Below are 144,179 nucleotides of genomic sequence, written 5' to 3'. Positions count from 1 at the left end.
GTGACCAGAAGTCTAAGCTGCTCGTGCTGAGGGGACGGACGAGAGGGCGTCTTCCACCGGAGACAGCAGATCCCAAATTAACGCTGAACTGCACGAGAATCCGCCAGGTGGACGCACTCCAAGCACTGGGGCTCACTCTGCAAAAGGACGGACACAATGACGTAACTCAAGATTATCGCAAAGGTCATCCAATTGCTACAGTGGGTTGAGAACCACCGACATGGTCTCCAGGGGCAAGACAGGCTCAGCATAGCGGAGGCCCTGATTCCCAGTAGAGTAATGATTGGCATCCTTTTGCTTGTGCTCAATAATGACAAGGGAGACAAGTGGTCACCCTTATTCCAGACGATCTCCCAGAGTGGGTCTGCGGAAAATCGATTGAGCCTGAGTATCCACAACACATGGCAAGAGCTAACAAAAGCTCACATTGCGAGCTCACTTAAGAGACTCGAGCTGACAAAACTACTAAGAAAAACCTTGAGGAGGCTGGGACCCCAAGAAGAACACCAAAAAACGCACAAAATAGAATACCGCTGGAGATATGACACAAAATGAGAGCACTGGCGCGCATGAATCCCGAGTAACACAAGGGAAGAAAATTGGCGGAAGCTAAGACGCTCAGAAGGGTGTATGAATATGACGACGACATCCACTATGTGGACACTGCAAAAATATACATAGATGGAGGAATGTGTAGCAGGCGTGACCAGTGGTCGAGAACAAGAAATCGCGACTGCGCCGGTGGCCACCCGGGAGAGGGACTCGATGAAAAAGACGGCAATCCCCCTTCTTGATGGCCACCACGAGGAGAACGGAACTAGTAATGGGGGTTACGGACCCTCAAGTTGCGTGTAGGAGCTACTAAGTGATCCAGCATTACACTTGCTCGAAAGAAGTAAGTTTTTTCTTAACATACACACAGTCTAGACTCGGGGGCACACGTCCCTGGCGGGAGGCGCACGGGCACGCGCCATAGCTTAAATACACACTCTCCGAGCTAACACGCCGGAGGTCCGCGCCGTCGGTAATATGTGTGTTTGCATACCTAGACGACAGATGAAATGCATAGTGCATTAGAAGTTTGGTAGAAAAATCTTTCCTTCACCACAACCCAAATGCGCGACAAAGGGCTTCGTGGCATGAATAAGGCTACGGAAAACATTTTTCCAAACTAGGAATGTTCCGCACGATGTATCTGATATGTACTGACTACACCTGTCAGAAATGCTCAACGCCGTGCGCTTTCTACCCTGTTGTATGTGCGTGCGCGCATCCCATAACGCTGTCAATTTATACTCGCCCACAACCGCCTACCACGGAGCAATGAGTGGACCTGCTAATCATCTCATGCCCTGAGGGCCTGCTTCTACTGCTGCACAGGACGTGACGGTTGGCAAATGTCCTCGTTGTCCTAGACTAATGACACCACCCACCTGAGGACGATCGTCTTAGTCCACACCATAATGTTCATTCTTCCTTCATTTAAACATTTATCGCTAAATTCATACGAAAATGATCCACTGAAGTTTTGTAAGTATGTATTGACGAAAGAGAACAGACATGTAAGGGAAGTATGTGACAGCTGCATGATCATTTTTCATACAGCAGCTAATTATCTGCATTTGAGCGAGCCATCTCTATTTAGTAGAAAGGCTCCTACACACCGATACAACGTAAGTTCCCGAAGTTTCCAACAGCAGTGAAGAAAGCGGTGCTCATTTATAAAGCAAATGGTCATCATGTCTTGTCCAATTCCCTAACACTGTTTCACCGCTATGGTGGAAACTTGGAGAAGTTTACTGTTATTATTTTCCAATAATATTTCTTGCAGGCTACACTACCACATTACCTGAAGCTTGCTAGTGTAGTGCAGATCTTCAAAGGAGGCACCCGATTATGTCGCGAAATTCCGATCCAATTTCATTGGAGTTGTCGTGCTGCAAACTTATTGAGCATGCTGAAGGAAATTCCAATTAAAATTTTACATACCACCTTGAATTGTGTACCATTATTCAGGCTTTATTTCGAAAATGTACTCACACATGATACCGGTGGTAACTGCAGTTATTATATTCACGAACTGTCTATATAACAGTGCTTAAAATGGCTTCATATTCATGACTTTATTTGAGAAACTTTTGACAAGGTAATATGAGGAAAATAAAAGGAAAGCTTCAGGTTTGTGGTATTCCTAACCATTATGATGCTTCTTTTATTTTTATTTTCGCCTCGCTTCAGAAGTGGTGAGCAAATAGCCCCGGTCGGTATATATTCATATAGTCATGCAGATGAAGATGCACGCCAGGAGACAAGCCAGTGTATAGCTGTTATTGCCGATGCATGAGGCTGGAGCTCGAGGCGATGCTTTCAAATTTTCTTCTGATCAACTCTCCCCAGTTGCACGCTTGAAATAAAAACTCTATAACTATTCACAGTGGTAGGGGCATAATTTACGGCTGTCGTTCTGGAGCTATAATGACCTATATTGCTTCCCTATTTCGAAATCGCTAATTAGCGATGCTCTGAAGATGCATCGAGTCCAAGAACTCAAAGAAAACAAACACACAAGCACACGCACACATTGTACATATAACCACCTTGACACGCTTCAAAGGAGACACTTTGTTTCGTGGAAAAAAAAGCATTAATAACACGCCTCTACGCTTTTTGCGTGCTCACACCCTGTAACAAGCAATAGGTCATGGGAAATTGACAGCGGATGACAGCCATAGTTGTACTAGAATTGGCTGGAACTGCTTATTCTAAACCATAGAGTAGCATCAGTCCTGGGCGAAACGAGATCATTCACGTCTTTCAGTCACATTGTGCGTTGCTCCTTCTATGATTCTTGATCTCGCTAAAGAAAGACTTCATAGGCGTTTGTGAATAAAGTACAAGAATTTTCTTACAGCCAGCCATCCAGGCAGCCAGCAAGTCTAACGCTTCGCGCCACGTGCGCTGTAGTCAAGTTGTCATTACGCCATAATAAACGTGACAACAGTGACCGATAGTGCGAAGTGAACAATGTGAAGCGTGCACATCGCTTTGCGTGGTAACTAAGACGCGTCGTATCAGCAACATAAGCATTTGCGTCAGCCGAATTTTGCTGCCCTTTGTGCCCTGCTAGCGGCGCACGGTTCGGTCACTTAATTAGGAACATTTGCACGAAGCCATGATATTTGTTATTAATTAGTGGTGTAAGTGCATATCGTATGAATTGTCTGACGGACTCAACGAGCCACATATCAAGGCCGTGAAGCTTGCAGCATATGACTGGCAACTCAAAAATTGTTTAAATTATGTGCAACTGCCATAGATAGTAAGACACAGTGAACGCAGCCGAAACTTCTGACATTGGCTTCGGCTCTGCCTTAGTGATAGTTCCGGTTTCACATATTTTATATATGCGCTAGAAAATTGGTCAAAGTTCTCATCAAAAAGGGAGTCAGGCAAGGAAACTCAATCTCTACAATGATATTGACTGCATGATTAGAATTTTTGTAGCTGTTAGAATGCGAAAAATTCATAGTGACGATCAAAGGCGAATATTACAATAACTTTCAGCTTGCCGACGACATTGCGCCTTTCCGCAACGCTGGGCGTACATTGAAGCAATTGACTGAGGACCTTCACCCAGAACGTGTAGGAGTAGGTTGAAGGATAATATGCGTAAAAGAAAAGTAATGTTGAGTAGTTTGTCAAGGAAACAGGAATTTATGAACGGCAGTGGGCAGTCAGCGAGACACAGGTCACAGCTCACCCGGGAAATTGTGGAAGCTGATTTCATCAGAAAACTTGGTATTATCTGCGTTAGTGCCCCCTCTATCACGCTAATCCCTAGCGAAGTCACGTATCTAGACAGATAGAAACCGTAATGTTCGTTGTTTTTTTCAAGTGACCATGCTCTTAGTACAGTGACTTGCTGTTAGAACAGCCATTGTGCTGCCTTTCATTTACTGCGCACGCCCCACATTGTATATATAGAGACGATGTGGCAACGCAATAAAATATTGTTAGCAGCGCTGTGTATGTTGTGTCGCGCTGTTCTTGTCTTTCACGCTGTACGTTATTTTTGATATTGAATTACCAACTAGCCCAACCCACCACCCTAGGGCATCTCGAATCTGCGCATGAGTACCAGTAAACTCTTATCATGAGAAGGAAAATTCTTGAAGATCGAAAGTAAATCAAAGCACATATGGGGGGCATTACGAAATCCTCACCAGGAGCTCACCGCTGTCACTGAAAAGAAACGGGCACAGTCATTGCACTCCACCAGTACTACTATATGGCGCAGCAACTTAGAGCTAACACTTAAGCTTCCAAACAGAAGAAAGACCATGCGAAGAGCGATGAAACGAAAAATGTTAAGCGTGATGTTAAGTGAAAGGAAAATAGCTATGCGGATTATATAGCAAACGGGGCTGCGGTAGTTGAAATTAAACGGAAGAAATGTAGCTGGGTAGGCCACGTAATTAGCGGGGGATATAATCAGTGCTCCATTAGAATTATACAGAGAGGGTGATAGGCAAAAGGAGTCAATGTCCAAGACGGCGAAATTATGTCGGGTGAGGAAATTAGCAAATTTGCGGTCTCAATGTGGAAACAGCTGGCGCACGCCATCCGTAATTAAATATCGCTGGGAGAGGCTTTCGTCCTCCATTGGGCATAAAGGTACCGCGATGACGTTTCACATCATGAAAAATTATTCCGCAGTTTCATGGTTCTGTTACTCTTGAGCCAAAGTTCGCTTCGTAGTGCGAGGCCACATTCAAATGTATACAGATCAGAGTCGGTCACCTCTTTATGTGCAATGACAGGTACGAAGAAACTCCGCCAGTGTAATCATCTTGGGCAGAGTGAAATGTAGTGCAACAAAGGCACAAGGACACGAGAAGATGCATGGACACGAACAAAGCCCTATGCAGGTGTTTCATGTGTTTCCGGACGTCCTTGTGCCTTTATTGTGCTACGATTTGCTCTTACCAGTAGGTGAGGATTGGATGTTGCTTGTCATTGTCACCTGGTATTTGACCTGTGTTTTTAACTACCAAGTCTAATTCTGCAACTTCACTAACTCCCGGCTTTCCATTCTGCTCTCAGTGCCATTTCTGCGTGTAAGCGTTCTATAAACGAACTAATAGCTGAAAAATTACCCTTCTTGTGTGCCTATTATCTCTGTAATTACCAAATGCATGACCACGCAAAACGACCTTCATGATACGGTTTTTTCCTGGGTATCTGCAAGTTCTTGGTCGTCACCCGTCCTTTACCTCGCACGCAGTAAGATCAGCCACAAGGACATATATCCGATGCCGCGTATCAAAGGCGCACCTGATTCTTTGCAAGGGACGCAATTCTTCTCCAGCCGACCTATGTGTTCGCGCTATTGGCAGATCTTTGTGCATTAAGCCGACAAAGAAAAGACAACCTAGTCTACTCCTGATGGTTTTACGAGTTCAGCGTAAGGTGGTTTGTCTTATCCAACGCTCCCGTCATGTTGAAAAGAAATATTTACACTGTTGTTCATGGCCTGAGGTGGAAAACATGCGTATGTTATCTCGACAACGTTGGTTTTTTGTCAACTTTCTCTGAGCATAACACACTGTGGTTGCTTAATGGCTTTGGTGTTGCGCTGCTGAGCACGAGGTCACGGAAACAAATCCTGTCCATGGCGGCCGTATTTCCACGGGGGTAAAATGCATAAACATCGGTGTAGCTAGATCTACACACACGTTGAAGAAGACCAGGTAGTTGAAACTAATCTGCAGCCCGTACTACCGCCCGCCTCTTAATCAGATCATGGTTTTGACACGTAAAACCTCATGCTTTAACTTTATTTCCCCTGGGCCTTTGCAGCGTCTCGACGATGATGACAAATCATCATTTATTGGGCTTGAAATAAATCGGTGGTGCACGCAAGCACTAGACGGGGTGGTTCCCTAGATACGTGACCCATATGTTCTCAGCAGCTCCTGGCTCCTGTCCGTCAGTGCGAGCTGAATCCGTAGGGTGGAGCTGAATAACAATGTCTCCCATCGCTCAAGGGGTGGAGATTGGGAATGTTTGTGGGAAGGGGAGGAGGGGGGGTCTTGCGTTCTGTGCATTCTGCCAAGACATGCGTCAGGGTGCCATTTTCTCTTTTGCAAAAGGGACAGAACCTATGGCGTTCCGCAGGGTACATGTGGTTGATCAGTACAGCATGCGCAAGCTATCCTGCCTGTGCTCAACGCAGAATTATCTGTTGCCTGCTGAGCTTTGGGTACGGTTCTGGCAGAGAACGACAGAAAGCTGAGCTAGTTCGCAAGGATTCATTATGCAAAAAAGAAGTGAGGCGTGCAGACAGGACACAAGAGTATAGAAGTGGACAACACGAACGCCGACTATCAACTGAAGGCAGCACTGAGGCGCAAAAAGAAAGACACAAAACTCATCTGCGCATGCTCAGGAATGGTAACACCACGTGTCAGTCGGGTACACGTGCCAGCCTACGTAAGAGATAACTGTTAAGGCACTTAATCAAGTTTCAAGTTTCAAGTTTCAAGTTTTATTGCTTCATTCATAGGTGGTACATATATGCAGTAGAAGTTATACAGAAAGAGGTCCCACAGTTATAAACTGCAGCGGGACCTCTTGTTCTTAGTTACATAATAATACATAAATAAAAAGGCGTCAGTTGCGGTTACAAACAAAGAATGAATTACACAATTTCTACAGCGTTAAAGTAATATAACCTATGGCAACACATCACAACAAAAAATAAATTACATCAATAAGCAACATAAACATGCTTCAAAGAAATAGATACAGTTTACAGGGTATTAATATAAGCTCTCAGTGAACGTTGGTATGATGATAATGTAGGTGAGGATTTCACGTGAGTAGGTAAATTATTCCACATTTTCACACTAGCAAAACCAACAGTTAGTTTGCCATAGTTGCTGCGCGATTTTGGAAGTAAAAGGTTATTTTGTAAAGAGAACCTGGTAGTGTTAGGATTAGCAAGACTATTCCTGCCTATGACATAATGTAATTGTGGGTTATGAAGAAGGCGGTAAATAACGATGCTGTGATTGTACCAGATAATTTTATTTATTGTCAGGATACGTAACTCAGTGAAGATGGGGGTAACATGAGCGTTATAAGGAGCTGAAGCGATGATACGGACAGCGTTATTTTGGATGTGCTGCAAGGGAGCTATATGACAGCGATATGTAAGACCCCAAGAACTGATGCAGTAATTTAAGTGGCTATAAATGAAGGCATAATACAGTGTCAGGAGAGTGTGCTTTTGAAAGTACTGTCTGGCCTTTAAAAGCACTCTGATTCCATAGGCAGCTTTCTTTTTTATGAAGTTGACATGCAAATTAAATTTTAGAAAGGAGTCTAATTGAACACCTAAAAATGAGCACTCATTAGATGGAAATATTGGGTGAGAAGCTATGTACAGTGGTAGAAGGTTATGTCGAGGTTTACTGTGTGAACTAAAAACCACAAACTTTGTTTTCTGAGAGTTAATTAGCAATTTATTTTTTTTACACCAACTACTGACATTATTTAGTTCATCATTTAAAAGCTCAGTTAGCGTAAAGATGTTATGTGAGGCGTAAATAGTGGTGTCGTCCGCGTACAAAAGACATTCTGTACAAAAGACATCTCTTCCTTATGTAAAGTAATCGAAAGCTGACTCACGCACGCACTTCCACCATTATAGATATGCCATGCTTCTGCCATAAGCCGTGTATTTTCATTGTTATGCCTGTAGAATATCGCGCATTCATCTAACTCTGGCATGCAGTTACAATCTCGGCAATGTAGCGAAAGATTAGAAGGCAATCCACCGGTTAACGACCTTTTATGTTCCATTAGCCTCTGATTGATACACCGTGCCGTTTGCCCTACGTAGAACTGGCCACAGCTAAGGGGAATTTTATAAATCGCACCCATACGACATTCAGTAAAACTGTTGTTCTTATTGTGCTTCACTGGACAAATATCTGTTCGTTTTTTGCCTTTGAACCACTCCTTTTAATTCTGTACGGCAGCGCATATCTCACCTAGCTTATTAGGAGCAGTGAAAGCAACATTACCATCATATATACTTGCAACTTTTTTAAGCCTGTGCGACACTGAATAAAAATACGGAATAGCCACTGCTCTTTTTTTGCTATTACTACCTTCTGTAATCACGTCCGTTCCTCTTGAGACCGACTTCTTTAGGCGCTCAGCCACAGTGGCCACTGCTACACTAGGATAACCTTCTTCTAATAGGCGCCGGACCTGCGCATTAAAACTGGCGCTCATCCGGGCAATCTTGGCGAATTCTACAGCATTATTGAGAGGGTAGCTGTAGTCGTTATCAAACTTCATAAGAGGCATAGAATAAATGTAGTGCAAGCCTACGCTACAGCATCGAGTCACAATGAAGAGGAAGTGGATCAGTATTATGGAGAAGTTGAATTAGCGATGAGAAAAGTGCAAACTCAGTATACTGTTGTAATGGGCGACTTGAATGCAAAAGTGGGGAAAAAGCAGGCTGGTGAACAAGCAATTGGCAACTACGGCGTCGATTCTAGAAACACTAGAGGAATGATGCTGGTAGATTTCGCAGAAAGGAATAAGCTTCGAATGACGAACACCTTTTTCAGGAAGCGTAGCAACAAAAAGTGGACCTGGAAAAGCACGATTGGTGACAAAAGAACTGAAATTGACTTCATACTATCTGCTGATCCCAGCATAGTGAAGGCTGTAGAATTAATAGGTCGGGTAAAGTGGAGTGATCATAGGTGATTGAGGGCAAGGGTTCACCTCAATTTGAATAGAGAAAGGGCAAAATTGGTCAAGAAGAAAGAGGTCCACCTAGAGGCAGTGAGGGTAAAAGCAGACTATTCAGGCTGATATTCGTAAATAGATATGCAGCCTTAGAAGAGAAACATGATGGTGACACCGAGCTAATGAATGAAACCGTAGTTAGGTTGGCTTCAGAGGCAGCAGTTGAAGTGGGAGGCAAGGCACCAAAGCTTAAGTAGGCAAGCTCTCCTAAGTCAAAAAGGACCTTTTAAAGAAACGACTAAAAATGAAAGTGTCCACCTCAAAAGGTCAGACCGAATTCGCGGAACTGTCAAAACTGATCAACGAGGCGAAAATGAGCTATAATCGAAAAATCGAAACTATAACGTGTGAAAGACTGAATAAGCCATAAAAAATGGACGCAGCATGAAATAAGTGAGTAAGAAACTTGACATAGGACTACCCAAGACGTATGCACTGAAAGATAAGCAGGGCTATATCACCAGTAACCGCAACGATATAGTAAAAGCAGCGGAAGAATTCTATACTAACCTATACAAGAGGAGTCATAGTACCTCAATTAGAAGCGGCAATGAACCAGATACCGGAAATCCTCCTATAACTAGCGATAAGGTCAGTAGGGCCTTGCAAGTCATGGAAGAGCGGCAGGATGAGACAGAATAACAGTCGATAATGCTTGGAAAACAGGCGGTTCTTTTTGTGTCTATCGACGGCAAAAAATTAAATTATTGGGTTTACGTGCCGAAACCACTTTCCACTAATGAGGCACGGAGTAGTGGAGGATTCCGGAAATTTGGAACGTGCACTGCAATCTAAGTACACTGGTGTTTTCGCATTTCGCCCCCATCGAAATGCGACTGCCATGGCCGGGATTCGATCCCGCGACCTCGTGCTCAGCAACACAACACCATAGTCACTGAGCAACCATGGCGGATATCGACTACAACGGTCCCAGAAACTGGAAAAACGCAAATATTACCCTAATGCACAAAAAAGGAGACGTTAAAGAATTGAAAAATTATGAGGCCATAAGCTTACTCCCAGTCTTATACAAAATGTTTCCCAAACTAATCTCCATTAGAATAAGGCCAACACCTGACTTTAGTCAACCAACGGAACAGGCGGGCTTCAGGAAGGGATACTCTACAATGCATCACATCCATCACATTAATCAGATTATCGAGAAATCCCCAGAAAATAAGAAGCCTCTAGATATGGCTTTGATAGATTACGAAAAGAAATTTGGTTCACTAGATATAGCAACAGTCATAGCGGCATTACCTAATTAAAGAGTACCGAGCGCTTTACCCAAATACCTTGGAAAATGTCTACAGAGGTTCTGCAGATAACCTAATTCTGCACAAGAAAAGCAGGAAGATATCTATAAAAAAAGGGTAAGACAGGGCGACACAATCCCTCCGTTGCTATTCACTGCGTGCTTAGAAGTATTCAAGCTATTAAACTGGTATGGCTTCGGAGTAAAGATCGACGGCGGATGTCTCAGCAACCTTCGGTTTGCCGATGACATTGTTGTATTCAGCAACAATGCAGTCGAGTCACAACAAATATTTGAGGACCTTAACAGAGAGCACAAGGCTGAAGATTATTATGCAGAAGAGGAAGAGAAGGAATCAACTTTTATTGTACAACGAGTACTTTATGATGGCTGGGCCTAAGCCTCCCATGAAGGGACATCGAGGGCTTGCCTAGCCACCGCCGCCGCGCCACGTCGAGGGCGGAGCTCCGCAGAGCCTCATGCAACCTTGACGACAGAATCGTGGTTGCATGAGTCGTTAGTCTGTGTGTACTGTGTTGGGCGCTCCCACAGCATATGGGGAAGTGTAGCGGGGTGAATGCCACAGCACCGGAAGTCGGGGGTAGTGCAAACGTCTGGAAATATAAGGTGGAGGTGGGCGCGTGAAGTGAACGTGTTTTTTTTTTGTAGCAGACGCAGGGTGGTAGCCTGCGCCCGGATGAACTTGGGGTGAGGCTGGGGGAAGGTTCGGTGACTTAGGTAAACGGCCTTAACGAGATTGTTATAAGTTGTCAGATTGTCCCTGGTGTACAACTCATCTCCAGCGACTCCGGCGTGGTTGTCTAGGCCTCGCGCGATGGAATGGTTGACCTCGTTGAGATTGGGGAGGTGTGGGTGGACAGGGGTCGCATAGGCCGTGCTAACAATAATCTCCCTAACATGATCCATGTTAGGGAGATTATGCTGTCTTTAGAGTGTGGCGCCTGGCAGAGGATGCGAAGAGCTTGGGGAGAAATATGGCATTTGCTGAAGTTAGTGAAGGCTGAGGTAGAATTACACATGATGGTGTGACTGGTTGCATCTAGAGTGGCCAGGGAGATGGCCACCTCTTCAGCCTCTCGGCAGTGGGGGTATTGACGCTGGAGGCGTGGTGTAGGACTCCATCGCGTGTGGCGACGGCCACAAAACGTGTGCCATGGGAATATTGGGCTGCATTAAGAAATGTGACGCAAGGTACGTGAGCAAGGCCTTTTATGATAGCTCCGACCCAAGCTTGGCACCGGGCCCTGTTATAATCAGAGTGCATGTGTATAGGGATAGGCTCTATGTAGATCCAGATACGGATGTCGGTCGGGATCGGTTGTTTGGGGGCCGGTTGCTGATGGTAGGTGAAGCCAAGCGTGGATAGAATAAAGCGTCCCGCTTCAGTAAGGGTGAGCCGTTCAAGCTGAGAGCGTTGTTGGGCTTCAATGAGTTCGAAAAGGTTGTGAACTCCCAGTTGGTTGAAGAGTTCAGTGCTGGTGCAGTGCGGGAGGCAAAGTGCTTGCTTGTAGACCCCTCGTATGAGGGTGCCGAGCTTGTTTTGCTCAGCCCGGTACCAGTTGACGCACGCAGCAACGTAGGTAATGTGACGTATGACGAAGGCTTGGATGAGGCGGAGAAGGCTTTCTTCGTTGAGCCTCCCTGGTCAGTTAGAGATACGTTTAAGAAGTCGTAGGGAGTTTTGAGAATGGGCGCATATCTTGTTGAGAGCCAAGGCGTTGGAGCCGTTCGTAGTGTTGGTGAGACCGAGGACCCGGATACTAGGGACGTGCGGGATAGGACTGCCATCTTGAAGGCGTAGGGTGATGGCGTCGCAGGGTTGGTGATCAAATTGGTGCTTGGGAGGGCGACCCCGCTGAACAGGCTTGTAGTGCAGAAGCTCCGATTTAGCCAGTGAACAGCACAGACCGGTCCCTTGGAGATAGGCTTCAACCAAGTCAATCGCCGTTTGAATGGCTGACTCCACTTGACCATCACTGCCTCGGTACGACCAGATGGTGATGTCGTCGGCGTAGATGGTAGGGTTAATATTGCTACGGAATAGTATTACCGATGACGAAGAGGCGAGCAGTAAGAAGACGACGACAACGATTGGAGGCTAGCGCGGGCTGTTGCCTCTTGGCCAAGTGCGGCGTATTACGTTGTAAATATACTTGTATATAGCTTTTCATTTGCGTCTTCTTACGTAACGTATCTGGTGGAGGTGGACGTTCCCTGTACCTCGTCACGGAGCTTCGCAGTGGACGGTACGTCGAGCCTAGCTTCATGGCTCCCGGCGATGACAATTCGACTCAGCCGCCTCCGACCCCTCCTGCCACTTCGACGACCTACATCACTCTCCCTGCTCCTCGGGATCCTGGCGTATTCTCGAGCACAGATGGGGACGACGTCGACGACTGGATCAGCCTGTACAACATGTCAGCCGCAATAACCGGTGGGACCCTACTATCATGCTCGCCAACGTAGTCTTTTACCTCGGTGGCACACCTCGAGTTTGGTTTCGGACGCACGAAGAGGAGCTCACCAGTTGGGATTCGTTCAAGCAAAAGCTCCGAGACTTGTTCGGCAACCCCTACGGTCACAAACTTGCCGCGCAGAAGGCGCTTTCCGGCCCTGTGCAGACGTCAACAGAGCCCTATGTCACGTACATTCAGGACGTCCTGGCTCTTTGCCGCAAAGTTGATGCACACATGCCTGAGTCAGACAAGGTATCCCACATCCTCAAAGGCATTGCCGATGACGCCTTCAACTTGCTCGTATTCAACAACGTCGCGACGGTGGATGCTGTTATCAAAGAGTGCCGCCGCCTGGAACTCGCTAAAAGCAGACGTATCGATCAGCAGTTTGCCCGTTTGCCCAACACCCCAGCGACTTCTTCCTGTGCCAACGCTCCTCGTCCCAACAACACCGGCGATATTACCAAGATCGTTCGGCGTGAGATTGAGGCCGCCTATCCGGCTGCTTCGACCCAGCCCCACCAACGCACCGGCAGTCACGGTTTCCATGATCCAGGCAGTTGTCCGCCAGGAGTTCGAAAACATGGGCCTTCACACCATCTGCTCGGCCCATCACCCTGATACCCATCCGGCTTCTTCGATTCCGCCCCGTCCCGCATCGTCTTACCCACCACGTTTCCTCAACCCAGCTGAATGGCGCACTGCTGACGACAAGCCCATTTGTTTTCACTGCCGTCGCATCGGGCACATTTCTCGGCACTGTCGAAGTCGCTGGACTTCCCCGACCCGGTCTGCTTATACTGCCTATTCTCGCCCCTCGGGTGGCCCTTCTCGTCCTTATGCCGCACGCTCCGATAATGCCGCCACTGACTCTCCTGCGCCGAACCGCCCCTATTCTCGTTCACCTTCGACCCAAGGACGACAATCTCGCTCTCCCCAGCCCCGTCGCTCCTTTTCGCCGACTCCCTTCGGACGCCGCTCCCAGCCTGAAAACTGAATGATGCAGCGCCTCGAGGTGACGCTGCATTGCTCCCTACGCCGCCAAATCCTCCACTGACGTTGCCCACTCATCTGAACCTTCTTGACGTGCAAGTCGACGGTGTTCCTGTATCTGCTCTTATAGACACTGGGGCGCATTTGTCGGTAATGAGCGCGGACTTTCGTACCCGCCTGAAAAAAATAATCACGCCCGCCTCGACGCTTGTTGTCCGTGTCGCCGATGGCGGAACAGCCCCCGTAATTGGTATGTGTGCCGCCCGCGTCTCCTTCGCCGATCACTCAACAGTCGTGCTCTTCACAGTCATCGCCCACTGTCCCCACGACATCATCCTCGGCTTAGACTTCCTCTCCGCACATTCTGCTCTCATTGATTGTTCCGCCAGTACTCTCCGCCTTGACCTGCCTGTTCTGGATCCCGCTGAACCACACCCCAGTCGCCTCAGTTCCGTCGACTTTGTTCGCTTGCCACCTACGGCACTGACTTACGTTGACCTAGTGTCATTCCCACCAGTGCCCGACGGTCACTATATCGCGGCTCCTATACAAGACGTCCTCCTTACACACGGGATCACGGTACCTCATACCGTTTTATCTATTACGGCTAATTGCGTCTGCCTGCCAGTGGTCAATTTTGGCTTGACGACACAAGTGCTGCCACGCGGGATGTCTCTGGCCCAGCTTTGCTCATTCGAAGATCACTCAATAGCATCTATTGAGGTAGACAGCAATTCAGCCGATCCTCCTCTACCATCTCAGTCGACAACTTGCACCATCGCCGACTTACAGAAAATGATTGCGCCCGACATGCCGTCCGAGCACGCTCGTGAGCTCTACCGCGTTCTGTTTTCCTACAACGATATTTTTGGCTTTAACGATCGTCCTTTGGCCCAAACTACAACTGTTAAACATCGCATTAATACCGGCGATGCCCCTCGTATTCATCGCCGCCCGTATCGAGTGTCACCGGTTGAGCGTCAAGTTATTCACGCTGAAGTTCGCAAAATGCTTGCCAATAACATCATAGAACCGCCATGTAGTCCATGGGCGTCACCGGTTGTACTGGTAAAAAAGAAGGATGGCTTATGGCGCTTTTGAGTGGATTATCGGCACCTTAACAGGGTTACCAAAAAGGACGTGTATCCCCTACCTCGGATCGATGACGCCCTTGACTGCCTCCATGGTGCTCGCTACTTCTCTTCTATTGACCTCCGCTCCGGCTACTGGCAGATTGCTGTGGACGATCTCGACCGCGAGAAGACTGCTTTTGTGACTCCGGACGGTCTTTATCAATTCAAAGTGATGCCGTTTTGTCTATGTAACGCTCCTGCCACTTTTGAACGCATGATGGACTCCCTTCTTCACGGTTTCAAATGGTCCACATGCCTGTGCTACTTGGACGACGTCATAGTATTCTCCCCAACGTTCGCTACGCACCTCGAGCCCCTCTCGGCAGTCCTGGACGTTTTTCGTCGCGCCGGTCTGCAACTGAACGCATCGAAGTGCCAATTCGGCCGTCGCCAGATTACCGTCCTTGGGCATCTCGTTGACGCGAATGGAGTGCAACCGGACCCAGGCAAGATCCATGCTGTTACGAACTTCCCTGTTCCGAAGTGTGTCATGGATGTGCGCAGCTTCATCGGCCTTTGTTCCTACTTCCGCCGTTTCGTGAAAAATTTCGCGGCCATAGCACGACCACTAACCGAGCTTTTGAAAAAAGACGCCTTTTTCCAGTGGGGCGATAACGAGGCCTCTGAATTCTCGCATCTAATCGACGTTCTCACAACGCCTCCCGTTCTGCCCATTTCGATCCTTCTGCGCCTACCGAAGTTCGTACTGATGCCAGCGGTCACGGAATTGGCGCAGTACTGGCACAACGCCAGCGCGGCAACGACCGTGTTATCGCTTACGCCAGCAGGCTCCTCTCACCCGCGGAGCGCAACTATTCCATCACTGAGCGTGAGTGTCTGGCCCTAGTATGGGCGGTTGCGAAGTTCCGCCCATACTTATATGGCCGACCCTTTTCCGTTATCACAGACCATCACGCGCTTTGTTGGTTATGCTCATTGAAAGACCCTTCAGGAAGACTTGGTCGCTGGGCCTTACGCCTCCAAGAATATTCGTTCTCTGTCACCTACAAATCTGGCCGACTACACAAGGACGCTGACTGCCTGTATCGCTACCCGGTAGACGAGCCTGACGACGCCGACAGTAGTACCGCCGACGGCATTTTCTCTGTGTCTGCCTTCGCCAACATCGCCGATGAGCAGTGCCGAGACCTATCGCTGCGAGTACTAATCGAGCGTCTGCGCTCTACACCTACCGACGCATCCGTTCGCCGATATGTCCTCCAGGGCGGCATTCTGTACCGAAGGAACTTCCTCCCTGACGGATCTGATCTTCTTCTTGTCGTGCCAAAACATCTACGGCAGACTGTGCTCTTTGAGATGCATGACGCACCTACTGCAGGACATCTTGGCGTAACCCGCACGTACGACCGCGTCCGCCGCCGCTTCTATTGGCCTGGTCTCGCTCGCTCCGTCCGACACTATGTTGCTGCCTGTGATACCTGCCAGCGTCGGAAAACACCTCAGGTGCTACCTGCCGGTCATCTCCAGCCGATCACTGTCCCTGTGGAACCGTTCTTTCGTGTTGGATTAGACCTCCTCGGTCCCTTTTCCACGTCATCCTCTGGGAACAAATGGGTAGCCGTCGCAACTGATTACGCCACCCGATACGATATCACGCGGGCTCTCCCTACCAGTTGCGCCACTGACGTCGCGGACTTTCTCTTGCGTGACATTATCTTACTTCATGGCGCCCCGCGACAGCTGCTCACTGACCGTGGTCGTAACTTCCTCTCGAAAGTTATCGCCGACATTGTACGTTCCTGCTCCACTCAACACAAGCTGACTACCTCATACCATCCTCAAACCAATGGCCTGACAGAGCGGTTAAACCGTACTCTTACCGATATGCTGTCAAAGTACGTTTCCAAGGAGCACCGCGACTGGGACATCGCCCTTCCTTACGTCACATTCGCTTATAATTCTTCCCGGCACGACACCGCCGGATTTTCTCCCTTTTATCTGCTCTACGGTCGCGAACCGACCTTGCCCCTTGACACGGCACTTCCTCCTGCTTCGATCTCAACAAGCGAGTATGTGCGCGACGCCATCGCTCTCGCCGACCATGCACGCCAGCTTGCCCGTGCTCGACTGACGGACTCGCAAACCACTCAGCAGCGTCAGTACAACGCCCGCCACCGTGACGTACAGTTTTCGCCTGGTGCACTCGTGCTCTTGTGGTCGCCCTCTCGTCATGTCGGACTTTCACAAAAGCTCCTTTCGCGATACACAGGGCCCTACCGCGTGCTGCGCCAGGTGGCGCCTGTGACGTACGAAATTGCCCCTGTGAGCTCAACCTCGTCATCTACTGTGGCACCTAGTGATGTCGTGCACGTCAGTAGGCTCAAGGCCTACTACACTGTTTCCAAGTCCGGCCTTTAGTCGCTCCGGGACGGCGCTTTTGCCGCCGGGGGTAGTGCTACGGAATAGTATTACCGATGACGAAGAGGCGAGCAGTAAGAAGACGACGACAACGATTGGAGGCTAGCGCGGGCTGTTGCCTCTTGGCGCCAAGTGCGGCGTATTACGTTGTAAATATGCTTGTATATAGCTTTTCATTTGCGTCTTCTTACGTAACAATATTGTCGACTTGTTGCTCGGCAAGGCCAATCATGACTAAGTTACAGAGCATGGGAGAGATAACTCATCCTTGCGGGGGGCCTTTGCTGCCAAGGGAAAGCTGGTATGATCGTAAATCTCCTGCCCAGGGGGTGGCCGTGCGATTGGAGAGAACGTCACGAATGTAATTGTAGGCTCGCTCTCCCACGTGGAGGTGCGAGACCTGATCAAGGATAGCTGCATGCGAAATGTTATCAAAGGCTTGACTGAGGTCGAGTTCGAGGATGGCTTTCATGTTACGGGAACGATCGTTTAGCACTTGATGTTTGAGCTGCAACATAGCGTCTTGAGTAGAAAGGTGAGGGTGAAATCCAATGATGGTGCGGGGATCGAGAGAGTTGTCTTCGTGGTGACTGTTGATGCGTGCTAAGAAAGCGTGTTCCATCACCTTGCCTCGAATGAAGTGAGGGAAATGGGCCTTAGATTACTGAGGGTAGATGGTTTTCCAGGGTTTGGGATTAAGATAACGTTGGCAGTCTTCCAGGCAGCTCGGAGGGCGCCACTGCGCCAGCAATCATTTATGTAGTCAGCCAGATGGGACACGAACTCGTCATCGAGATTGCGAAGGGTTTTGTTAGTGACGTCATCTGGTTATGGAGCAGAACGGCCATTAAGCTTGCGAAGAGCAGCATGTATTTCAGATACGCTGAAATCGGCGCCTAGTGTAGGGTTGAGATTACCGATGTAATTGCTGTGTGGACTGACATGTCCCCTGCAGATATATCTGTTGCAGAGGTAGTCAGCCACCTGTTGTGGACCTTGCTTAAGGGTCTCCGTATAAAGGAGCTTCTACAGCCGATCCTGTTTGGTGGTGCTTGTGGTGGTATTATCAAGCAGATGTTTGAGGAGTTTTCAGGAGTAGGGGCGATGAAGTTGTCCATCTACCGTGTAACACAGCTCAGTCCATTGTTGCCGGCTGAGGGTTTGACAATGCTCCTCGATGGCTGTGTTGAGTTTGGAGATCTTACTTCTGAGGCGACGGTTTAGGCACTGCCCCTTTCATCGAGTTAGGATGGAGGCCTTAGCCTCCAGAAGATGGGCGAGGTGGCTATCCATGCGTTAAACTGAGGCATCTGTAGTTACCACCCGAGTGGCCGTTTGAACATGAGTGCATTGCGCTTGTATCCAGGTGTTAATGTCGGCAATGCCTTCTTCTGAGGTAGAAGCTATGCGTATTTACGAAAAACATCCCAGTCGGTAATGGCGAATTCTTTAGTGGGAGCAGGGGCGGCAGCGAGTTATAATGAGCAAGGATATAATGGTCGCTGCCCAGGTCTTGCTGGGTATTGGTCCAGTGTGCATTGTTTATATGTTTGATGAAGGTGAGATCAGGGGTAGAGTTCCGGGTAGTAGAGGTACCGATACGTGTGGGAAAGGAGGGATCCGAGATGAGCGTAAGGCGTAAGTCGTGGTAATCTTGCCAGACGTTGCGAGCTGCAGCTTCCGTGTGAACGTGGACCCAGCCTGAATGGGTGAGGTTGAATTCGCCGCCGATGAGTAGGGGGTGCGTACCAGCTACGAGAAGAGCCTTCTTAAAGAGGGTGAGGAAGCGACACCTTTCTTTGTCCTTTGGGCTATTGTAAATGTTAAGAAGGAAGATGCATCCTTCCCATTTACGATTGGGAAATAATTGGAGGAATGGATGTTCGATTTGACTACTATAGAGATCATGTTCAATAACAGGGATACAACGCCGTACTAGGGTTGAGACACAGCAAAGAGGGTGGGTGGTATGGATGGTTTGATAACCGGGGAGCGTGGTGGGGGTGTAATTGGTTTCTTGAAGTAGGATAGCATCCTGGTGGCGGGTATGTTAGCGTAGGTATTGTTGAGTGCCGGTTGTTTCTGGTGAAAGCCTCGGCAGTTCCACTGCCAAATCAGGGCGTCTTGAGTAGTGTGAGCCATGATGGGAGATGGTGGATGTCGCCATCAGCGTCCCGGAAGGGTCGCGGACGGCGCATGGCTAGGAGGCGTGAGAACATGAGTTTCCAGGTTGGTCACTCTTTGGACAATACCAAAGAAGGCTTGCTGGATGGAGTCCAGTGCTTGTTGGAAAGTGCTAATAGTTGTTTGAAGGGAGATGAGCATGTTTAATTTCAGAAATGACGTGGTCCGTGGCTCCATCTTGCAGGGCTCTCCTCTTGGGGGCCGGAGTCGAGGGGGCCTCCTGACTAGGGGCAGGAACGTCCTGTGCGATAGGTGTAGGGGCTGGTGTTTGCGATTGTTTGAGGTCTCTAACCCCCTGCGTTAGTTTAGTTAGGAGGTCGCGTAGGATGGCGTTCTCGCGCTTGAGCGGAGCTATTTCTGAGTTATCTGCTGAAAGAGGAGGGGAGGTGACTTGTATGTTGGCGATCTTACGACCCTCTCGCGAGGTGCCCCTGAGAGCCTCTGCGAAGCTCACCTTGTTGTTGGTAGATGTGATGCGTGAAGCCGATGCAGACCGGAATCTTGAGCGTTGTTGCCTGGATCGAGATGGAGTTCTGGAGTGGGAACCACTCCCCCTTGACGGTGTGCGGGAGCATGGCCTGGTTCTGGTGTTGAGGGTGGAGGGGCCGGCTTGTTTATAGGTGTCTTGGCTGGTTGTTCGTCGTTCTTCAATACGCTTGTGGATGACGTACGGGGTTTTATAACGCACGGCACAACTTTTGTCCGCGGTGCAATGGGGACCACTACAGAGCGCGCACTTAGGGTTACAGTTATGGTCGGCGGGGGGGTTGCGGACACCGCTGCTCCGGCATATCTGGTTATTTGCGTAGAGACAAACAAACGTCCATACGGGGTCCTTGAAGTAGCCATACTGGTAACAAATGTCAATTTGCTTCCAATATAGCGAACATAGGAGTAACGTGCAGACGTAGCGGACCTGATAAAGCACATCCAGTCCGTCAAAAGCGATGATCACTGTTGTAGTCGAAGCGATGCGCTTGGCTGCCAAGGCTGTCGGGTTTCGGGCAGTGACAATTTTGTGCATCTGCTGGGGGTCTCCGCGAGTGGGAACCCACGGATGACCCCCTTCGTCGTGTGCTCAGCTGTGGTTTCGTAGGCATTCACCTCGTGGTTAACGCCGTTCCCTTGGATAGAGCGGATGCGAGCGTACCCGCCTGCATGGTCCGGGTCAGGTGTGCTGACGACAACGATGTTTTGTTGCGTATTCGGGCAGACATTGTCTTCTGAGCTTTCTTCGTCCGTGAGGTTGGCTGCTTGGAGAATGGTGGCGGTTACCACGGGACTGGCCATCGTGGCTATGAGAAGGGCGCCCTTGGGACGGATGACAGTCTTAATATCCTCCGTCGGAGGCAGCGGTATGCGGCCCGACTTCAAAACTTGAGCTTTAACGGGCTGCCTCACCTGAGAGCGGGGCCCGCTACATGGGGCTTGAGATGATTCATCGGTCGGGGTCACGTTGTCCGTGCCGCGTTCTGAGCGGCGCGATCGTGCAGTGAGCCAGCCAGACTGGGCGGTCACTTCTTCCGACAAAATATCCCGGCCGGTGACCGTTTGGCAGGCATTCTCAGATCATGAACAGCAGGTTGCCATTATCCCTTAAGAGAAAAGTGTATAATAGCTGTGTCTTACCAGTACTCACCTACGGGGCAGAAACCTGGAGGCTTACGAAAAGGGTTTCAACTCAAATTGAGGACGACACAACGAGCTATGGAATGAACAATGATAGGTGTAACGTTAAGGGATAAGAAAAGGGCAGATTGGGTGAGGGAACAAACGCGAGTTAATGACATCTTAGTTGAAATCAAGAAAAAGAAATGGGCATGGGCAGGACATCTAATGAGGAGGGAGGATAACCGATGGTCATTAAGGGTTACGGACTGGATCCCAAGGGAAGGGAAGCGTAGCAGGGGGCGGCAGAAAGTTAGGTGGGCGGATGAGATTAAGAAGTTTGCAGGGACGGCATGGCCACAATTAGTACATGACCGAGGTTGTTGGAGAAGAATGGGAGAGGCCTTTGCCCTGCAGTGGGCGTAACCAGGCTGATGATGATGATGATGATGATGATGATGATCTGGATCTCCATGGAAAGAGGTTCGGGATCACTCTGGTGGGAGATGTGAACGCCGCGCGGCGAAGCGCGACACGCCGCCGAGACGCAGCCGGTGCCGCCGGAGCCTTAACGACCGGCGAGCTAGGCTTAGCACGGCGGCGACGTGGCGGGTGGACTAAAGGTGTGGTGCACAGGAAAATGGAAAGTCCAACCTGAAAGCAAGGTGCCCACAGAGTCCGGAGAACTTCAAGAATCGTTTGGCGAACAGTTTAGGTCGCTAATCACAGAAAAAGCTGCGAAAACATTTGAGAAAGCTGGAGCTGACATGAAAACATCCACACTCCTCGGTTTCGCTTTAGTGTTCCGTTAACGGCTGCTTCACCTCCGCCGCGGATCGGGCTGGAATTGCACGATATTGAGGATCAGCCCACGTATGGGGAGTGCTTAACGCCTGGTTCAACTCCGAGGCGAGTGGATCCGGCATGGCACAATTTTCAGGATCGACCCCAGTATAGAGGAGTTCTTAACGCCTGCGTCCCCTCCGCCGCAGGTCAGCCCGGCTTCGCACAATCTGCGGAATCGGCCCACGTATGGGAAGTGCTTAATGCCTGCCTTGCCTCCGCGGTGGGGCGACCCGGTATTACATTATCTCCGAGATCGGCCGAGGTATGAGGAGTGTCTTGCTTACCGGAACGACACGAAAATTTCCTTGGCGGGCAGAAGTATACGCCTTCACTGCAAACTTATCTGTTTAACGAAAATTAGGATAATCTTGCGCTGCGCTTACAATACGGAAATATCGTATCGAATTGGCTTTCCTTTATATATCTTTTCTTCGTATAGCCCGCTCGACTAAGCGCTATCTACGCAGTGTGCCAGCATGTGTCCTTGTTCCGTCTGTACCTGTCAGTACTTTCGGCTGGAAAACTTTCGTACTCTGCGCAGTATAGCACCTATTAGGTACAGTCTTCGTGTTCGTTTCGCACGTACTTCATCGTGTCAAAATTATCGTTTCATATTCGAAAGAAACAATCGTTCTGTAACAATTCTGATAATGAAACAGTATATCTATATTTCGTTTGTGGTAAATGTTGTTAGCAGTTCTGATTCTGTATTAGAAATAATTTGTTTTCCAACCCAAGATAGTTGTCATAAAAGTACACATTGCACTGATGCAGAGAAAGTGTGATTCATTGCGAAAAAATAAACAAGTGACATTTTGTGATATAATCTTCAAAGAAAACTTGAAATATATTACCGTCGCTGTCAATACACGACATGGAATTATTGTTCCCGAATGTCCCATGTTGACATGGCTGAAGTGCAGTCTCCCTGCAAAGTAAAATAAAAATTCTACAGTGATTACGAAGCTCCTGAATTCAAAATTTGAGAGCAGCTCTTCAGGTGTATTGCATAGAACTGCTTGTGTCGCTCATTCTTCAGAAAGAAAAAGCGCGTCCACAGCACCCGCACATAGACGGGGGCGAAATGCGAAAGCACCCATCTATAGTCGGATACAACTTTAGAAAAAAGGGGGCGTTTACTCCTCCGAGGCGGGTGCACCAATGGGCGCGCATTCTGGACCGACGTCATGCGCCGGACGGCCAGTGACTTCGCCGCTTCGGTCATCTGGGCGGGGCCTCCCCTTTTTTCTAAAGTTGTATCCGACTATACTTATATTTAAGTGAAAGTTAAAGAACTCCAGGTGGTCCAAATTCCAGCAGTTCCCCGCTTCAACGTGCCTATAATCAGATCATGGTATGCGCATGTAAAACGGAAAAATACATTTTAAACAAAGCGCGAAACGGCAACACGTGTCTCGCGAGGAATGAATTCTCATGCGCATTCCCTGGCGGCTGCGGCGCAGGCGAAGTAGCGCATGTGCAATGGCTCTGAAAAGCCGCCGCCTGTCGGTTTCCATATATGGTATCGGTGGACCCACTCGTCCGGTGCTCACCGCAGGGCATGACTTTATCGGTGATACCAATGACGTTATCGGTGCACTACGGCTCACGCTACTACGGCGCTCTCTCATAGCCTTGTGGGGGACTCAGCTTTCCTCACCACCCTTTCGCCATAATCTCCTCCTTGTTTTCCGTGCTCGCGCCCTCTTCGCCATTGCCGCTTATGATCGCCTTCTCCAGTGCGCGTTCGCTATTCTTCGTTATGCTCGTTCGCACTGTTATTCCGATGGACACAGAGGCAGGCAATTGCTCAACGCAAGACACCCCCTCATGAAAAATACCAGTAAGTTATGTTCTATTTAAGGAAGGAGAAATCTGCATTCTTACTGTCTCTTCGAATTTCCAATGTATATCCAAGTTGTGAGGTTGACATTGGTGTCATTAATGTCTCCACGGATGTACCACTCGCATTTGTTGAACACCCCAGATGTGGTGTGGTATACCAGGGTAGCATTGTTTTTGCTCCAGAACTGCAAAATTGGTAATAGAAATCGAAATTAGCATTGTGCTTCAGCCCCTTGAAAATTGATTTCTAGTTTGATGTTGACCCCTGAGTGTTTTGCTTTGATCAGACGAGCAATATTGAAGGTTTAGCGTCAAATCTACCGGGTACTTGAGGAAGTTGACCTGGTGTTCAAAATAATAAAAGTAAAAATGTAGTATTATTTATTTGATTGCGTGCGATAGCTGAAAATAATCAGTAAGTTTGCCGTGTAATAAATTGTATTGAACGCTTTTATATTCGGAACCATTTCTGGCCTTATTTCCGGAAAGCGCGAAAGAGTAGTTCTTATTGTTTCTGAAAAATACGGACGTCTTAATTTTAATATATAAAAAAACAACCACTCCTAGAACACAATGACATTTACCATGAATACCGTAAAAATATTCATACCCCACATGGCAACCACCGAATAAAAGACTCCAAAATGTTGCCCTTGAGATTTACACTACAAAACGTAGCAATGGTGGGCAAATGTGTCACGTATAGTAAAGCAACGTAGATGAAATAGTTGTCTGATTGTACCACTCCTTAGTTATGGTACCTGTGTTTATAATTGCAGCGCATCAAATTTTCTTTGAAATTAGGAAAGCTCGTACAGCCAGTGTACGAACGGTGAAGTTTTAGCAGAAATATTCAACTGTGGTGGGGTGCGTTCCGAATAATATTGCTAGCTGGTGGTAAACTATCTGAAAAAAGCAAATTGTCAATGTATGAACAGCAGAACTCATTGCTTTAGGTGTACCAAGACTGCGAGTGACAATGGAATAATTTTAGAGCATGTATAGAAGCAACGCAAGAGCAACATTGAGCGAGATTGTGCATCGTATACTTAAGATAGGTGATAGTCATAGATCAATAATGTTTAAATCGAAACATTCTTTTCCAATCCTCTCGGGTTTGGCGTTGCTGCTGTCAGCTGGCGTATATTCCTGGGTCGTTCCGCATCTGGCGGCAGATATTGTGTGTCGAAAGCTTTTTGTGCTGTGAATTAGCCATTAGCAAGCAAGTTTATATAAAGATGTAGTGTCCGTGAGGCCCACTTTGTTTATGTCAGAATGATTCTTTCATAAAGTCTACATTGACATATAGGCTCAGAGGTGTGAATAGAACACACAAAATTTACAAGGAACACCTTAAGATGCAATTGGTGCTGATAACGTGTCAGTGAAAGCTACGTCCACGATGATCGAACTACTGCGCATGCGTCCCTCATCCGTGGCAGACGTCGTAGATATATAAAGCCGCCTCAACGGAAGAAAGCAGGCATTTTCTGAGCAGTCCAGGCAGTCTCTGGGTCATCCAGCAACTGATCGTCTCTTCCGTACCTGTAGGTGGGTACCAGCTACCCTTCCTCACGTTTAGAACATAAGCGTTAGCGCTACCTGGACTGCTACACAAGTGCCATTTGTTGTTGTATCTTGCCAGAAACATGCATGGCTAGCCTCCGAAAACAACAACGGAACTTAGCGTAGAAATAGCTCTCTTGAGGACTGGTATAGACGTTAAAAATGACGAACTGGGGAACCGTTTAGAGCAATAATGGAAGCAGAGATACAGTCGATAATTCGGTTGGTTGGGCGTTAGCATGACATGCTGAAAAAAATACTTGCCTAAGGTAATGAAAAAAATAGCGAAAGCAAATGAAATATTATGCAATTCATTACCACGTCGTTCGAGTAATTTAAATTAGGAATGAGTTGCACGACAAATGAGATTGCAATCTGCACAATTGAGTACAGGCTTATCAAGAAAGATATCAGTGCGCTCATGACTGAGCATATAGAAAGAAGAAAAGAACAGCGCTACAACAGTACTGCTGCCGTTAGAACTAGGAAATAAGCGTGTATCTGTACAACATAGATCGAACCTTGTGGCAGGGATCAAGACCACTTAAGCTCACCTGCAGGCTGATGTTAATGAATCTGCTCTAGGAATAGTACAGTGATTTCCAACCAGGAATAAGACACAATCAAACATCACCCTTAAGAAAAGTTCAGATGACTTTCACATGAAAGTCTCATGAGTTTTGATATTACAGCCATGTGACCTTCTCATGTGTTTCTTTGGAATTTTCTGGTGTATGCCTAATGTCATTCTAAAACATATTGGCCATCGTCGTTGTGTTTTATTCTTGATGAGTGTTTTTCTTGTGAGCATAAAACATCAAACAACGCGCGCTCAACAAATGTGCGCTCCTAATGTGCGCTCCAGAGCCGTTTTCTTGTGAATGCCGCATGTCTTGCTAATGAAAGTATAACTTTATGTTTACCAACGTGAGAGTGTTTTTTTTTTTTTGACCAGAATATTGAAGCTTTAGTTTCAAATCTAGCCGGGACCACGAAGACGTTCACTTACGCAGTCATGATTTCTTCAGTTGACCCGGTGTTCAGTAATATGACGGTAAAAATGTAATTTTATATAATTCCGTGCGTTTGATTGCAGAAAACATTGACTTGGTGCCGTGTGCTTCAAGACTTTTTGAATGCTAGCATTAGATTGCTAGCTTTCATAGCATTCCTGTACTGAAGCAAGCCACAACGTGTGTTAACGTTTTCTAGGTATGTCCCTTTGGCAGTCCGGGCTTATTTAAATATCTTACCTGTGCCTGACCGTCTTTGAGCGCCTTTGACGTCTCTTTTCATGGACAACCTCGACCTTTTGGCCTGAACAGCAACTACTTGTGGACAAGTTTGTAGCGCATAGCAGATCACGATCAAGCGCGCACAAACAAGGACAGTGACGTTTTGTACTGGTCACCCGCTTGCGATGCCGCCTTTAGGATTCTGCGTGGTCTTCTAACCTCACCATCGATCCTCCGACATTTCGACCTAAGCGCACAAATACAAATTCACACGGATGCCTGTGGCCTTGTGATAGGAATTGTTTCTTGCGCAACGAAAGACTGGCTTCGATGAATACGTCGTTGCCTTCGCTAGCCGCGCACTTATGGCAGCGGAAGAAAAACAATGCTTGTCTATAATTTTGACGTAACTAAATTCCGTCCTTATTCCTACATCCACCCGTTCGACGCCTTAACTGACCACCATGCACTCTGCAGGCGGTCGTAATTGAAAGATCCTTCTAATCACCTGCCTTTATGGGCGCTCCACTTCAAAGAGTACGATATTCGAATGCTGTACTGCTCTGGCTGTTAACATTCGGACACATTCTCCTTTATCGCTCCTGTGTGTCAGCCCAGTCCAATTATAGGAAACTAATAATTTGCGAGTCCTCCCTTACGGCTACGGAGATGCTTTGGGCGCTGCAGAAAGACCAATGGATTGTTTCTATGCTGGCTTTTCTGCCCCAACCATCAGCGTCTTCTCCTGGCTATGCATTGCGTTCTGAAGCACACCACTTTGCTGCCTGTGATAGACTCCTAAACTCCTGTAATGACAGGCACGTTCACATTGGTGAATCTGGCGTCTACAGCAAATAGAATTTTCCTGCCGCCCAAATTCGCACCGTGTGCACTGCCTGCCCACCGTGCCACCGCATCAGGATACAGACGCATCTGCCACGTAAAATGCTCACCTCCAAGCAAGCGCTGGATACACTAGATATTCCCGCGACGGGAAACTAGAAAATATCATAATGAAGGAGTGGGTCTAGCGAACGCCTTGGAAAGCACCGGGGGTGAAGCAAAAAGCGCTGGATTGGCGGCGGAGCCGCCGTCTTCTTATCCTGAAGCTCCGACTGCTTCGGATGTACAATGTTTCCGTCGCTTTCACTCCACATAACTCACTGCATGTCGGCGGGGAATAAAACCACGGTTTCCACCACCGAGTACCAAAACTAGCATCACCATACTCCCATGTACGGCGTCTGAAACTAGGAAATATCATCTGTGTAGTCACGCAAGTACCTTGGCCTTATGCTTTAAACTAAGCTTGCCTGGTCTTCTCATATAACAAACAGCACTAACAAAGCCATTCGTACACTTAGTTACTTCTGCCCGCAACTTGCGCTTCACACCCCCATCCTTAAAGAAACTAACTTACCTAACTTTTGTCACACCTAAACTAGAATACGCGTGTTCTGTTTGGGACCCACGCCAAACAACCCTGTCTAACAATCTAGAAGCAGTTCAAAATCGTTCAGCTCGTTTTGTTTATTCTGAATATTCATACCACACTAGCGTCCACACAAAAAGACGGCATTCGACGTTTTATGCTCGACCTAGACGTACGTAGCTACCCTGTCGGTGAGGGTCTTGTTCAGGCGTTGCAGTAAGCCAGTCATTTGCGAGCGGGATGTAGTGGCCTTCCGGTGACTTGTCTGGCGATTCTGAAGGATGGCTTAAGTAAGCTCAGCTGTAAGAGCCACTTTTCTATGAGTATTAAATGCTTCTGGCACACCATGTCGCATAACGATGTTCTCGAGGAAAAATGTGACTGCTTCAGCTGCGTTACCTTTCTGTAGGGCTTTCGTTTCAGCGTAGAGGGTAAGGTAGTCGGAGGCCGCACCATCCACATGTTTCCAGACGCCCACGTCGGGAAGCGTCACAACAGATCCATCCCGATATCCTCAGACGGCAGGCAAGGAGCCTCCTTTCGGATGTAGCAAACCCGCTAGTCTTGTCGTTGCGTTGCTCGCAGTAAGGACATGCCTTGACGTAGCGGGCGACATCGACAGTAAGGCGCACCCAACATTACTTCTCTTGTATTCTTGCGAGAGTATGGGAAAACTCGGGTTACCCGGCTGTCTACTCATCGTGCAAGGCCTTTAATGTTTTTGGCCGGTGTGCAGCTGGCACGACAAGAAGGTAGCTTGCTGGACTAGGTAGTTCTTTGCGAGGACGTAGTTGCGCAACCAAACTGAAGACAGTCCGCGCAGAATTACCCTAGGGACAACGTCGGTTTTGCCTTCCAAGTAGTTCATTAGGCTTCATGGCACTGCGTCTTCTCGTTGCTGTTCGGCGAAGTCGTCTGCAGTTATTGTTGCTAGAAAGGCCTCTTCCTCCAGTTCGCCCTGCGGTGGCGGGTAAATAGGGGTGCGCGATGGGCAGTCGGCGTCGGAATTTTCCTCCGGGATTTATACACAATCATGAGGTGGAATTCCTGGAGTCTCACGCTCCGTCGGGCTAGTGGCCCGAAGGATCCTATTTGTTTGCCACCTAACACAAGGCGTGGTCGTCGCTCACCACTTTGAAGTCCCAGCCGTGCATGTAACGCTGATAATTCTCCATAGCTCAAATAATCGCAAGGGTCTCTTTCCCCGCCGTGGAATTATTCGCTTCCGTCTTTGACAGCGAACACCAAGCGGGAGCTGTTACTCTTTCAACTCCGTCCTTCCTTTTAACTATCGTAGCACTATGGCCCTCATACGCTACTTGCATCAGTGTCAATTTCTGCCTCAGGTTTTTCGTTGAAATGTAAAAGCAGCGGCGGTGACTGCTGCCCTCAGTTCAGCTCCTCAAATGCATTATCTTGCCGTATTTCCCATTTATTTTTGCCGTCCACACTCGTAAGATGAGTTAATGGTTCCGCAATGCTTAAGAAGCCTTCTACAAATCGCCTCTGATAGGCACACAGCCCAAGGAACCTCCACACTGCCTTTTTGTTGATCGGCCGCGGCAACTTTGCGATTGTGGCTGTTTTCTGCGGCTCGAGACGGACACCATAGTTGCCAGTGACGTAGTCTAGGAACGGAAGTTCTTCATAAGCGAAATGGCACTTTCCTCGCTTCCGGGTGAGATCAGCTGATCGGCTCTGGTATTGTCTGAAGCCCCCTCAGCTGATCTGCGAAATTCGTGACAAGGACTACAACGTCATTAAAGTAGAGAAATCTGCCACTTCAGTCCTGCTAAGACAGTCTTCATCACGCGCTGGAACGTTGCAGGTGCAGAAAAAAATCCGAATTGCATCACTTTGAACTTAAATAGGCCGTCAGACATGACAAAAATGGTCTATTCTCGAGCCCTTTCGTCGACTTCAGTTTTACAATAATTAGTCTTGAGATCCATAGAGGAAAGGTACTTAGCATTGCAAATTATGTCTAATGCATTGTCTATACATGGGGGGCAGCACACGTCCGTGGTTAGTTTGTTCAAGCCGTAATAATCGAAGCAGAAGCGCAGAGTTCCATCCGTCTTCTTTACTAAGGCCACGGCAGACGCTTAAAGACTTTTCGACCACTGGATGATGTCTTCGCGGGGAATTCGTCTACTTGTTGCCTTATAGGTTTTCGTTCTCGCATCGACACTTGGTAATGACTTTGGCGGAGCAGTCGAGCGGATTGTTTGGTTATTATGCTATGTTTCGCAACTGGTGTTCGCCGAATCCACAATGACGTCATACAGAATTCTTTGTATAGTCGGAGAGAACTTTCGAGCTGTTGCTTGCATTTATGTCGAAGACTGGTTAGGTAACTGTGGTCGTCGAGGTAGGTCTCCCCTCCTGAAGGGAGCCCGTAACGAGTACCCACATTCTTCGTCTTTTTTATACGAAAACATCAAATTACATTCAGCGAAAAATGATAGAGCACCCAAATTACCATTCGCTGCGACGCCACGCCAACAATGCAGAGCAGAGCAGGCGAATTGAAATGCCTCCTCTTGCGAAGCGCGGCAGGTGTTGCCTGAGGGGGCGTCACCAAAACACTGCGTCACAAGGGCTCCTCGATGGCACAAACACGGTGACGCGTGCCTGCTGCAGCCATCGTCTAGATCTTAGAAGCCGCTGCGCAGTCCCTAATTACCGCTCCCTCACCCACATTGAGATTAGTTGCAGCCCATACCTGCTGGTCTTGCTGGCAGCTGCTGCTTCCTCTGTCTTCGCGTCACGCAGGACGTTGGCGGCGTGTGGCGTCTTTAATTTCTCAGCAATATATTGTAAATGATTCTGGTCTATAGCCAACATGCTAACGTAGAAACTCTACTGAGAATAACGCATGCTAATTATTTCGCAAACTCGAGAGAACACCCTGCAGCACACTGGAAAAGAATTACTCGCAGCTGTTAATGGAAGGACCACTAAGTGGCGTTAAGTGGATATTAATGCTTTCGCATTGCAACTCGTAAGAAGTGCTTATGTGTGCTTCGATTTTTTATATAACCCCTAATATCAGTTTGCGTCGACCGCTTTCATTTTCTGGGCGTCTTGCGCTCTTTTCTTTTTATTTCTTGACGTAGCCTACACCACACCACGCTGCAGCGGATTTTCCTCCTCCAGCCTTACGATAGTGTGAAGGAGCGAGCTATGTGTACGTAAAAGCACTACGAAAGCACGCAGTTGCTCTCTTCACAAATTCAAGTGTCCTTGTAAAAGCGTTCACCCAATGCAGAGGGCTTGTTTTGCAACCAAGAGAGGCGTTGAAAAGCGGCTCAAGGCAACAAATACATTCATGAACAAAAGATGACAGTTAAACCTACGTTAACCGTACAAGAATCGGCCTTGGAAACGCCGATATCAACGAAAACATAGCGCCAAGGGCCCTAAAGTTTCGAGCAAAGTGTTGTTAAGACAAATGGAAAAGCGAAATGGCAAGGCTTAGCGCTGATGAGTTATGTACTAGAAGGAAATTTACGGGAAATGGAGATGTCAGCCTGGGTAAAAAAAAAGTCGCACGCTTGCGCGTTACACGCCGCACAGTCATGCGTAAGCTGGAGCATCGGATCCATAGGAGCTCCGTTTTCGCCACCACGCACTACAGGGTCTTCGCAGCGAAGCCTCTTTGCATCGCTCTTACCGCATAGATCCGAACTGTCCGCCCGGGCTCGACGGCCAGCGGCGGCTTGTCCTGCTTGACAGCGCTCTACTGAGCCCGATGGTTCTTGCTTGCAGCGGCGTGCTTAGCTCTGCGAGTGGGTTCTTCAGCAGCGTTTCGTACCTTGCGAGAAAACGCGATAACGTGTACCGAAGGGTAAACACAGGTATCTAGACTACGTGCCGCACATATCACATGCCTTGACCCGGGGCACGGTAGGTTGCTTTGTATGACGATGAAAATGATGATTTATGGAAAGCCTCTTCGAAAGGGATGGTGACAAATAGCCAGCCAGCCTGCTTGAGGCAACGCAGCATGCATCTGCTATATGTAGCTGCTATTTGTCCGGACACCTAGTGGAATATAACGAAACTTCAATGCAAACTTGGCAGGTTTTGACGATAAGTGGCGCATATGTCACATGGGGTGTGAAGTGGCACCATGATATGCTACTGGTGATGATTTTATGGCATTCTATTTGAAACGGTACAATGAAAAACAGTCACCTTGCCTGCTTCAAATAATCAACCGTCTCGTACAGGTCTTTCATTACATCAGTAATTATAAATCTCCATAACTAATATTTTTTTCTTCCTTAGACTTCCCTATCTGCCTTGTAGCGCTACCTATGCAACTGCTACATCAGGTGCCGTTAATACGTAACTGCAATGCAAAGGGCACACCTAAACACGCTACGCACCGTGAATCTCGCATCGCAAGGCAAGTAGCGCGATACGATGATAATGATAATCATGATCCCCTTTTAAACGCGGCGATGACATAATCACCTAGCCAGGTTGATTTAATAAGGCACCTAATATATTTTCTAGAATTATTTCATAAATCTGCCGAAACGTTTTCTCCCCTAAGCCCTCAGAACATTTTTTAGCTACCTGTGCATCTGCTACATGATATTCTACTTGATGTAATATTATGCAGCTACCTGGAAAACGTGGACGCATCGACGTTACAGAGAGCGCATGTGATATTGGTGTCTCCTCGCGGGCTAGGACGCGTTTATTGGCCGTTTTTCCGCGGTAAACTAGCAAGCGCTGACCTGACACAGGACACGCTGCCTCTGGACATGGACGCGTTCGGACGCAAGGTTGAGCTAAGTCGTAGTGATATGAGTGGCCACAGCGGGCTGCGGGAAAAGGCTTTTTGCTGCTTCTGACGACTAGCAAGTTATTGTACCAAACCTGCCAACAGGAATAATTGTGCTGAATACGGTGTTTATGTATGTTGACGTTTCTGCTAGACCCTACAGAGTGGACGACTTCAGAGATATGTTGATTCATCTTGGTGTGCTCGACGAAGTTTTCACGTTAGGCTTGTACCAGATGAATTACCTCTGGCCTATCTCCCTCAAGGCTGCTGCCGCAACGGAGAAGCCACTTGCTGTGGAGGACGTGAAAGTGAAAGAATGCAAATGCCTAATAGTCAATCCTAATGATCGGGGCAATCGCTTCAAGACTCACTGGCTAGACCACGGTGTACCCCCATGCTCTCACCGTAGAGTAAGGTAGTCGAAGTTTCAAGGGAAAGTGGCCTGCACAAGCGTTTGACGTCCGAGGGCTTGCGTTTAAAAGAAAACAGAGTAAGCTATACCAATTGGTGACCGAGTTTCACCTCGACATTGTGTCAACACAGGCGACAAAAATTCATGGTGAAACAGAGACTGGGAACAGCATTCGACGTTTTACGTCGTCTTATGACGTTGTGCTTAGTCATGCTCTAGGGGCATCAGCGACTTGTTGCCTTCTTCTGAGGCAGAGCTTGAGCTAATCGATACAAGCGACAGTGAGTTCTGATTCAGGGCGGCTTATCATTATCGATTTTGTTTTTCCGTTAAGTAGTGGCGTATAATTCGCGTCTGTGCTCCAAACAATGAGCAAGAGAGGACCGCCTTTTTCGAGTGCCTTCGGCAATACTGTGAATACAAGAAATGAGCGATCCTTGCCGGTGAGTTCAACTGAGTGCTTTCTACAACATATAAAACTAGCATACGATAATTTATTGACACAAGTAGTGGTGTTCTTGCGGAAATAGTGAGTAATTTCGGTATGCAGCACCTAGGGTAATGCTTGGAATGGATGCCACCCATGCAATTTAGTCATTTAAAAGGATGAAACACCATAGCAATTAAAGATCCCTGAGTGCTTTTCACGCTTCCAAACAATTGCAGGCTATGTAAGCGTGATGTTCGCCGGGAAACGCTGGCAGCGAACGCTATGCACAAAGACGACCTTTATACAACTTTTTTTGATGCTGTGCAAGGAACCCAGGGAGCCCCACCCCTCCTAATAACACAGACTTCAAACGGCAGCTGGAAAACGCTATCCCTTTTAAAGAGCTCTTTTAAGCTCTTTTAAAGATCCCTTTTAAAGTTACAATCTGACGCTATCATGTATGTAGTTTGTGTGTGAGTCGTGCTTTAGGATTTGTCTGCGTGGTTTGCTATGAGAAATTCAATTAGATCAGTTATTTCCTTGCGCCACATAGGGGGCCTGCGTGGTTGGGTATGCGTGATTCTAAATTCTTGCGGAAGCGATGTCCGACGTGATACGCCGGTGCCGGATTTTGTGCGACGCGGGGCCCTTTAAGGGAAGCTGAAAGGTTTTCCAGAAAAAATGAGTGAACATGTGTACATAATGGTTTTCAACCCTCCGAATTCGAATATCGTATCGAAATTGAGCGTAACAAAGCACAAATATATTTTATTTCGACGAAAAGTGCAGCAGCGGACACGCCCAGCTCGCGCGTCTCGTTCCCGCCTGTGATTGGTCGGGCGACCCGTGACGTCAACTTTAGCGACTGACCGCTGCCGCTCCACATGAAGCGCGGTGCCAGGTAGTTTGGTGCCGTAATGGAAAATTAAGAGGTAATAGAAAATTTAGAGAGACTGCGTTTTTCTGGAGAGTTCGGCGTTGCTCCCTACATGTACGAGCCGGTTGCAAAGAGCCGGCCTCTCGAAGAAGCAAACGATGCTGGTGCGAGCAGTGCTTTCGACGAGAACGAAAGCGAAGTCTTGGGATCTCCTCGTGTTGGAAATGCTCTTTGGTGAGTATGTTTTTCGCAAAGCGATCTAGTGATCTCGCCGATCTTTCGCCGATCTAGTGAGCTCGTTTCCGGTCAAACAACTGCAGTGTTGTGGTCCTGCATGCCTCCTCGTGGAACGTAAGCGGGGATGCGATCGTCGGCATTTGTGCGCTGTCCAGAGCTGTCGGCAACCTACAAAGACGGTTCAAACGCGTGAAAAGCTTCCCGGTTCATGCAGTACGTGTAGTGACCTTCACCTGTGCGCCATCCGCACCCTACTCGTAACCGAAGTCGTAAAGGCGGCGAATTCCGTCGGCTAAGTGAGACGGTCGGTTTCTCGCTGTGCGCGAGAGACGGGGGGGCGTAGCGTCCTGGCGTGCGCCGGCTTTTCAGCACATGCAAACTCTACATTTGCACTGCGTTATGCTATAGCTGCATGCAGGCTGTTTTACAACACACGTGCAAATAGAAAATTCGCGGCGCTTTGCGACGAAACCTGCGTCGAGGGCGGGAAATAAACATGCACCTTCCGTTCAGCGTGCTAACGTGAAGGAGCTCGCAGTAAATCAAAATCCAGGTTTGGGCGAGTTCGTGTATTCATAAGGCCTTCCAACACCAGTTATCATCAGTCAGTCCGCGCTCGTGCCGTCTTTGTTTTCGTTGCTCCGATCTTTTCGCGCTGCGTTTAGAAAGCCTGCTTGGGGAAATTCTGGTGATAATCGTCGTCACGGAAGTGGTTGGAGCACAGCAGTGTTGTTCTTGAGGGCTTGAAATTCTTTCGCTTTACAGCAGCCTCCCACTTCCTTAAAAGCTTCTTGTCTTGTGGGAAGCAATGGAAGACAACATCGTCGCGGCCGCTGGTGTTCGTGCAACCGTAGGCTGCACAGAAAGACGGCATGATCGGCCCACCACATCAGTTGATGCTGCGCACGTTGACCACCACTCTACATACACACAGACGCACCAACAAAGAAATACAGGGTCGATCGAAGCAGATTACGACGGCACGCACGCAGAAACAATCACGGTCAGGCACGGTCGCGCAGGCTGCGAAGGAGCAAAACACTAAAGTTGACGTCACAACACCGCGGTTTCAGGTCTCCGCTCGCATCGTCAGCGTCAGCAGCAGCGCGCGGCATTCGACGGGGGGCGGAGCTACAGCGCACTTTCAACCGACGATTACGTCGCTCCTATTTGAAAAAAAAAAAACCCAAATTTGACCTACATAGTTTATAAGGTTCCCGCATCCGTATATGAGCGTCTTATTGAATTCGACAGACTCTTCAGCTTCCCTTTTTAATGTTTTCGGATTAAAGTGTCAGGCACCAATGCAGCAAATACTAGAAATTGAACGTGCAGGTGAGCACTAAGTATGTTGAACGAAATCTCGGAATACTTTTATAGTACTATTGTAAGCTGTTGTGTCGCAGCGTAGTGAGATCCACCGTTTCGAACGGGAGTTTGTTTCCTTGATGACGCGGTTGGTCAATGTGACGGGGGAAGCTTTGGAGCAGACTATCACAATTGAAGAGGTGATTTCAGCGATAGAACTGAGGAAAATCGCCGGGAACCGATGGCCTTGGTTCAGCGTTCTATAAAAAGTTTCAGGGACTGGGATGCATTTAGGAAACGAAGAGCGCAGAGGATCGACGATGAGGGAAATGAGTTGACCTTGGAGCAGTGGACCAGTCAGCTTAAAGGTGACGTAGAGGCGTCCACTAGAGAGGTTCAGACCGATATTGGCACGGAACACATGGATAGTCGCTTTGCGCATTTGTTGGAAGCGAAGCAGTCGATGTTAGCGAGATGGAAGGGTCAGTAATTGAATAGAAGGCTTAGAAAGCGTATAGCAGTGGGTAATCAGGAAATTGAAGACCATTGTCGGGTACTGTGCAAGCAGCAATGGGTTGAAGTATGCAATTCTACTGATAGTCGCTATAAGAGGGGAGGCGCATGGAGTCTGCTCAGACATTTGCTAGATGAGACAAACACTAAATCTAATCAGAGGACTGTCATAGGTAAGCTGGTTCATCAGGCGTGTCTGGACTCCACGGAGCAAGAGTTGCTGAAGGATTTGGCTGAGAGATACCTTCCGTTGGAGACCTGGCACGATATACCTGACGTGATGTTGGAATATAGTGGGGACGAAAATGCAGCTATGGATGAGGAATATACTGAAAGTGATCTCAGGATTGCGCTGCAGAATCTTAATGGTCGATCGGCGTCAGGGCCTGATGGCATTACGAATAAAATGTTACGGAATTTAGACGACGGGTCAGTTGAGTTCTTACGCGGGAGATCAATTACCGATGGAAGCAAGGCTCTTTCCCGGAAGAGTGGAAACTTGCAACTACTGTTCTGATACCCAAACCGGGGAAGGCCATAGGGCTTGAAAATCTCAGACCCATTTCCCTGACATCGTGTTTGGGGAAAGTCACTGAGCATGTCATTTTAAATAGGCTAACACGTTATGTTGAGGGCAATGGGGTCTTTCCGCACTCGATGATAGGATTTTGGCCCGGCCTCTCGACTCAGGATGCTATGACCAGGATTAAGCATCAGCTCCTTGACCGGTGGTCTAGGGATACTAAGGCACTAATTGGACTTTATGTGGAAAAAGCTTTTGATAAAATCCGACATTCTTTCATTCTACAGGCGCTATCGGACTTGAACATGGGGCAGCGGCTTTTCCATTTTGTCAAGGCTTTCCTCATGGATAGAAGGACATGTCTCAAGTTTGGGGAGATAAAGTCGGAAGCCTTCAAATGGGGTTGCTGTGGTACTCCGCAGGGATCCGTACTCTCGCCTATGTTATTCAATCTGGCGATGTCGAAGTTGGCTAATACACTGGACACTGTCCAGGATATTGGCTATTCTATCTACGCGGATGACATTACTATATGGAGTGTCGGTGGTAGTGATGGAGAGCTTGAGGCTAGGCTGCAGAATGTGGTAACGCTTGCGGAGGAGTATCTGGGTCTCATGGGGCTCAAGTGCTCCACTAAAAAGTCGGAGTTGTTGATCTTAAAATCTAAGAAGCTAGGTCGTAGGCCGAATAGTTGGATACCGGAAGTTGAGCCTTGCATTAGAATTCATACTAGGGGAGGGTCGGTGATACCTAAAGTTGAAGCAATCAGGGTCCTGGGTTTTGTTCTTGAAGCGAACGGGTCGAACATTAGAACCATTCAGCGTATTACCAAGAAGACGGAGGAGGCGACCGGACTTATAAGAAGGATTCCTAATAGGCATAGGGGTTTAGGAGAAGGTGCGATGCGCTTAGCTCACGCATTTATTATGTGTCATTTATCGTATGTGGCAGCTATGCTAAATTGGAATAGGAGGGAGAAAAATAAATCGGAAGCATTAATGAGAAAAGCCTTCAAGGCTGCGCTTAGTCTGCCTATGACTACGTCAAACGATATGTTGATACGACTCGGTTTGCATAATATTTTAGATGAAATTGCCGAGGCTCAGCGTACTGCATAGAGGGAGCGGTTGCTAGGTACACCAGCGGGTAGGTATATTTTAGAGTGAATTGAAGAATCGGTGGCTGTGTCGTACGATAGGGCGCCGCTACACGAGTTGAACGTGAACCTTAGGGCAAATATCATGGTTCGTCCGTTTCCGCGGAATGTGCACCCCATGCGCAATGTAGGGAGGCGGGTCGCGAGAGCTAGGGCTTTGTTGCGAGAGGCAAAGAATCAGGAGGAGGAGTCTGCTTTTGATGACGCCGCATGGATTAATGGTAAAAATGCTTATTTGGTGGTGGTGGTAGATGGCAAAGGGAGCGTTAGAAATGCTGCTTCCATTTATACCAAAGATCCGGGGATTGCCGAACAGGTGGCTATTGCTCTAGCACTAACTGTTCCAAGAAGAGTTTTGTTGTTAATGACTCGCGATCTGCGTATAATGCCTTCTCGAGAGGACTTGTTGCGGAACCGGCTAACAGACTGCTGCAGGGTAGGGATATCACTTCGCATACCGTTACTTGGTTCCCGGCGCACATAGGGACAGTGGAGGGAGCCCCGCGTAACCTGAACGAGGGAGGCACAGGGAGGCACGAGGATTAGTGTGCCGTGTACTCCCTGAAGGGGCTGGATCTCCTGCTCCTCAGTACAGGGACCAGCTGTTAATCTACAACGAAATCACCAAGCAGTATTACCTAGGGTGCAGGGCATTCCCTGCCACATTATAAATTAAATAGGCCACAGGCGGTTACAATAAGGCTTCTGCAGACACGTACGTACCCTAACCCGGTCATCATGAACAAAATGAATCCGGACTGCGGGGTTTCACTCTATTGTATAAGTGTGGGGATTTGCTCGATTTAGGACACATGCTTTGGCGCTGCTTGGCGTTGGCTGGTGATGGTTCTCGAGGTGAACAGTGGTGGCAGCGGATGCTGCACAGTGAAGTGCTGGCGGACCAACTCAGGGCTGTCCAGAGGGCCCGTGTGACGGCAGAGGGGCTGGGCCTCTCTGTACCGACCTGGGAGCCGCCCGCATGAGTCCCAAACTGATCCCTCAGGACCTAAATAAGCTTATTCATACCATGAACACTTGAATATACCCGCAGCTTATACCCACACTAAATGATGGTCTAAACAGCACACAGATGGTCGAATTTGAATGTTTCGTGACGGTCCACAAGAGTAAGCGAGTTACAAGCGATATAACATCTTTGCTACAACGTATTACAATGCGCGGAAGAGCTACGCTTCGAACCTTGGCCGCGGTAAGGAGAAATGACCAACCCTTCCGCTTCCATAAAACGGGGGTTAGCGAAGCTTGTCCTGCGCGTATCTGACATTCGTCACGGTTAAGTAACCCAGCGGTGACGGTGCGGGATCGCCTCGGTTTCCCGCTCCCTCAGCTCGGGATCTTCTCGTTGCTGTCAGGTTGAATGGGTTCGGTGGCTCAACGGCCAGGTCAGCAAGCTGACGGCAAGCGCTATCACGGGCGAGTGTCGGCTGTTGCGTTTCGCCTACGACGCGCGGTAGAGCCGGCGCGGATGCAACGGACGCCGAGGCTTCGTTCGAAGCGGCGGACATTTTGGCCCGTTCAGCGCTGCCGCAACGCTTCCTGCCATGCGCATCCAGGCATGTTTCAATGCCACGTGTCTTCGTGTCTGTGTGTGTCTGTGTGTTTGTGTGTGTGTGTGTGTGTGTGTGTGTGTGTGTGTGTGTGTGTGTGTGTGTGTGTGTGTGTGTGTGTGTGTGTACATGTTGGTGCCCACGCTTGTCAAAGTGCGGCAGCCGGGGAGAGGACCTCCCCAATTGTGAAGCGAGAAGGTCTGACTGGCACCGGCCCGGCGGATGCGCCACTACTCGTCTCAACGTGTCCGTGCGGCGCCGTCACGTGAGCCCCATCCCGAGACGTTCCTTCGTGTCCTCGACTCCCAGAGTATAAAAGCAGCTGCCCTCGGACGCCCAAGACAAAGGCTCCGATTTCTTCCGCCGAGTAACGTGCTCTCCCGCCTCTCCACTTCGGTCGACCTGACCGGCCGCTCTTTTGCGATGCTATAATAAACAGGGTGTTCTGTTAGCGGTCGACTCATCCTTTGATGGGACCTTCGGATGCTTCCAGCTGTGCCTGAGGCCGCTACGCCAACGCTACCCTTAGGGCTTGCGACCCATTCGCAACAACTGGCTGCTAGCGGTGAGATCGCGACAGCGGAGGCCAGCAACGAATATATGCTGTTGACCGTGTGCTGAGCAGCACAACGACCATCCGGGAGCAGTGCAACGAGCCCTGTGTGATGACTGGTTGCCTGCAGCGGAACGACTGCACTGAATTCTTGGCTGCAAGGTTTGGTGAGTGCGGGACTTTCTTCTTCTGAGTTTTGCCAGGCTTTTGTTAGTGTCCGAAACAGAGCTGGTAATTGTGTTTGTCGTTGCTGCCGGGTTAGTTTGCGGCAAGACAATAGTAGGCAGTAGAGAAAGCAGCATTCAGAGCAGCCATGGATTGGAAGTCGTTGCGGAAACCGAAATTGCTGGAGCTTGCAAGAGAGTTGGGTCTGGATGTCTCAGACAAACTCAGAAAACCTGAACTGCTAAGGGCTATTCTGGAGTTAGAAGCTGAGGATCACGAGCTGTCGGAATGCCTTGAGACCATTGAGGAGAGGGAGACGGCAAAAAGACAGGAACTTAAACAGCAAAAAAGAAAAAGACGAGCGCCAACGTAACGAACAAAAAGAGAAAGAAAAAGAAGAGCGCGACCGTCAACATGCTTTGGAAATGAAGCGTCTCGAGGTAGAGATGGAACGCGCTCGTAATGGAAGTGAGGCAAACGGTGCAGGAGAACGAGTATCGCTCAAAATGACTGACCTGATGCGGCCGTTTAAGCTTGAAGAGGACATTGGTTTGTTCCTGGTTAACTTTGAGCGAACGTGCGAGAAGCAGGGGTTCTCTCGGGAAACGTGGCCACAGCGCTTGCTCACTTTGTCACCCGGCGAGGCGGCCGACGTAGTCGGTCGCTTGAAGAGAGAGGAGGCAGAGGATTTCGACAAAGTAAAATCGAGTCTGCTAAAAAAGTACAGGCTGTCAGCTGAGGTGTTCCATCGGAAGTTTCGAGAAAACGCTAGTCACTGTGGCATACACGGCAATGATCGAGCAGACGCAGCTGCCCGATCTGCCCATGACGGCGTCAGGTGCGTTGCCATTCCTCTTTCGAGAGCCGACGCAGCGAAAAAACTTGCCGTACTGGCAAACGACCTGACATTAGCTCAGTGGAATTCATCCGATTTTCAAGTGCACGACTTCATACCCTGGACCCTACTTTACAACTCCGTATTCCGCCCGAACTTCCACGACGCGACTGTACCCTTCTAGTTCGTCTATGGCTTGGAGTAGCATTTTCAAATGCGTACTCATTTCTTATCGGAATGTCCGACAACCCACTTTGTGACTTCTGTGGGTGCAATGAAAAAATCGCGCACCTTCTTTGTGAGTGCTCTCGTTTCAACCCGCAAAGAGCAGTCCTCTTAGCCACCCTAGACAAACTGGACAAGCGCCCACTGTCAGAAAACAAGATCCTTGGACACTGGCCTACGCGAACATCATCGCGATCGGCTATGAAGGCGCTGCTGCGGTATTTAAAAGACACTGGACTTTCTGACAGATTGTGGCTTCACTGTGTGACTCAGGATTGTACGGTGCACTGCATCACAGTAGGAACGCCTTTGCGGGCTGCGTGACAGTGCCCACAGAAACAGTTTGTGTGTACGTGCGTGTGTGTGTAGTTTCTTTTTTTAATCCTTCTCCCTCTCACCTATCGCTTCCCCTTTCCCCTCCCCCAGTACAGGGTAGCCAACCGGAGATAATCTCTGGTTAACCTCCCTGTCTTTCCTTTGCCTTTCTCTCTCTCTCTCTCTCTCTCTCTCTTCGAGAAAACGGGAAAGGCAGAAGTAATAATATTATAATATATGGGGTTTTACGTGCCAAAACCACTTTATGATTCTGAGGCATGCCATAGCGGGGGACTCCGGAAATTTTGACCACCTGGGGTTCTTTAACGTGCACCTAAGTCTAAGTACACGGGTGTTTTCCCATTTCGCCCCCATCGATATGCGGCCGTCGTGGCCGGGATTCGATCCCGCGACCTCGCGGGATCGAATTGGTATTATTGGACTTGGTGGTATCGAATTGGTATCGAATTGGACCTTGCGGGATCGAAATTGGTACCTATCATTATGGAGCCTTTTAGACAGCTCGTTATTAATACAGTGGGACCTCTGCCGGTTACATCCACGGGGTACAGACACATTTTGACTGTGATCTGCCTAGTGACAAGGCACTTGTTCCTGACAAGTGCCGCTTAAAGAACTCAGCTCAGTTGAGATAATCAATGCACTATTGTCCATATTTGGTCGAGTGGGTTTTCCTGCGGAAATCCAGTCAGATCAGGGCACAGTGTTTACTAGCGCTTTGACGACAGCCTTTCTCGAAAGGTGCGGGGTAAAGCTGTTACACAGATCAGTGCACCACCCACAGTCGAATACCATTGAGAAGCTCCACTCCGTCATGAAGCGCGTGTTGAGAGCATTGTGGTTTAAACAAAAAACTGACTGGGAGCTGTGCCTGCCTGGGGTGATGTTTGCATTGAGGACCGAGCCGCATGCGGCTAGGGGGTTTTTGCCAGCTGAGCTAGTGTACGGTCACTCGCTGCGATCTCCACTTCGCATGCTTCGAGACGGATCACTGCCCTCTCCACTGGCTGCAGACCACGTCTTTCACACATGGCCGCCTCCTGCGCTGGAGCCTCGCTTTGCAACAATATTCCTTTGAGGTGCGTTACACAAAGGGGAGTCTCAACAGTAACGCCGATGACTTAAGTCGAGGCCCCTAACGTAGGAATCAGCCTCAAAGTTATTTGTTACTGATGTTTTTCTTCCTGAGGTAGGATTTCTAACATATTGCTTTTGTTTACTGTTTCAAAGTGATGACGTGCTTTCTAGTGCAATTTTCCAATTTGTGGACGCGTTCTGAGTGCTGCTAGACTACTGTAAGGAACTATGCAGTAGCATAAAAGGGGTAAGAGTCTGGCATGGCTTAGTGAGGGTTGTTTCGTGCTTGCTGACTGAGTGGTTTAGTTTCGGCGTAGTTCTAACGCTTGCTGGGAACGAGAACAAAAATGGCAACTCTCCCGAAGTCACTTTGCAGTTTCCTGTGGGAACCTGCACGTGAGAACGAGGCCTTCTCTGTGCGCTGCGCTCAAGAAACGCCGAGGGACGACTGACTTCGGTTATGAGCATCATCGAGCGACATCCCTCCGGACAGCGGATGCAGTCCCCTGACCATCGGGATCTCCTTCTCCCGGCGGGGTGGTCTGTTACATTTCGCCTACGACGCGCGGTATAGCCGGCGCGGATGCAACGGACGCCGGGGCTTCGTTCCAAGTGGCGGAAATTTTGGCCCGTTCAGCGCTGCCGCAACGCTTCCTGCCAAGCGCGTCCAGGCATGTTTCAATGCCACGTGTCTTCGTGTGTGTGCGTGTGTGTGTGTGTGTGTGTGTGTGTGTGTTTGTGTGTGTGTGTGTGTGTCTACGTGTGTGTGTGTGATGCAAGCGAGGAGGTCTGACCGGCGCCGGCACGGCGGATGTGCCACTACTCGTCTCAACGTGTCCGTGCGGCGCCATCGCGTGAGCCCCATCCCGAGGCGTTCCTTCTGGCCCTCGACTCCGAGAGTACAAAAGCAGCTGACCCCGGACGCCAAGAGAGAGGCTCCGACTTCTTCCGTCGAGTAACGTGCTCTCCCGTCTCTCCACTTCGGTCGACCTGACCTGCCGCTATTTTGCGATGCCATAATAAACAAGTTGTTCTGTTAGCAGTCGACTCATCCTTTGCCGGGACCTTCGGATGCTTCCAGCTGTGCCTAAGGCCGCTAGACCAACGCTACGCCTGGGGCTTGCGACCCAGATGCAACACGCCGCAGCTCGTCAAAGGCTGCCTATTCATCTGGGGAAGGTACCACGCATGATATCTTATCCGTTTTCCGAGACTTAACTGGAAGGAAACGAAGTTATCGAAGTGCGTGATACCCTTTCCTGACGCAAAAAAAGGTGTTAAGGCTTTCACACATGGACACAAGAGAAGTGGACAACACGAACGCCGCCCGAAAGCATAGCTAGTTGGTAAGGATTCACAATGAAAAAAAGGGTAAGGCATGCGGACACGGACAAAAGACAGATGGACAATACGAAAGCCGGCCGGCATAGCTAGTTGGTAAGGATTCATAATGAAAAAAAGGGGTAAGGCACACGGACACGGACCAAAGAGAGATGGACAACACGAACGGCGTTCATTCGTGTTGTCCTGGTGCCACTCTGGTGACATGTCGTAACCATCGTCGCCTCCAAGCTGCTTTATGCTTTTCTTCTCACGCTTTCGCCGTACCCTCTTACTCCAATTTACGCCTGATGCTTCCGCTATCCCCTACTGCTCAACTGTCCTCGCCCTCTTTTCGCTTTTCATCCCCTGCGGCCCTCAGCGTTAGCTCTTTCAGGTTTGGCTCTGCTTGTTTGCTCGGTTACACCAACGACGCCGAGGCGCGCCTACGAACAACCCAGAAACGGGCGCACTGAAAAACGTGAAGGTTTGCCTTTACAAATCATGCACCCATGTTCATTTCCATCGAGGGCTGTTGTTCTACTGTTCTTCCTTAATAAGTTGTTACAGCGGGCTACAATTTGTAATTGCAAACGACCCTAGAAGTGTTTCATGTCTTCGACATCTGCGCTTCACCAATGGGTTTGGAGATAAGAAACACTAGATTTCTGTGAGATTTGGTAATCTCACAGAATGCTACATTCTTATTTAGATTAAAGAACATATTTTACCAAGCCTTTATTTCTCATTCATTCTGCCTGAAAAAAAAAATATTCTACTTAGGAAAAAAAGCCATTATTCTTTGTTCCTCAAGTGGCAAAAGCTCCACTAGCAAAAGTACATCATGCTAATAGAATATTCTGGTTCCTCGAAGCGCACACGCAGAAGTACAGCATGTATTAATTACCACAGTCTCATATTTTTTGTTGCAACAAAACTTGCAGAAGCAGCGCATGACCTCCCAGATTGAAAGATATGCATGCAATCTCGGGAGTCACTGGTTGCAAGGTGTGCGGCAGCTGGAAGTAAAAGTAGCCAATCTTTAACACCATGCATTTGGGTGCTAAAGAGGCAGGAAGCGATTTTTAGAGCCGGAAACACATCTTGACAGCCATGAGCAGGCAAGCGCCCTTCTTCTCTCCTAGCCCCATTAAGATTATGCCTGGCTTGGCTAAGCTCACGACAGAAGTTTCTGCTTTCAAGCTCCAGAAGCAGCCCGCGACAACAGTGCTTTTTAGCAATCTTGCTGTCTGATTCTATAACAGACGGTCACATCCCACATTCTTAGAGAGACCGTTCTTCCGTTTGTATTGGCACGTGTGGCGCTGATAGGGCAGCTTTCACGATGGATAATGTGACTTCGTCATCCCGCAAGCCATGTGCACAGTGTTGTCGTTTTTTTTTTCGCGAGTGCAGCCTAGCGAATGTGATAAACTTAACCGTGAAATTATATATTTTTGTGATCATGTACGTCCACAGGGAAAGTTTTGTGAGCTTCATATGTATACTACGGGCGTTCCATCCGCTTACGCTTCTTTATTATCATTATTATTATTTATTTAGGATTGCTGAAATGAAAGGAATTGTCAAAAGCTGCGGAAAGTCAGGCGCTGCTGAACTCCACTGTCAGACACCAAACGCTATTGCTAAGTTTAATTCTTTGAGTGCAGCTTACGTTTTTTTAACTAAAACCATCGCATGTTCCGACAGCTAAGCTGCGCACGCGCAGTAGGTACCAACACTTGTACCAAGACGTCTAGGGAAGCAATTTGTGGCGCTAAATATGCGCGTTTATTTATTATTTCTCTGTCCTCAGCTTTACTGAATAATCGGAAGATTCTTCAGTTGTGGGCGGAAGTTATGTACCACCCTCCAAGGCTGTAATTTGTTCTTTAATGACGGTACCTCAAACCTCATTAAAAGAATTAGGTTGTTATTACAATACGGATGTCACGACACCTACGCGGAATTCCTGAATAAATGTCATACCTCTACGGGTCAATTGATTTGCTATTGTCATCATCTCTATCCACATTTATAAGACAAGATGAGTCTAGAGTGGAAGTGGTCGTTGCTGTCTTCAGCTTCGGTAGCAAGCCAACCAAGCTGTGTGGAAGCTGTTTGTAAGCCAAATATCTTTATTACTACATGATAAAAATTTCGGTTTCATTATTCGATGTTTACACGTGCTTTAGATGCATGCTGTTTTTGTAACCTCATATTGTCATGCGCGAAGCGTCCATTTTCGACGTATGTATTTTTCCATACGTCTAATACATACCTGTTCTGAGCGAGCGCGTATGGTGTGTGTTCCGTTTCCTAGGTCCTTTGTATTTTTAGCGCTCTAATCTTTTATTACAATGCATTACCAACTAGCCCACCTATCCATCCAAGTGCATCTTTGCTGAGGAATGTGTTATGTTTGCAGTCAGTATTTCTTGGGAACTCCATGCACTTTCAGGGGACCATCTGCCCGGGTATGTCTTGTCTCACCTTGTAACACAACACAGTTCATGTTATAATGTGTACCGCATTCGGTTGCTGTCATCATCATCATCATCAGCCTGGTTACGCCCACTGCAGGGCAAAGGCCTCTCCCATATTTCTCCAACAACCCCGGTCATGTACTAATTGTGGCCATGCCGTCCCTGCAAACTGCTTAATCTCATCCGCCCACCTAACTTTCTGCCGCCCCCTGCTGCGCTTCCCTTCCCTTGGAATCCAGTTCGTAACCTTTAATGACCATCGGTTATCTTCCCTCCTCATTAAATGTCCTGCCTATGCCCATTTCTTCTTCTTGATTTCAACTAAGATGTCATTAACTCGCGTTTGTTCCCTCACCCAATCTGCTCTTTTCTTATCCCTTAACGTTACACCTATCATTCTTCTTTCCATAGCTCGTTGCGTCGTCCTGAATTTGAGTAGAACCCTTTTCGTAAGCCTCCAGGTTTCTGCCCCGTAGGTGAGCACTGGTAAGACACAGCTATTATACACTTTTCTCTTGAGGGCTAATGGCAACCTGCTGTTCATGATCTGAGAATGCCTGCCAAACGCACCCCAGCCCATTCTTATTCTTCTGATTATTTCCGTCTCATGATCCGGATCCGCAGTCACTACCTGCCCTAAGTAGATGTATTCCCTTACGACTTCCAGTGCCTCGCTGCCTATTGTAAATTGCTGTTCTCTTCCGAGACTGTTAAGCATTACTTTAGTTTTCTACAGATGATTGTGTTGTTCATATAGGAGGTTTTGGCCAAGTACTGAGGGAGTGCGTTACCGGTTCTGGTCACCGGGATCAGGCCACACTCCCGGCCTGTTTTATGCAATTTTATCAACACACGGATCTTTTTTTATTTTCTTTAAAAATCCGGTGGAAAATTGCCGGCACCGGGATTCGAACCACGGACCTCCTGCACGCGAGGCGGGTGTTCTACCTCTACGCCACCGCTGCACCTGCACCTGCACCGCTGCACTGGTTGCTGTGCCGAGGGATAAACGTCACAAACCTAGTCAGACCAGGTCAGATAAAGGTCAGACCCGTCTGGGACACTCTAAATTTGTCACTGTGGCGTACGTGTAGCGTACTTCAATGAACATATAGCATGCTCGGTTGCGCTCACTGAGTATCTGCCACTGTGTGGGTGCCGCTCTTTGTTTAACGTCTGTTATGGTAGATTGAGTCTCCTTTCTTGTGATATTGGATGTTTGCTCGCTCCAACGACATAAATACCATTTGGCATGAAGGGAGCGAACCTTCGACATATATAATAAGGTCATCTTGTCTGAATGCATACTCACGCTGACACCACACGCAAATTTCCCGGCCGCCCTAGCAGATAATACAGCATGCTGAGGTGGATGCGCGATAGAGGAACCCGGCCGCACACACGCCCCATGCATGACCTTTTTCGCTTTTTTGAAATAGGGTGTGTCACTCTATTCATTCACTGCTAATGGCACTACATTTGGCGTTCATCGTGACATTGGTTATCGAGAAATTTTGCCAAATTTCCCAAGTGAATCTAGTTAACTCATTTGACTGCAAAAGTCGACTAGGTCGTATAATGGCGTGATGTGCGTCGAATTATTCTCAGTACAAGCTCATTCACTTGGCATCATATTCCACGCCACTTATACCGTCGATAGCATGCCCGGTGAACCGGATAGTGGTTAAGCTTCTTGTACGGCAGGTCTACCAGACAGACGATTATGCAGGGAGTGATCGCTGCCGCCCGACGACACTTTGCACTCAGGCAGGCAAACCTTGCAATACATAGCTTTATTAGGAAAAAGTCGTACACATCGACTAGCGGCCGATTATCGGCTCGCTGGCTTCCCGCCTCAGCTCTCTACACTCTTCCAAATATGCTTACGAATTGGGACGATACCCTTATTTTAGACCTCCTCACTCATATTATATGAATAGCTTTTACTTTAATGTAGGCGGGATCATCAACAGTACACACTCTGAACGCCCCCCTGTCCGGTGTTTGGATAACGCAGATCAACATCACCTCAATTGACGCCACATGATCCCTTTGCTCGTGGTCCGCACGCCTTAGTGCAGCCTGCCATTCGCACGTCCCGCGAACCCATGTATCGCCCCGCGAGCCACAGAATTGTAGCCCCTTACGACGTGGCCGGCACGTCTCCCGTTAGGTACGTATGCTCGACGTCGTAAGAACTGTCTCTCCCAGCGCCACGAGAACGCCGCTCCCCCCCATCCCCCTGGCAAGAGCGCGCCTACATCCCGTTGAGCGACATGTGTGCGGTGAGGCGGCCGCTTGGCCTTTGGTTCAATGTGTCTCTGCGCCAAATGTCCACATATCTTGGGCACAGCGGTGCTAGCGCGCCATCGGCAGCGGTCCCTGTCTCAAAGAGTGGCGTCGTTCTAAGAACACAAACAACCGCCAGCTGCGAAAGAAAACTTGCGCGAGCGTCATGCATGTGGCTCCCCGTTTCCAACCTAACTACGGTATTCTTAATCCCATTTGAGTCGCGTTATCTAATGATCCGTCTTGGAACATGCATGTTTATGACATCAGCACATAAAGTCAAACTAAAGAAACATCAGATTTGTTCAAGTGTGATGTATGCAATGTTTCTGCGCATGTACTGCATTCAAATCATAAGTAAGGCCTAAAAGAAATTATGCATCCTCATCTTCGTATCCAGACGTGGTAATTCTCGCAAACCTTCCTGAATTCCATGGAAATCAAGTCTATAGATTCATTTGCGCTTCATGGTCACGCTACACCCGCGTTTCATCGTTTAAAGTCAAGTTTAACTTGTCGAATTTGTTTCGCATTATCCCATTATTCCATTCATTAGGTCGTTCGCTCTCTACCTAATCGCTCGCCTTGGAATATTGGTGTCGCTCACATATCTTAAAGCACTAGCCATGCGCCTACAACTGTCTCTGCCCGTATTCCGTATTAAATCGTCTTCTTCCTTTTTTGCCATAGTATCAAATGACAAGAACGGCTTTTCTCACAACACCACTGCTATCTCTTCCCATCGGAGTTTGCGCAAAGAATGAGAATAAATAGTTCAAACAAATCATTAGGTGAGTTACTTTTTTAAGGACCCACCCGTGTTGTAACACAACGTTGTGGTGTTTTAAGGAAACAAACATGGAACAGTATATCTGAATTATTACCGTCGCCTATAAACAGGCGGCACGATCGGTCCTCTAAAAATTCTGTTCGATAAAATGTATTTAGGCTGTATCCATCATATTACTAATTCACGGAGAGGGCACACTTTTAAAAACATTTTGCAACAACCATTATATCAAATTGACCGCTTGAAAATTTCGGCTTTCGAAGCCAAATTTGCAATTTATTACCAAATAAATTACCGCGTTTACCAACAACGAGCACGTAGCCACTGTGCCTGAATGAATGAATGAATGCCTTTTGTCATGATTCATGGGAACTTGAGCGTGACCAAGCATTATCGCAACCAATTTATCCCCGTTTTCGGAGGCATAATTTCGGTACCAGCTGGAAATTGGCACTGTTGTTGAAATGTAGAGGCGTTTGGTAGAAAAAAAGAGGAACCATAAACGTTGTTGAACCAAAACTGAACAAAACCCACAAAACACAATTGTCAATTTAAGCCAATAGCGCAAACGATCGAACTGGAGAACAAGTGTGGGAGACAAGGAAAGAACGTTTTTCTTGTTAATTGCTTCCCAAAGCTCATCGCATAGCACTACATACATACATACATTTACATAGCAGTACATCTTGTTAAGAGGAAATATGTGGTAGCAAGTGCGTTGGCATATCCAGAAACGTATATTACAGGCGCTCGCAGTTCCCAAAAGAAGATTTTGCAATGGTTGGTAAATTTCATTATTTGAAAGCTTCTATTTTCTTTTCTCCAAACACGCCAATTTGCATATCTAAATACCATTTTCAAGTTACATTTTAACAATAGAAGCATTGAAATCATAGAATAGGTACCAATAAATATAACACTAACTCACAACCTAGCAGGTCACTAAAGAATAACAACACATCTAGAACTGCGAGGGCTTCATGTTATAAAAATCTTACATATCCACAAAAGTAACCTAATCTATGCTGCACAAATACTCGTGAGGTAGCATATAATTATGATTGGTCGACGGGTTATATTCTACTATAGTGCTCATATCTTTTTCTGCCCCTTCTCGTTCTGTTTGCTGTTTTTCCTTTCCGCATACACTGCGTTTATACAGTTATTTTGGTGAATTTTTTTACTAATTTTTGCTGCCGCCTATAACCAACAATGAGGACTGCCCACTGTAATCAAATATATGTTGACACGGCGGACGGTAGATCACTTGGGCTCGCTTTACATGCATAAGGAAGTGGTTCAAGCATTTCTTCTCAGGGCCTTCTTTAGTTGAGGAATTCCGAACTCGAAGGTCGAAAGTGGGGTGTTTGCCTGTGAAAAAAAGAAGAAAATATCAATCTTCTCCTTATATTTTTCACACAGCTGCTGGATAATGACCAAGATAGTTTGTCCTTGAAATGGGATACATACGTATGATACCCATGATAAAAATTATGACGTAACATTAGTTATCTGCAGAGCGTACCCTTATCTACGTAGAAGCTATCCCTTATCTACGTAGAAGCGCGCGGTCCTCAAAACGTTGCGCAAAAGCGAGCTATCATGTTTTCGACAACGCTTGGTGCCACACGGCACGCCCAAGATGAGCTGCAACATATTCACTCTCTGTGTGAAATCACCTTCTTTACACATATGGCGAGTGCACACACTGGCAAATGCACATTGGATAACATTGTGGCGGTCGTAGAGCATTCATAAAACACAAATATATTACATTCAGTACAATCTGATCGTTGCATCGCACATCACAGTGAAATCGCAAACAATGAGACATTGGTAATATGGCCTTTCGTCGTCGTTTTACGTTTGCCAACTACCACTTTTCCGAATTTCATTGTTATGTAGATGTCTCTCACCAGCATGACGCACTTTCTTCATCCGGGACCTCGTGAATGAGGGAGCAAATTTAAAGTGGAGAAGGCAAGCTAAATAAGATTTTATGAGTGACCGAATTTTCAAGAACTGTCGGTATATTTATTTATTTATTTCCTCGGTTACCTCGCAGGCTCACGAAGGAGTATTGCGTGAGGGGAGGATCAGAGAATTAGCAAAAAGAAAGGAGGACAAAGAAATTATTCAAAGAAAATATACCATCTTGAAGTTTCATTTGTTCTAATGGCTCCTCTTAACCGTAGAGCAAAAAGCAAAAAGTTCAAGTATCAAAAATCAAGAATAATAGAAAATGACGAATTTCCAGGCAGGTTGTAACGATACCCAACAAGACCTCGAAAGACTACATTTCGGATATAACAGCGTAAGTTCAGACTAAGAATTCTCGGCTGGATGCCCCGGCTGCAACAATATTTTTTTATTATTCTATGGCTTGTAAACTTGTGCCCAAGACCGCATTGTTAACCTAATATAATTACAGCAGTGAACTGGGGCATAAAATGAGATTCGAACTAAGAGGAATAGGCTCGCCAATGAATTCATGAGCTGATGGGTCCTTGCATTTTCTGTTGCAGGTTTGTCGAGCTAGTAGATAAGATCTGAACAAACCCTTTTGGAGCGCTTCATTTTACACTGTCACTGGTTTATTGTATATCTCACTACAGCTATTCTTTTGAACTCCAGCTTAACAGGAGTGTATTCATTTCTATTTAATCAGACGAGGGAAATGCATTGGGTTAATCTCCACCCAGCTGGTACAGGATTTCAGAGAATTCAGGGTTGTGGTCGTCGTTCTGCGTCATCTCGCTTTACACCAAACACATATCAGTTTTTCCAGCAAGAGCGAAATCAACGAAAAAAAAAAGCGTCGAAGCGTCATCAGCTATGCAGTGGGTGACATTCTCGGGACATAGCTTGATCGCCGATCTTTCCACTGGAGAGGAGCGCTGGTTGCCCTAAACTTTGAAATCGTGCTTCTGAGATTGGCCTCCGATTCCTTGCTTTGACGTTCGGCCACTTGTTGTCGCTTCGGTGAACTATACGAGTATTTCAGGAATCTGTTCACAATATTGTATCCTCAGCAAAGCAGCTATATTCACGTTTCATGAAATGGCTCGTTTCGGGATAGCATACTGCTAATCGTATGTTATCGGAATCACCTACTCCGCATGTGCTTATCAACAATTCGGGGCAAAAACATCAAGAACCAAACTACGAGATGTTGCAGGGACGCTATTACATTTAAGGCTGACATGTGGCAACTTAACAGGTCAACCAGGTTCCATTTTATGGAAAATTCAACAGAAATCCTGAGAATTATCTGCTAATGCACAATCATTCTTTGGCTCACCCGCTACTTCGATTTACCTTCCTTCAGCCAGCTTATGCATGTCTACCTAACGCTACCAATCATTTGCTAATACAATAATGTAACAATTATATGTGGTAAGATGACCAATGCTGCATAATTATTAAAGATCTGTCGTATGAACTGTGCCGAAACGCCGTTACAACCGGTTTTCTTTTGCGATACCGCAGCTTATCTTATTTTTGTTGTAACAACCCTGGCGTAGCAATGCCGACATCGCCAATTCTTTTTTTTTCTAACGCTACGAGTAAGCGTGTTTACACTATTGTAACTTGTACTAACCAGTTTATTTTATTTTTGTTACAGCCTTGACGCGGCGACGGTGACGCAACCAGTTTTTTTCCGTAAGGCTACCGATCATCTGCTATTCTACCAATATAATGATTACATATGTTAAATTCTTTATTTTATTTTTTTGCTAGTGCGTTAAAGCGGCGACGCCGACTTAAGCTGCCTAAATTTTTGATAATGCTGCCAGTCATCTACAATTACATTAGTAGAGTGAATAATTTTGAAATGCAATTTTGAAATTTCGAAATATTTGAAAATAATTAGTAAAGTGAATAATTTCAAGTTATTGTTACTTTTGGGGTTTCAATGCACAATTTCCCATTTGAAAAATATTTGTTTTGTAAATGTTCGTATTCTTCTCCTGGTATAGCCCTGTGTAAGGGCTGGCAGTATCAGTAAATAAATTAAATAATGAATAAATACACGTGTAAAATTCTTTTTTTTCTTCTAACGACCTTGACGTGGCAATGGCTACGTAGCCAGTCTTTCCCTAATGCTAGTAATCATCTACTAACCTACTATAATAACGTATATATGTGTTAACATGATCATTAACGCATTTGTTTTGCACATATGAGACGTCACGGAACTGGTATATTCTATTTGTTGATGTTATTTATTACATACTTTGCACACGAAATTCCTATAGGGTGGATAAAATGCAATTTTAGGACACAAGAAGTAAAACAATGCTTATACGAGTTTTTAAAGGTAAGTCATTCCAGTCAATAATGATGCGTAGAAAGAGTCTTTAAACAGGTTGGTTGGGGCAAAATAGGGGGTTCGAGCATTTTGGTCATGTTGGCAAGTAGGGGTACTCCCAAAAGAATGCCCACGCAATACTGTACGAGTGTAGGAAATAAAGATAATAGAGAGATCTCTTAATGCTTTTTGGCTTGCACTGGGTGTGATGTAAAGTGAGGCCAAAGTAACTTTCCCTTTCAATAATATAATATGGCTCACACAAACATCCGCCTGCGACTTTACGGCCCATGTTTTTTCTAATGCTATCAATAGCCTTCTACGAAACTATTATAACAATTACGCGTGCTAATTTGAGTAATTATGCATTTAATTTGGGGATGGGAAGCCTCCTGGAAGGTATAGATATTGCCAGGGTACTCACCAAGGATGGTCTGCGCATTAGTAGGTAATAATAAGTGTTATGACCGCAAACAAAAATGGCGTCCATAAGAACTTTGTGAGTACGGTTGACTGCACACTTCTGACCTTTCGAATGCGCTGCTTAAATATTCCTGTTGATCACATAGAGACGTCTAAACCAGTTATTATGGCAGAAGAACTTACCGCCACTCTTTGTTACTCTAATAACTGCGCAGCTAGATGTCGAGCTCATATAAATGATGTCCTCAGAAAACCTCATCTCACCACCTGAAAAGGCAACAAGAAAAAACCGGCTGAGCCCAACGCACGATAATAATTATGCTGTAGCATTGGATCAGTATAGCTACGCAACCTATTCTCATAATTTAAATGGATTATGTATGAGGCGTGTACTGCAACGGGACTCTTCTTTCGCACTTCCCTAAAAATTGTGGTGCCATTCAGCGGAACCACTTCGAAGCACGCCGGGGCGTGCGAAAGTAGAGAAACATGTTATGTGCCAACTGTGCTCCTCTCTCGCGCTTCTTTGTGGACTCCCTGCCCACCCTGGTGGCGCTGCCGGTAAAAATTCACGAGGTGGCCTAGACAACAAACGTGGCGCATCGGTGCCTGCAAACAGTAAGAATTCTAGCCTCGCTTGCCGCACACTCACTTGCACAAAGTCAGCGACCTAAGTTGGTGAGATGTTTGTTGAATAGCAGCACATCCCCGATGCATCGAAGATGCGGCTCGTTAAAGCGTCGCCCTGAAAGACGTTCCTTGAAAAGTGCCACATACCCAATAACTGTGTGCAACAGCCTGCATAAATCTGAGGTTGCTGCCCTTGACGAACCGTTGTGACGTGGGTTCGATTCCGCAAGGCAACAAAAAAAAAACTTTTGAAGAATCACTTTCATCATTACATTTTGGGACATTCGCATCGACAGGCAGCAGTCCCACCAGTAGGCGCCAAATACATTCATTAAAGAGCGCCGCACTCACCGGCACATACCAGGGACAAACGTAAGTGTCAAAGAGGTTCCCTGAAGACCAACTCAGATTGAATGGCACATAATGAGCGCTCCAAGACGGCGTCAAATAGTTTCTTAGAACCGTGGTACCTACCCAGTCCGACATATCATGACTCATGTCTGCTTCAAAGAGGCTTGTTAAGGTGCAATAAATCTGTAAACATGTAAACATTTCCACAGACTCAGTGAACAAACTGGTTGAATGGTTGGATTCGAACCAGGATCCCTCAGCCCAGAAGCCCTATGCGCAACCCGTTTGACCCCCACCAGCTAGTGACTCAGCTGGCACGTAAAGCGGTTAGGTAGGAACAGACCTAAACACATAGCCCGCTAAAAGTTCCTAAAGTAACCGAATAATCCCAACACTGCACAGAAGAGCACCAATTAATGAGCATAGCACAAATATGAACCATGTTTGCATTGTATCGTAAGGAGAGACTCTTGCTCAATTTGGTGGTGACCTTGTCCCATTTACTTTGCAGCCAGTGCTTTGAGTATTTTTGCACGACTCAGTAGAAACAGGCATACTTGGTGTCATATTTATCGTTGAAGATGTACATGCTCTAGAGGTATGGCAGCGTTGTGCAGCTATACGCAATATATTGAATCGTGATCGCGCACATTATAAGCACTCAGCAATAGCTTGACTGGGTATGGATAATTTACTCTAAAGATAGCCTCAATAAATTATGAATGTATTAACGACGTTTGTGCGCTTTAACCTTTCATTGGCTTGGCTTAGTTACTACTTGTAAATATTACCCTCATGTACAAAAAGCTTGCTCATTCTTACCTTATGGCTCATGAACAAACACATCAAGAAAGGTAAATGTTGTCGAGCACTCCAGGATACTGAACACATGATCTCATGCGAAACATTCCGCTTAGTGATATGAACATTGGGAGATTGCTTCTGGACATTAAATATCTGTTCTTATGCAGCCGTCGCCACCTTGAGAGTGTACAGGGCCAGTATGACCTTTTGTACATAGATTCTGTTTAATAAATTACGTCTTGCAGTGTCTGTCACAAAAACGAACTGCCTTAAGCCTGAAATAAAAGTTGTGCACATGAAACAAACATCAATGCACACACAAACTTAGAATATAAGTCCAAGCTCTATAATACCTTAAAAAAATTGTACATATTCACCATTTCATTAGAAAACACGAGGGATAAAAAAACAGACCTAAGGAATTTGGGCAATCAACAAGCCGTAAAAGCATGAGTTACATTTGCAGAATTTAGAACAACTGCTTGTTTCCTCGAAAGTTGGAAAATTACTCGAGTTTGAAAATATTTGCCAACATGTTATCAGAAAATTAGTTGCTATCAGATTGTCTAGATCCTTCTCTTATCAGGAGCATATTGCCTCATCGTCAGAGCTCTAAAAATAACGCCGTAATTTGTTCCGCGGCACTTGGGCTGCAATGAGCGAAAATTAATACGAGATTAAATATAGAGGGTGCTCTTGTTTCGCTGCACCAAATTAGGAAAAATCATCCGGGGCAGATAGCACAATTCCGAACCTTGAATATTATTAATCATTGAAGCTGAAACTACTTCCACGAGCAATAAATGGACAAATATTATTGAACCAAATTTTGGAACTAGGTTTCTTCCAACGTAGTTTACAGCAAGTATTTCAGTTAACAAATTGACGCAGTTGAGTTGGCAAGGACTAACGACTTGGGAAAAAATATGAAGATACCACAGGTTTGGACATAAGTGCCGCGAAACCTATAATAAATACGAACCGCTGTTCCAATTAGTTCTGACAATGCCGTTCCATACATTGAATCACTAATGTAACGGCAACGCCAATTTTACTTGTCACAAACTTGGAAAGTGAACATATCCAAAAAGTGATCATCGCGAGAACTCTTCTAAGTCGGTGCATCTTACGAGCTCACTGCCTCCAGTGCATGACTTGCAATATGTGCCATAGCATAAATAAATCGGAAATTGATTAGCGCACTTGTGCTAATTATTCAGCTAATCGTTATGATGTGTCAAGGAGTATTGACTGCCTCGTCTTGTAAACTAGTTCAAGTGTTGCAGTTGTGCTATCTGCAACAGCAGTTAAGCTGCAGTTTCATGCAGCTCAACACAGCTAGCATGTCATTGAACTTGTTATTAATGAGTAAGCAACGTCGCCTGTAAATGTCTATTGAACAAGATGATTGCGATTTGCTCAATTGGTGAAACTTCTGTGACCATGTGCTGCCATGTGTGTGTGTGTGTGTGTATGTATTGGCGTGTGCGTCCGTGTGCTTTCATGCCTGCGTGTGTGTGTGCATCGAGAGAAGTGAATTGTTTTCACTTCTACTACCTTTGATTGAGAATGTTTCTGCGCAAATATACGCATATTAACCCAATATTTGCGCAAATTACGCCATATTTTGCGCATGTTCATTACATGTGTGTGTTTTCTGGTGGAAAAGATTCACTGGAGAGCCAGTGCGATGCCTGTATTTTCCTTTACTTTCGGGTGTCGGGACCAGTTAGCGCCTGCATTTCCGGAAAGACAGACTGGTATGGTTCATAAGGAAGTCTCGAAAGCCAATTTCATACACACGTGAAAACGCGATCGCGACAACCTCATCTGTCGAAGGATGGTCAAAGAAAGCTCAGTGAGTCGCCCACGCTGAGAGTGAAAACTTTCTGTCAGAGTTCGCAAGGGCGCAGATGCTTTTGTGGAAACAGTGTATCAGATTCGCTGCAAAAAAAAGAGATGAATTTATTCCTTAGGCTTTATTTGCTGAAAAAACTGAGGTTTATGAGTAAATAATGTAGTCATTCACTTAAACAGCCTAGGAAATTTGGCGTCCTCGTAGGAAATCTATGTGTATTGAAAATTTTGGATAATGGTTTGTGTGTAGCGCTGCAAGTTTGTGCATTTGACTTCCCCGTGGAACGCTGTACATGTGCAAAGTGGGAGCCGCGTTAGGCGAAACCAGGCGATTGAAATACGTTCTTAGGATGCGTCGTTTTGCGAAACGCTCAGCAAAGGGCTGAAGATAGAATTCGCAATGCGGAAAACTAGAAACAGTGCACAAAGCAAACAAAAAAAAGAAAGAAGATGGTGACGGACATAATTCGGGCGGTTTAAGGATACTCTCAATTCAATATTCTACTTAGCAATGGATGTACGGTACAATGACTGTTCAGGCTATGACGCCGCTCCTCAACTCAAGATTGAATGGCGCAGACACGAGCTTCTTTTGCTAGATGAGTTCTCATTTAGAGCGTGACCTACTGGCATTTGAACAGTCCACAGATACATAATCATTTGCTGATTATGTCGTAATGAATGCAAGAAGCATTCCTGAAAGCCCATGACTTTGGTTTTATTTGTAAGCGAGCATTCTTTCTACACAGGTCTGAAAACTACCGATGACGAGTGCGACCAGCTTGCAACACTGTGTTGTGTTTAAGCAATACAAAAATGTACCTCTTCTGGTTGTACAATACTAATTCTGATAAATGTAATCCTAGCATGAGTAGTTATGTCAAAATTCACATTACCATTCACATGGTTTAAACTAGAAGAGCAAGTTTTGAAGGCAATGGTATGTATATAAAACCCTATTTTCTACGTTAACTATGAGCCACGCACAATTGTAATGTTGTGATGGAATTAGATCTTCAGTAAATAATTTGGGAAACCTGATTAAATTGGGATATTGAAGCTATCCTGCCTTCAATGCACACGCAATAAGTAGGATACATAAAACTACCACTGGAGTGATAATATCGCTTATCTCAGCAATGGTTAGGTGAACTTGTATAGTTTCTGAGAACACCAACCTTCAGCTTTATCGCCATATGACGGCAAAGAAGAAAAACTCATAAAGATTTACTCACAAATTATAATTTTGCTGCAAAGCGTACTAGGTTCTCAGGCTCGGCACAGTATTACTGAGCCCGGCTCCCTCGCACTAAATATCACCAAAATTCAGCTCAGCCCGGCTCAGTGGCACCCAGACTGACCGAAATGCTTTTGAGGCGCGCTCACTCACCAAACTAAAGTTTTGCTCAGCCGGCCCCACACGGACTTAGAATCACCAAAATACTCTCTGCTGGGTCACTCAGACTGACTCACCAAAATCAGACTGAGGCATTCTACATGGCCTATAGGGTGCCCTGATGCGCACAGGGTGACCGCCATTTTCTGGCATCCGCTGGCTGCGGGGCGCGAGTTGGAATAGCGTCCTGCAACCTACATGCGGTAGCTTGGACTGCATGTCACGTTTGATATCCATTCCTTTTCTGGCCTATATAAATTTGAATGCGAAGGTTCAGTGGCGCATCTTTCCGTTGGAAATGAGCATTATGAAACACGGTTCTAGCGCACAATTGAACACGGACGAGGAGAGAAAGACAACACGAACGCCGGACTTCAACTGAATTTTATTCATGGAAAACAGGGCTTTATGTACACAGGGGGAGGGAGTGGGGGACTGCTAGTTCGCAGGACCACTCAAATATATTTCCTTGGTCTAGGCAAAGGTCATCAGAGGTGTCAAACCAAAATAAAAAAGAAAAACTTTTCCCTCTCTTTTTTACATCACTCAGTACAATCTTGCTCATCTCCCGCCCTACCTAGCTTATTCGACACACCCGTTTGCCCTGACATAATCTATTTCTTTTGTCCCGAGTACAACAGAAGGAGCACTGACGCAGCAATCGTTTTCATTGGAGATACAAAAGGCTTCGAATATTTCCCCTTGTTTCTGATTGCTATATTTGCGCAACACACGTGTTCGTTCGAAAAACGCCTTGCATGCTGGCTTGTGCGGGCAACGGCGAATGCGGTCGGCTAAATGACCAGCGCCACTTAATAATGTAGCATTTCTGCGATGCTCTAGCAAGCGTTCATTCAGACAGCGCCCGGTTTGGCCACTATAGCATTTCCAACAGGTGAGGGGAATACAATACACAACGCTTTTTCTCACATTTTTTTTCTCACATGACTTTTTCTCGCATTTCTCATTGCGTTAACTTTTCACTCTACGATTTTTTTTTATATTTTCCACTCTAACCCCTTACTGCAATGGCTCAGGGCGAAAGGAAGTATGCAGGTCAGTGAATTGGTGACACTGTTGTGATTATGTTTTTTTTAACGATGGGTGACAAGGACGACAACAGGCAACAGTCGTACAACTTCCTTGCCGTCGGCGTCGCGCCATCCCCGTAAAACTGTTGTCCCTGTTCTGTCGTGGTTACACTATCGCCATCACACAGTCCTAGCCGCTGCTTTTACAGCCAGCGGCGAGGTCAATATTCCATGCCCAGAGACTAGTCAGATAAATACGGACATCACCGAAAGTTGATGAAGTAGCCGAATTATCAAAGTAATTGCTGCGCGTGTGCGCATGGGCCGCATTCTGACATCCACTGGGACTATTACGCATTGACGCGTACTTATAAAAGAGCTCTAACAAAAGGTAAGACGACAAGATGTGCACCTCGTGTATCAGGAATAAAGCTATAGAGAACTCAAGCGTCAGGAAGTGCAGTTACTAAATGATTTTATGTTGAAATACATTAAGAACAAGATGATTACAAACAGCATATTTCAGTGCAGGCTTAATTGAACTTGTGATTATTATCTCTTACTTTCGCACTTGTTATTGACATATACAAAAGAAAGGTAATACTGGTTGCCATGTCTACAAGAAATATAAACGCCAGCCCAGTTTTGCTTATGCAACCACTAACGTATGAGAATGCACAGCCTCTGTCTAAAGTGAGTGACTACCAAAATCTTAGTTATTGCTTCCCTGTGATCTTCGCACGTGTTCTGGCATGGTTCGTCTACTTCTTCAAGGTATTTAGTGAGGGAGCACAGTGGCGATTTCATCCTGTGTGCTTTGTTCGTAAGCTTTGCAATAACACCCTTCAAGTGATTTCGTAGTTATTCAGGGCGCGAATCACTTCACTGCTTCCACAGATCAAGTGCTGCAAAAAACAGAATCTTTGAGAGTTTTCCACGACGAATATTTATTGATGGCTGCCCCAAGCAGGGCATCCTTGTAGTGCGGGCAGCCTACGGACTACAAAACACTTCTGAGGTGGGAGCCTCTAAGGTAGTATAAAATGCGACATTTCCGTTGGCGTCTGCGCCACAATGAACGAAATATCTGAGTGGTCATTTCCTTCGTGAAAACTTTCTGAGAGGGCGTATTCGCTGAAGAAAGGAGTTCAACAAAATTTTCTCACGGTCATAGCTGGTCGTCCAGTGGGTATCGAGAAACTGGCTCGCGCTGGCAAGCCTCAGAGCGTACTTCAGATCATATGCAGTTGAAGCTGGCTTTATGAGGCGCATTAGATAGAGGAAGCTCTCGAGATAATCTCGGAGAAGCCTTTTCTTAAGAAAAAAAAAACCAGTGCTGTTTATTGCTGCAGAGAACTTTGTGCAGGCGAAAAATCACTGTCGTAGAAGTAGCACGATGGACGAGCTTACCTATGCTATAAAATGGATTAGGTGCTCCTACGAACGCTACATGTACACGCAAATTTCGTCAACAGCAACTTGTCCACCTGATTTTTAAGCCACGCGACCCCTCTTTTCGGGTCTCTAGCAAACGACAACACCATTCACCAATTCTCAACCTTGTTGGTACACTGGGGAGTGCCAAACCCATGTATTCTGCAGAACGACCACGTTAGTAATGCCAGTCTGGCGGCATCGTCGACGCCAGTATTTAGCAAGAGGATGGCAGCGGCTTCACCCGACAGCGGTCTTCGCGGCACCGACACCTTCAAAGAATGCATCACCCTAATCTGAGAGCGTGCGAATCAAGGCACCCTATGTTGGCCTGCAGACTCTGCCGGTCTCTACAATACTCACGAGTTCATTATCAACATATAAACATATAAATGTACACAATGACTTTTATTAGATATGATCGAGAAGCAAGGGGGTAAATGAGGAGACCAGTTTTTTTAATCGTATCATAGGAAGCCAACAAACTTTCATATTAGACGTATAGCACATGCCGAGCCATTACAAACGCCTAATATTTGACCTTTATACTCAAGTAAGTGTCTTGGAGAAGTCGTGGACAATGTCTTTCACAAATTAATGCAGAAGACACAAGTAATTCATTTCCTTTGCATTACTACGTCTTGTAAAAATCACTTAAATAAGGCGCGCGATCTTGGCATTGCTGCTACTATTTCATCTTTGGGGTAAATGTTCTGAAGGAATACTTTAAGCAAATGTGTACCCAAAATCATGAAAGGGGCTCACAGATGCAATAGCACACTATGGTATAAAGGTTATAAAAAGGGATAAGGTGCTTCAGAAAGGCTGGCCAACGTTTCCATAGGAGGACCTATCTTCGTCAAAGGCGGCGTCGTCAACCTCGGCATGTTAGTTTTAAAGGGCTAGTGCAGAGACGTCACGTGCGGTTGTTGTCGGTGGCGGTTGGTTGTAAAGCGAGAGAGTCCAAAGAGAATGAGCGCTGTCGCCTTACGTCTGTGAACGTGGTTGCGAAGACGACTGGACAAGAGCGGGAGAATGGGAAGGCGGAGATAAAAGAAAAGAAAGAAAAGGAGAGGAAAATGAAGGGTGGACCTCGAAAAACAGAAAAGAAAGAACAAGAAAAGAAAAAAAGATGCGCATGGTAGGAGGGGTTGTTGGGGAAGCGAGAGGTTAGGGAGCATTCAAGGGTGTCGTTGGTGGATTGTTTTTGTGGCTTTAGAACAGCCGGTCGAAATTCATACTCGTGGAGGCTTGCTTAACACGTGCACAATGAAAACGTGACCTTCTGTAATGCGAGCATTTTACTACCTTTTATCATTGCGCGGCAGAAGGACAGGTTTGCTGTTTTCCTTTTTGAATTGTCGGGCATCGCGCCAGGCGCTGAGAACTTCGCAAGACATAGTTCGTCGTCATCATCAACAGCAGTTTTCCGACACTACGTGCCATAAATGTAAATGCGCAGTCCCCAATTGTGATAATGTTGACGTTCATAATAGTGGTCAGTCGAACTGAACCCCGACACCAACCGCATAGAAAGAAAAAAAGGACTAGGAGGAAACGCCATCTGACCATCTTGGTGTTTAGCGATGAAAATTTAAAAGAAATGTTCATTTGAAATAAGCCCTAACAAGGTGACGTGCAAGTGGTAATTTTACCCGATTAGCACCAGGAGTGTGCGCGAGAGAGTAGACTGTAGAGCACATTATGGGGACCGATTGTGACGAAGGGCCCACTAAGAGCTACTGTGCACTAAAGTCTATCTATAAAAGGCGCGGCGACCCTGGAGAACCTAGTCCCCAAAAGTGTGTGCGCAGACGGGGCCCTGAGAGGAAGTAGTGGGGCGTCCTGAAAGCGGGCTGGCTTGAGGAGGCCAACAACTATAAGTCATGCTCACTCCTAGTATTTCTTTTGCCGTCCATCGAATACCAATGTGTGCACGAGAACACCACGCAGCCAAAGTTCATTCAAACCACGATTTCCTAGACCACTGCTAAATGTCCACCTCACGTTGTTGTTCTCTAAGGCTGCGCAGGAGACTGACCAGTTGGACAGTCCGGTCGCTTCGCAGAAGCAAGAGAAATTCCACTGATTTGAGAAACTCCCTATAAGCAAACAAGCAGTGTCATGATGTGAATCACCAGTCGCACGGAACACCAGCTATAACCAGGTCCGCAATTAGCAAAAAGCGCAATGACAAGAAAATAAGGGAGGGATCGAAGAACTACTGAACGGTAAATGTAACAGAGCCGATTAATCTACAAAACTCAATAAATTCGCACGGCGTCATCTTGCTCGCTTCTCGAAATATCTTTGATTGCAAGAGTTGAAGGGTACGCTTGCTCGTCATGCAATCCTCGCATGTGTTTGAATTTATCGTTCCTCGCATTGAGCGTTGCCCTACTTTCCTTCCAAACCTGTCTTCGTCATTCCGCGGTGGCGCACCGAGTACGAATACGTGAAGCAGAGGCAATACAGTGAGGGCAATTGCAGGCCGTTGTCATGACTCTCGACGGAGAGGAGCCAATTTGCAATGCCGAAACTGTGACAAGGACGGGAATAAAACAGGCGGCGCATGTACTGAAGTGTGGGAGGAAAAGAGGGGGTTCCAGGTGCGGTGCGCAGCCAAACAACGCGAATGATGGTCACGCATTCCCATACTCGATATGCTTTTTTTTTTCTGCACTCGATTGCTCTACGCACCGCACCGCATCCCATTTCCACAGTCACTGTGCATTAAGCAATATCTTTTTCTTTCTAAAGTTCGCAAAATAAACGGAAGTCACTCAACTAACTTACAACATATATTTTTTATTGGGGTCCTCACTCAGACACAGCTAGACCGAAATTCTCCTCTGCCGGGCTCTGTCCGAACTCGGATTCAACAAAATTGTACTCAGCTGGGGCCCCAAGTGCACTTAGGCTTAGACAACTTCTAGTCAGTTAACCTCGCTCCGACTCAGACTCAAGGACTTGTCTGAATCTGAGTGAGTGTGAGTGGCACAAATCATGAGCGAGTTTATCTACTATCGTCACGATACATTTGTGCATCAGCCTGTGATTACTATGAGGCATGAAACTGATGCGACATGTCAGACGAATGTAGGGCGTGAAGGCCGAATAAAGCATTGCATAACAAGCCGCGCTTAAACCCATTGTATTATTAAAATACGCACAATTTATTTCCTCACAATGGTCTTCATAGAAATCATGCCGCAGTTCAACAGAGCGTTGCCCTGCTCCAAAGAGTGGAAATCATTGCAGTCTTACAATGTTAGTGACATTGGTATAGGTGCCCCAGGTTTTTGTCGTCAGTGCACTGTCCGAGGAAACAGAACTATGTGCTAGTGGAATTCCTGGAAGTAGTGCTATCTTGAACTTTTGAACTATAAGGACGTTATATTAGGTACACGAGTAGACTGAAAGCCTCTGCACGTACAGTTACGTTTATCTCTGGAAAACATGCGAGAGCCCAACATACGTGTAGATGATGCCTCCCGTCGGCAAAATGTGTGCGTCATCGGCTATTTACAGCAGCATTAATAAACGCTTAAATAGTTTAGGAAGGATAACTGTGAACTCCTAAGCTGCGGCCAGCTGGCTCTGTCGCGCTCAATACGAACATCTCAACATACAGTTCCATGGAGATTCCATGAAGTAGATGCCGTGCTGGAGGCAGAGTGTGCTATTAATGGGACCACATACACAGCTCGTAACCTTCCTCCACATAATGCAAGGACATTGAGTTTTTTACGGTAATTAATACGAGTGAGAAGAACTACGAACCTAACTACATGAGATGATGAATTAAAAGCAATTTTCTCTTTTTTGTAAGAAAAATTATTCATATCGATCTCTTTTATCATCCTTGTAAGTACGTTAGTGATAGCGCAAACAGTTGATAACCATATCGCGATGCATGGGCTACCGTTATGATTCGCACTGCTAAGATTTGCTGTTTTGTTAGCAAAAGGCACTGACGCCAGAAAGGCAGCGGTGTGCTTCAGTGGTGATGCATTAGTACCACAATCCCTAAGGATGGTGTGGAATCGTTTAAACTTAAATACATAGAGCGTCGCATGTCATATTTAGTCCTTAACCTCCGCGTTGACAATAGCGTAAACTTACCAAGCCTCCTCGAATTACAGAGGGTGTCGCCGTTATTATGCACGAAGTTTCAAAGATGATACGCTAGTCTGAGGGAACGTCGTCTGGCTGAGCATTGTAAATCAACGCGCATGTGTTCATTCCTGACAATGTACCCTATGACATGTTCATGCTGGTGTCCTTACATAGTTTATGGAAATCTAGAATGGCCGTGAGACTTGCCGAAGTAAATGCCCGGCCTGTTAGAGAATACTTCATTGAACGCATTTGTTATATTAAGGAAATGTATAATTTGCAAAAAGAAAAACCAACATGGCTCAGTGTGATAATTGAGCTAGCGAATTTCAAGCGTTTTTAGCCCTGTGACTGCCAACCAATGGCAGAGATGTTGCCGTGACCGCTGTCTGTTAAAATGTCTTGTTTTGTAGCCTTGTTGCCATGTCGGTAATAAAGAAAAAAAAATCTATGCATGAGCAACTCCTGGCGATTATTGCGTACTAACACTCAAATAAACGTGCACAGCGGAGCCACCAGGGATGAGACAAGCTTACTTTCCCACTAAGCCTCCTTGGTGTTGCAATGCAGGGTAAATTTATTGAGAGAGCAATTATATAAGCACTACAGCCGAGATTTTGTTGTTCCTAGCACCATTGCTCTGAGATTCCCTGTATACTGCAAGCGCGATAAAATTCATCACCCAAGGCAGAGGTGACGCAGGCGTTAAGCCCTACCCATACCTGGGCCGATTCCCAAGATAGTACAATATCGGGCCGACCCGAGGCAGAAGTGAAGCAGGCGTTAAAGACTCCTTGTACGTGAGCCGATCGCAAACATACCGGATGCCGTGCTGGAGGCAGAGTGTGCTATTAATGGGACCACATACACAGCTCGTAACCTTCCTCCACATAATGCAAGGACATTGAGTTTTTTACGGTAATTAATACGAGTGAGAAGAACTACGAACCTAACTACGTGTAATGGTCTAATTAATTGCTAGCGCTATCAATGATTCCCTTTCGGCTGTAGCTGACATAGTTCCTCTTAGATTTCACTGCCTTGTCTCTTCACTAGAATATTCAGCAGCCCAGCCTAATTAAATAGGTCATTTTGGTGCCTTTTGCGACTTTTACAGTCTCTTATTTAACATATTGGTCATTTGAAGTGAAACATACCGGTCTCCGAAAATGGCCATCGCCGATTCTCCTGTAAAAAACTTGTGCTAGTTGCTGACCGTGTGAATGCGGTTTCAAAGTATTTTTCTTCAAACAGAATTTTGGTGGCGAAAGCTGTCTTTGAAACTTCCGGGAAGAAGCAACGGTTGTTGGAGGTACATCTTTTTTTAAAGTGTGAAAGTAGGTGTAATGAAAAATCTTATTTTATAATGGTCTAATGGAGTGGTTCTTTCTACTGAAGGCATAAGAGATATGCTTATGGAATTACGGGTTTTTTTGGCTCAGTAAAAGAAAAAGCTAGAAGTTGTGTATTTTTAAAACATTTTGCATAAACATCGTTAATGTTTACACCATAATATTTTGCTATATGTCTCGCCGCAAAATGCTTGCCACGGAAATAATGTTCAACTGTAAAATCAAGTACATTTCTAGAAAATTATTTCCAAATTCGGCAAGGAGTCCCTTTTTCATGACGTTGACAGCAAAGTTATTAAAGAATAAGTAAATCTGAAGTTTATTTATTTATTTATTCACAATACCTTAGAGGGTCCAGAGGCCCCGTAACGAACAAGGATATTATAATAAATGCAAAATATACAGGCCAAGAAAGCGAAAGGGAAAGCATTGCACAGGGCTAGTACAGAAAAAGCAGCAACAAACATAAGAGCAACGTACAAAAAATAATTACAAATACAGCACAAATGTCTGATACATGACTGAAGAAAAAAAATAATAAAGCAGGGGTTTACAAAAGACAATAGCCAAAAATTGGGATATTTATACACGAGGAGGTTTAACGTTACGATGTCACTTGCAAATATTCGCGCAGCTGATTATGGGATGAATGATGGTTGCATATGGATGCAATATTATCGGGAAGACCATTCCAAAGAACGATGGCACGTGGAAGGGCTGATGAATTGAAGGCTTGTGTTCTTGCATGTATGCGCTTGATGCTGTACTGATTATGTAAACTGCTCGAAATGCGTGACGGTGCTTGTAGAGGTAAAGTAGATTGCCTGGTGCAGTGGCGATATTTATGAGATAAGCATAAAAGAGCGATTGAACGACAAATGTGTAATGGCTCAAGCGAGATATCAAGTTTTACCTGTGTTACGCTCGAGAGGGGACTGTAGTTACGTGTAATGAAGCGAGCGGCCTAATATTGTATGGATTCTAGTAAATTTATTAGATATTTTTTACGTGGGGACCAAATGGATCGTGCATATTCTAGCTATATTCTAGTTCAGAGTTCCATATTCTAGTTCAGAGTTGAAATTAAAATGAAACATTACAGCCATCAAGATAAAGATATGAATACCTGAGAGACCTCACTACGCGAACCAACCTTTGAGCTTTTAATCTAGAGATTTAAATTGGAGTAAATTTTGCTTGTGTCAACAAAATATTTTTTTGCAGTCCACAAGAAATCTTAGCGGTAGGCAAATTTTGTATTACGTCATCACTGTGTGTGTGTGTGTGTGTGTGTGTGTGTGTGCGTGTGCGTGTGTGTGTGTGTGTGTGTGTGTTTGTGTGTGTGCCATCGACTTTCAAACAATGAAAAGAAACATTTAAAAACAAATACCTAGAGAATAGACGTCCAAGTGCTTCAGCCGATGCAGGTCAAATTTTCCCAACAGCTTGCTAGTAATCCTAAAAATATAAATAAAATAGAACAATTACTGCGCTTTTGGACTAGTAAACGCGATGACCTTACTTCTTCCCATTTTCAAGGTAAGCTTTCATAAAAAAATATTTGTTTTGGTGTAATCGTGTGTATGACTTCCACTTCACATTCCACATTGGTGGGTCCGTTCGTCTCATAGGTCCATATACGCTCCTTGGTATTCAAGAACTGGAATGGGAAGGGGCATAAACGCATTAGCTGGCCTTTGCTCTTTTTTTAACCAGAAATAAAACGTTCTAATGAAAACAGCTTATTCCCCTTAAAACTGATCTAATGAAAAATTCCGAGGACATCGTAAGCGAAATACCCAACCGTTAGGCTCAGAAAATCACACTTATTCAATTAACGATTCTGTCTTAAGCGAATAAGACAATCGATGTTCGATAGTTCGCCATGAAAACTGGTACATTTTGTAACCGCAGTCGTAAAGCTTTAAGTTCTTGCCATTCTAGGTAGCGCATTATGAAAATATGTGATAGATAGAGCTTCCGTGAACTGCAACTACACAGTTAACCGCCAAAAAACGCACAGGTACTTGTAATTTAGAATGCTGTGCAGGGTGCCCGGAATTTCAACTTGTCTGATTTCGCTTCCTGGAATTGACAGAAAAAAAGATAACGTGGAACGTGTGAAAGCGACGGAGAATAAGATATTGCAGTAAAGCCACGTATGTCTTCCTCATTTCAAACGCAGAACACTCGGCAACATGCCGCGCCAGTGACGTATACATGTTTAAAGCGCTAGCTTTCATCCTGAATGCTCTAGTCCAAAGTTCACTATCTGCTATGAAAATCTGCCAACAGCCTCATCCGCTGAAAAAAAAATCGCATATACCTGTACGCCTACCACAGGTGGCAGGCCGAACCCTTCGACACTCCGAAGCATTCAGGGTGAGGCGCATCAAGATGTGGCAGACTTGCTTGACCAGTATGAAACCATGGCGACTATATTCAATTGAAGGCATTGCCGAACACAACAAAAACCGCGAGGGACATTTGACACGCGGAAATATTTCTGCAGTCGGGTACTCGAGACCTTCCACTACACGAATTTGTTGGATAATGCACAGCGCCTTCTTGTGTCATGAAACCAAAATCAAAGTGACGGTGTAGCAAGTTTAGCAGACGAGATGAGTCCTTTGTTTCGCCACGTGTATGCCAACATATGGGACTGAAAGAAGCAAAGTAGCATTAAAGAACAGCTGTTTTCGAAGGGTCACATTAATGATGTTAGCATGTTTAGGGTAGTTCACGCACTTTCGGAGGCTAGCTTTGTTTCTATTCGTGTGTATTTCTCTGATTGTGATCTGTTGTCAGGCCTTCCTGCATGGTTCACTAGTTAGTTCATTGCGAACTGGGTAGCGCATCGGGCTGTTGTGCTGAGGGAACAGGGTTCAAAATGAAGCGTCAGAACACCTTGGGTACCTGAGTATATACGTGTATATACGTGTTCAGCTCCTCAACGCGCCTCTTTTACACCGATGCCGACACGGGTCATTGCAGATGCGGAAATTTGTAGGCACCGATGTTCAACGAAACACTTTGACGCCGACTTGGAGTAGTGGGTAAGTGTGACTTCATGTCTTCTCATGTTCAATGAACTTGTTGAATACCAGCTTGGGTGACGGAGTATGTACCAGTAGATGTGTGCCACTATTTAATGAACGTCTTTGACGCAAACTTGGGTAAGTAGGTATGTGCCAGTGGGAATGTGTCCCTCAGAAAGCGACTAAGAAGGTCCTTGACGTTTCTTTAATGATGAGCAGAGTCGAATCCACTGCACAATTGTTCCTCAAGGACACTTACCAGACGCTTTAGTTGACTCCGCTATAAATTTGTTGCGTATGTGCCGTTTTTCACCGCACGTCTACACAAACACTCCAGGGAACTGAATCAAGTTAGCGCTGGTTGTGTGCCTCTTTTCAATGAACAGCCCGCCAACATGGGTCACCGAGTATGTGCCACTGATTGTGCGGCAAGCAAAGACAGCACTTGCAGCGTCCGAAAACAATTGCACGCTATGGTTCTCGTTTCGGAGCTCATGATGGTGATGATGTCTTCTTGGCATCTCCTTTGAAACGAGGCGAGGAGTAAAAGTCACCTAGCCTGCTTGATTTATTCAGACATGTCATGTTTTTATCTAGCATTTTATATACATTTCCTTATTATTTTTTTCCTCCCAAGTCTAGGTTATACCACTAGCTGTGACTGTGAGGGACTATGACTGTCCGGTCGTATTATTCTCTTCCCTAATTTTTTCTACCAATATTCTAAGCGTCTCTTACTTTTCTCGCCTGCTGACCTGTTGATGCTGCCATCCACTTTAAACGCAAACGTTTCTGGAAGGTCGTGGTGGTGGTGGTAAACATTAGTGAACGGAGGGAGGAGGATGGCTGAGGGATCGGGCTCTAGTGAGGCCCTGGGCCTGCTTGCCCTTCTCCGCACAGTCCACCAGTACAACCTGTCAGTCAACGTCCCCAGCCCTGAGCCAGGCCGTCCAGTCAGTGCCGCTGCTGACCGGGAGATGAGGAAACGGGAGCGAGGTGCACTCCCACATTACGTGCATGTGTCACTGTTTGTGAACGAAGCCTAAATAGGTGGCTTTCCTTGCCCCCCATGATTTTGCTAAGGTGTATGCGACCAGCGGTTCTCACTGAGTGAATGCCTTCCCGTTATATTAGCATGTGCCGAGTGGCCTGCAGATTTTTACTCGAGCATGTATGCCTCTTCGACTTTAGAATATAATGCTTTGGTGTGTTTTTGACATTAGGCAACCGGCTTGAGCGTCAAAAAGCAAGGCACTGCCCTTTGTGTTATGGCACGGATGTTCCCTACTAATTCCTTTCCTCTCATTCTTGTAAATCTCCGTGGCCCTTTTTGTTGACATTCTCACTTTCTCTCACATTCTTTCTGATGACCCCTAGTGGTCTATTTACACTTCCAATTACCATGTACTTCGTCGCCAACCTTCTTGACATTTTCATCCATTCCGTATCTACGCTTTTTTTATCCGTCTATCCAAGCATCTTCATAAATGTTCCTTAGCCTTTCTTGAAAGCTCGTTTTGCTTCGCGCTTCTCTGACTTCATAAGAGGAGCAACCCATGTCCCCCTGCAGAGCCGCATTTGTGGTGTCACGATAAGCTCCCAAAGCCAACGCCTACGGATCTTTCGTTAATGTTAGCGCTATGACCATTACTTCTTTCCAGATTCCATGCACCTTCTTATATTTTTTTGTAGTGCCACAGTGCTCCTTGTTTTTGTTTTTTTTACAGTGGCATTGCTCTTCGCCTTTATTTTCAGATTATATTGCTTGGTCCTTGAGCAAGCCTTTTCTTTATATATGTATACGCCCAGGTATTCATATTGCTTGACCATGGGTATGATTGCTGTGGAAATGACGCCACGTATTTGCTCGTATCTTCATTAAACATAATAATCGGCGATTTCTCTGTGCTAACATGAGACCTAGATTTGTCGATGCGTTGCAGTAGATATTCGCAAGTGTGTGTAATTCTGTTCCATTGTTCCTTGGTAGCACTATGTAGTCCGCATACATAAGTCCGTACATCTCCGGTTGCACCATTTGCCCATTACACCTGCAGGTTAAATAAAACCCTAATTCGCCGCTTTTCAGTAGTCTTTCTATGGCAATAACATAAAGCTGGAACACCACTGGATGGAAAGGACATCATTGCGTCAGTCCTTCGTTAACTTACTACTTCATTTCGCCCTTCCCATAAAACTTCTACTCGCTTTTCTCTCTATATTTTCCTCGGAAGTTCCACCGAATTCTCATCCATGCCTTCGTGCTTGAGATTATCCCATACCTACATGTATATGTTGTCGTAGGCTCCCGTAGTATGTAGAAATCAGGCGCGTACACAGGATATTTTTTGGGAGGGGGGGGGGGGGGCAACCCAGGGCAACTTCTATGTAAATGAAGGGGGGGTGGGTACTTTACTATTACAAATGTGAATAACATCCACCATTTGCTATAAAAACGCGCAAACCCACAAAAACGAAATGAAATAAGGTGTATTTTACAGGTATACGCTTATGCGATACACCTCTCCTTTACTTGGCAAACAAGGAACTACGTCAAGAGGGCTTGCGCAGTGAAGAAGCGCAGAAAGAACAGTGTCAAGAACAAGTAAAGAAGCCAAAGTGTAAAATAGATTACTTTACTACAGTACGCCTTAAAAAAGCATAGTTGGCAACCAAGGCACACAAACTGCGTGGAGTTGTACAACTCCGCGCACTGTTACTTCGCCAGCCGACCACAGAACAAACAATAGCGTGGTCATGTGGCCTTTTCAAAATGGCGTCGTACTTGATAGCTCCGGAGCGTCTGCTATTCTTGAAGAATCTTTTCATCGGTGTAAGCAACGGGGTGTGCAACAGACATGGACAAAGTGTATGAAGTATGAGCATTTCACTCTTCACAAGCCTGCAGTACCCTTCCTTTCACTGCTCAACCCGTTTTACTCATGAAACTTCACTGCCAACTGAAGTCAAACTTGACAGTGAATAGTTGCAGCAAAGCAAGCATGTTATTTCAGTTCAATAAAGAATAAGGTTTTGGACATTCCGCTATAATAGGTGAGGTAAAGGTATAAAATTACGCGCTCATAAATTCATGTTTGCGGTTACCGCCTTATTTGGTAAAAAGGAAAGTTTGAAATATAGAATAATTTGCAGCCTCGCGGAGGCGCTGTGGCTGGTGGTTATGATGGCATGAGCGGGGCTTCACTGGAGGCTTAATTTGTATCCAACTATAGTAGCGTTTTTTGAATTAGCTCTTGAAGAATTTAGAGAAATATATATGGGGAACAATCACAATTGTTTTGGGTCACTCGTTTACTGCTCTATCAGGTGAAGTGTCGCAACCGACTCCTATTGTTATTTGGGTAGTTACATAACGATGCATGGCTGCTAGTCCAGTTCAACCGCGTATATAGGGCGCAGGGCCGTGCGATTCTAGAAGTACTACGCCCACCGCGGAAGGTTAGAAAACACCTACATAAGCACAGCAGATAAGCGGCCACGTTAGGCGGCTCAAATGATGACTTTATAAGCGTCATTCAGAACACATGGAACTGTTCTCCACTTCCTTTTTCGTTTCTACTTCCTTTTTAAATAAAAATTCTTGATCCATAAATATTTCTATATACAACGGTTAAATTTGTTAATTTTCGCTTTCCCTTCCTGTTAGGCTGTTGTCTTGCCTGTCTGCCTTAGTCGAACGCCTCATTTCTCAACTCCTTGCGACTCTTGTTTCCAGTTGGTAATTTTGCACGAAAATAGGCCTACAATTAGGCAAAAAGCTGGACGACATAACAGGTTACAGTCATATTGCCCGTCAATTTAAGGGTTATTGCAGGGTTTGATGATGGACGCTGTCTCGTATTATTTTATTTTCTACCTTATCTAATCCACATCGTGCGTATATGGTTCTGAGAATCTGTTATCGTCACGGCGAGCTGTTACTCGAGGAAATAATGAAGCAAAAGGAAAAGTTGAACGCAATTGGCGTTTTCTCTGGCCGCAACTAGTTCCACGTGCATACAGACTAGCTGACCCTGCATGAATCGAATCCCATTCCTGGTCCCTGGATTAGTCTAAACAAAGAAAGTTAAACTATCAAAGCAAAAGCGGGGCGTGACCGTCGAAACGTCGGGGACAATTGAATGCACCTCGAGTTAATCGCGTGGGCACTGAATCGATGAGGAAACTGGCCTTCACACCCCAGGAGATTCCGATAACTACCGTCATCCAAAAGGACTGGAAAAAGCAGCAAAATGTTGACCGCCGAATTGCTGTCAAGTTTAAACATTTATTTGGTGGCACTTTAGGAATGTGTGGGAGAAGTGGTGGCGTGGGCGGGGAGGGGGGTGTATGCGTCTTAATTTCGGGAGGGGGGGGCGGGCCCCCCCTTGGGTACGTGCCTGCTAGATATTCTATTCATAAAGGTCCATTAGGATCTACAGAAATCTCTATGCCCTGAGTGCAAACGTGGCATACCCTAGGTGCCTGCGTCGCCAGAACCCATTCTGCCATTTCCCCTGGACGACATTTTTTTGCCACCTACTTCGATAGTTCCAATTTCATTGCTTGCATTTCATTCTATACCGGCGTTACTGTAAGTGGCCTGTACAATCTCCACTAAGCTTTGGCTCTTTTGCTTTTGTATATGAGGTTCATTTCCCTTTCACGCTATTAAACCAGAATTTTTTTTCGTTCTCCTCACTTGCTTTATAGCATTAGTCAGCAGTGCCTTTCTCTTTGAACTGAGGTTTCTGATTAGCTGTACTGAAATTTTATCGTGTCCTGCTGCCGTGGTAATTGGGACATTTTTTTTCATATTTTTTCCAATGAAAGCTTTGTAAGGTAATTTTTGAACTCTACGATTTATCTGTTCTTGTTTGATCTATTTGAGCCTGAATTACCCTTTCTTTCCTGCGGAAGCTATCCCTAATAAAGTCTGTGATGCGCCGCCGCGCAGCCTCTCTTTCCCTGATATCAATACCATTATCTGTCATAGCCGTTCGTAAGTTTTTTAGAGCTCCGAGTGCTGTTAAATTGTTCCAGAATAGTTTTGGTGGGATTTCGTCTCTTTTGCGAATGATAACTTTATGCACCCAACATTCAATTGCACATTTATTTTTTATGGCACGAACTTCCTCACCACGCTTCTCTTTCCTCAGTATTTGTTCTATCTAAAGAGCACCTCTTCGTGTCTTCCCAACATTCTGGCTTCTCGATGATCCCTTGACACCTGCTTATGCTCTTGTATAGCTTGCTTTATTTCTATGTTCCATCCCCCACGTGGTCTCCTCTTTGGAAACGATTTTTCTGTCTGTGCTTGTATGATTTTCTGCTGCAGAACGTCTACGAGTTCCTTATATTCCCAGTCTGGTATAAGAAAAGTGTCCATTTTCTTCTCTATGTTTCTTACGATCTATGTTATTTGCTCTTAATTGATTGTTTGGAAATTATGATGCTCTCGGGTCGTGTTTTGGGTTACTAATTCTCTTAGTTTAATTTTGAGCATCTATCATTGGTACTCAGGCTAACTTTTCCATGGTCCAATAGGATGAGTTGGCCTTGTTCATATATCAACTCTGAGACTAACGCGCAGTCGACACATGACTGCCTGTTTCCGCATTTCCACGTGACCTGTCCATGACACTTATTGCAGCGAAGCTGTTTATGTTTACGGTTCAGTGAAATACTCATGTGTGCGAGCAAAAATATACCATCAACAGCAACGTCTCGTGGCATTGCTCGTTCGATCATCGTCGACTTTGGCGCCTCTCGGCGTAACCGCGCTAACGCGCCCGTGTCACTGCTCCGGCTTTCGTCGTCGTTTTCTTCCCGTGCGGGCTCCGTTACCGCTCCTCATGCCAGGGTTCCCTATTGCCCATCTCACTGCGAGAGCGCTGACGCACTGGCTCTCTGCCATTCGGTACGATAATTTCGGTCTCAAGTTCTTTGCCTCAATATATTTTTCGTTCCTTCGGCATCGCCTTCTTTCAAAGCTGGGTCCGACGCCACTCATCAAGCCAGCGTTCCCATACTGCCGGTGCCCTCTGCAAAGGCGCGATTTCACTGCCAAACAGCCAGTCAGTGCAGCGATTTCGGTCTCAAATTCTTTGCCTCAATTTATCACGAAACGAAAGAAAAGTGACTGTATGTAGCGAATGTGTATAACCAACGTATAACAGGCATGAACGCGAATGTATAAGGATGTATAAAGTGCGTACCTTTGGTCACGATGACCACAGTTCAAGACAATAAATGTGTTCATGCCTTTGTTCGAAATTTTTGGTAACCTGTTTGCCAACTGCTTCGTGGCATCTCCGGTCATTCATTTTCATAGAATAGAATGGCGCAAGATTTGGCCATGGTTAACTGTGGGAAGGTTTTGTTAATAACACATATCTAGCGCTAGAGTACAATTGTAATTAATATATCCGTCTAAATCACCTACGAGCGCGTTGGTATCTCCCCTTAATACCACCTGACCCGACTTCTTGAACTCAGTGATACTGCTTGTAATGCACTGATTCGACTGCTTATATTTATCTATTTATCACTGCGTGTCCATACATCAGCTCCTCCCAGCCACGTGCCTTTTACCTTGCCATCTGCCGCTAATGCACAAACACCCAATACATAACTCTATTACCAGCTACTGCTCCAGACCTTGCCTATTAGCATGCCTACGCCTCCGCCTTTCCTTGACCTAGCCTGTATGTTGCACCCTTCATTACAAAACTGTCAATAATAGGCGGCTGTTCCAAATGTTGTAGATAATTTTCGGTCAATGCATACACGCCAATCGTTTCGTCATGAAAGCCGTTTGAATTCCCAGACATGTTATTATCCGACCCGGCATGTTTATGTAACAAATGTTGCCTTCTCGATTATCATCCTTTGTGCTTCATTTCCTTACTCCTTTTGGTCGAATTCTACCGTTTACTGATGTGTCGCAGCAGTGAATACAGAATCCTTCTTCCTGATTGCCTGGGGCCCTTTTGAAGAAGCTACAGCACACGCCGTGAATTGATGTCCAACGGGCAGGCACGTACCCAGGATTTTTTTTCGGGGGGGGGGCCCGCCACCTCCATCATCATCATCATCATCATCATCATCATGTTTTATGTCCATTGCAGGACGAAGGCCTCGCCCTGCGATCTCCAATTACCCTGTCCTGCGCCAACCGATTCCAACTAGCGCCCGCGAATTTCCTAATTTCATCGCTCCACCTAGTGTTCTGTCGTCCTCGATTGCGTTTCCCTTCTCTTGGTGCCCATTCTGTAACCCTAATGGTCCAACGGTTATCTAACCGAGGCATTACATGACCTGCCCAGCTACATTTCTTCCTCTTGATGTCAATTAGAATATCGTCTATAGCCGTTTGATCTCTGATCCAAACCAATCTCTTTCTCTCTTAACGTTATGCATTGCAATCTTCGTTCGATCGCTCTTTGCGTGATCCTTAACTTGCTCTGCAGTCTCTGCCCCATATGCACTGGCAAAATGCACTGGGAAATGCACTGGCAAATGCATTGGCACTGGACATATTGCACTGGAAAAATGCACTGATTGCACACCTTACTTTTCAATAATAATGGTAAGCTTCCAGTCAGGAGCTGGAAATGTCTGCCGTATGCAATCCAACCTATTTTTATTCCTCTGTGAATTTCCTTGTCATGATCAGGGTTCCCTCTGATTAATTGACCTAGGTAAACGTACTCCTTCACAGTCTCTAGTTGCCGACTAGCCATCCTGATCTCTTGTTCCTTTGCCCGGCTATTTATCATTATCTTCATCTTCTGCATAATAATATTCAACCCCACTCTTACACTCTCTCTGTTAAGGTCTCTAATCATTTGTTGTAACTCGTCTGCATTGTTGTTGAATAGAACAATGTAATCGGCAAACCGAAGGTTGCTCAGATATTTGCCGTCGATCTTTACTCCTAAGCCATCCCAGTTTAATAGCTTGAATTCTTCTAAGCACGCAGAAAATGTCTTTGGAGAAATTGTGTCTCCCTGTCTGACCCCTTTCTCTATAGGTATCTGCCTGCTTTTCGTGTGTAGAATTAAGGCAGCTGTAGAACCTCGTAGATATTCTAACGCGAAAGACGAGTCAGCAAGACGAGAAACCATTTGCAGATTATATTTACAACAACGGTTGCAGCGCTGACCGGTTAGATTCACAGCGCGAGCCTAGTTCGTTCTTCCTTCTCTTTTCTGGAGTGATGGCGCCTACGCGCCTCGTTCAAACAAACAGATACCTCACGCATGTAGCAATATTTTCCAAGCTTTTTGCATAAGCCTTCTGTACTCCTTGATTACGTAGTGCCTCTACGATTGCTGGTATCTCTATTGAATCAAATGCCTTTTCGTAATCTATATAAGCCACATAGAGAGGCTTATTGTACTCTGCAGATTTCGCGATAACCTGGTTGATGACATGGACGTGATCCATTGTAAAGTATCTCTTCCTGAAGCCAGCCTGTTCCCTCGGTTGACAAAATCCAGTGTTAACCCTATTCTATCGGAGATTATTTTGGTAAATATTTTATATAATACTGGGAGCAAGGTAATGGTCCCATAATTGCTCAATTCTTTAACGTCTCCTTTTTTTGTGGATTAGTATAATGTCTGCATTCTTCCAGTTTTCTGGGACCCTTGCAGTCAACAGACACTTCGTATAAAGAGCCGCCAGTTTTCCAAGCATTAGGTCTCCTCCATCTTTGATTAAATCGACTGTTATTCCACCTTATCCTGCCGCTCTTCATCGTTTCATTTCTTGCAGGGCCCTTCTGACCTCATCGCTAGATATAGGAGTTTCTGTATCCTGTTCATTACTGTTTCTAAGTGAACTATCGTGACTCCTCTGGGTATGTAAACAGGTCAGCTTAGAATTTTTCCGCTGCTTTTACTATATCTTCGAGATTGCTGATGATATTATCCTTCTTATCCTTTACTGCATACATCATGGTTTGTCCTATTCCAGGTTTCTTTTTTACTGATTCCAGGCGGCGTTCATTTTTTACGGCTTCTTCAGTCCTTCTCATGTTATAGTTTCGAATATCAGTTATTTTCGCCTTGTTGATCAGTTTTGACAGTTCTGCGAATTGCGTAACGCTGTGCGGCCGCCAGTCCCATACGACCGCGTAGAGCACAGCACTCTGCAATTCTAGACGTACTGCGTTCACTGCGAAAGGTTAGAAAAACACCCACATAAGCACAGCAGAGAAGTGGCTACGTGAGGCGGTTCGACCGACAACTGTAGAAGCGTCATTCAAAACAAGTAATCGTTCTCCACTTCCGGCGGCCTCTTCTCTACTTCCTTTTTAAATAAAAAAATGTTGATCCATAAATATTCTCATAAATAACGGTTAACTATTTTTGTTATTCGCTTTTGCTTTCAGTTTGGTTGTTGCCTTGGCTCTCCCTTAATTAGTAGATCGCTTAATTTCTCAACTCCTTGCGATTTTTGTTTCCAGTTGCCAATTTTGCACGAAAAGTGCTATACAGTTAGGGAAAAAAGACGAGGTAACGGGCGACAGTCATCTTGCTTATGGGTTTAAGGGTTATTGCACGGTTTCATGATGGACGCTCTTTCACATTATTTTATTTCCCACCTTATCTAACCCATATAACGTGTATATGGTTCCGGGAATCTGTCAGCGTCGGGGTGAGCCGTAACTAAAGGAAACAATGAGACAAAGGGATAAGTTAAACGCAATTGACGGTTTCTCCAGCCGCAACTCGTTCCATGAGAGTACAGACCAGCTGAGTAACAGCCGTATCCCTCTCATGGTCCCAGGATCAGCCTAAACAAAGAAGGTTGAACTAACAAAAGCAACAGCTATGCGCGTGACGGTTGAATAGATGGTGACAACTGAACACATCTCGAGTTAATCGCGCGGTTGCGAAATCTACGAGAAAACTGTCCTTCACATCACAAGAGATGCCGATAACTACCGCCATCTAAAAGGAGTGAAAAAGGCAGCATAATGCTGACCGATGAACAGCTGCGAAGTCTCAACATTGATCTGGCGGCGCTTTAGGAATGTGTGAGGAGTGGTGGCGTGGGTGGGGAGAGGGGGGGGGGGGTATGCCAGTTGATTTCGGGGGGGGGCCCGGGCCCCCCCGGGCCCCCCCCTGGGTACGTGCCTGCCAACGGGTATTGCGGCGCTTTCGATAAAATGCACCCCGCCAAGCATAAGAGTGCCTTTGCGTCCTGATCGATGCAGTTCTCTTTTGATGTCCATGACCGTATTATTCATTGCCTTAGCTAGCGTCCAAATTTGCATATTTACTGTAAGCACTGCCCTTTCGATTGAATACCCCTGCCTTTGAACTTCTAGCATTGAGCACAATGCGATTTGTAGTCCCTTTGAAACATTCCGCAAGTCAGTAACCCCTATGGCTGTATGCTTTGCAATTCCAGCCCCTTTTGTGTGCAATACGCCAATCCCTCCGCCCATTAGCACCTCTAGGTACCTCCCCTGCCCTCTGTCCCACATGGGCTAACTCGCTTTCCCTGTCACCTATCTAATAAGTTGGCAGTATTAATTAACCTCGATTCGTTCACCTGCACCTACCCTCTCTCTTATCAGCGGTTCTACTTTACGCATGTTGGAATCTTCAGCTATGACAACTCGAAGCTTTTCCTCCTTCTTGTCGCCGAAACGTGCACCTGAAGCCGCCATGTCCTCGCCTCCTGTCTTATCCTTGCCTTTTGCGTTGTCTTCTTCCGTGACCGGCAAGTCAGTGGTAGCCCCTTTGTGACCACCACTGAAGTTTTCGCCCTTGCTTAGGTTTTCACGCTTCGGAACCAGCACCGTTGGCAGTGCTCGCATCGAAGCGTTTCTCACTGCTTTGAGGAATGGGGGCCCTCAGCTTCATTCATACGTTAGCTAACTTTTATTCTTCTTCCTTCCTCTGCTTTTGTTCACTGTCGAGTTCCTTGTCTGGCTTTCCAATCCACATAGACAGCTTATCCTTCTCCTTCTTTAGACGGTCTACCCGGGACCCTAGCACACATATCCAACGGAGGAAAGCTGCATCGTTCGCTTTGTGTAATGACTCAACCGCGTTTCATCCAGTGCGTGAGAGCGCTCGCCCTCAGAACAACGCACCCGTCGGTTCCCCCTAGTACCAACCATCATCACTACCAATCCGTAGTGCAATGTAACCTTATTGTGGAAAAATACACAATTATTCCTTAGCAAAAAGCCCTGGGCCGCTATTTTGTAGCGATGCCTTATGCCTTATTCTATGATATTCTTATCATCCACCACACGCGGCCGTCCGATCCCGTTGATAATGTGGGCAAACCGTCGCTCTGACCACTGGCCAAGCGCAGAAAGCGTGAAAAAGCATAGAATCGGAAAAGGCATCACTACAAAATACCGGCCCCTGGCAACTGCAAAGAATGCAAAATAATTGAGAGGAGATTGGTAGGCTAACCTAACCATGGAAATAACAAACGAACAATATATAAAATAAATATGGCAGGCGACCCTAATCTTTGACTTACCCGTCTCTTGGTGTCAATCGCACGTCGGCGTTGGTGTTCTTTAGGTTAAGTGAGCGAACGTATTTCCCCTGGCACGATATGCGGGCGAGGGAGGGTAGAACAGGTAACAGGAGCGAAACGCAGCTGTTGGGCGAAAGCGAGCAAGTGAGCGCCGGGGGAGGAGAAGGGCGAGACGATATAGTGACGTGACACCTACTATGCTAGGAAGATGCTCAGAGTATGCCAGGCAGCTGTTTTTCACTTATTAGCCGGTTACATATCATATAACCTTGTTTTATGCGACGACATTATTGACGTAATAGCTTCCGCTTTCTACTTCTGTATTTCCAGGAATTTCACTAAAGTCATGCTCGCGTCGCGGGTCTCGGAAGGCTACGATTCTGAGCTTCGGCATGCGATGATCGGTGAATTAAAATTATTTCTACTTATTCCAGACACTTCAATAACTGAACGGGCCACTAACTTATGCTCTGCTATCATATCTGTAACGAAGCCCATGAATTTTGTATTGTGATATTGCTTTCTATATTAGAGCGGAGCTCTAAACTAGAAGGCTGGAGTTACAAATTAGGAATAGCTAGAGTTAGGAATTTCGGCTGCCGTCGCGATTCCTAACTCTAGCGTTGTTGTAGACAGTTTCCTCTGTCATCGAGGAATATGTGTTGATGTTTACCTTTGCGCGCATGACACTATGCTGATTGATTTAGTTAAACCACGTTGACGGGCTATTTGATTTGAATCCATGATATATTGTGCAAGCGCGACTGAACAAGGACGTAGAAAAAAGCGAACACACAAAGAGAGCGCTGTTTCCGTGTGTCTGTTTCTTCCTACTTCCTCGTTGAGTCATGCTTACGCATTGTATCATTGTTAAACCCCTTGAGGGTCAATTACGTAAAATATACGGCACCGCGAACAAGTCCAAAATGGTTGATGCCGTGTATTTATGGCGCCATCTGTACGTTTAAAAGCGCGCCAATTTCCTAACCTTTTCTTTTCTGTCATGTGCTGCCACTATGTGGGAATACAGGGAATTATTTTCGCGCGTCTCCCTCTCTCGGATTTAGTTGCGTGGAAGTGCTGGTTTCTAACTCCCTTAGTGCTCACAGGGGTGCGCATAGCAAGGGTGCCGCCGTGCGTGTGTTTCGGTTGCCTTTTTTTTTGCACACTCGTGCAAACTAATTGCCTCTGGTTGGCGATACGATGAATATTAGCGCAAGTTTCTTACATGTCTTGCTTTTTTGAAGGCCGCACAACCACAAAGTTTTTGAATACGCGCACCTACGCAGTTCGATTACGCTATGAATGTACATATCAGTAGTAGGCAGGAACATTTGAGTGTGGCGCAATATTCTCGTGTGCTGATATTCAAAGCTTTAAACTAAACAATGCATCAATTTTTTTTTCATTCTGATCAAGTTGTTTCATTTTTTATTGCTGTTATTCAGGAATGCAGAGGTCATATATACCAACGCAAAATATTTTTTTCTCAGTTTACGGTCATCCTAGAAAAGTTACGCAAAATGTTTTTTTTGAAATAAGTCCCTTAGAAGAATTGGAATCTGCAATAAAAAAATCGACGCTGGGCGGTCACATATGGCGATAAATGTTGAGTTAGTAAGCGATTGTTCACAAGTGTATACGGCTGATACTATATTTACTTCGTACAGCTATCTACTAATTTCTTATCGCGATCAGTGCTTAGTCTTTCTGGCGGAATTGCCAGAAATTTCTTTTAATTTAGGGGAAGATTACGTAAATTGTGTGCCCGTTTTCTGCCACGGCTCTCTTATGACGGCGAGTTCGTACGATGAGCCAATTAATGCTCCCGCATTAAAGAAATCGCCAGAGAGGCGCCCAGTTCTCACATAGCGCGTTTCTAAGCGTTCGCACGCAAGGGTGCGCCATGCATTTCGCGCGACGCGTGCAACCTTCGAGGCGGTGGCGCTATATGGCACCGAGTGGTCTCATAGAAGAGCGATATTGGATTCGCACTACAGTAAACGCCTCGTAAATAACTTGTTTCGGCAATGGCAATACATTTTGTCGCTCTGTTCACTAATGCTTACCGTCTACACAGTCATCGCGACATAAGTTCTCGAGAATTGTTTTATTGTATATTCTACAAGAGTTTCATATTGCGGGCAAGCGTAATCTGTACAATTGAAAAAATTTGCCTTTATCATGCTTATAATCATCAGTTCTGGTATACATTGCCGCACATAGGCGTCAGCTAGAGAACTGCAGGCAATAATACCATTCACCCTGGTAGGATAGTTAATAAGCATTCCAATCTCTTTCTCTCTCTCTCTCTCTCTCTCTCTCTCTCTATATATATATATATATATATATATATATATATATATATATATATATATATGTGTGTGTGTGTGTTTGTGTTTGTGTGTGTGTATGTGTGTTTGTGTGTGTGTGTGTGTGTGTGTGTGTGTGTGTGTGTGTGCGTGCGTGCGTGCGTGCGTGCGATGATCGTCATAGATACTTCGGTTTGCTTGACTAACGCCAACTTTGGTCAGCGGGCATGTGATGACAGTGGCTCTGCCTCGCACTTCAGTGAACTTCTTTGGTGTCAACTTGAGTCGATGAAGATGTTCCCCTGTGCAATGAATCCAAATGAGAGGAACTTGGGTCAGTAGATTTGTGTCGCTAGTATGCGCCGCCTAACAAATTAAGGAAGAAATATTCTTCATTTTGTTTCTCATACAGGGCCGAATAATACCTACCGCGTATTATCTCAGACAATCTTGCCTAAATAAGTATTTAGCACGTAGCAAGTGCGGAATTTGATGTGGCGCCGCTAGGCTTGTCCACAGGGCAGCGTGAAAGGAGCCTAGCCGCATATAGCTCTCCCCATGATGCGTTGTGACGATAGCAATACGGAGTCACAAATTTTCTTCAGGGTCGATTCAAATGCCGTCGATATTTCATTTCATTTTTATTACTCTCAAGCGCATACGCATTATAGAGGGGAGTGGTAAATATATAGATGGAATTAACGAACACAGTGAAGACTAACGAAACAGAAGGAAATACAGAAATACATTGTTCGTGAGACGGGTTCTACTGGTATTTATCCATTTAAGTGGTACACTACAAAGTGTCCCTGAAACCATTTCTTGAATCTTCTCCTACACATACATTCTAAATTAATTACTAGATATTCGGTAATGGCGCTGTTAGAAGTTTAGAGCCATTTTCTTCTTTTTCTATAGTACGTGATATTTCTGCCGTATTGATAGCGCTCAGACATTCCACATGTTAATGTATAAAGCTTCGCGCAACTGCATAAATGTGTCCAGTGTCTCAGATTATTGGGACTTTATTTTTCTAATGTACACGTTACAAATTAACAGGACGAACTAAGGCGCGCATTCAGAAGTTATGCTTGAGCGGACATTTACAGTATACTGTAAGCGATCATCGAAACGCTTGTCGAGAATTTAAAGTGTGACAGCCCTGAAACTAGTGCATATGACATCAAAATGTTACCTGACTCATATTGTAAGCTTTTCTTGATACAAAGGGAAACTTGCATTTCGATATGGCCAAGTGGGCAGCAAGCAGCAGTATTCCAAACGAATGTCTTCCTACCATGTTTCTCTGGCGAAGGTATCGAACAGGAGCGAGCAAAACACCATACGGCACAGCTGTGCTTCTGTGAATATATCTGCGTTGTTCACGCATATACGTGAGCTTCCTTTGAAAATTACACTCCACCGTCAGAACAGCTGCAACGCAGAACTATTGTGGCATTGGGAAGTAGACGTTTGAACATTGCGTTTTCTCAGAGTACTGCGCAGAACTTTATAACCTTATAAATACATTATAAAAGGAAGCATTGGTTATGGGTCATTTTCTTTATATCGGTGGTGTATCATTCCTTGGGTCTTCTGACACGTATAACTTTTTTCAGTAGTTCATTGATGTGATTCGCAATGAGATTAATGTAAAAAAAATATATGCGGATCCCACGCACTGTTAGAATATTGTAATCAAAGCTTTGTATGCTGTTTGCTTCGGTTGACGATTACTAGCGTTGACACTGGAGGCGAATGTATAATTTCTCCATCGTTTAGTCCGATATGAGGCTGGTGAGTTTATATTAAACGTTAGCTCGCGTTCACCACTGCTGTTTGTCTGCTTAGTCCACAGAACACACATGGTGACGTGTTCGCTTGAGGCGTGTTGCGTCATTGTTCGTAATCTCTGTGAGTTGAGCATTATCATTGCCCCAGATGGCACATCGTATCGTGGCAGAGGTGCTAAACATTAGTTGAATGTTGGGCTCTAGGTAACTCAAATGAATATTACACAAATGTGTCTATACATTGCATACACACATTCGCGATTGCATAGCGAAGACGCTTCCGTTCTGCGCAATGCCTGTTTCGTGCCTGAGTGTCGTCGATGCGCGCTTTGGAGTTGTTTTCCTAGCGCGTGTTTACGGGAATCTTGTGCATACGTCACCAGCATGCTTCTGAGACGCCAACTACAAGGGCATAGATGATAGTAACGTTCACAATATCGCAGCCTAGTGCGCGACCTCCACTGCCTAGCACCTGCGTTTTTGTCGCTGAAGAAAGCAAGCACACTGCGTACCATAGGCACAAACTGGGAAACGCTGCCGCGGCGGGATGAATGAATGAATGAATCGATGGTTTCATGCATGGAGGGATGGATGGATGGATGGATGGATGGATGGATGGATGGATGGATGGATGGATGGATGGATGGATGGATGGATGGATGGATGGATGGATGGATGGATGGACGGATGGATGGATGGATGGATGGATGGATGGATGGATGGATGGATGGATGGATGGATGGATGGATGGATGGATGGATGGATGGATGGATGGATGGATGGATGGATGGATGGGTGTATAGAGGGATGGATAGATGGATGGATGAATGAAATGATGGATGGATTGATGGTATGAGTGCCGCTTCGGTGGGGATAACCACGAAGCTCTTCCTATTGTATTGCCGAATTTCTTATGTTAAAGAAAGAAGAAAAAGCAATCCACGAAGAATTTCCATCGCCAAACTTTCTAAACTCTTATTGGGAACTTTGTTTTTGTATGTACGCCTCCATTCTTTGTGGCTTCCCACTTTTCTTCCTCCAATCGCCTCTTACTAATCTCTACTGCCGAGATGTTTACTTTCCACCTGCTCTCGTGGAATGCAAGGGCTTCAAGGATGCGCATGGTGCCTTTTTGGTGCCCATGGTGCCAATTTTGTGCGAACATAATTATTCAAGTTTTAATTTTTTCCTCGCACTGTAACCGACTGGAACGATTATTGTATATTGCCACACTTAGATGTTTTTAACTTTCTTATTATTGCTTTGTTGTCATTCAACCCACCCTGCTTGAACCTGTACAAGGTTTGCAGTATTGAATAAGGAAAGAAAGAAAGAAAGAAAGAAAGAAAGAAGGAAAGAAAGGAAGAAAACCGACTGCTGGACAGATATCTTCAGATTCTAATAAAACATGCTACATCGTTTTCCTAGCGTTACAGCTGCAAGCACATGCTTCTTGCTTCTTGTTCGATGTCGCTTTATAAATGCGTGCTCTAAGGCTTCCTCTTATCGCTTCGAAAAGTAATCAGCTGTCCTTTGAGTTATCGCGGATTGTTTCCTTCAAGATTTTGTTTTTCCTCCTAACATACATACATACATACATACATACATACATACATACATACATACATACATACATACATACATACATACATACATACATACGTACGTACGTACGCGCACACACACACATACATACACACACACATACATACATACATACATACATACATACATACATACATACATACATACATCTTTATTTCAGCAGTTCACAACTTATTACACATATCGTGCCCGCATAAGCGCAAGTCCCTTGTGGGCGGGTCACGGCAGACATGAGGTGCTAGCTCGCTGCTAGCAAAAGTACGATGTATATGCTACATATCGCAACAACTTGAAGAGAACACTGAACAGGATTATATTACTGAGTTAGTAGCGTGAGAAAAACAAACTAATTTGAAAAATTTCCAGCTATTTCTCTGGGAAAAGTTAAAGAAATAAATGTATAAAAAAGATCACAATTTTTTTGTTTACAAAATAATAGTGCAAATAATGATAAGAACTCTTTAAAAGCATGAGCACACAGTGCCAGTCAAGTATTTAGAGGTTGAAGTAACCATGCATTAATTTGTTGTTTGGCTTGTTTTTGGGGATGCTGTTGATTTATTTCTTTCGGCAACTGGTTAAAAAAAAGGAATGCAATTTTTTCGACACTTTTTACCACAGTTTCTATATAAGCGCGGTAACTGATAAAAGGTATGTTCTCTTAGTGTTTTAGTTTACTTTGTATTATTTTGTGGCGATTCAAGAAAATATTACGGAGTATCACTTGTACAATCAGAGCCGTAAAGGACTCAACACCTGAAATATTACTTCTTACGTCATTGCCTGAACAATCATCAGCGGTACCATACAGTATGCTCGCAGCTATCCAGTGCAATAGCTTATCCACACGATCTACTTTCGTTTGTGAGCAGGAACCAAAAACTGAAATACCATATCTGAGCATAGACTGGCCTAGAGCATTAAAAACTCACCTTCACAACTTAACAGGCGTGTTAAATTTAAGCGTGCATAACTGAGCTGCTACCGTTCGTAAACGCTTCATTATGTAGTCAATGTGAACATCCCACAACATACGGTCGTCAAATTAAGGCCAAGGTACTTAACAGAAGAGGATAGCGGTAGAGACATGCAAGATCATTTTAAACACTGAGAGCCATGTAATGGAATAGACAGGTCTAGGCTTCCAGTTTTATGAGAATTTCTGAAACATATCATGGTGGTTTGTCTTTGTTTAAATATATTTGATTACCATTTAACCAATAAATCAAGCGTATTGCGTTTTCTTGAAGTAGTTTTACGGCTTCAGAATACGATTTTTGTAATATAAGTAGTACAGTGTCATCAGCGTATTGAAATATTGCAGCATTCATTTGCATGTTCGCAAGGTCATTTACGTAAATGTTAAATATAAAAGGTCCCAGGACCGACCCTTGAGGTACACCATATCTAACTGAGGTAAAATCACTATATGTATTTTTATAGAGACTACATGCAAACGGTTTCAAAAATGATTGGAAAATAATTTCGAATAAGGACCTCGAAAACCAATACTTTCTAGTTTATATATCTTGATGTTGTGTTCTATGGTTTCAAAATCTCTTGTCAAATCTAAGGAAAGGCCAAGCACAATATTAATTTGATCAATATTTGTACACAGATATTCGTTACATTCTTCAAGCAGATCGACTGTACTTAACCTACGTCTAAAACCGTATTAGGGGGACTTGTAATATCAAATTTATCGCAAAAGCATACCATGCCAGAGTTAATAACTTTCCTCATAACATGCGGTAACACGTTCATTATTACAAGTGGTCTATTGTTATTTTTATCTGATTTACTGCCTTTCTCATAGATTGGCCTAATTACTGAGGTCTTTAAACCCTGCGGAATTGTACCCGTTTTGAAATATCCGTTTAAGATTAACAAGAGTACGCTTTTCAGATAGAAATTGCACTTTATATCTCGCACTCTTATTCGGTCATAACCTGCCGGTTTGTTGAGTGGAATTGCGTTAATCAGGTTTCACAGTTCACTTGCATTATTGGATGGTGGAATAGCAGATTTTGGAATCATCTGACCTAGGTAATTTAAACTCAGAGTCCTAGAAGACTGCTGTTTAATTTTGTTAGTCAGAATTCGAAGCCATCTTTAAAGGAGTTCGCAATGTCCAATGACTCTGCGGGCGAAAATGTTTTCAGCAAGCCATCATCTAGACTTTTACGTTCAAGTTTTCCTGCCAAGTCATAAAGCAAGCCTCATGTCTTTCTTACGTTACTGTGACGCTGTGAGAATTTTTCAGCGTAGTATTCCCGTTTACTTAATCTTAAGCAGCGTTTACTAATCTTACTGAGCAGTAAGATTGTTACGTGTGGTTCGATATTCTTTTGCAGATATAGATTCATCGGGTAACTATTACAAAGCCTCCATAATCTATCTTTTTGGTAAGATAGTTCTACAATGGATGCCGGTATCCATTTGTTTCTCGGATTTCGGCGTTTCAATTTCACTTTTTTCGTGGCCAGTAAAAAGAACGTACTAAAGTGATTTGCCAATTGATTGAAGCAGCTAATCACAACAGGTTTATTTTCCATTGCCGCAACCGATGGGAATATACCGTTCGAATACTTGCTCGTAAATTTCCTAGTTCTGTTCTTCCACTGTGAATCAATCTTTTTCCTGTACAAACACCAGAACACTCTCCCAGTCCATTTACTTTCTTCCATGTTCCTCAGTCGTTCTTCATAATTTATTTTACTGTCAGCTTCCCTCCCTTCAAAACTTGTTTAACCCATATCACCTTGCACAGCTTCATTTGTAGTCTTACCGTGAGCGCCCAATGCGAGGCGCTCACGGTAATTATAAAGAACCCCTCACCAATGTGAAGCCTAATAAGGTCAATTTATTTAACGAGCTAAAAGCTTAGAATTATATATATATGCGAGTATCTTTAAGCAATAGAGCTGGAGCAGAAATTATGGGCGCAGTAAATATAAGTCCAAGATTATTCCCTTCATAGTTTTCATTATTTTCCTACCTGCTGGTATTGCTCGGTGGTAATGACTTTCGCAAACTGAGCGTTATGCCACGTATTTTCTTTTTCGCCGCTGCATTTGTACGGGGAATTCAAAAGCCCATGTGTAATAAAAGTTCAGTGAAACTTACAGAACAGAATAGCGCCGAATTCAAAATCCGTAGCTACAGATAAGGTTTTCCTCTTCTCAAGCACGTTTACTTTGCACGCACACCGCTTCGACATTTGGTATTCCATTGTGACTGAGAAAGGCAATTTTAGCTACTTTCTTTACGTTGAAGACAGCATGTTCGTAGAACTCAACACGAGAAAGCTGACATGTTGTCATTCCTATATATCCTAGAGTGCCATAGGTTTTTGTGCCGAATTCAATTCTACACTTTCAAGAAACCGTTCTCTTGTGGACCACGTTTAGTATTGGAGCCTAGGGCTTCGACAACTGAAGGAACATAAATTCATCTTGCCACCCATTTCAAAGAGCACTGCATGTCTGCGTTTAGATAAGGCAATATTTTATAGGGTACGGTCCCAGTAGGTGCTGCAAAAAGTTTGCATTTTTCCAAATTGGATAGAAAGCAAGACAGTCCATCAATTTTCGAACATCGTCGAGCTTTCAGATGGTTCTGATGTTCAGAAAGCTTCTGATGTAGAAATATTTTGTTCAAGCTGATGCATGAAGAGTCTGCAACCAATATCGAAGCATTTGTGCAATTCTTTCTATGCGGAAACAATTCATCCATGCCAAACGAAATGCCCCGAATTCACTAAAACTGAAAATACATGCACATAGCTAAAGTACCAGCGCGGGTTGCGGAAGGGCCGTGAAAGTTAGTTAGTTCATTAGCTAGATGAACGTTCTTTCGGGTCTCCTGGTCCTTGTGTTGAACCAGGAGACAGCTGTGGTGGTGTCACCTCACCGCATGAGTCTTCATTATCGTTAGTTGAGCACGAAGAGTTAGCCTTTTGCGTACAATTCTGAAAGTGGTAATAGCACGGAATACGGGTGGGGCAGGTGATTGTACGGTTAATGCTCGGAGACTTACCACGACCAGCCACAACGTTCACGAATGTTCCAGGCCCGATAATTTGCGTTCTACGCTGATATAGGGTCCTCCAAATGCGCAAAGTACAGAATTTTTGTATAATGCTTTATAGAGCGGCGAATACATATTCTGCAGTCAGTTTCTGACACCTTCAGCCATGCGCACAATTTATGCCGCGTCCAAAAAGCCACATGCTTTTCGACATACCTCTTCAGTGCCCTAGCCAAAATGTTCTATACGCTGGAAAATATTCAAGAACTAGGCTAGGCAGAGGAGAGCGAATAAACATTTATACAGGAACGAATAAGCTGATCCAATGCACTGTGGTAATTCACGTAAGCGAAGACTTCTGTGCCGTTTGCTTTGGTTGAAGATAATTAGCGGTAACGATGACGACGAATGTTCTATTTATTCAGCGTTTAGTGCAATACGAGAGGCCTCAGCTGGTAAATGTTAGCTTGCGTGCACTGCTGCTGTTCGTCTACGAAATACACAGAACACACAGCGAGACGTGTTTGCTTGAGGCACCGTTGTGGGACATTGTTCATTAACTCCGGAAATGTTAGCATTGTCATTCCCTCACATGGCGCATCACATCGTGACATATGTAATACTCTTTATTTGAATTATAGGGCAGCGCGTGCCTAGGTCAATCTCATTATGAGGCAAGCCGTAGTGGCAGACCAACGATCAATAATTACCCTTTGAGGTTCTTTAGCGAGCACCTAAATATAAGTACATGAGCGTGTTAAATGTCGCCCCTGTAGACATGTGGCTGCCGCGGTTGGCATAGAACCTGCCAAATTGAGCAATGCCATACAGTCCCTTCCTCTATCACGGTGGGCAAGTAATTGTTGAAATGACGTACGACGCCCAGCTGCTACGTTGCTAGGATGTCCCGTAGACGCTACGGTTCTTTTATTCGGTTTGAGTCTGCACGCCAAAAGTCATTTGTATACTTGACCAATTCCCGTGGTCCTTATAGTTCAGAAATATCATAAACGTACCTTAATGTACACTGTACTTAAATATATCAAGGTTGCCCGCAACCGTTTCCGCGTCTACTAGTAACGTTTCCTGACCTTCTTAGGTAATCTCCTCCGGCTCTTACCCTCCCCCCACATAGGTCAGTTGCAAGTGAAGCGTGTCAAGGCTGTTATTCACTCGTTTTGTGCCTGTATCGGTACTACCCATTCTCTGCATGCTCTCCCTCAAGTCTCCTCAACCATTCTATCCACCTCCCCTATGGAAGGCTGCCATTGTAGAGAGAGAGAGAGAGAGAGAGAGACAGACAGACAGACAGACAGACAGACAGACAGACAGACAGACAGACAGACAGACAGACAGACAGACAGACAGACAGACAGACAGACAGACGGCCGGCCGGCCGGCCCGCCAGCCAGCCAGCCAGCCAGCCAGCCAGCCAGCCAGCCAGCCAGCCAGCCAGCCAGCCAGCCAGCCAGCCAGCCAGCAAGCCAGCCAGCAAGCCAGCAAGCCAGCAAGCAAGCCAGCAAGCAAGCAAGCAAGCAAGCAAGCAAGCAAGCAAGCAAGCAAGCCAGGGAACTTTATTGATGGTCCTGAGATTCTCCTGGACAAGGAGTTGATGAAGTTGCGGGCCGCCCCCATGTTGGGACTGACAGGTCAAGCCTCACCGCCGCATCGTTGGCTATTTAGACAGCCAATACTAGACTGCAAGCTCGGAGCTCCACAACACAGTGCTCCACTGCGGTACAGCTATGCGGGCCTCTCTGTAACGAGGGACATTCCCAGAGCATGTGTTTTTAATTACTCCTCAGCCCACAGGTCGGGCAGTCCGGACTGAAGGCGGCTGTATTGATTGAGTGAAATAAAGCCAAGTTTGGATACGATCCTCTCTGAAGCATGCGCAGTGTGATAGCTTGTGGTCTGTTTAGTTTATCATTGGAGGTAGCGTAAACTCTCCTGTCAAAGTAGTAGTGCTCAGTTACCTCGTTAAAAGTGTAAAGAATGTCCCGGAACTCTACAAGCCTAGGTTCAACAAGACCTTGACTAGCATTCGCCTCCGCGCGGTAGGTCACTGGGCGCGCTTGGACATGTGCGAGGTCATGGAGATTGGGGAGGGAATCCAGCTGGGAGCCGAGATGTGCCGGCAACCACGTGATAGCATGTGGTTGCATTATTCTACCGTCGATGATTCTATGGGCTTCTTCGGCGATGGAGCCAGAGACAAATGCCCTGAGCACCACCCTTGAGCCAGTGAAGTTTTTAGTTCTCTCTTCTTCTAAGAGTGCCAAAGCTATATCTGTTTGCTCCGCCCTAGCCGGGGTAGAGCCTCTGATGAAGGCCGTGCAAGGGACCTGCCCTTTGTGATTGACTACCGTTGCGACGAAGCCCAATGTGGTCACATATGAGCCGAGTCGACGAAGCTGACTGTGCGAGGCTATTCCTTGATCTTCCTAGCAGTGCCACAGCCCGAGCTCTGCGTCTCCCCACATTGTGTTGCTTATGAATGTTTTTTGGGAAAAGGAGCAACCGTGACGTTGTCCCTTAGGTGATCCGACATTGCACATTTACGTAGCTCCACTACGTAGAAGATGTGGCTTATGAGGAATGCGTGGAAGAATCTGAGAAGATTATCCTCCTTTGGACCACCTCTCTTGTTGGAGGTTCTATTGATCAAGTTGATCATGCACTCTGTGGTAGTCATGGTTTTCCTGAGCGTAGTAATATTGCCTCCGCTTGACTCAATGAACATTCCGAGTACCCGTAGAGTTTCAAGCCTAGGGATAGTGTTGCCAATCTTAGTGGGAAGCTTGATGTTATCCTCGTCCAGAGTCTTCCACCCCATTGGCCTGTGACCTCATCGGCGGTCTTTAGAGAACTAGCCCAGACGTTTTCGTCGAGGACGTTAGCCCCGTGCCCTCGAGCAATGTTTCGCTTCGGTCAATCGCGTCCTGTTGACTTGATACCACTTCCCCTTTGCTGCCTCCGGTACACCAGATGATGATGTCGTCAGCATATATTTTGTGGTGAACTCTCTCGATCTTCGAAAGGGATACCGCCAGTTGCCTGATGACCAGATTGAAGAAGGGTGAGATCACGGCCTCCTAAGGCATTCCTCTGGGCCCGAGCGAGTATCCTTCCCATTTGCGTTCTCCGACCTTTAACGTAGCTTTGCGACCCTCCAGGAACGACCTGAGGTATCCGTGAAAGGCCTGGCCTAGGTTGATATCCAAGGTTGATTCTAGAATGTGTCTGACCGATTTGTTATCAAAGGCTTTCTCCATGTCGAGCCCGAGAATGCCCCGCACGTCGCTCGTATCGATGTCTATGATCTAAACCGTCACGAGATTCAATGCGTCTTGTGTCGAACGACCTGGTCTGAAGCTCACTATGTTATAAGGAAATAGCCCGTTCCGTTTTACATACTTGGCTATGCGAATGTGAATTAGGTGGTCCGCTACCTTTCTGACACAAGACGGGAGGGAAATAGGTCTGACATTGGACAAGTTCGGAGGTTTGCTTGGTTTGGGGATTAGTATTATCAGTGCTTCTTTCCAGCACTGGGGAACTTCAGCCATCTGCCAGGCCTCGTTGATTTCTTCTGTGAGTCATTTTATGGAGTCGTCTTCTAAGTTCCTGAGGGCATTATTGTGACGTGGTCCGGCCGCGGCGCGGACCTGGCATTGAGACATTTTAAGGCTTCCCTAACCGCGTAGGTTTTTAAAGGAGCGTCCAGCTCGGGGCATGATCTACCTCTGTACGTTAGGTAGTCGTTCACTCTGGCCGTGCTCAACGGGGGATACCTGCGGGCCAGGTTATCTAGCTAAGGTAAGCGCTGAACTTTCTGCGATGCCATTGCTGGGGCACATGGATAATTACAACCATCAAGAACGCACGTCCCGAGAACCTCCGGAGGACGCTGTACACATGCGACAGACACCTCTGGGTGCGGCAGTAGAGTAGCAGCTTTCAGGTTTCATTTATACGAATGACATTCTGTTGCTAGCTACTAAGCAAAATTATAGGCAACACATGACTAATATCTGTGCGCACTAAGGCTATGAGTTAGGTCTGAAATTTAGGGTTATATATCTGGTGTTATGGTATTCAGTCAAAACAACGAACGGACAGTAACAATAAAGGGCCAGGAAATACCTCGCGCAAACGAATATAAATGCCTTCCTATATAGATAAACAAAGACAATAGATATATGGAAAACAATAACAGTAAAGGAGAAGAGAAATGCGGCCATAATGAAACACACAGCGCTTTGGGGATACAATACGTACGAGGTGCTCCGAGGGGAGCACGACTTGAGAGGAAAAAAGAAAATCGAAGGGAAGGAAAAAAATGAACTCTATCCAAAGCTCATTATTTCTTGAAGCGAGATCAGGCTGCCATAGAACACGCACTTATAAAACGAGATGTAAGAAGGAACAAGAAGCATGTACTCGCTGTAGTAGAGCTAGACAAACGATGGGGCATGTTGTATTAACTTGTGAAGATACCTGCCCAGCGGTCCATTCAGGAATCACTGGCCTCCTTGAAGCCCTTTCGTTCAGTGAAAGCAAAGGGAAAGTAAACATGTCTACCATAGAGATTCGTAAGAGCTGATTGGAAGGGTTGTAGAAGAAAACTAAAAAAGAGAACAGTTCCCAATATGGGTTCAGAAATTTTTGTTATGGGAATTAACTTAATAGGTCATTAGTAAATAATATAAGAGTTTGGCGGAGCAACCCACTGCACCGCTCCAAAGGGGACGGTCATAGCATCCATCCATACAGCCTTGATACTGTCCAAACAATATTCTCATGACACCTTTCCCCTCTGCGATGCTCTTGTATTGTATACGCGGGCTCTGAACCCCATCTGGACGCAGCATGCACAGCAGCACCAGCAGAAGTCGAAAGCTACGCTTTAAAATGAAAAAAAAAATAATGCAGGCTTGCTACTTTCTCCGGCCTTGCAGGCTGCATTTCTCTCAGGGCGAGGTGGTGGGGTATTCAATCCAAGAATACCGTGGTGCCGCCTTTCCACAAAGTATGTCTCCCCAACCTGTTTATATTCAATTTTGTTTCAGCTGGAGACTGCGATCTCCCATTGTTTGGATGCAAGGCCGGAATGCCAGTTTCCAGAGACAGCCCCACGTAGTGTGATTCAGTCATACGTAAGGCTCGCATTGACGCGACGGGGACAATCATAATAATGGATGAGCCAGGCGCTGTCTTGGAACTGAAAGTTTATTGGAAACTGTAGCCGAATAAATATAAATATAAACAAAAACTTGATTGGTATTTTTGCGGGTCTCCAGTTGTCAATAATATTTCCATAGCAAGACAGCGTTCGTTTGGTTCCTTCTGTTTGTTCCCGTATTTTCGCCCTGTAAATCACAAGTCTCTTCCAACTTACCCAGTTTTCTGTTCTTAAAGGCTATGGCTAGACGTAGAGCGTGCTTCAGCTCATGTGCTGAAAATTGTTTGCCTGAAGTAGATGTCCGGCGATGGTGTCTTCGCGAGGCAGAGATTTGTGTTGGAACAGAGAGGTTGAGGAGAAGACGGTATCGTACGGGGGGAGGGGGTATAGTCTAACTGTATAAGCGGTTTTCGCTTGAGTGGTGGATGCTCGGGCGAAAACGCTAGTTTCCTCGTATCGATGAATATTTTTGTGGCCACGGTCCACATGATTTGAAAATCGGAGATGATTGATGGGCCATAGTAAGAAGGGGCGCGGCCCACGGTGCAATGAATGCGTCCTCTTGAGAAGTCACCACAGGTAGCTTGAGTCGGTGTTGGCTGTTACTTATACAAGGGAATGGCCGTATGTGATTGTGAGCGAAATGCTGATATCGTCTGCTTTCGTCCTTGTTATGTCGATGAAGAAGGCCGACAATACTCCGCACAAGAAGTTATTGCGGAATACAATGTGAGCTTGCGATCTACTAGAGCACTGATAAAAGAATGCGCAATCACTTATTGTACAATATATCCGTGCTGGCATGCTATGCACGGGGCATCTGCGTTCTTCCACAGGTGGGCATTGACAACAGCAACGACGCACATTGCTGTTGCTGCACCCTACTCAGTGAATCCACTAGTGAAAGCACCGGTGATGCTACCGATGAAAACACTGACAAAACGATAGTCAGTGAAGCAATGAATGCTGAGTAAATATGTCGACTGATCTACATATCTTTACGCCCACGTACTACTTTGCACATAATCCTCATATCTCACAAAGCGATGTTAACTAAACATTTCCTATCCTTGCGCTTCGCGAATTTCGACGAACACTTTAGAAGATTACCAAAGTTCGTAAGTTTCCTACTTCTTCCAAACACCAATGATTATCAGTTTGTAGCGTGCAGCAGTAGTTGTAGCTGGCAAAATTTTCGGTAGATCAGTATCCTTTAAAAACTTTGCGATTTTGCTGTATGTGTGGGGCCTCTGTATCTAACCTCCTCCACTGCAACTTGTCTCACGGGTAGTCCCTGCACAAATGAATAGATTATAAACTATGTCGTCGAGGGTCCCGTTGAACATGCGAGGGTCTCGGGCGTGTGATAACACAATGCAGGTTCCTGGCGCTGAAGCTAATGCCGACTGGTGTACCCTAGTGGTCGTACCGCAGCGAGAACCGCATCGAAAGCTCCCTTATCTGGTAATAGCACGCAGCAACTCCACCATGCTATGATGGAGCGCCCTAAGACCATCCCATGCTTTATCTACACAGTATTGAGGGATATAAATAGCCAACAGAAGATTCACGCCGAACGTACTCGCTGTGGTCGTTTTCTTCAGTGCTTCAAGGAAACCGCTCTTAAAACTATAATTGGCCAGTAGAAATGGAACTGAGAGATCCAATTTTTAGTAATCAAATCATAAGAAGGCAACAAATACACCACGTACAACAGAGGGGAAATCACTTGGACTTACTAATTGAACAAAAGAAATCGGAAATAAAGGAACTGAAAGTGGATGAAAAAAGTGGCCCCACGTAGGATACGAACCGAATTCTTCGCATTACGCGTGCGATGCTCTACCAACTAAGCTACCGCACCACCGTTTTCCCACGCACTCTCATCCACATTTGGTAATCGCTCCGCTCATAGTTTTGGTTATTCAGTGAAAGCCTTCCGATGGCAAGCCGTAATCAGCACCAATATCAAGAATAACCGTTTATTAGAAGCGTTTATCCCTCTTCTTGCCAAAGTCAGTATCGATAAACAGTCTATCAGTTTCAGTTCACACAACATAGCACATGGAAGAGATATAGGAATAATAAAGCCATGAGTAGACTGTATTGACGTTTGTGTCACAGCGACGTAAACACGCAGGTAATGCATACACGTGAATTTGTGTTTAGTTCTGGCAACGACGTCCGTAACATGTGTAGCGTGATGAGGAAGAAAGCAGCTGTTCAAAGGGAGAAAAGCGCACACCGTAACATGTTCTCGCAATTATCAATTATCAAGTGTCATACGAAATGTGTTTTGTTTAATTTATTTTAGGTAGAGCCGATGGCGTAGGGCGTACCAATTTTCTTCTTCACTCAGGCAAATAGTGCTCTAGACACTACACAACAGCCAACATAGGAAGGATGGGAGACAGCTCTGCCCAGCTCAACCCTCGAGGACCAGCAAACCATCGTGGAAACAGCCAAGGCGGCGGCGACCTCGGAATAAGGATCCCATCGCCCTTCTCCCCAATGCACCCCTTCTTCCTGTCAATAAATTGTGTTCATCATCTTCGGCATCATCCTCTCTCAGAAGCTAAGCTAGGACTGATGGGCGTCGACCGATGTACTTGAGTCTAGCTTTTCAATTTACCGGTAGTTATTAAAGTATAAAGTGATTAATGACGTCGAATAAATAAACTCTCCAATTAAGGTACAGGAAGGCTCTGTTAAAAGAAAGCCTTCAAATGCTTCCAATGCTCGAGGTGTACTATATCAATAATTTATTTTGTAATTGCAGTAGCATGTGCATAAGCTGTCGTTCGAATTTTCCTCATGAAGCAGAACTGAGATTCCACAGTGGATGTTTGTTTGGAGAGATTAGAGCTTTGGAGCTGTTTTCTCAGAACTGCACTCAGTTCTTGTTCGTTTTTGCACCATAGTGTCATTTTTTCACTCCATAGCTGACGTCTGCATGGATTTTTGGTTCCTCCACTCCGAAAGCTAGCTGCCATAATCTTCGAGTCAATGTTCTGGATGCCACACACAATGTTACCAATGTTAGTGTTCGTGTAGTTGCTGTCATCAAGCACTCTGTGTAATCTGATGCGTCAGTTCTTCGCAAGAACCGAGTTTAAAATGTGCAATTTCGTGGCACGAAGTAAAGGGATAAAATTTTTGAACTTCAGGTTTCGCAATCTGGTCACAATTCGTTACTGACAGCTTGCTGGCTGTCAGCAAGGTTACCTTGGCACTGCTTGTCCTAAATAACTTCTCCTTGTCCTTTGTCCTTACTCCTCCTCGTTCCTCCTTGTCCTTGTGCTTACTGAATTTTGCTGTGCATTTCTCTGCAAGTGACGATGAAAGAGAAGAATTTGTCAGACGGAGGTGATATGTTTCTGGAATCCCTAAAAAAACGATACGTGCTCTCCTTATGTCATGACACTGGTACTACGATCCTTTATCGTAGCTTATGAATTACTTTTGTATTGTAAATTGTAACAGCCACCACGAAATGAAATCGACACCTTGTTGACCACACAGCTACCGTTCTTGCTCAAACAAATTACGTCATCCTGCAGTCGGCATACTCCATACGAGAAGTAATGCTAGCGCAGCTAAATGTAGTTGACGCAGCTGTAGTAACACAGCTCGTTGATATTTACGTTTTCTTTTTAACTGAAAGGTTTCATCGAAGAGTTATGTATTTGATCTTCATGGGCTGTTTACAGTTGTAATACAGATGTCAGGAACACCTAAGGAAGCTTAACGTCAGTCTTACTGCGAGAATATTTCCACACCTGAAACACCGGGAGCAAGATGTAAATAAAAAAAAACGTATATTGGTTTTATTTAGATTGTTATCAACATCATGTTAACAATCTTGGAGTATTACTACAACAAAAATACTGGTAATGACCACAGCAATGCATCTAATAAATAACATATAGGAGGTTCTCTAGTTACTGTTCGAAAAGTGAGGTTCCAGTGAGAAAATAAACAAAAATACTATCAGTATACTAATGTCGCCCCTTCACGTGCGATATGATAGCGCAAGACATGTAGCTTATCTGATAACGACTGTGGGATACAATTTAAGAACGACTGTATTTTTCAGGCGGTGCCTCACGCTACCCAGCTGTTCCTACTCGTAGCGTACTGGAAGAAATGAACTAGCGGTAAATCTCTTATAAGACAATAACTAGCCAAGCACTCCGCACAGATGGCTAATCCGCAAAGCTGAAACGTGCTGCCCCAGTGGTTATCACTGGGTTAATACCAACGGTTCATTAAATGACGGGAGTGGTAGGCTGCTGAATCTTTGATATACAGTTCCTGCTTGCGCTCGGTTGCCCCAGCCTGTTCTTCTGCCCCAGCTGCAGCACCGGGACGGCGCAGAAGAGCTCGTTCCCGGTTCTGCCCCTGGCGTTGCTGATCGAAAGCTTTGTGCACCTTAAGAGTACGAATGACGCGTGGCCTACCCACCTTGGAGCTGGATAGAAACTGCTGTGCGTGTGCTTGGATGAGACAGAGAGCAACGATGTCACTACTGGGGCAGTCCGAATCGTACGTCTCTCTTTCTCTTTTTATCGCACATGGGCATGGGGTTGCCCCGGAGGATGTTTGGGCGTGCAGGCGAGAGACAGACGCGCAGACAGACGAATCGGATTGCCACATAATGCTTGGCTGTAAAAGTAATTAGTAGGATACATTTTCACAGTACCACAAAGGGCATTACCTTGCTATTTGATTCTCGAGTTGCTTGCAGAAGGACGAGAATATACCGGAGCAAAAATTTGCAACATGATGAGGCATGCGTCGGATACAGCACTTTTCCGGAGACCACTTTGCCCATCCTAAAGCAAACCGAAGAAATTTACCCAGGTAGACCCCTTCATAACGTACATCTTTCAAAAGCGCTTGTATTTAAAGCAAATTAAAGCATTACCGAGACAGAAATCGATATAAGCAAGAGACGTTTACTGTAGTTGTGGAACAAAAGCAAGAGCTTTACACGGAAAGATCTCATACAGACATAAGTAGCGGTAATAAGTACATGAAGAAGCTTTAAGTAAAATAAAGGAAAATTATAAAAAAGATTTAAACAAAAAGCTAGAAAAGCATGTACAGCATACCTGATGAAATCAAGCAGGTTAAGTCACTGTTGGCCCCACCCCGCTTAGAAGTGCATGCCAGCTAATTATCAGCAAGCTAATCATCATGGAATAGAGGAAAACCTTGACCGCTTGCAAATAAAGACGTTAGCAGCGCCTCGAGCATTTCCGTCAACAACTGCTTCGTAACTTTTCTGCATTATACCTACACGTCCTTCCGGAAGATGTCCGGAGCGAAGAAATTTACTTCAGCGTGGCGCCCTGCGCTGCCTTTGTAGCCTTTTTTCTATATGTTTCTCCTCAAGCATAGTTCAGCACATACGGCAAAAAGCAAAAGTCAGTTTTACCCATAAACGGTCACCAGGCGGGGCACAAAGCTAGCTGACCGACCATCCTTGAGTGCAAACGTAACCTCGCATTTTGTCATTTGCCAGTGCTCCATGGCTTCAAAGCCCTGCATGTGTCGTTTAACAGACTGAACTTTACGACAAAGCTCCAACGCTTACACCATGTCCATTTGCTCAAGGTGAGGGGGCGACCAGGTAACGTTCATCGCAGTATTTCTATTTTCACGATATATACGAGCCACAGGCCGCTCATTTGATATCAGCCTCTTACGATATTATCCGTGGCACTAACCACTGAGATAATGACACCAGTAAGTCGAGCCACAAATGTACTGGGTATGGGCCGCATTTTAGTGAATGCCTTTCAAGCCAACACTTTAGCTATCTGTGCCCTGAACACGGCTTGGCGACGGAGTATGCGTCATACGGTGCGCGGGAAACGAGCCAACGATTCTTATTGTTCGCACGCGCCGTCGCGCCATGTATTTGAGAGGCCACTTGCAGGCTTTGTAGTGGTGCCGCTTTATAGTACTGATTGTTGCAAGGAACGCGCGAAAGCGGAGTCGCACCGCAGTACACGCATCAGACAGATCTCTTTTTTGAACAGTGAGAATACGCTGCGCGGCTTTACTCATTCAATGTTAAATACATTACCATTGTCATTCATCGTGAGATGGCATCTACCGAGTTAAATTATTGTTAGTTTTATTAAAAAATTTTCAGAAATTACATATGTTCTCCGACTGTAAGAAATTTCCACAAGCAACGTGCTGAGAAAAGATTTACACATACCTAACTACGTTGGTGTTAGCAAAGCTGAAAACAAAGCAGAATAAATTATCTGAAACTATCTTGTGGCCCCATATCTCGCGCATACTCCACTATCAACCATCGCTTCAGCTGTTCATGTTGTTGTAGGAAACGGGGTATTGTGTTCAGCATAACAAGTTCAAAGTATGAGGAGGACGCATTATGATGTCCGGAAGCATCAGTTTCATAAAATATAATGCGATTGTGGCAACACGATTTTATTTTTATTTTTTCACTTGAAACTTGACACGCAGTGTTTTTCTACGTTTAGCACAAAGACTCATAACATACCAAATGTAGGATATGTTAGGCGCTAGCTTTATGACCTATATGGCTTCAATTCAGCGTTCTTCGCTCGTGTTGCATCTTTTCCTGGCGTTTTATATTACCGCATCGAGGACAGGTAAGTAGAATATATACATTTCATTTAAGCGTTCAAAACGTAGTAGCCAAGCAGCTGTTTATTGGCTCGATCATTGGAAAGCAACCTATCTTAGGACATGTGCGGTATGCTGTGCATTAGTAATCATACTACCTCATTTAAGGCGCATTTTGTTTCCAAAGTGTATTTGTGTCAGATATGGCATTCTCGTTCACTAGTGCAATCAGCAAAGCAGTTTATGCTGGGGTATGCTTCACTGACCAGCGCCAATCCCTCTCGCTGAAAAGGCGAAGTGCATGTGCGTTACGAAATCAAAGGTACATCAGTGGCAAGGTTTTGATATCTCGATATGAGAAGGCATTCTTAAACATCACTCCACCAAGCGAAAGTCTGCAGCATCGGTCGCATTTTGGGAGAGAGGCAAGCGCGGGAGAAATTGCTATGCAATTATCTGAAACCATACAGGCCGGACACTGCCACTTCGGAGTAATAAAATTATTCTTTGCTTTCTTACTGGAAATTCGTGTTGTATATGTTAATATGCGTCAAAATAGAATTTTTGTAATTTTCTGCATTTCCAATCTGGTGTATTCCGATGGTTCGTGGCAACTATTAAGTAGATTTGTAGCTAATATACAATAACGACTTCTCTATCACATAACAGCATGACCTTATTTTGTGGAATGCTACGAGTGCGATGAGAGAACAGGCGTACGCTACGATTGAGAAAAAAAGAAAACCAACACATCACATGCTTTTTTTAGCATAGGACTGGAAATTCGTAACTCTGCAAATTGTATGAGCTCGTGATGCAAGGATGAATATGAGAAACAATGTAATCGCTAATTCTAGAGTCATAATGTGTTTGAACTCCGAATTTATCAAGTATTTATTGGTGTTCATGTCCCGGAACATGTTAGAAGCTGGCTACGCTGACTCATCCCGTTCGAAGATATAATATATCGCACACCACAATGTCGAATAAAGAACCACTTTCTTTAGACAAGTATTATATCGCCATAATGTTTCCCAGAGTAGTATTCGATATGGATATTATGGGTCTCATGGATTTGTTACTTGGGATATCGGACAAAACGCTATCACGTTACGATACATAAGCGGAAATTGTGAACACTGTAAGTCACCGCGGAAAGATGGGCCAATACCAACGAAGCTCCTCAACTGTCAATGTCGTTCCCTACCATGAAGCTGTGATCATTGTAAGTAGTGCGTCATCGTCATTTGGCTTAAGATAGAGGCAAGTTCAAAGGCAATATGTTTCGCATGTAACGTGGGATACATCCGCAGTTGCACATGTAACACGCATCCATGTTATCGCTTCCCTGTGGCAATAAAACCTCCATTACTTGGTGCTTGTGTGATGTGTCATCACCGTCGGTGCGAAATTTATTTACTTACATTTTAAATACAAATATAACCCAATGCAGTGTAAGGTAAACATTGATCGTGTGAAAGCGAATAACTTTGCGTTTGCATATGGGAATACTACTGGGTGGTAGGGATCGTACGTGGAAGATTGTCAATTGTGAACCAACGGAAGCAGGTTTCTATTAGTATGCTTCCCCTATAGTTACCTTGTTGCAGGCACAATCGCCGCAGACATTGGCTTGCGTCTCATACATGCCACATACATTGGAAATATGACACTGCGTGTCATATTTCCAGTCAAAGCAAAAAGAAAAAAAACGTGTTTTTCTAAAAGGGGAGTTAACCTGTTCTGAGTGAAGTGTTTAGAGAGGGTTATCTTTTGGGTCAGAATACCTGAAAGTGACCCTGTGCATAGATCTGGGCAAACAAAAGCAATTCTGCCATGTCAAGTCAAACCTCTGCCCCTCACTACGGCTTCCCACATCGGTGATTTTAGGGGTATAAGCCCCTTCAATTTCTATGAATATAAAAAAAAGTCTACGGGGTTTTCAAAAGAAGAAGCGCGTCAGAGGAGTCAATTGCCAAAAGATAATATTAAAAAAGTTCAAGGGCCATTTCACGCACCAAAGTGGCTCAGTGGCAACGAGCTTGTGCTGTGACAAAAAAAAAAGGCCGCGGGATCCATCCCTGGACACGACTGCATTAGGAGAATCGCGTGAAAATCAAAAGAACGAAATAATTGAGCACTTAGGACACTTGTCGCTGGGACTCGTCAGTGACCCTAGCGGACAATGACGCTGTGTTTATGTGGAAATGTAAAATGGCTCTGTGAACATGTATGCAAACATGTTTAGCCGCAATGGAATGGAAGTGTATGTCGGTACTCTTTCCGTTTACTGTGATTTTTTCGGGTTATGTTGTGATGTTCGCGTTATTTGAGATGCGTTCTGACATATTGACACTACATTAACAACGGAGGAAACTTGAGATTAGTTAACACTTTAGAAATTTCATGAAATGGTTTCGTATAAAGCACTGTATATTCCCCACACATGCCTGACGGGCTAATTTTGTCACATGTACAAGATTGTTTTGGCGAAAGACTAACTCTTTTATTTTGCACTACCCAGGGGCGGCTTCAAGCCAACACAGTGGATGGAAGATTTCCATAGGTATATTTGAGGACTCGACCCAGCAGCATCCCAACAATACCGTGAAAGCAAAAGAACCGTACTACGAGGAGATGTTCAATTCCGTAAGATGCAGATTTGTGCTGCAAAATGAAGTGTAAAGAAAAAAAATGTGCGAAACAAAGTTAGTCTAGCGGTGACTATATTACGATACTATGTTGTAACTGTGGCCGTCAGTAAAGTGACATATTGCAATTATTCAGAATTTTCTTTGAAATCACGCATAAAGAAACATTCGCAAAACATCTGTGCTTTCTACAAAGCTTGTCCGTTCTAAAGATACCAAGAACGTGTTGTATAGGGTGACTTGTTCGACAAGAGCGCTATTGTGATGGCGCCCTGTGTACGAAAACATTGCTTCAACTGCTGATCATATCTAGTCAGTTTGATGGGCGGCAATGATTGATATTTTATGAGAAAATATTGCCATCCACATTGTACACTATTCCTTTGAAACTGTAAGGAGATATATTATGCTGTAAATAGCTCGTGTTCCTTGCTTTAGGTTAAGATGGCAGCCCATTTGGTATGCTGCCTGACAGTGGAAGTCTTTACAGCTGAATCACACTGCAACGATCACGAATTATTAATACGCTGCAACTGGAAGCCACAAACAGAAAGAAATGGCAGTGGTTTCTGTGACCATTAAGAAAATTTATGGCGACGTAGCCTAATGCAGAAAAAAAAATACACCGGCACATTCCTTGTGCCACCTATTTTTTTTATTGCCGTGCTGCCACTTGCGCCCAAAGTTTCACAGAACCAAGCCTTTGTTTGCGTTCCGTTTCTCTGCTGGCGTTTCCTTCGTTAGCACTAAGTTTAGTTGGCCTTCGCAAGTATGTAATAATATATTGGTCGAATGTGAACAAATTACTAGCCGTTGCACTTCTTGCCGAATTTTGATATATATGTGCAAGCCTTGCCATAACTTCGTACTTAGACGAAATCGACGTTTTTCATTTTTATTAATTTATCAATTGCATGAACTGATTCATAAAATACGAGTGTATATATTCGGGCAGCGTGAATACTGCAGGAACGCTCGGTGGTCAGAAAACCACCGATTATGGTAATAAAATTTTAACTCCTCGCTTCTTAGCACCTCCGGCACGAAAATTTGGCCTAGTGCTCTTTTTGTAGAAGCAACCACTCAAAGGGCAAATTTAAGTTGTACTGGAAACCAAAATTTGTAGGAAGCCTAAATATAGACTTTAAGAGTGGAACGCGATCGCATTTAAGTAGCCCTGACTGGTTCTGACGCTTCCCGGCAGCTGGTGCGTATGCGGCCGTAATCATTATCGAGAAATGCTGGCCATGAACGCTATTCATGAAGGCCGGCTTTGTGGTAGAAACGTTGCCTCTTGCGTGGGCCGCGATGGGTCGGAGGTGAGCGCCAGCTGAAAGTATTGCGTGGAACTGGCCGCGACGCTCCGTGGCCCCCGAGGCACCAGCGCGCCGGCGCGCGCAAATGGCTGACGCCATGGCTGCTTTGTGAAACGTAGAAACATTGGAGAAGGGGTTTCTTTGAGCTTTCGCGTAACAGAATTACGTTTTTTTCGCATAGTCAAATTACAATCCGAGGGCTATAATTTCTGCATGTTGTATGTAAATCATAGTTTGCCATCTGTCCATGTATCTTAGCTTGATAAATTCAATTAGCTCAGTAAATTTGTTGCGGCACATATAAGGTATAAATACGGGTGGTTCCAAAAACTTTGCGCCCAAACGACTTTTGACGCCGACACCTAATTCTCTGCGACACGGGCTCCTTAACGCAATTGCGTTAATAGATTGGCAGCCCTGTACCAAATACATTTGCCAGGAGGTTTATTGTACGAGTGCAACAAACGGGCGGTAGCTCGAAACAGTACGCAGGGAGAACAAGATGACAGTGTTCGAGCACCGATCTCGTGCCCTCCGCTCTTGGTGATCATCCCTGAGCTCGAGATGTCATTCTCTTCCTTTCTTCATTACAACTGCCCCGTCGAGAAAGGTGGAGCCATCCTGGCGATCTAACAGGTGGGGACGAGAGGGTCGAAGTACAACTTGAGGTGGTCTACGTGGACAACATCACGTCCACGTCGACGACGGTCGCCGTGCAGCGTAAGAGGTTCAATGACGTAGTTTACGGGGGAAGTACGCTCGACGACGAGGTAGGGACCATGCTAATTTCGGAGTAGTTTGGACCACAAGCCAGGGGTGCAGGCTGGTACAAGCAGCCACACAAGTGCTCCAGGAGCGAATGTTGCGGCAGCAGAGTTGTCATCATCGCGGGCGTTTTTTTCGCGTTGTTCGTCAGCTGTAGTAAAGCGCTTGGCTAGTTGTCAGCAATCTTAAGCGTAACGGGTGGCTTCCGACACGGGCATGCATTCTGAGGCATCTGGAGCGTATGACAGCAACGTGTAGATAGTGTGCGTCGGCTGGCGACCGCACAGAAGGAAGAAGGGGGAACGCCCGGCTGTGACTTGCGTAACGGTGGTATACGTGTATGTCGCAAATTGAAAAACCAGGTCCCAGTTTGACTGATCAGATGCAACATGTGTTGCAAGCATGTCGCCCAGTGTCCGAATTAACCACTCAGTGAGACGGTTCGTCTGAGGTTGGTGGACAGTACATGTCCGTTGTGCAATGTTGCACTGGTGCAGAAGTGCTTGAATTATATCGGAGAGAAATACGCGGCCATGGTCACTGAGGAGTTTGCGAGCAGGATCTGTCAAAGCCCAAAACGCTTGAAGATGAAAGAGGCAACGTCCTCTGCTGTCGCCGTGGAAAGAGCAGCGGTTTCGGCGTATCGTGAAAGGTGGTCGAGAGCAATGATAGCCCATCGGTTTCCCGCCGTGGTCAAAGGTAAATGTCCATAAAGGTAAATTCCAACGCCGTCGAATGGGCGGTCTGGGCATGGTAGGGGCTGTAATGAACCTGCGGCAGGATGCGGTTCTTTTTTTCGTCGCTGACACTCGTGGCAGCCACGAATGAATTAGTGGACAAAGCTAAACATTCCGCGCCAATAGTACCTTTTCCGTGCGCGTTCATAGGTCTTGAAGACACCGCCGTGAACACACTTCGGGTCCGAGTGAAAGAACGCGCAGATTGTAGAGCGCAGCGTTCGGGGATAAGTAGGAGCCACTTCCTACCATCTGGCGAGTAGTTGCGCTGGTTCAAGGGGCCATCACGGATGCTGAAGTGCGAAGCTTGGCGTCGCAGTGTTCGAGTGGTCGAAAGAGCGGGTGCTTAGGATAAAACGTCAAGAAGCGAAGCGATCCAGGGATCGCTGTGCTGTGCAGAGGAGGTGACTTCAAGAGCGAGAATGGGTGGTGTATAGTGGATATGGACGCAGTTTCGGTGGATAGTGGGGACCGCGACCGTGCATCAGCATCGGCATGCTTGCGTCCTGAACGATATATACCCCGGATGTCAAACTCTTGAATTCGAAGAGCCCAGCAGGCAGGGCGACCTAACGGATCCTTTAACGAAGACAACCAACATAATGCATGATGGTCCGTAACTACATCGAACGTGCGGCCATATAAGTAAGGGCGGAACTTGACAAGCACCCAGACTTTTGCCATGTATTCTTTCTCGGTGACGCTATAGTTTGATGCAGCCTTGGTGAGCGTTCTGCTGGCGTATGCGACGACATACTCTGCGAACCGAGGCTTTCGTTGTGCGAGAGCAGCACCAAAGCCGACACCACTGGCCTCTGTGTGCACCTCAGTTGCGGCCGTAGGATCATAGTGGCGCCGTATATGTGGTGACGTCGGGAGATGGCGAAGGGTGGAGAAGGCTTGGTCACACTCAGAAGGCCATGACGAGAGATCGTAAGCGCTGCTTAAAAGTTGCGTCAAGGGCGCAATTATAGAGGCGAAGTTGCGCACAAACCAACGATAGTAGGAGCATAACCTCATGAAGCTTCGTAACTACTTTAGAGTCGTCGGCTTGAGGCAGTTGGTCACGGCACGTAGTTTGGCTGGGTCCGGAAACACACCGTCCTTTCATACGATTTGACCGAAAATTTTAGCTGTTCGCGTAGCAAAGCGCCACTTGAGATTTAAATGGAGCTCAGCGGTCTTCAGATACGTCAGGGCATGGTTAAACCGTTCAAGATGGGTTGCGAAATCTGGCGCAAGGACAACAATGTTGTCGATATAGCAGAGACATATTTGCCCTTTTATAACCCGCAGATCCGAGTCCATCATGCGCTCGAAAGTGGCAGGCGCATTGCAGAGGCCGAAGGGCATGAAATTGAATAACTGTAGACTGTCAGGCGTGACGGAGGCTGTCTTTGAACGGTCGGCCTCGGCTAAAGGCACCTGCCAATAGCCGGAACTCATATCTAAAGACGAGAAAAAAACGTGGCACCTTGTAGGCAATCAAGGGCATGGTCAATTCTAGCTAAAGGGTACACGTCTTTTCATGTGACCTTGTTTAGGCGCCGGTAATGCACGCAGAAGCGAATTGATCCATCCTTTTTTTAACGAGAACCACAGGGCATGCCCATGGACTTTGTGAAGGGCGTATAACGTCGCGTTGAAGCATATCGTCAACCTGGTAGGCAATAACTTGTCGTTCCGCGGTGGAGACATGGTAAGGGTGTTGTCGTACTGGTGAATTGGAGCTGGTGTCGATGTAGTCAACAATGGTAGAAGTTCGGCCAAGGGCACGTTGGGCAACATCGAAAGAGTCGCGGAACTGGTAGAGCAGCTGGCGCATAGCAGAGCATTCAAATGGTGACAGTCCGCCTGCGATCGACGAATTGATTAGGTCAGCAGCTGGTACATCAAAAGGATTAAAAGCACAGAGGACGTCGAGGTCGCGTCGAGCTGAATCTTGCTGCACGGAAAAAAATTGGCCGATATGAATGGGTTGCACGCATCCAAGGGATTCACCTTTAAGTAGTTTGATGGGATACAGAAGAAGATTTGTGAGGCAGAGAGCGCTTGTTCCATTTAAATAGAGAGGGTCGAATAAGGCAGGAGTCGCTTCCGATTTAGAAGGAGGCGTGATGGTTCAAAGAATGCAGCTTCATCACATCTGTTGTTGCAGAACACGGGGAGCAAAGCAGTTGCTGGCGGCGGAATTTCTGTGTCTTCTGTTATGTCTAGTTTGTGTGGGGCTTGATAAGCGGGGGTGTTGGACTGGTCACACAACGGGAAGAACTCAAGTCCAGATCTGGCACAATCAATAACGGCGTGATTATATGATAGAAAGTCCCAGCGAAGTATGATGTCATGCGAGCAGGATGAAAGGACGATAAACTCAACAATGTCGTGCTCTTTAGCGATAATAAGTCGAGCAGTGCAGGCAGCTATAGGACGAACAGGGTCTCCATTCGTTTCACGTAAGGGCATCGTATCAAGAGGCGTGGTCACCTTCAGAGGCTTGCGGCGAAGTGTGGCATCTATAACAGAAACAGCAGCACCGGTATCTACAAGAGCATGTGCACAGGTACCTTCTAGAAAAACTTCCACAATATTTGACGAGAAAGTTCGAGGACTTGCGAATTTCGACAGTGCAGCTCTTGCCTAACGAACTGCGCGGGGGGGGGGGGCACTTTCCCTCATTTTCAGGGTCTGGTCCTTGACGCATGGGTGACAAGGAGCGGCGACCGGGTGAAGGTGAGTGACAAGACGGGGGTGGCGGATAGTCACGTGAACACGTGGTTGTTTGGGGACCTGGACTTTTGTAACGAGAGCGGGGAAGATCCGTGTAGTTCGGTGAACGAACGTCTGAGTATCCTGGCGTGCGACGGTGGCAGAATCGGGCGATGACTAGGGCCGCCGCATGCAAAACATAGCGGCCGGCTGTCGCGCGTTCTTCAGGGATTTGCATTGATGGGAGCAGCCCATGTCACGGACGGCTGAATCGGGGCTGCAGCATACGACACACCATGGGATGGTGAGGGCTGTTGGCGCTGCTGCCTTCTTCTTAGAACGCTTCTATTAGTGTTCTCTGGTTTCCGGCGAATTCTTCAGAATTTCCTGGTGCCTCGACTCCCGGTTTTGTGGCCATGGACGCGGAGCCTTCCAGAGGCCCTCCTGGCCAGAGGTCATCAAGGCCGTCCCTCACGAGGAAGAGAGGAAGCGTGCTCAGTGACACCGAGGACATTGAGTTATACTCGATGTCGGATGAAGACTCATCGGATGATAACTTCATCACTGTCCGCAGAAAGAGGGCCAAAAGGAGGACTGTCAACGCGAACCCATAAACGCAAGCGAGCACGGCGACTCTGAAGTCAAGGCCTGAACGCTGGCCTCATGCCATCGTGTTCGTACCCGAAGAGCCCTCAAACAACCTCCGACTGCTAATCAGGCAAGAACTATCTGTTTTCTTGGAAGGGGTCGTGCCGAATGAAATTAAGGACATTCGGATAAATACACGCAAAAATGTCCTCGCAATCGATGTTACCAACGGGAGTGCGCTCGAAAAACAAGCAAATCTCGGTGCTAGGGTGCATGAAAGCGCGTTCATATATCCCGATGGATGACGCATCCACAGCAGGTGTCATTTATGACATCGATGTCGCCATTCCCAACGCGGACTTGCCTATCCTCGTCAAACCAGCAAGTGAGTGTGTTGTCATCACGTGTGTGAGCCGCCTTGGAACATCGCGCTGCGTCAAACTGATCTTCATAGGAGATTGCTTACCAACACACGTCAAAGTCAGTCACTTCCGACACCCTGTTCGGCCCTTAGTACAAAAGCCTCTTCAATGCCATCAGTGCTTTAGGCTAGGACATGTCAAGGGTGTCTGCCCAAACTCGATACTGTGTCCCCGTTGTGCTGAACATCACGCGGAGGAGACGTGCCGGGCTACTGTGCTCAAGTGCGGCAACTGTAATGGTTCCCATGCTGCCTCGTCTATGGACTGCCCTCACATCAAGAAAGATGTCGCTGTTCTCAAGCAAATGGTTTGGGACAATTCGACACACAGGGAGGCTGCTGCAATGATCCGGTGTCGGCGTCGGCGTCACCGAACCTCCTCAATAAAGGCAGAGCCGCGAAAGGAGAGGACCGCTTCCATTGTAGCACCCACATTCTCCAATCAGGCCAAAAATGGGCTCAACAGCACAAGGAAGTCGCCTGAAAGGAATTTGCCTCAAGATGAATGGCCTGCGCTTCCGAGCCAGCAATCTCCCACAGAACTACAGATTGTCAAGCGCGCTCGGGAGCCTACTCCTGCCGCTGATGCCACGCCCAAAGCAGATCAAGTCCTTTCAATGCTGCGTCCCCTCATAGATGCCATTCGAGTGATGCTGTCGAACTTTGGAACTACGTCTGCTCAAAATGCACTGAAAGTACTGGACGGCTTAAGCCCAGTGCTTGAGTCCCTCGAATACAGACATGGCCAGCCATCGCTCATTGTTTCGAGAGGAAGTCAAGGCAGCGTCAATCATACAGTGGAACGCAAGAGGACTAAAATCACGCCTTTCAGACTTTCGCCAGTATATATATACTAATTTGTTCCCAATCATTGTCATACGTGAGCCTAATATGTCAAAACCAGTCAGATTATCGGGATACGAAGCTGTTATATCGGCAACAACTAATGCATGCAGCAAAGTCATCGTTTTTATTCGTCGAGAACTGACCTAGGTTTACCAGCCGATTCCGCCTCATGAGAAAAATCAATACGTGCCTCACCATTCAAAAGGGCAAACTCATGTTTACACTTGTAGGCGTGTATATATAGCGCCTTCAAGTATCTTTGATCCCAACCGGTTAACGAACATCTTGTCTGTGTGCCCTGCCCCATATGTCATGATCGGAGATTTTAATGCGCACCATATAGCATGGGGAAGCGCAAAAACAAATGCAAGAGGGCAAAGACTTGCAAATTTCGCCTGTAACCACGGCCTCTCACTCCTGAATGACGGCAGCCCAACGTTTATACGAGGCGTGAATTATGGCAGCTGTCTTGACCTAGCTTTCGTCTCCAGCACTTTTACAAGATATGTTAAATGGTTTTCGGATATTGAGACACACGGGAGTGATCATATTCTCACAGACCTTGTCATCAAAGGAATGTCCAGTCCCACCCCACGGAACACCATTCGATTAATTGATTGCACCACCTTCACTTCCACCATGGAGGATGCTTGTCGAGAGGGCTTGTCCTCTGGATTAGAGGAAGCAATCAAGTCTGCAATGCGGTTTCGTCGAATCACACGGAATTGGATATAGAATTGGAGCGACTTCGTGCGCTCCGTCGTCATGCGGAGCGGTGTTACAGGCGTACAAAGTCCATCGAAGACCTTAGGACAGCCAGACGACTACAATAGAAACTTCAACGTCGCATGGATAGATTGGCATCTCGACGTTGGGCAAGATTTTGCCAATCACTAGACCCCCGAAAGCCACTTTCCCTCATCTGGAGAACCATACGTGGTCTACGTTCCTTTCCTGGACAACGCTTCCCATTCAAGGCGCTGGCGCTCTTCCAGGGGCGGCTAGAGGCCGATGTTGCAAAACACTTTTGTGCAAGGATTGCTGGCCAAGCAACCGGTGCAGGCTTTCCAGCCCCCAGTCGCATCCCTGTTTCACGTGACGGCCGCATGGATCTTCCTTTCATAATGGAGGAACTAGAAGCGGCTCTTGCTCAATGCAGGCGTGCTTCATCCGTGGGACCAGATGGAATATCCTACCGCGCCTTGAACAACCTGAGTGATGGCGCATGGAGAGAACTGTTACATCTCTACAACTTATCTTGGCAGGATGGCATGGTTCCCGAAGAATGGAAGATAAGCCGCTTGGTCCCTTTCCTGAAGCAAGGTAAGTCCCCACTTGAAACCACCTCATACCGCCCAATAGCGCTGGCCAGCTGTGTGGGAAAGATAATGGAAAAGATGATCCTTGCCCGCTTCGAGTGGTACCTGGAGCACTACAAAATGTTACCGAATTAAATGACTGGTTTTCGTCGAGATCGCTCTTCCATAGACAGTGTTGTTGACCTGGCTACGTATGTCCGGCTTCAAAAGTCACGCAAAAGCTTATCTGCAGCTCTGTTCTTGGATGTCAAGGGGGCATACGATAACGGATCTCACGAGGCTATCCTCGATGCTCTTGACATGGTTGGCCTTGGTGGTCGAGTTTTTCAATGCATCTCTCATTAACTTTTTATGAGATCGTTCTTTGTCTGTACCGGTGATGGTAAAACCGCACTACACTACACGTACCGAGGTGAACCTCACGGCGGTGTACTAAGCCCTACCCTATTCAACCTCACACTCATTGGTCTCGTTGATCATCTGCCAGCAGCGATCAAGATATCAATATAAGCCGATGACTTATGTATATGGACTTCAGGTGTGACACGTCCTCAGATACGTGCAAGACTTCAAAAAGCTGCTACTCTAACAGCTATATACCTTGCACTGATGGCGTTCACTCGCAAACCAATGACACCCTATGCCATATCAATAAATGGCCAGATAATTTCTTATGAGAAGACGCACAAATTTCTTGGCATAATCATTGATAGAGATCTCTCATGGAGCCCGCACGTTACCTACTTGAAATAGCGTCTGACAGCAATCTCCCAACTTTTCAAGTTCCTGGGAGGAAAGACTTGGGGAATGTCAGTGCATGCAATGTTGGAATTGTACAGGGCTCTTTTTCTGGGCTTCTTGAGATACAGTTTGCCCGTACTGACTAACACATGCCAGACAAATCTTCGTGCTTTACAGGCTATTCAAGCTCGGGCTCTCAGGGTTTGTCTTGGTTTGCCAAAATGCACATCGACAGCAGCGATTATTGTGATTGCTCAGGACCAACCTATACAAACACACATTGCGGCAGAAGTGTTGATAGTGCACAGTAGGCACGCTGCCCGTGCCTGTTCCCACCATCTGGCAACACTACCATCAGAAAGGCCGCAGGCAGCTTTTTGTACTATGATTTCGGAGTATTACACCTGCCTCCCATCAGGCTTCACCCCCGCAACTAAGCCATCGATTCCTCCATGATGTTTGGCTCGACCCGCAATGCACCTCACCGTACCAGGAATCAGGAAAAAATCTGAGCTGTCATCACCTGCTCTTAAACAACTAACTCTGCTTCTTTTGCACGAGAGGTACGCCGAACGCGTACATATTTATACTGATGAATCGACAACTCTCCAGTGTTCCTCTGGAGCCGTGGTCTTCCCAGCGAAAGGCCCCACCATCAGTTTCAAGACATGTCACCCAACGACACCGATGGCCGCGGAACTTGTAGCCCTTCGCGCTGCACTTCGTCTCGTCACCAAGAACAACCTCGAAGGTGGTCAATATTCAGCGACTCCAAGGCTGCACTGCAATCTTTGCTATCGGCCCTGCGGCGCGGACCACACGAACAACTGGTATTTGAGATTAGAGTACTCATTCATACCTTAACTGAGAAAGGACACCACGTGACATTTCAGTGGCTTCTAAGTCACTGCGGAGTCATAGGGAGCGAACACGCTGATAACGCTGCTCGGTCGGCTCTTCAAGGGGTGAAGAGGAGCCGATACCGTTATAAAGGACAGATGCCGCTGGAAAACTTCGAATGATGAGCCGTCACATTACGTTATCCCTGTGGAACGCTGGAAGTTTTCACAACTACCGACTCCTCAATCTTGACTCCTCCCTACGCCTTTGTATTCCAGCTGGACTCTGTCGTCGCGAAGCTACCCTGCTTTGTCGACTATGGCTAGGGGTGGCTTTCACCAAGTCTTTCGCTTACCGCATTGGATGGGCTGACGACGCCTCGTGTGAGGACTGTGGTAACGAGGAGACTTTTCCACACCTTTTTTTGTGACTGCCCTGGATATAATATACAGAGACAATCACTCGCAACCGCGATAGCGCGCTTTGACCAAAGACCTCTCACAGAGGAAATTATTTTCAGATACCGCCATCATAAGTCATCGCAGCAGAGGGCGACGAGGGCACTGTTGCGGTTCTTGAGGGCGACAGAACTGGACAGGCGACTGTAGCCTGAAGAGATGTTCATAGTGCTACATGTGTCAATGTGCTGTGCGATGACAGTGTTCGGTGACAGTGACCGATGGTGATTGTGTGTCTATGCTCCTTCCTTTCCTTATCTCTACTTTGATACCACCTTAACTCCCCCTCCCCTCTCTCCCCAGCATAGGGTAGCCAACCGGATTTTTTTTTCTCTCGTTAACCTCCCTGCCTTTCCCCTTTCCTCTCTCTCGCTCTCAATACCTCAGCGTAACTAAGAGGCCCGGTGACAGGTTGCTGCTGAATCGGCACCGACATGGCCTCGGAAATCTGTTCTTGGATGACGTGTTGAAGCATGGGAGCCAACGGGACTGGCCGCTGCAGTTGCTGCTGCTGTGGTAGCTCCTGACACTGAGAAAACGGCAGGAAAGACAACTGATGGACCACCTCCTCACGCACAAATTCTTTCACTTGTGCGGGAAGATATGACTGGTCAGGTACGATGTCCAGTGCAGCGAACGGTTGATTGTACGCGTGAGATGAACGTCGGGTGAGTGCCTGCTGCCTTCTCAATTCGTCCTAGCTGTGGCACAGAGTTACCACTTCAGACACAATGCCAGGGGACTTCGTAAGAAGCATTCGGTAGACATCGTCATCAACACCCTTAATATTAAGCTGTATTTTGGCACTTTCGCTCATTGAGGCATCGGCGCGCCTGCAGAGATCGATTATGTCCTCAATATAAGCGCTAAAAGTTTCATTTGGGTCCTGTGCAAGTGTGCGCAGCCGTTGCGCGGCGTGTAACTTCCGCATGGCAGGGCGACCGAAAACAGCAGATATTGCCTCCTTAGAAGTGGACCAGTTCTCAAATTCCAATTCGTGGTTCGTATACCACAGCTTCGCCGCGCCAGCCAGGTAAAAGTTCGCGGTACTCAACTTAGCAGTGCCATCCCACTCATTGGGTTCACTAACTCTTTCCTAGAACTACAGCCAGTCCTCGACATCCTTGTCTTCCGTACACGAAAATACCGGGGGGTCTAGGGGTAGCCTCAGAACAGAGAGATGAATATGACATAGGTGTAACGAATGAAGCCCTAACTAGGCTGGTTTCAGAGGCGGCAATAGAAGTGGCATATAAGGCCGAGGTAACCAGTAGGCAAGTTCTCCCAAGTAGCAGAGGACCTAAAAAACGACAAAGAATGAAAGTGTCCAACTCAAGAGATAAGACAGAAATCGTGGAATTGTAAAAACTGGTCAGGAAGCAGAAAATAGGCTATATTCGCAATTATAAGGTGAAAAACACTTAGGAAACAGTAAAAAACTGGATGCAGGATGAAATAAGTTAAAAGAAAGCCTGGAACAGGACAAACCAAGATGTGCGCACTGAAAGATAAGCACGGTAATATCACGATCGATAACGAAGGCATACTGAAAGCAGCAGAAGCATTCTGTACTGAACTCTACAGTACCAAGAGCAGCCATGATGCCTCCATTTGAAGCAGTAAACATCAGCTTAGAGAGACTCCTTCTATAGCTAGGGGTGACGCCAAAAGGGCCTCGCAGGACATGAAATGGGGAAAAGTGGCAGCAGAAGATGGGCTACCAGTCGATTCAATCAAAGATGGAGGAGATATAATGACTGAAAACCTGGTGGCACTTTATACGAGCTGTCTATCGACTTTAAGGGTCCCACAGAACTCGAAGAATGCCTACATAATATATTCCACAAAAAAGGAGACGTTGAAGAATTGAAAAATTATAGGCGAGATAGCTTACTCCCTGTATTGTACAGAATATTGACCAAGATAAGTTCCAATAAAACAAGGGGAACACTGGACCAACCAAAGGAACAGGCTGGCTTCAAGAGATACTCTACGATAAGTCGCATCCATGTTATTATTCAGCTAATTGTGAAATCCGAAGATTAGAATCAGCCTCTCCACATGTTTTTCATAGAATACGAAAATGCATGTGACTCAGTAAAGATACAATCAGTCAAAGAGTCACAACGTAATGAAGGAGTACAGGACGCTAACGTAAATATCTTAGGAAATATCTATAGAGATTCCACAGCCACCCTAATTTAGTACGAAGATACCTATAAGTAAGATAAGTATGAAGATACCTATAAGGAAAGGGGTCAGACAAGCAGACACAATCGCTCCAGTGTTATTCACTCTGTACTCTTGGAAGAAGTATCCGAGCTGTTAAACTGAAAATACTTAGGAGGGAAGGTCAATGGTGAATATGTCAGCAACCTTCGCTTTGAAGATGACAGTGCCCTGTTCACTAACACACGGGATGAGTTACAACAAGTAATTGCGGACCATAACAAAAAGCTTGTGAGTGGGCTTGAATATTATTATGCAGAAGACAAGCTTAGTGTTAATATTGTCAATACAACAGGCAGATGTTGTTTTAAGTTCGTTAATGAGGCTAACAGTGCCTTCAGTTGATATATTTATGGGAGCCATATATGAGCAATCGTAATCCAGAACCACAGGAATATCGGAATGGTCTTGTAAGAATGGCCTTTCCTTGTAAAAACAGAAGAAAAATATGCACGAAATAGCGAAGAACATTTCCCGCCTGAAAAAGGTTGTTTACTGTCTTGCAGGGAAATATTGTTGTGTTCACATAGGAGGTTGTGGCCAAGTACTGCACCAGGGTGGCCAATCCTGCTCTGGTGAGGGAGTGCGTTACCGGTTCTGGTCACCGGGATCAGGCCACACTCCAGGCCTGTTCATGCAATTTTATCGACATGCGGATTTTTTTTATTCCGTTAGAAAATTTCGCGGCACCGGGATTTGAACCATGAACCTCGTGCATGCAAGGTGGTTGTTCTACCTCTACGCTACCGCGGCACCTTGTCTGCCTAAATTGTCTTAATGTCTGCCTAAATTGAGGACGACGCAATGAGCTATGGAAAGAAGAATGATGGGTGTAACGTTAAGAGATAAGAAAAGTGCAGATAGGGTGAGGGAACAAATACGAGGTAATGACATCTTATCTGAAATGAGGAAAAAGAAATGGGCGTGGGCAGGACATGTAATAAGGAGGGAAGGTAACCGATGGTCATTAAGGGTTACGGACTGGATTCCAAGAGAAAGGAAGAATAGCAGGGGGCGGCAGGAAGTTAGGTGTCCGGATGAGATTGGCAAGTTTGCAGGAACGACATGGCCACTGTTAGTACATGACCGGGGTTGGAGTAGTATGGGAGAGGCTTTTGCGCTGCAGTGGGCGTAACCTAGCTGATGATAATGAGGGAAATACGGGAACTGTGACCAAGTGTTACCTTTTGCCAAAATTTTAGCGGATTAGTATTCAGGAGAGAAGGTAAGTCGTGAGCCAAGTACTTGTCTTTAGAAGTGCGTAAGGCAATAGTGTACTCACAAAGGAAACTTTTGTACTTGGTTCATGAGGACCCGCTGCATGGCTTATTGCATTGCGGTACAGACGTCTTTTTAATACGTAGTGTTCAAATTTTTTTATTGAACCATGGTTTACACTTTTCGTTGGCTGCCGAAACATAGAGAATATATTTGTTCGCAAGAGCGAGTAATTTGTTTTTGTAAAGTATTCAGTTTTTGTTAACGGAACGTTGGGAAAAAGACGGCAAAAATTAATCAATGCGAAATAACTGAAGTTCAGTGTTGATGGCAACGTAGTTAGCTTTATTGTTCTCCTGAATTTTTTTATGGAATCAATGAGTACCATGAGTATCTGGAGCGTCCGCTCAAGCAGCTTATGGTCAATAAAACCACCAGAAATTAACACAGGACACACGGTTTCAGGTGCAGTAGTTAGTGCCAAATCTAAAAAGGTATTGTCAAGGGTGGGTTGATTGATTACATGAGAAAGATTTAAGTCCAAGGTAAATTCAATGAAATCGGTTGCGTGCTTGCACGATGATGACAAGCATAATAAATTAAGTTGGGGAAAATGAATAGGCCATGCAGATAAACATAAATAGTTGAACATTTCTCCGTGCTTGCACAATGATGACAAGCATGATAAATTGAGTTGGGGAAAATAAATAGGCCAAGCAGATAAACATAACTAGTTGAACATTTCTGCATGGCAGTAATAGTGCTTTTGCGTATGTTATCAACAAACGGAAAGGACATTTCAGAGGGGCGGTAACATTTTTTCCACTATTGATTTGACAAGCAGCCCTGACAATCTCAAGTGATGACGAGGTGTGAACTTCATAAGCAGAAATCCTTTTATTTATTGCAAGCAAGGCAGCATGGATAGATGGATATAATTTCTTGTACATCCGGCAAAGTTTAACGCGACCCGGGCTCAGGTCTCGCACGGGTGAACATAAAGGCCCTGCCTCAAAGCCACCTCCTGGGCTTGAAGGAATGCGCACGTCTGGATTCAGAGGTCTGGTCGGCGCAGAGTGGCAACCCACCTCGACGACAGGGTCTCCGGAGCAACTGCCATCATTCCTATAACTACATGCACTCCCACAGTAAGTGTTTGAGTGTTGCTGGTCGCTCCTGGCACAATTTGCACGTGTCGTCCTGATGCTTGGCTGGGAAGATACGTTTCAGACGGAATGGATTAAGGACGGTGTTTTTCTGGAGTTGTCTCCAGGCGACGGCCTGCCTCCTGTTCAATTTGGAACTCGGCAGTGGGTACATGCTTCTGGCATTTAGATACGCACTGGATTTGTCGTTTTATCTGGTGAGGCTGTCCCGTTCTGTGCGAGGAGAGTTCGCTATCATGCGAGAGGCGTTGCCCTGTTCGGCGCGGTCGGTCATGTCTCCCGCCGTGCGTTGCGCCGTCTCGTGTAGGTTCGGGGACGCGTCGTCTTCTCGGGTGACGTGCGCGGGGAACCATACGATCCTCGAGCTTGCAGTTTCGGATCTACCCGCTTTGGCCGGAATAAACAGGGCTTCGTTGGAAATTCTGCCTTTGGCGTAATTATTCACTGCAGTTTGCGGGTCGGTGAGTACGGCTTGGCACTCCTGTTCTCTGGGGGCCAGCGCGATCGCTACTTCCTCTGCTATTTCCGACTGTTTGGTGTATACAATACATGTGGTTCTGATTTTAGAGCTCGTGTCTATGAATACGACGGAGTATTTTTGGCCGTTCGGATACTCAGCTGCGTATACAAAGCGCGCGTTTCTCTCCCTGCCGAATGAAAGGAGCAGAGCCTCGGCTCTTGCCTTTCTTCTGCCTCGGTTGTCACCGGGGTGCACGTTTCTTGGGATGCTTGTCACCATAATGGTGTCTCTGATTTTGATGGGGACACCACCGCCCCTTTTTATCATTGCGGTCATGCCGATAAATGCTGAATATATCACTTACTGTAAATATTTCACCATCTGAAACATCGTGGCTCAGCCATGTTTTCGTTAGGACTAGAATGCCGGGATTGCTATCTTATATAAATTAACAGAATTTATCGCGCCTATTTAGTATGCTACGTATATTAGTGTACGATATTGTGAGCAAGCAAGATAAGTCAGTTTAAAGAGGTAGTTTAGGGACCCGTGCACCCATAGATTTTCTAGCTATCTGCTACATAGTACGATGGTGTCTCTACCAACATCCTACATGTATTTCTTGTTATTAATGCGCATTTAGCCAAGTGACAGTTTGCACGATTTGTCCTGTGCCCTTGAATATTCTAGCAGTTTTTTTTCTTCCTAAGTGAGTTCTTGGTGAACAGATAGAGTCCTCACGACAGTCCTTACGAACAAATAGGCGGGACTCTTTTAGCTTCACTTGCAGAAGTCAAAATGTTCTGTTGGTCTTTAAATGTATGAAGCTTAGCGGTTATTGGCCTGCATTTGTCATGAGGGAATCGACCAATTCTGTGCACTCGTTCAAACCGGTCGCGTGATAAAGTAAGCTGCAACCTTACAGCGCAGAGTTTGAATACTTTTTGCTCTGAAGTCGTCCAGTCTTCACCGCCTTCATCATCATCATCATCATTATGATCATCATCAGCCTTAATACGCCCACTGCCGGGCAAAGGCCTCTCCCATACTTCTCCAACTACTCCAGGCATGTACTAATTGTGTCCATGTTGTCCCTGCAAACTTCTTAATCTCATCCGCCCACCTAACTTTCTGCCGCCCTCTGCTACGCTTTCCTTCCCTTGGAGTCCAGTCCGTAACCCTTAATGACCATCGGTTATCTTCCCTTCTCAATACATGTCCGGCCCATGCCCATTTCTTTTTCTTGATTTCAACTAAGATATCAGCAACTCAGCAACAGTCGTCTCGCTCACCTATTGGAGGCCAGTCAATCCCTCCTCGCCAGGTGGAAAGGATAACGGCTCAACCACAGGCTCAGAAAAAAGATATCGGAAATCAACAGAACTATAGAGGAACACTGCAGAGCCCTCTGTAACCAGCAATGGGATTAGGTGTGCAACTCGATCGACGGGCAGATGCGCAACAGGGGCACCTGGAACCTCCTAAAGCAAATCCTCGACGAGACGAACACTAAAAACAACCAACGCAACACACTGGCGCGCACTCCACACACAGCCAAGCGAGAATATTCGAGCAAAGAAATTTTATCGAAACTCGCGCAGAAGTATCTATCAGTCGCATCGTGCCCTACACCACCTTCCCCTGACTACGAAGGCTCTGAGAACCCTGAGCTCGACGCAGAATTCGGGATTGAGGAGATCAGGCAGGCGCTCCACGCCCTCAATGGCAGATCGGCTCCGGGTCCGGACAAGATCACAAACAAAGCTCTACGGAATCTGGACGAGAAGTCCATCACATACCTGACGGACATCAATAACCAAGCATGGAGCAGTGGCAAAGTCCCGGAAATTTGGAAATCTGCCAACACCATTCTCATCCAAAAGCCAGGCAAGCCGCCCGGCCTCCATAAGCTCCGCCCAATTTCACTCACATCGTGCGTGGGGAAAGTTGCTGAGCATGCAATCCTAAGCAGGCTTTCACGCTACCTCGAGGACCACGACATTTACCCACACAACATGATCGGCTTTAGGGTCGGACTCTCGATGCAGGACGCGATGAAGCTCATCAAGCATCAAATTATTGACTGTAATACGCGGGACACAAGAGCCATACTTGGTCTAGATCTGGAAAAGGCATTTGATAACATTCTTCACTCGTGCGTTTTAAACACAATCTCGAGCCTAAACCTGGGGAAGCACTTTCATTCCTACACGAGATCTTTCCTGTCACACAGAGAAGCCACCCTTAAGATCGGGGACCTGACTTCAGAAATGATCAAGCTGGGGTCTATGGGGACGCCACAAGGGTCAGTCATATCCCCAACCCTCTTTAATCTCGCCATGATTGGTCTATCCCGGACACTCTCTGCTATTGACGGTATCAGTCATACCATATACGCAGACGACGTTACCATCTAGTGTACGGGAGGTAGTGACGGATAGGTAGAGACGGCCCTGCAAGAGGCGATTGATGCTACCGAGAGATACCTTGAGTCCACGGGCCTTCGGTGCTCACCGCACAAGTCGGAACTGCTACTTTATCGACCCAAGCGCAGAGGCCCGAAACCAAAGGGATGGAAGCCACTCCCCGAATGCGACATAAAACTGCGCACAAAAGACGGAGGCTATATTCCGAGGGTGGATGCTATCCGTATTCTCGGCATGATGGTAGAGTCGAGTGGTTCAAACAACCAGACAGTGCTGCGACTCACTAAGAAGACGGACAATGCCATCAGACTAATCAGAAGAGTGGCCAACCGCCAGCAAGGCCTCGGAGAAGGTAACCTCGTGACATTGGTACATGCGTTCGTAATGTGTCATTTCACTTACGTCGCGGCCATGCACAACTGGCAAAGATCGGAGAGGGATAATCTCAATGCATTAATCAGGAAGGCAATCAAGAGAGCTCTCGGCCTCCCCATATACACTCCCACGGAACGCTTACTTGAACTTGGCATGCATAACACGCTAGACGAAATAGCGGAAGCACAGGAGAGGGCCCAGTTCATCAGGCTATCTACCACACAAGCTGGAAGACACATCATACAGGAGCTGGGCGTTCCTTCCAGAGTAATCGAAACAAAGTTCTGCAGCATCCCTCGAGAGCAGCGGCACCGCATCACTGTCGCGCCTATCCCACGAAACGTCCATCCAGAACACAACGTGGGAAGACGTCGGGCGCGCGCGAAGGCTCTCCTGGTAAAGGCTCGTGAACGGGCTTCGCAGAACAGTTTCGTAGACGCAGCGCGCTACGCCGACGGACAGGCCTTCGCTGTAGTTAGCGTAAATCATGAAAGCCGCATAACGAACGCAATCTCAATTCGGACGACGTCCTCTGAAATCTCAGAGCAGGCTGCAATAGCGATGGCCTTATTGGACGAGAAGAGGACATCAATCTACAATGACTCGATAGCAGCTGTTAGGGCATTTGCCAAAGGAACCATATGCGAGCTGGCCCTAGGGATATTAGGAAGCAAAGAGATCAAGCCACACACATTAATCTGGTTTCCAGCCCACATGGGACAAATGGAGGGTGCTCCGCCCAACCTCAATGAGTCGGCACACGGAGCTGCGCGAGGCATCATCAACCGCGTAGCTATCGGGCAGCGTGACGCCGGGGGTACTGACAATCGGGACTCTCCTTCCTCGTACACCGAAATCACTAAGCACTTTTACTTGGCTCGGAGGATCTACCCTCTCCCACATTGCAAACTCAATAGACTTCAGGCTTTGACACTAAGGCTTCTACAGACGGGGGCATACCCAAACCCCCTACTTCTGCACAAGATATACCCCGAAATTCAGACGACAAATGCATGTGCACTATGCAATGACTTAGCGAACTTACCTCACCTGCTCTGGCGATGCCCCGCGTTACGCGGCGATGAAAGTAACATTTCTTCACGCTGGGATGCTGTTCTACACAGCCCCAACCTCGAAGAACAGTTATGGGCTATCCAACGGGCCCGCGACGCAGCGGAGAGGCTCGGCCTCTCTGTCCCGACGTGGGAGCGGCCCGCTGCGCGCTACGGCGCGCCCTAAAGGACCCTAATAAAGTTTTAACGCGATAGCGTTAAGGAGCTCGTGTCGCAGAAAAGCCGGTGTCGTCGGCGTCGGTGTCGGCGTCGGGTGTCGGCGTCGGGTGTCGGTGTCGGCGTCAGCGTTTTGCGGCGTTGACCGTGAGCGATAAATCACGGCAGGCACTCCATAAATAAAAAGCAACTTCAAAGATGGGCTGGGTGGGAATCGAACCAGGGTCTCCGGAGTGTGAGGCGGAGACGCTACCACTCAGCCACGATTTCGATGCTTCCAAAAGGTACAAACGCGCCTCTAGTGAATGCGGTGTTGCCTTCGAAACGAGCCGTGGAAAGTTATACTGTGGTGTATATCGGTAATTATGAACATGTAACTTACAGAAGTCGCAATTACACGAGTAGCGATGTGCGTTTCGCTGCATTTCTTCTGCGCTTTCCGCACACGGAGAGCCATCTTGCGGCAAACACAGAAGACCCCCTCCTCTCCATGTACGGCGCTGCCCCGACAGATGGCGCGCCACGCGCGCATTGGAGCTGTCGCGGCTCGGACCAGCGCCTCCTCTATAGAGGAGGCGCTGCTCGGACTCTCTCCCCTGACAACGCTTCGCCTGGCTCCCTCTGTAGAATCAAGCGTCCTTCCTTTCTTTAGATCACTATCTCTCTATCTCTCTGCCCGTGCCGATCACGGCGTTTGGCTGGCGTGCATCATTTCCCCCTCCGGGATACCGAGTTCTTTGGTTCGCTCCGCTTGCTCAGGCGCACGTTTCGTTGCTGCGCCGAACGCCGCGTTGCTCGACCATATGGCTCGACGCTCACCGCGTCTGATTCGGGGCGCCTCGTAAGTGATGGCTGCCCTGTAGCCCATTGTCTTACACCCATTGGCGGGTCGACGGGAACGCTATCGCGTTCCACTCTTGAAGGCGAAGCTTAAGCGTCCTCCAATTTTTTCATCCATCCATCCATCTATCCAACTCGCGTTTGTTCCCTCACCCAATCTGCTCTTTTCTTATCGCCTAACGTTACACCTATCATTTTTCTTTCCATAGCTCGTTGTCCCGTCCTCAATATATGTAGAACCCTTTTCGTAAGCCTCCAGGTTTCTGCCCCGTACGTGAGTACTGGTAAGACACAGCTGTTATATACTTTTCTCTTGAGGGACAATGGCTACGTGCTGTTCATGATCTGAGAATGCCTGCCAAACGCCCCCCAGCCCATTCTTATTCTTCTGATTATTTCAGTCTCATGATCCGGATCCGCAGTCACTACCTGTCCTAAGTAGATGTATTCCTCAGTGCCTCACTCCCTATCGTAAGCTGCTGTTCTCTTATATAATATTGATTCGGACTCAGAAGGCTGGTAAATATTACTTTAGTTTTCTGCAGATTAATTGTTAGACCCACCCTTCGGCTTTGCCTCTCCAGGTCAGTGAGCATGCATTGAAGTTGGACCCCTCAGTTACTAAGCAAGGCAATATCATCAGCGAATCGCAGGGTACTAGGGTATTCTCCATTAGCTCTTATCCCCAATTCTCCCCAAGCCAGGTCTCTGAATACCTCCTGTAAACACGCTGTGAATAGCATTGGAGAGATCGTATCTCCCTGCCTGACGCCTTTCTTTATAGGGATTTTGTTGCTTTCTTTATGGAGGACTATGGTGGCGGCAGAGCTGCTATATATACCGTTCAGTATTTTTACATGCGGCTTGTTTATAGCCTGATTCCGCAATGCCTCCATGACTGCTGAGGTTTCAACTGAATCAAACGCTTTCTCGTAATCAATGAAAGCTATATATAAGGGTTGGTTATATTCCGCACATTTTTCTATTACCTGATTGATAGTGTGAATATGGTATATTGTTGAGTAGCCTTTACGGAATCCTGCCTGGTCCTTTGGTTCACGGAAGTCTAAGGTGTTCCTGATTCTATTCGCAATTACCGTAGTAAATACTTTGTAGGCAACGGACAGTGAGCTGATCGGTCTATAATTTTTCTAGTCTTCGGCGTCCCCTCTGGCGTCCCCTTTGGCAGCCTCATCACTGATGCCAAAAAAGTACATTTCGTATACGTAGTCTGTTTTCGGCGTCCTCGCACCTTGAAGTTATCGTCTTTAACTGGCTTGAAAATGACTGGATGATGACAGGTGTGTCTGTACCGGATGTTTTACATAGGCTAAGTATAGAAATGAGAATGGCGACTCTGTCCTTAAGGCATTTCACCTCAACGTCTGTGGCGTCCTGTTTCTCCTTTATCCGCTTAAGTTCCACCAAAATTGCAGTTTGCCCTGCTTCTATCCTGCGTACAATGTCGAAGCCAGAATATTCAGGACACGATTAGGTTCGACATCCCCCGACAGTATCAGTGGCAACGAGACACAGAAATAAGCATGAAGTCGCACAAAGTAGCACAGGGTGCGCTCGACACTGCCATAGAGCTCAATTGGGCACGACACTGCTATTAGACAGCAATTATTGCACTTAACGCCGCTGGTATTGTCCAGGTAACTAACCTGTAACAACAGAAGCGGTGAGCATCGCATTGTCGTAGCGGCGTCTGCCCAGCAGAGAGCAGTTGTGGCGGGCTTTTATATCACGCGCAGGATCCGATGTTCATGCCGGTCTATTGCCCGCGTTGCCAGGTGGGGATTCCGATCGACGACCGATATTGGCTCAGTTGCCTTACATTTGATAGCCATGATCATTCATAAGATGCAGCATGTACCTTCCAAAGGTGCTCTTTATTTGGTTGCATATCTATATGTATGTACACACACACACACACACACACACACACACACATATATATATATATATATATATATATATATATATATATATATATATATATATATATATATATATGCGCTGGTGCGCAACAGTTTTCCCGCATACATGCGTCACTGGGTTGTCTATGGGGGAGTGTGCAGCGCATCGAGAGGCTGTGCTGAGCGACCAGAATTCGACACCCGCCCTCCCACCAACTTGAGTCAATGAGCATGTGGCAAGGTGTACATAGGTGCTGCTCTACTACGAACCACTTTCACGCAGACATGAGCTGTTGCACATACAGGACTGGGTAGGTACCGCTGTTCAAAGAAACTTTCACAAAGATTTGGAACACTGAGTATGTGTCACTTGGCCCGTGCTCATCTTCACTGAACATCTTTCATATCAGCGGGGGATACTGGGTATGTCCCAGTAGGTGTGTGCGGCTCTTCATTGAATACCTTTGACGCCCCCTTGGGAAACTAGGTACGTGCCACTAAGAATGGGCCGCTCTGTAATGAGAAAACGTTCCCTTAAATTTTTACGACGCTGTGAGCAATCGAACCTACATGAGGAGGGTTACTCAAGGACGCGACCCTCAAACAGGCTCCGCCACAAATGCACTAGGCGCGTGCCGCTCTTCGACGAACATTTCGCCTATTTCGGTCCTTGTGTTTGCGCGGCTAAGTGCGCGGCAGGGAAGGGAACAATGCTCAGCAAACGGAGACACGGGCAACACGAGTGCGCCACGGTTATTATCTCTCAAGCAACACGCAGACTTCTCTCGGCAGTGCCGGTAGATGGCGCAGCGTGTCCTGAAACATTAACAAGATAGGAACCCAGTTGCCGATTGACAAGTTTCTTCGAGTTCACCTGCACCGGCGGGCCGGCTTCGTGACGGTGGTGCTAGATGGCGCCGACTGTTCTTACGGAAGTGCGAAAGACGTCTTCTGCTCAGTACACGTCTCGTACATAAGTGGTTTCGTAGGTGGCAATTGCTTGTGCCACTATACTGAATCAATGCTACCTATGCTAACAGAATACCGTCAGGAGTCATCGTGAGAAGGGCTGCGCCGATTTCAAAATTATTTTTATCAGTTGTACACCATTGTGTACGGGTCACCGTTCTGGATTTTGCACCGTTACGTGAATATACATACACTGAAAGTTTGCCGTGACAGCTCAGCGTGGCCTGATTCGAGTGGCACATATTGGACCTTAGCAAGGGAGTGAAATAGCACCTACGACTTTTCATGTGAAGCCTACGCCTTCACCACACAAAACTGATTTTTTCGGAACAGAAACAATAATACTCAAATAATGAAATAATAAAACCATATTAATTTTTATTTCTTTTATAAAATACAGTGCGATATAAATAAATATTATCTAAACTTTAATATTCGATGTTTCCTTATTTTACATATATAATTTTATTTGATAAATCATTTATAAAATTGTACCAAATGCTTACCGTATATATATTGCCTAGAGCAATATGTATACCACGACATGTAATCTTCGCCAAAAGTGTTTCGCGTTTTGTACTTCGCGAAAGTACTAATCGCGAGCGTCCGCTGTTTAGCCTGGCCAGGTTATCACGTGTCCATTTCTCGTAGTTGAATGTCAGAACCTATTTTAAGCAGATACACAGATAAGTATTACTTCTTTAGAAGAACCGAAGTCGTGGGCCAAACAGCTTTATTTTTCTTGATGACTTTATTTTTGTATGTTCTACAGGGATGTTTCTCTGTCTCTCTCGAACAATTTTTCTTAGACCTAAAAGACGCTTGAGAGGCTTAGGTTATTTGAAATTAATAAAACACGAACTCAGAACATTGAAATTTTGAAATTCTGAAATTTTATGAGTCTAAAGAAGGATGTCTGATTTCTTATTTCAGAGGTGTGTCAACGGAATGTGCGAGAAAATCGACTAGCCTGCGACTACTACGCGGAATGGAAGTATCATATTCTTATGCGCGAATAAATGCAGAATTTTACAATCAATAAAGCGCTGTTTGAAGCTTGTGAGCGTGAAGCTTTATGAAGCGATACATTTCGTTTTAATTTCAAGAAATCCAGAGTAACAGAAACTTTCGGGAATGTTTCTGCCGAATCGCTAGCTCTACATGATGGTCAAAACCGCTCTTGATTTGCTGTGAAAGAGTTTTTAAGATAGTGGAGATGTTCGAGGCATTGGTGTGACTGTATACTTACTGCTCTGCAATGAGTAAAAAGAGAGATAAAAGCACCGCAATAGAACGAGAAGAACGTAAAATAATTATATTATGTGAGAATCCTTCTCAAAATCTCTCTTCATGGTAATGATATTTATTTATAAGCAATGCAGTGGCAGACTGCGTTGCTCAAAATAATTTTTTTGCACTCTACAGTCGTCTCATTGAAGCCTCCTTTTCTCGAACTATATGCAATATACACCGTCTCTTTCGCCGTCTGATTTCGCTATGGAACTCTGAAGTATACCGCGTCAAAACTATACGTCGATGAAGCCGTGATGACGATGCAATGACTACTATAGAAGGACGCAGAAGGAATCACATTGATAGAACAATGAATGCGTTAGGAAAACGAAGCGGGCATGTCTAAAATGAGATGGCGATGCTGAAATAATCTTCTTATAACGATGAAAGTGTGAGGAGGATGGTATAAGGCGACTTGAAGAGTACTAGTGTATGTGGGTGAGGGCATGATGTTAACGAATGCACGAGAGTGACAAAATGACACCAATGGGAATACAAAGGCACATAATCTCTTCTGAATAGCGACAGCATGACTAAGAAAAAAATGTCGAAGAACAAAGATGCTGCTTGAACGAAGAAGACGGTATCAGAGCGACAGCGGGACGACAATGGGACGATGATTCTGAAGTGATTATGATGTTACCAGGAAAACGTGACAAAGACAGCATGACCACACTGTATGGAGACGACCGCGCGTAGATGATGGTGTGATGACAATGACAGAATGACGACTCCATGACGGTGAATGTCCGAGCATATGATCACCGCAGGGTCCCACCTACATGCCGGCATCTTAAGAAGACCCCCCTGAAGTATGCAGTATGCAACCGAGAGATGGGTAGGCTAAAGAAGACTTAAGTAGATAAACAATAAATGACAGTTACTGGCGATCCCGGACACAATCTTTTCTGTCCGTCTACATCTTCCACGCTTGCCGACTTGGCTCCCAATTCTTAGCTTTTCTTCTTTGGCATCACTGTCGAAGTTGGTGGTTGGCCGAGAACAGAAGTTATCCCTCGTGGCATAGCCTCGCGTCATGTTTGCCGTCGATGGTTTCAGCAGGAGCACTTATATCACCGCTACCTGTAGTTGTCCTCTTTTGCGTACGGCCTAAAGGCAGACTATTAGCACTCATAAACAATTTGTTTCTGTTTCAATAAACATTAAGATAATTTGTTTTGCGAAAGACGACCCTTCCCGGACCTTTCTCACGCTGGTCGCTGGATGTTGCTGCCTTGCAAATAGCTGATAGGCAAAACGTTTAATCACACGTATGATGGTAAAATCAAACCTTGGTCCATAGTACCGAAGCTAGAAGCTCTAACTTTGAGTCCGCAATTGCACAGGTACGTGTATCGTTGCATTAGCATTTATTCAAGTTATCGCGCGATGGTTCACCTCACATAGCACGGGTGCACAAGAGCACGTGCGTGTCTTGCTCTTTCGCTTGCGCGATGCACGCAAGAGTGAAGTGGGAAGATTTAGAGCATGGCATTTGTCTCATTTGTACATGAAAGCTTCCGTTCCCATTATTTCAAGATTGCGTGTTGGACATGCATATTTAAAAAAAACGGCAGTAGTGTGCCCGGCGAAGTTCTGCAAAACCACATACCTTCGGCACTGATGCCTTCAAATAAGGAAAAAGCTAGAAATACGGAATGGCACCGTATACTACAAAACAGAAGCGAGAAAAAAAAGAATCTTCAACAACTTGCAAGGTATCTCTATTGTCATAAGGATAAGGTTTCGCACTTGCACGTTTATAAGAACGCCCACGCAATTTTATGCTGAAGACGAAATCCTTATGTCTCATTGGTGCGTCGACATTGGATGAAAACGCATAGATGACATGAAAGATGCGAAATTCTACAGAACTCTCTAACTTGTGTTTTTAAGGTTAAGAACCCTCGACCTTTGGTTGGCTAGAACCATGAAGAATTGTGGGCATCAAACTCATGATCTTTGTTTTTAATGAAGAAGAAGTTAATTGAGCTATAGTTAATAAGGAACTCAAACCAATGACGTTTACTCGCCAGCCTACGCAGAATGTTCCTTGCATTTCCAACTGCCTATCTGGGCTTAGTGCTTTCAAAGTGCCGGTCATTTGATTTACGCCCAATAGTCAACCTCTATGCCTTTACTGACGCTGCTGAATGAATGTTTTGTTTGATACTGTGTCCAGTGTAATGGACTGTGAAGGCTGCATTGTGTTAATGGATGATTTCAATTTTGTGTGTGATCCTAGTGATCGAAGCGAGATGAAAATTTAGCGGGACAGGAGTGGTGAAGTTTTATCTAACGTAATAGAGAATGCAGGGCTCATAGATATAGGAGTGCCTGGCCACGCGTCGGGCTCTTACATACGTATTCAAGGTCGCTTTTACGCCCGCTTTGATTGGATTTATGTATCTTTATCACTCCTCTTTCAATGAGTGTCCTGTATTACCATCCTAATTTCGTTCTCGTATCATTGTATGTTCAAAGCAATGATGGGGGAGAAATCTGTAACTAATTTCCGACCACAGTGGACACTCTGTAAGTTTAAATAAATGTTTAGTTCGGGACGGTTGGTTCATAGCTAAACACCTTGACGAGTAGCGCAAGAATCATGGACTGAGAAAGGCACAAGTATACAGATCGGGCGCAAACTTCTGTTTCCAGAATCCGTCTAAACGGTTATATTTGCACGACATGTCAGTCTCTGCCACACAGGTTTCACACACTATCCTTCTTCCTTTAACTAAAGAAGCTTCATAACTTAAAACTATACATTGTCAACGCACTAAGAATGGTCAAATATCACTTGTATATTTAAAAATATAAGTGCGTGCGCACAATATGAAAATAACCAGACCAACTCTGAGCTTCTAAATTTCCCCGAATTTATAAATCACGTTCGTATGGCCCTAACAACGTATTTTTCTACTGGCTTGCCGTTATTTGCTGGTTCGTAACCATTTCAGCAAGAGGCTCGCACAGTGACTGTAGAAATTGGATTCGTGAAAGTATTCTATATAAAAAATTAAAACAATCCTGGAATGCGATGGAATGCGCAAAGCCAGGCACTTGCAATAATGACAGAGAAAATTCGAAGTGTCACTGGCAAAAGTATGACGCACTGCGTTACAATGTAGCGCGAGTTCAACCTCGAAATAGGCCTGCTTTCCACCCCGAGCAGCCAGCGCGTCGAGCTTTGAGTGATGATTGGTGCAAAGCTGTTCCCAAAGTGATTCCGGAAATATACTCTAACGGGGTCGTCCAACAAACAAGAATGACAATTTCTTAGTTGAATACTTACTACAGTGTGTTGATCAGTACCCCTCCCGAAAATTACACTGCAAAAGTCTTGTAGAATGTTGCGGCTCTCGTAAGATTTTTGCAGGATGATGAGTCTACGTTCATCAGAGGTATTCTTACAATCCAACAAATTGAGTAACTATGGTTTAGCTGACTCTATTGAAAACACCCGGCATAATCGACTGTCAAGTGAAGTTTACAAAGCTTTCACAGCAAGTATCAGTCCCACATTAATGGATGTTTTATTACAAGTTTAAAGGTGGATACTGTTCCAGAATGTTTTCGTAAAACACACGCTGTATTATTTCCTACACCTTCAGGTAATGTGAAACTGCGTTCTCTTAGAAGCTAGAGACCAATGACCACTGTGAAACGTGGATCATAAAATTTTGCTACTACATCATTCATGAAATCTGATAAATTGCAATTTGGGATATCAGTTCTCATTGGTTCGAAGTAGATGTGCGGAATTAGGGGCCGATCCATCCAAATCAATGTACATATCACTCGTACACGTCTTCATTACTCTTACGGTCCCACTGGGCAGCTTGCAATGCTTCAGGAAGTCCTTGCTAAAGCTTCTCGTTTATTTCTATTTATGTTCTCTTCTGGAGCACCCAAATGTTGACTTGGTTGTGCTTAAAGGCGTTAGAGTTTGCTACATGTGTTGTTCTACTCGTTTAGTTATTAATGGTCATTTGTCTTAACCCGTTTCCATTTTCTCTTCAGTAAACAAGGATGCCCGATGTCCCTCCCTACTATTGGCCCTTCACCTGGAAGCACTATATTCAAGCGTAATTATGTCAACTTATATCGACGCCTTCATTATACTGGGTAATGAAGTAAGGGTCTTAGCTTCTAAAGATGATCTAGCGTTCTTCTGGACGGAAAAGATCGATATTGAAGACGTAGTATTGACAATGGAGAAATTTCGCAGTATATCAGGAGCACGAATGGACTCCTCGAAAACTTTAGAGTTATTGTTTAGATCATGGTGCTAGAAAGGAGAAAAAGATTGCAGGCATCGAGTAGACTTATGTTGCGCTAAAGTACCTTGGGCTTGGCACTGGACGCATATAAATTATGTGTGCTCCATTCGAATGAACGGGTTCTGGCCTCACTAAGTTACGCCCAGAGATTCCTTCCACACCGACTTTTTATTCTTGTAAAAGCTGGAGCCTGCAATCAGCGTTTTTTTTTATTTACTACCAATTGTAAGGTATTCATTGCGCCAGGCTCTACATCCAACACATTCACCAAATTCTTGCAATCGCCGTATGGCCTTTCACTTCGGAGCCCATGAGGCGAGGCAATATATTTAGGCAGTTAGTGATCATGGCTGGGCTTCGTACATTTTTGTATGCGGCAAATAATGTATCTTTTCTTTTTTTTTCGTGACATTTTCCATCCAATAATTCGGTCCTTCATGCAAGTCGCCCTTGTTAATGCTTTACCAGATTTGGCTGTTTCTTCAAAATTTTCTTCGCTTTTAGTCTTATGAGGGCCCATGCAAGGAGCTTACTTGGCCGTTCATTTTCTGGCAATTCGGTTTTCTACTGCATATTTGGGCTCCGTGTCGCGTAAAACGTTATGAAAAGATTTGCTGTCATTGCTTTTTGCTCCTACAGTTTAACGATTTTTTCGCATTTAATGGCCAAGCCATGATATATTAAGGTGAGTTCGTAAAGCATACTCATCCCCTTGCCACAAAATATTCTTTTATGCGAAGCATACTAGCCGCACAACCACGCTCTTCCTTTCTGCGCCGCGCGCGGCCGCGTAGCTACCATATGACGTCATAACAGCTGCAAAAGCGGAGGCTCAACTCGTGCGCTCGCTTGCGGCCGCGTAGCTACATACCCGGGTCTCAGCTCGTGCGCTCGCCTGTGGTCGCACAGATGGTACTGCGGCCTAACTCCCACTCCTCCTGCTAGGGCACTGACGTCACAAGAGCTGCAAGCCGGGCTGAACTCTGGCGCTCGTCTGCGGTCGCACTGCCGGTGCTGCGGTCTAACTCCCGTTCCTCCCGCTAGGGCACTGGCGTCATAACAGCTGTACAAAAGAGCGGCGCGCTCTCGTCGAGGCCTGTTGTATAGCGTGATGGCGGGAAAGGAAAGGGCCACTCGTCAGACCGCAAAGCGCAAGTTACAAATCTCCGTTATATATGACACTCTCACTCCACTGAACCAATGGAAATTTTTACAGTGGCTCAACAACTAAAATAAAGGCTAGTATGCTTCGCATCCTGGGCTTAACCTTAGCTAAGCCAAAGCCATTTATTTATACCTCACAGTGCAACCACACCATTAAAAACATGGCTAGAGGATAAGACACCTTTGTCTCTTGGGTTAACTGTCATCGTTGTAATGTGGCAGAGACAATTAAAGATTGTTTTATCTGCTGCGAAGGCGTAATAATATATTGGGATGGCGTCCAACGGACATTGAAGAAGATCTTTCAAATGAGCGCTCATACGGTATGATACTTGCTGCCGATCCCTAATGACAATACATCTTTCGACAGGTACTTTTTACATGGGAAAACACAGTTTGTGGAAAGTACGAATGATGCATCTCAAGGCCGAACAGGTTGTAGCTACAGGCGTGCATTTCATTCAGATGCCTGTGCAGCTAAAACATGCTGATGATGGACTTGATATTCAACCGATCTGGTACCCCATTTTGGTGAAGTGTCTATCCTTACAACACTTCTAAAGTGGCACCAATGTTGCCACCCAAAGTATGAATGCTGCGTCTTGTGTGTGACTCATTTTTCCCGCAATTCTAAGACTATTCACAACTGGTGAATGTTTTATCGGTCTATATGCTACTGTTATAAATATCATAAATGAAAGAAAGAAAAAAAGTGCTGCTTTAGCTCAGTGGCTGACTCACTCGGCTTCTGAACGCGGGGTCCTAGGTTCGGAACCCCCAAAAGCCAACGTTTTTCTTCTTCAGTTTATTCCGTTCTCTTTTACTTCATTTTCTTGTACTTGATCATTCAGAGGCCAAACTAGAACGTAAGCGAGAGCTTGCGCGAACAAGGAACGCGCGTATAACAAAGGCTACAGAGAGTGAGAGCAAGGCGGATGTGGCCTCACGGCCAAACCCTCTCCCTTACGCAACATCTGGCGCGCCAGCGTGGCATCAGGTGTTCCCTTTTGCTGAGCGTACACAGCTCGACTCGTTGGTTGTGAATAGCATTATGAAACATCGCCGGTCAGTGACAAGACGGCGTTCTTGTTGCTTTCTCTGCTCGTCCGTGTTTACGTGTGCGCCCTGAAGCGTTGTCTCTTATTGCTGTGCCTGTTCGCCCGTTCTGCTCCAACGAGGCGCGAGCATGACGTGGCGTCATGACCAAAGGCAATTCAAGTGTAGTTTCTTTGGCACAGTTGCCTGCTTTTCGTCTCACTGGGCCATCTGATTTCTTGGCATCAATAAATGTGACTTCAGAAATGCTATGTTTTGCTACACTGGTCAAATGCTAACTGCATTACGATCAACATTTATCGTGATATTTCTTGCATATTGTTTTGCCCGCAAGGACACCCTCTTATCTTGAAATGCTGTCTGTAGGACTAAACACACATTGACTTAGGTTTTCATATCGTGAAACCTCACATGCCTTCTAAAAGCAATGGTGTTCATTGTGACATTCTGCCACTTCATTTACTGCGGCATTTATACAATACTGTCATGATAGATGAGGACGTAGAACCAATTGTTTCTTCACAGTGTGCTTAATTTACACCCTTTGGTAGCTTTTACCACAACTTATTATGTGCGTCATTCAACCCGTCGGTTTATGCCCGGCTTCTCGATGGCTCTTTCAGCTGACTCCGCCTTGTAAGTACCATAAATAGAATTCCCACAAATACAGTGTTTTTCATGGAAGGCAAGCGCCTCTTGGTAGCTCTTAATGAGTGCTTGTAGTTGAAAAGGAAGGTACTTTTCGTTATGTAACGAGTGCACACAATGGTCACTCTAGCCACACCACTCACTTGGCACGGGGAATACGTGCAACGTCGGTGTTCATTTGACAGTTCGGCACCTCTTATGGAACTGTCTCGTTCTTGTGAGGATAAGAGACCCGCGCACTGAGCGTCGCTATACGTCCCTGGAAGCATCGACTACAACACCACTTCAAGCCTATGGCCTGGAACTATGAACTGCCTATGGCAGTTCCGTGCAGGAGAAAATAAAGTTGCATATAACACAGCCTATAATCCATACGTTTCTTACGTGGAATGCTGGCCAGTTATGAACGTGTCTTTTCTGTTATATCTCAAAAACTATTTTGCCCACTACAGACCATCACCCCTGCTTAGGCTGTGAACAATTTTTGTTTTTTTTGTTTTTATAGTTTATTTTGAAGTGTGTATATATATATATATATATATATATATATCTATAATAAAAAGAACGTTTCTGCATCCGGGCAAATATGTACAGTCAAGCAGACCCACGTATGAAGCGATCTATTGACGGGGTCCGGCCATCATCGGAATCATATTATCGTAATATTCCTCAAGGCTCTCTTTTGGGTGCACTTGATGTGGCATCCTTGTGCACCAACATTCCGCACGAAGATGGCATCAGGGCGGTCGTCAATTCTGACCGAGCAGCATTACCCAAGCAACTTGTCGACAGCAATATGTTGACCATTTTGCTGACACCTAATTTAGAACTAAACAACTTTGAATTTCAAGGTCAACACTATGAACAAGCGAGTGGAATGTCAATGAGTACGCGGATCGGCCCAAATTACACCAATATATTTATGAGTGAACTAGGAAACAAGTTTCGGCTAATACGGGCACTAAAACATTTGCATTACAAGCGTTACATTGACGATGTTTTCATGATTTGGTCACATGGTGAACAGATGCCGCTCTCCTTCATTTCTGACTTTAACAATGCCAATACATCCACATGGTTTTCTCTCATGTATTCCGCATCTAAAATGAACTCCCTTGATGTCAGCGTTTCAGTGCTAAATGATAAATTTGTCACCCCTACAGCACATAGCTCCACCGATGGTGCTACAGGGGAGCATCCTGAGCACGACCGTAATGTAGTAGACATATCCCAGAGTTTAAGCCCGCAAGAAGTTGATCTCCTGAAACGCCATATAACTTTCTGTCCCACGAACAACGCAGTAACCGAATATGAACTCCACAAAGATATAACCGAGGTTTCAAGAAGCATGCGCATCAAGAAGCTCTTTATCATTCAACGAAAGAACTGGCCTCCACAATGTGTGGCACATGTTCAAGGCTATGACAGGTCAGCGTAAAAAACGCAGCGCTATTTCAAACGTCTTGCTCAAAACTAGCCAGTCAGTCAGCCAACTCCAAGATGATGCCGCGAACACGTTTTTTCCCCAACCGTCGACGCCCCCGAACGTCGACATTAACCGGAAAACACCGCCAGTGACCTATGAGGGCATCCAGGCCCCATTCTCACTCTTCGAGCTCGAACAGGCACTTTCTTCCATCAGCGCGCCAGGCTGTGACGGCGTGACGTGGGCGGCTCTGAGGAATCTGGAAGAATACGCTTCTCGAGGAGATTAACGAAGTGTGGATCAACGCTGAAATCCTGGCAGGATGGAAGCATTCGGTAGTGACACCCATACCGAAACCAGACAAACAGCCAGATGTACTGTCGAACATGCGCCCTGTGTCTCTCACCCTTACTACGCGTAAGCTTGCGGAGCGAATGGCCTTGACACGCATATCTCACTTTCTAGAAACAGAGGGTTGCTTTCATCCAGCACAGACAGGGTTTAGACCAAACTTTGGCACTCATGACAGCCTCCTACTTGTGAGGGAGGGTGTACTGCCTCGAAAGACGGTCGGTCGCGGAAAGCGACACCCGAGCGTCCTGGTGGCGGTGAACCTCCGTAAAGGTTTTGACACTGTGACGCATGAGGCAATCATCGAGGCAGCTGAGACGCACGGAATCACTGGCCACCCCCTCAACTTTGTGCGTTCCTTCCTTCAAGATCGCACTTTTTGCATGCGAGTAGACGGAGAAGTTCGAAAGGTTTACCCAAACATAGTGGGAGTCCCACAAGGCTCCATACTATCACCCCTCCTCTTTAATTTGACTATGATAGACCTGGCTGAGCGACTGGAAGCTATTTCCGAACTGGGCTTCACAATTTACGCAGGTGACATCACGCTATGGACTGCAACACGACCAGTTGATGAGCAGCAGGAGATCCTGCAGGCGGCACTTGACTTTAGTGACCACTACCTGCCACAAAGTGGCATGCGGCCATCTCCAGAGAAGACAACCTATGTGGTGATCCGAGGTTCAACGCAGGACGAAGCAGCCCTCACACTCAGTCTCGGAGGGAAAACGCTGCCGCGAGCGGAAAAATCAGTGCGCGTTCTCGGGATACATACTGATCGCGCAGGCACAGCGGAGGCGTGGTTCGCAGACCTTCGTCGGACATGGCACAAAATTATGCACCTCATAAAACGAATCTGTTTCCGCATGGGCGGTGCTGGTACTGACGTATGCCGAAAGCTTGTTAGTGCTTTGCTGACATCCCGAGCGATATACGGAGCGCGCTGTTATGAACTGCTTGCTCGGCACTGGACACAGCTAGAGGCGCTCCCCAGATCAGCTCTCCGTGTTGTCACAGGGCTCCCGAAACACACACGTGTCGAGGAGCTACATCGCTATGTGAAGTTGCCTACCCTCTGTGCAACCATCGAAGCATCGAAGGCAGGACACGAGGAACGCCTGAAGCACACCAGACAATGCAGCACTCTACTCGCCTACATGGGAAAGGATATATCAACATTGCCACAACTGCCATCCGACATCTCACCGAGGGATGACATTGCTGTCGTCGACACTACACCAACGCCCCGAAACATGGGTGCCCAACATGCGCACCGCCGGGTAGCATTCGCTGCGCGTCATGTGCAGACATTGGCAGACGCACCGCCAAGCACCGCCACCGCCAAGTGTACACTGACGCAGCTTTCGACCCACGCGCCAGCGCATGAGCAGTCGACTACCACGTAGTGGGTTCTTGTGAGACACATTCTACCTTTACAGTTGCTGATGCTGACGACCCAATGGAACTTGAACTCCGCGCTATAGTCTGGGCATTAGATAGAGTTTCAAGCACCCCGCTAGCGAAACACATCGATATATACACCGACTCTTACTATGCGCTGCATGCCTGCAAGTCGCGCCACACACCATCATCGGAAGTACTCCTCGTCAAGCAGGCCTTCAGGCGTGTGGAGGCCCACGGGGTCACTGCAACACTTCATTGGATCCCTGGTCACCAGGGCATCGAGGGGAATGAGAGAGCCCATGAGGCGTAGCGCGCCGTTCTTTCCAACCGCGTCGTCTCCCGGGATCCTTCAGAAACCCTCACAACCAGCGCAAGCAACACGACAAATGGAGCCCCGTATGACCCAGACAGAGCTCTGAGGGCAGCAGCCAACCGACGCAAGAGGGAACTCCGCGCGAGTGTGCCCTCAGACCCAGACCCACTTCCAGCCGGTCTTCCCAGGTCGGGGCAGGCGCTGCTGCATAGGCTCTGTTCCGGCTTCGTCCTCACACCGTATGTGCTGGAGCGGTGGCGACAGTTCCGGCCACGCCGGGAAAGACGCCCTCCATCTCCGTCTCCCAACTCTCTTCCATCGCAGGAACCGGCCATCCCACAGCCTCCGCGGACCAAGAAGCGCTCCAGACGCCACACAGGTGCCCTGACTGCGACATAGCCACGCGGCCATCCACAGCCCATCTCTTTTGGGAGTGCCAGCGACACGCTCAGAAGCGGGAGCACTACCTGAGGGTGGTGCGAGTGTCGTCCTACAAGGAGTGGATTAGACCGGCAACTGGCTCGATGGATTCCGACAGGGTCATTCTGTACTCGCTCTTGGCTTTCGCCAGGGACACGAAGCTTCTAGGACGACTCTGAATACGCCTCCCCCCTCCTCTTCCTATTCCCCATTATAGGCCTTCGCGCCATCCCTTAATAAATACATTTTGTCATCATCATCATCGATAGACCAGACGTAGGAAAACAAGATAGAGACTTAGACCACCTACCACGTGAACACCGGAAGCCGAACAGCGTGCATACTTGGTTTATAAATAAGGCTAATCTCAAAGGAAATGCTAGAGCCAGCGCGGCATTGGCGGAAACGCAAACGTTTGTCCCCCGCTCAGCCCCAAATCCTTAAAAAACTCGCGGGACGGAATAATATTGTAGTAAAAGGAGCAACTAGACTAAGGCGGCCGTATCCTAATCTGGCATATAGAAAAGTACAAGCATGCGGCCTCCAAACAACTGACCTACCACGCTCAGTATAAAAAACTCGACTCTAGCGCACCTTCAGATTACAGCAATAGTGTGGAGAGCACAATAGTGAAGTTCCTGTCCAGGGAACTAATCAGGCAGTCGAATATCGCTTTATGATGCCCAAGGACAAAGAAACAGGCCGCTTTTACCTTCTTTCTAAAATACATAAAGTTGCCGTCGAAGAAATATTCATGGCAGAAATCCCAGGCCGACCAAGTGTGTCTAATAAGAAGACACCTACTGAGTCACTACATAAATTGTTATATCACCACCTGTCAAACATCCCCGCCACCCTCCCACCATTTGTTCAAGACACGCCGCACTTTCGTCGAAATATCGACGGCATCAGCGCCAACCAAATTCTTTCCGACCGCGCTATTCTAGTCAATTTGGCTGCTTCTGCCCTTCAGACTGACATACTCATCAGTGAAGGAATTTATCCGTATCGAAATCCCTCGCAATTTTTTCCACAAGCGCACGCTCCAAAAGATTACTTGTCGCTACTTACACTAATTCTCCCACTCTCCTATTTTGAATTCGATTTTATTCACTACTTGCAAACTTTCCGCTCTAGCATGGCAACACCATTCGTCCCACGTATACGAATATTTTCATGGGACAGTTTGACGCAGACTTGTTGAAATTCTACCCATTAAACTTCGACACCTATCTTCGTTAACTGAACGACGTATTTATAATATGGGAACGCGGCACAAGCGCGTTAACCAACTTAATTAGCCATTTCAATAGCTTTCACCTTAGTAATAAATTTGCTGCTCACCACTCAGCTAGTTAAATCAACTTCCTCGACCCGACGGTCTAGAAAGAAAACGGAAAAGTAAGAACGACTCTTTACCGAAAGGCTACGGATAGCCAACAATATTTAGACTGCAACAGCCATCATCCGCGACACTGCAAGCAAGGAATATTTGACGGACAAGCGAAGCGAATAGGAAGAATGTGCAGCGAAGACAAGGATAATATCCCCCACCCAAGTGACCTTGAAAGAACGCTAGCCGAAAGAAACTATCTCCCCAGGTTGCTCTCAATATACCTCATGATGTCACACCAAGATTCAAGAGACCGTCCGAATTTGCTACACCAGAATCTGACAGACCGGTAGCCTTTACAACAAGTCATTCTAATGCACTCCCAAACATAAGCAACATCGCAAGAACATAGCACCCAATATTATAAAGTAACGAGCGTTGATGAAAAGCGTTTCCAGATGTACCAAGGGTGACCTGTCGCCACAACAGAAACTTTGACAAAATCTTAGTGCATGCGAAAGTCAGCCAACACCATTCCCCTGTAATAAAACCACGTTGTCGCCCCAGATGCAAGACCTGCAGGCACCTTCCAAGTGGCATTAAATTAAAAGCACCGCAAATAGTCGAACACACGAAGTTACCACAAGCTTTACTTGTGCAAGTTCAGATGTGATTTATATGCTTGAATGTTGCTTCTTTAAGAAATAGTATATCGGTGAAATCAGACAATCAATGAACATCAGATTAAACGAACATCACGCG

General features: G+C 46.1%; 1 long non-coding RNA gene across 1 annotated transcript; it reads right to left on the bottom strand.

The window, feature by feature from the left end:
* Positions 1-49,889: 49,889 nt before the first annotated feature.
* LOC135907315 (uncharacterized) lies at positions 49,890-137,340 on the bottom strand. The gene is made up of 6 exons (XR_010565972.2): positions 137,208-137,340; positions 100,100-100,200; positions 68,918-69,055; positions 68,786-68,853; positions 54,605-54,688; positions 49,890-51,057 (listed from the first exon to the last, which is right to left on the bottom strand). It is a non-coding gene; the product is annotated as an uncharacterized lncRNA (long non-coding RNA).
* Between the last annotated feature and the right edge of the window lie 6,839 nt (positions 137,341-144,179).

Source organism: Dermacentor albipictus, chromosome 7, assembly GCF_038994185.2.
Source record: "Dermacentor albipictus isolate Rhodes 1998 colony chromosome 7, USDA_Dalb.pri_finalv2, whole genome shotgun sequence".
In the NCBI taxonomy this organism is placed as follows: domain Eukaryota; kingdom Metazoa; phylum Arthropoda; class Arachnida; order Ixodida; family Ixodidae; genus Dermacentor; species Dermacentor albipictus.
The sequence above is the reverse complement of the archived record's forward strand: the minus strand, read 5'-3'. Positions and strand labels throughout refer to the sequence as shown.